This window comes from Vanessa atalanta, chromosome 3, assembly GCF_905147765.1.
Source record: "Vanessa atalanta chromosome 3, ilVanAtal1.2, whole genome shotgun sequence".
Classification (NCBI taxonomy): Eukaryota; Metazoa; Arthropoda; class Insecta; order Lepidoptera; family Nymphalidae; genus Vanessa; species Vanessa atalanta.
The window spans coordinates 7,176,937-7,321,115 of record NC_061873.1 but is presented as its reverse complement, the minus strand read 5'-3'; the positions used below and the strand labels follow the sequence as shown (position 1 = coordinate 7,321,115).

The following is a 144,179-nucleotide window of genomic DNA, read 5'->3' as shown; positions in this document are numbered from 1 at the left end:
AACACAAATATTGAAACAGCTATAAGTTTCCTTACAGCGCAGAATGAAGAGTTGAAAAAGAAAGTGGAAAAATTGGAAGAACAAGCAAAAAAGGATAGAAATTATATTTCCATTTTGGAGGGTAATATTGAGAATATACAGCGCGAAAATCGAAAGGCGAATATAGAAATTAAAAACGTACCCCTAACACGTAAAGAGACTACAGAAGATTTGCTTAATTTAATCATGTGCTTATCGAGTGCTATAGATTGTAAACTTCTGAAAGCAGATATTAAAGACATATACAGAGTTCAAGGAAGAAGGGAAGGGAAGAGAAATACACCTGTAGTTGTCGAATTTGCATCATGTGTACAAAAAACAGAGTTTCAAAAGAAATGTAAATCATATAATATGAAACAAAAAGAGAAACTATGTGCGAAGAACTTAGGCCTGAAAGAAAATGCGGACTGTCCTATTTATGTCACGGAGCAACTTACAGCTAAAGGTTCGCGGCTATTCTTCCTGTCACGAGAACTGACCAGAGCTAAATCATATCGGTTCTGCTGGACGGCGTATGGAAGGGTCTACGTGAGGAAGGACGAGAGTGCGCCGGTCATATTGATCCAGCACGAGCATCAAGTGCAAAAACTGATGAATGAAATGTGACTCAGTTTAACAGTGAAAAGTGAAACAAAGTATTCCGGTGTATTTTTATTATTGTTTTTATTTCTGAACTTTATTACTATTAATGTTTTTTTAATTGTTTATATTCTTAACACAATCGTACACATAAACACACAAACATATATTAAAGTATTCATAATTTTTTATATTATCTTACAACTATATGCTTACAAGTATCATCATTATTTGATTCCAAAACTCACTCGTTACTCATTTAATGTGAACACTAATACTTATACACATCCAGTTAGTAACGAACACACACAACTTGCTAGCCCTTGCTATTTTATTTGCCAAAACTCTTTCGACCCCGCATATCACACCTTAAAATGTGATTACGGCATACAAGTATATTCCAGGCGTTCTATACCTCTTTGTTTTAGTACTCTGTGCTGTATTACAATTGGTTGCAGGAGATCATTTTTTACCCAGCCCTGTTGGAAAACTATGTTTGCTTGTAATACTGAGTGTTATGTGAATGTAGTATACTTAAGACTTTCCCATGGATGATCGGCTGGATAGCTTTAACGAAATAGATACTATATTACCTATATGTGCCATGCAGTGTGATATTGAGAATTTGCCAAAGTACACTTCAACTGTAAAAGGAAATCTAAATATAATTACCCAAAATATAAGAAGTGTTTATAAAAATATTGATGACTTACAAGTGCATCTTTCTCAATTTCATTGCGGTATAGACATAATCATTCTCACCGAGTGTCGTTTAAACCCCGGCAAACCAATTCCTCATATAGACACGTATACATCAGTTGCAACTTCATACCAATTGAATCAGAACGACGGGGTCGTGACTTATCTTAAAACATCTCTTAAATGTGTAACTCAGGAAATACGCATTACTGATGCATCTTGTGTACAGATTGAACTTGAGGATGCGATAGTATTGGGTATTTATCGCTCGCCGTCAAATGCCAGTGCTAATAACTTCATATACTCGTTAAGTGACCACTTGCATTCATTGAGAACAAATAAAAATATAATACTTACAGGCGACATTAACATAAACTTAATTTCTAGAAGTACTGACTCCACTTGCGAACGTAATAATAGAGCAATTTATCTAAACGTGTTGGCTGGTCATGGTTTGCTGCCGGGCCATACTCTGCCTACTCGGGAGAATAATTCTTTAGATCATTTCATGCTAAAACTCAGTAAACCGAATGTATCTGCTAAAATATTTGTATTAAATACCACCTTAACTGATCATTCAATGATTATGTTACAAATAAATAAATTAAAAAGTCCATATTTAAAATCTAAAGTTAAAAATATTGTTGATTATAATGGCGCAGTCGAGAGTCTCGCTAAAAAAGATATGACTCAAATCTTAGTTAGTCAAGACCCAGCCTATGTCCTAGATGAACTGACAAAAACACTTAAGGAATCTCTCTTGCAAAACACTAGATCAATACAAATACCTAAAACTAAACGCGTAATCAAGCCATGGATAACTTCTGGTATCCTGCGCTGCATAAGGAACCGTAATAAACTACAAAAAAAACTCAAATCTGATCCTGATAATGAAATTCTAAAAATAACATATAAGCGGTATCGCAATTTCTGTAATAATCTCATTAAAAAATTAAAGCGTAATTATGACAGAGAAATCTTAGCAAAATCTACTAATAACTCTAAATCTTTTTGGAAGAATTTTAAGACTATCACAAATTTAAAAACAACCAACACTAGTAATGTTGAACTTTTGAGATGTAAGATGACAGCAGACGAAAGTGTTAATTATGTAAATGACTACTTTGCTAGTGTGGGTGTCCAGCTGGCGAGTAATATCTCGGTAAATAATAAAATGCAGTGTAGCTCTCAAAATGACGTTCTATCAAATTCTTTTGTGGCGTTGGAGACTTTCCCTGAGGAGGTTCACAGTGTCATTATGTCAATGAAATCGGATAGTGCTCCGGGATGGGATGGCATTCCAACAAAATTCCTTAAACTGGCAAGGAATGAGGTTATACCCATTCTTTGTCACCTTTGTGACCTGTGTTTTAATAAAGGAGTATTTCCATCACATTTAAAACACGCCATTATAACACCTGTATATAAAGGAGGGGATAGATGCGATGTTAACAACTATAGACCAATTTCTGTATTACCTGCAATATCAAAGATCTTAGAAAAACTAATCAATTTAAAACTAACAAATTATCTTAACAAGTATAATATTCTATCCAACTCACAATACGGTTTTAGGCAGGGTACTTCAACTGAGGATGCTGTAACAGCTCTATCTTCCTTAATTGTCAATCAACTAGATGCTGGTAATCGCTGTTTAACCGTTTTCCTAGATTTGAAAAAAGCATTTGACACCGTTTCTATCCCTATCCTCTTACAGAAACTTGAACGTGTTGGTATACGTGGTAAGGCGTTGGAATTGTTCAAGGATTACCTTTCAAACAGGTCACAAAGTGTTAAAATAGATGGATACATAAGTGAAGATGCCAGCTTGGTCTGCGGTGTGCCTCAGGGAAGTGTACTAGGTCCCACCTTGTTTCTTTTGTACATCAATGACCTTTGCAATATGAAACTAAACAATGGACGTGTTTTTTCCTACGCTGATGACACTGTATTGGTATTTGACGGGAAAACCTGGGAAGAAGTACAAAAATCTACTGAGATTGGTCTCGCAAAGGTTACTGAATGGCTTGATGCGAACTTATTGACCTTAAACGCTACTAAAACTAACTACATCTGCTATTCGATCAACAGTACAACACAACCTAACAACGAATTTAACATCAAAATTCACAAATGTAAATTATTACCTAATAACAGCTGTAATTGTGCTAGCATAAACAGGGTGCTTTCAACTAAATATCTGGGGACTATGATAGATCAAAATCTAAACTGGCATCTGCATCTCGAACTTGTGGCTAATAGAATTAGAAAACTTTCCTGGCTCTTCAAAATGTTGAGACACGTTACCACTGCGGAATTAATTAATAGGATATATGTTGTGTTGGTGCAATCAGTCCTGTCCTATTGTATTTCTGTTTGGGGTGGTGCGTCAAAGACTAAGTTTTTAGAAGTTGAAAGAGCGCAGCGCTACCTGATAAAAATTATGTATTTTAAACCACCTAGATTTCCGACTGAATTTTTGTATTCAACATCTAAGCTTTTGACCGTCAGAAAGTTATACATACTTAATATTATTTTAAGGACCCATAAAAATCTAAAATTTAACCCACAACACATGAACAAGAGAAATCATTTTAATGTAGTACCTACACCAAATACGAGAACAAGTTTCGCTAGGCGGCAGAGATGTAATTTATCATCTCTAATATACAATAAAATTAACAAAAAACTATTAATTTATCCCATGAATTACTTTAATTGTAAAAAATGCGTTACTGACTGGATCCTGAACCTTAACTACGAAGAGACAGAGGCATTAATATAATATAATATGTATGTATTCATATGTTTAGATATATATATATATATATATTTATAGATTATATATGCGAGTACACACACACACACACGATCACACACACATACACGTACACACACACACTCAGATACACACTCACACATGTATAAAGTATTGTAGTAGCATTTAACCTCTTATGAAGTTATGTAATGGTGGAAGAGCGAGGCCTCCTGATACAGGTCTTTGCGGACTTAATAGGGGGCTCTCAACCTTGTAAATGTTGATTTGTACAGAAAATGAATAAAGATTATTATTATTATTTTCGGAAATTTTGTTTTTCTCAGCCTTTAAGCTGGTGTAAACTACATTCACGGATATAAATCAAGTGAATGCAGTATGTGGTGTGTGTTATTTATGTATGTAATATTTATGTGTAGTAATTATGTTGTGTCAGTCTCTTCTAATTGCATGAACTTTCTTACTATTCTACATGTGTTCAAGATAGCAGCCTTCTGTATTGGGATATAAAGGGACTCATTTAGATCTAATAATTTTAGACTATGGAGGAGATGGTTTGGGACGACACCAGTTGTGGAGATAACTATAGGGATGATGTACACTTTTTCTTGTTTCCAGATTCTTGTAACTTCTTCCTTGAGCTCATTATATTTATTTATTTTTTCAGCGATAGTTTTCTGTAGATTGTGCGTATTGGGTACTGCTATGTCTATAAGGTAAGTGACTTTATTTATTTTGTCTTGTAGAGTTATATCTGGTCTGTTATAGTGAATGGTCTTATCAGTAAGAATGCCTCGATCGTAATACATTTTGTGTGTGGCATTTTCTAAGATTGTTTGTGGTATGTATTTGTAATATGGCGTTTTTGTGTTTTGTATAAGTTTGTGTTTGAGTGCTAGTTTTTGATGAACGATATTGCTTACTTGGTTATGTCTATGAGTGTAGTCTGTCTGTGTAAGGGTTATGCACGCTCCTGTTATGTGTTGTATAGTCTCTGGTTGGATATGACATTTACGGCATTTATCATTTGTGATAGAGGGATCTTTGATAATATATTTTCTGTAGTTTTTCGTGTTAATGATTTGGTCTTGGATTGCTATAATGAAACCTTCGGTTTCTGGGAAAAGGTTTCCTATTTTGAGCCATTTGTTTGATGCTATTGTATTAATGTGGGGCTGTTCTAAGTCATGTGGGTGGCGTCCGTGTAGTACCTTCTTTTTCCAGTTTTCTAGTTTTTGCTTTTGAGGATCATCAATACAGTCATTCATATGATATCCTTGCTCATTTAAATTTAATGGGGTGTAGTTAATGTCATTTACAACTATTGCTTTATGTATATCACTAGTGCGAGATTTTAAATGAAAGAATGTTTTTAGTGTATTAATTTGTTTTTGCCAGAGATTATAAATATCTATCAATCCCCTTCCTCCATTTTGTCTTTTGAGTGTTAGGCGCTCTATTGCAGATTTAGGGTGGAGATTATTGTGTTTTGTTAGAATTGTGCGTGTATTTCGTTCTATTTGTTCTATGTCAGTTTTAGTCCATTTTATAATTCCAAATGAGTATGTCAGTATAGGTATAGCATATGTATTAATGGCTTTTATAAGATTTTTCCCAGAGAGTTGAGTTTTACATATAACGTTTATTCGTCTTTTATATTCTATTGTAAGTGTATGTTTGATTGATGTATGATCGAGTCCTTTAAGTTGATTATAGCCTAAGTATTTATATAAATCTGTTGGTTCCATAGCTGTTATTGTATCAGAAGAAGTTATTGCGTAGTTACCCGGTTTTATTTTGCCTTTTATTAAATGTATTGTTTTGCACTTATCTAATCCAAATTGCATGTTGATATCGGTGCTAAACTCTTTTGTTACTTCTATTAGTTTTTTCATGTCTTTATCGCTCTTTGCATATAATTTTATGTCGTCCATATAAATCAGATGTGATATAATGGTTTCCTCTATACTTTTAAGAGGATATCCTACTCGACAACGGTGTAATAGATGCGATAAGGGGTTAAGGGCGAGGCAGAACCATAGGGGACTCAAGGAATCACCTTGATAGATCCCTTTCTTAATCTGTATCTGTCGTGTAACGATAGTATTTTGGCCATAGTTAAGGTGTAGTGTTGTTTTCCAGTATGACATTATTTTACGCAAGAAGTCTATTATTTTTGGGTTTATCTTATATATTTCTAATATTTGAATTAACCAAGAGTGTGGAATACTATCAAAAGCTTTCTGATAATCTATATAAGTGCAATGGAGATTTCTATTTTTTGTGGCAGCATGTTTGTGAATTGTGGAATCAATAACTAATTGTTCCTTGCATCCCATATGGGCCCGCCTGCACCCCTTTTGTTCTTCTGCTATTATATTGTGTTGTTCTATGTGTGTGTTAATTTTGTTTGTAATGGCTGATGTTAAGATTTTGTATATTGTAGGTAGGCATGTGATTGGTCTGTATTGGGAAGGTTGTGGTGAGTGTTTGGTTTTTGGTAGCATGTAAGTTATTCCTATTGTCATGAATTCGGGTATTTTCTGTTGTCCTAATACGACATGTGTTAGATTTTTCGCTATGCATTTATGTAATGATGTTAATTTTTTATACCAGAAGTTGTGTATCTTGTCAATGCCTGGTGATTTCCAGTTGTGTAATTTTGCTGTTATGTTTTTTATATCTGTTTCGGTTACCTCTACAAATTCCATCTCTTTTATTATACTAAATTCTATTTTTTCGTCATTTATCCATAATGCTTTTGAATTATGGCTTACCTGTTCTTCCCATATACCAGACCAAAATACTTCTAGATCTTGTTTAGTAGGTACGTCTGTGTTCCTGTCAGTTACTGTGTTAGTGGGAGTATGTGGTTTTTGTAAATTTCTATAGAATAGTTTTTCATTCGTTGTAAAGATGGCGTTATCATTTCTTCGCTGTTGTGCTTTTTTGTATCTTCGGAGTCTATTAACTTTAAGAGCGAGTTTTTGTTTTAACGTGTCCAAATATTCTTCTGGCTTTCTATTATTTTTGTTATGTTTAGTGTGTATAATACAATTTTGGAATATTTCTTCTACTCTTTTTACTACTTTATTTGATCTATTATTATTGTAAATATACTGAGTTAGTCTACCGCAGTCCGCTCTGAGTTTTTCGATATCTTTTTCGAGTCTTTGTTGCCACGGTGGTTTATTAGTTCGCTTAGTTTTTGTGCGTTGCATATTTTCTATTTGTTTAGGATTTACTTCTTCTGTTATTACTAATGCTGTACAGTATATGAGGGTATGTATGTCTATTAGCTGTGTATCTTCTGAAATAAATCTATTTAATATGTTTTGGTTAAATATTTGTATTAAATTGTAGAGTTGTGGGCTATATTTTATTTTAGGAAGTCGAGGACGTATTAGTGGATCCGTTCCTGAGTATTGCAATAAAGTTGTACTAAATTTATCATATATTTCTTGTATGTACGTTTCAGTAATCGGATTTTTTGCGTTTAAAGTATTAACTTCGTTTTCTAATATTATCGTTACAGATTCAGTTTGTGTTGACATATCTGATGTGTGTGTGTTTTGTGTGTTTGGTATTGTAAAAGATTCTGTTTGAGAGTGAAATTCTGAATGAGACGGATTTCGGGGTAATGGTGTAGTAACGTCGTGTTGTTGTAGCTGTATACGTGCTTCTTCTTTTAATCGGTTCAATTCGTCTTCGGTTAGTAGTTTGTTTTTTACTATAGTTCTTCTCTGATCGGAAATTCGCTGTTCTGTAACCGTAATCCCTGGGTATTCTTGTGTAAAAAGTTCATGCATCTTCTGTCTATATGTGGTCATGTCAGTCTCTAAATTGGTAATATAGTAATATGTTCGCATGATAAATGAGTTTACCTCTTTGCTCCATCTCATGCGAACTCTCGGTTTTCCAGCCTTGGTGGACGCGGGCAAAAAGGCATTCGCCTCCCGCGCAACATTCAAAGCTGGTAAGTGTGGTTCTGTATTTAAGCTAATAGTGGAAGGTGATGACTGGACGGAGGGTGTGTATGATGAAGTGCTAGGACTATTATAAGGCTCTATTGGGCTACTTGTTCTGTCTGTCAATCTGTTAGTTTCATCATCGGTAGCGGCTGTAGCATTAACGCCGTGAGCCCGCCTGTTCAACTCACGACGACCGGCTGTAGTGTGGAATTTATCGGGAGAAGCCCGCCTGCTCAACTCCTCACCGCTGACGGTCCGCATGCTGTCACACCCAGCGCCAGCTCCAGGTGTGCCCCGGCGATCGCCCCCGGGTAGCGGCCCTATACGTTTCTTCTTACTACGCGTCTCCATACTAAATGGGTTACCATTGCCACGTTTGCCACGCCAGTAATTTAATTATCGTGTGTCCGCCCCCCACGTGATTAGATGGTCAATCAGGACGTGTGGTTGGGTTTCGGGGGGCTTATTATTATTATTATTATTATTATTATTAAGGATTTTGTCCTTTCAATAAAAATCACGTTGCCCGATTTTATATCTAATGCACACAATTTTCGGCTACGAGTTTCAGATGATGGAATCAAACGATGTTGGCCGGACGGCAGAAACTCCCCGACGCGGCCGATCGCGCTCCAGGCGCAGCCTTACTCTCGGGCGTGATCGGCGCAGCCGTAGTTACTGCCGCCGGCTGCAGGATCACGAAGAGGCGCTGAGGAAAGAACAGAAGCGGGTTCGCCAACTGGAGCTCGAGCTGCAACGAGAACTAGACGTGGAGCAACGTCGTCAGCGGAGCGTACGCCGCGGGTCGCCACAAAGGGCGACGCGGGAGAGCCGCAGCCGCAACCGAAGCCGTAGCCGTAGCCGTAGCCGCAGCTGTAGCCGTAGCCGCAGCTGTAGCCTTAGCCGCAGTCGTGGTCGCAGAAGTGGCCACGAACGCGGCCAACACCGCAGCAGCAGTCGCGTACCCGAGCGAGACTACCGAGGAGATTCTAAAAGGTCACGTAGCCCATCCTTTTCTTCTAAAGACGTAACTCAAATAATTAAGTCTATTAAAGATATCTTTCCGTCACAGCCGAGCCATAGCACACAAATTTCGAATAGAGATAGCAAAAACATCATACCGGAGTTTAACCCTTCGGAGAAAAACCAGCGTATGGATATTTGGCTAAAAAAAGTTAACGAATGTGCGATGGTCTATGGCTGGGACGAGAAGAGCACAGTACATTTTGCTATGCAAAAATTGTCCGGGTTAGCTAAAATATGGTACGAAAGTCAGAGCTCGATTTTGTACAGCTGGTCGGAATGGCAAACAAAATTATTAAACGCCTTCCCTTGCGAACAAAATTATGGGCAATTACTCGAAGACATGTTAAAGCGCAAAAGTAAGATTAACGAACCTATCCAAAACTATTTTTACGAAAAACTTTCACTACTTAACCAATGCGATATAAGCGGCAGGCGTGCAGTCGACTGCGTTATCCACGGCATCAGCGATAGGACCACAAGGTCCAGCGCTTTAGCGCTACGGTGCGATGAACCTGACGATCTATTGAAGTTCCTAATTAGCAATAATAGAGATTCTTACACTCCTCAACCATTGTTTTTGAAGGATCGTAATTTCAATACGAATGACGATAAAGTAAATAACCGTTCTAATATGAAAACCAATCCTGGGTTATTTTGCTACAATTGCAAAGAGAAAGGGCACCCGTTTTCAAGATGCCCAAAACCTCTAGTGAAATGTAGTCGTTGTGACAAAGTGGGACATAAAGCTGAACTTTGTCGTTCCAAACAAGAGACGGGATCGAGGGAAACCGACGGGGTGGCGAAAACCATGATCATAAGTAGTTCAAAGTCTAACAATAAATTTACGAAGGAAGTAATTGTAGAAGACATTCCATACCAAGCGTACATTGATCTGGGCAGTGAGGTGACCTTAATCGCACAGTCGTGTTTGGCAAAACTCGGGTTGTCTCACGACCAGATTCCATCCACTATGAAGGGTTTCGGCAATAACCTTGTGAATTCATTGGGCTCTGTAAATCTAAACGTGTCTATAGACGGTGTGGGAGCGACAGTTTGTTGCCGCGTAGTAGAGGACCAGTTCTTAGAGAAGGACTTGCTTATAGGACAAACTTTCACTGAACAACCTCAAGTAGTTGTTTTTAAAGACGTGAATAGACTACAATTTATACATGTTGACTCAGTACTACCTAACTTTATTCAAAATGATGACAATGAACGGTTTCAGAAGGTCAGTATTGTAGCACGCTGTAACCTCCAAGGAATTGCTAGCGTCAAGGTCAGAACTGGAACGCTATTTACCGGCAGTATGATAGTTGATACGAAGGTAGTGGGCAAACTAGGTGAGCAATACATTATTCACGGCGGAGTTTACAAAGTCAGAAACGGTTCATTCTACGTCACAGTGCAACCCTGCGCCGTCCCATGTAAGCTTCAGGAAAACTTGGTGGTTGCCAGGGCCGAAAGAATAGAATTGGTTTATAGACTTGCGAGCGAGGAGATTTCTACAGCTATGGGCACTCGCACCGAGTCTACCTCAGCTAAGAAATTCGATGAAAGTCTAGTACAAGTAGACGAGATGGTTTCTGATGAAGCCAGGACCAAGCTTCTAGACGTGCTGCGGCGCCATGAACAGTGTTTTGCGCATAGCTTGGCAGACCTTGGATGTACTAACATGGTAGAAATGAAAATAGAATTGAGCAGCCAGCGCCCTGTAGTTTATAGGCCGTATCGCCTGTCTCACTACGAGAGAGAGAAGTTTCGTGAAATGGTCGACGAGATGTTAGAAGCGGGTATCATTCGAGAGTCAACTTCTAACTACGCTAGCCCAATAATACTCGTGCGGAAAAAGAACGGTGGCGTACGACTATGCGTAGATTATAGACTGCTCAATTCCCTGACCATAAAAGAGAGATACCCCATCCCGATAATAGAGGACGAAGTGGCGAGGCTATCGGGACAGGCGTGGTTCATTACTCTTGATCTCATGTCAGGTTATTATCAAGTACCGATATCGGAGGACAGCAAGCATTTGACTGCTTTTGTGACCCCCGACGGTCACTACGAATATAATCGTATGCCGTTCGGACTGGCAAATGCTCCAGCTGTTTTCCAAAGGATGATGAACCACGTTCTGGGACAGGCTCGGTTTAATAAAGCCACAGTGTATTTAGATGACTTATTGATTTTTGGTGAAACTCCGTTTGAATGTATAACTCGTTTAGAAGAAGTCTTAATATTGTTAGAAAAGGCGCAGTTGAAACTTAATTTATCTAAATGCAGCTTCTTGCAAACCAAAATCGACTACTTGGGGTACGAAATTAGCGCGGCTGGCATGCGCCCAGGTTCTGCCAAAATTCAGAGCATAGCGGATTTTCCCTTGCCACAAAATGTGCACAACGTGCGCCAGTTTTTAGGACTTGTGAGTTATTTCCGGAAATTTATACAGTCATTTGCCCAGATAGCACACCCACTCACTAAGTTGTTAAAGAAAAATGCAACGTGGGAGTGGACGACTGAGCAGAAAGACTCATTCGATGTCCTGAAGTCCAAACTGATAGAAAGGCCTGTCTTGGCATTCTCCTACCTACAGCCGAAACAGAACTCCACACGGATGCGAGCAAAGTAGGAGTTGGAGGGATATTGCTCCAGCGTCCAATGGGAAGTCAAGACGCATTTCATCCCGTGGCGTATTACAGCCGCCAGACGACCCCAGAAGAAAGGAACTTCCACTCGTATGAGTTAGAAACTCTTGCAGTTATATGCGCATTGAAGAAGTTCCGGGTTTACCTCTTAGGGAAGCCATTCAAAGTGGTTACTGATTGCAGCGCACTGCGCTCTACTTTTGAAAAACGTGACCTGATACCCCGGATTGCCCGCTGGTGGATTGCCTTGCAGGAGTTTGACTGTCATATCGAGTATAGACCAGGTACAAGAATGGGTCATGTGGACGCCCTTTCCCGGAATCCTACATACGATACGGACACTACAGACCACGTAAGATATCCACCAGTACTGGCAATTTCCGACGAGGATTGGCTACTGACTTTACAACTAGGGGACCCTGAATTGTGTAGGATTAGGGATATTGTCAGTAGTAAACTAGATCCTAAAGGACTAGCTTACATAAGAGACAACTATGTGTTAAAGGATAACAAGTTATTTAGGTGCCTTGGGAGCGATAAAGAGAACGTCAGATGGGTGGTTCCGAAGGGTGCTAGGTGGCAGCTGTGTAAGATGAATCACGATGATATAGGTCACGTCGGTTATGAAAAAACCCTGGAACGCATGAAGAAAAGTTATTGGTTTTCAAAAATGAAACGGTTTACGAAAAAGTATGTCAGTGCATGTATAGATTGTGCCTATGCTAAGAAGGCTGCCAATGGGCGAGAGGGATTGTTACACCCCATAGAAAAAGTTGCGATTCCATTTCATACGTTGCACGTCGACCACCTTGGACCCTTTGTGAAATCGAAAAGGGGGTTTACACATACGCTAAATGTCGTGGACTCCTTCACTAAGTTCTTGTTTATCAAGCCTGTACGGAGTACTAGTACTGCAAATGTTATAAAAGCGTTGCAAGACATTTTCAACATATTTCGAGCACCTGATAGATTGATTAGCGATCGAGGTACTTGCTTCACTGCTCATGCATTCCGAAGGTTCTGTCTTGAGCGAGGCATAAGACACGTGTTGAACGCAGTGGCAAGTCCTAGGGCCAACGGTCAAGTAGAGCGCTACAACAGGACCATACTTGACTGCTTGACAGCCCAAAATTTACGCGACAATGAGAAGGATTGGGACAATAAAATTGGGAAAATACAATGGGGCTTGAACAACACCATACAAAAAACTACAGGAAAGACACCAGCTGAAATCATGTTCGGTACGGCAATGTATAGTGAAGTCAAGCCAGCCTTAAACGCAGTCGTGAATGATACTCGCGATATCACTAACTTATCTGATCTCCGCACTGAAGTCAAGGAAAAGATCGATGAAGCCCAAACTGTGCAAAAGGAGCAGTACGATCGGAATAGGCATGCTGCTCGTACATATAGAAAGGGTGATCTAGTTAAAATAACAAAGGTTGCGTTTCAAGGTAAAGGTCAAAGCACAAAGCTAATGCCTTCTTACGAGGGGCCTTTTAGGGTCATTAAGGTTATAGGGAACGATCGTTACAGGGTTGCTCCAATCGCGGGTTTTGTGGGTATGAAAGGGAAACGCAAGACCACGGTTGCCGCCGACAGAATGAAACCATGGATTCATGTAGCTTCGTTAAGTTTAGATGAAACAGACAACGAACAAAGTGATACTGAATCAATTGAATGATTATGCTCTCATGTCTTCAAGTTCCTTCCGACCAGTTTCAAACTACCCAGAGCATAAATACAATTTTAGTTTAATGTATGTACGTTGTGATTTAAATGAAATGTTATGCGAGGATGTTGTTTTGTGGTGTTTCAGGTCGGGCGCGAGCTACAGACACATTCGCGCCTGGCCTGATGCCGCACAAAACAATCGCCAGAATTTATATTTAGAAATTAGATAGCACGCTATTGTGATTTAGCCCTGTCTAACTGTTGTCTAAAAACATATTCATGAATTTGAGATAAATTGTGTAAATATTACTTCGAGTTTTGGTAAATAATTTATGCTATTATTTATATATAAATATTTATGCTATATATAGTGATTACAATAAATCTTTCCGATTTTAAGATGATTTTACGATTATAAAGTTAGTTATAAATGGTTATAAGTTTTCAAGGATTGTTATAAGTGGTTACAAGGTTACAAGGATAGTTATAAGTAGTTATAAGGTTACAAGGTTACAAGGATAGTTATAAGTAGTTATAAGGTTACAAGGTTACAAGGTTACAAGGATAGTTATAACTAGTTATAAGGTTACAAGGTTACAAGGATAGTTATAAGTGGTTATAAGGTTACAAGGTTACAAGGATAGTTATAAGTGGTTATAAGGTTACAAGGATAGTAAAGTTATAAGTTTATATTTGGTTTAAAAGATGAAAATAAGTTTTTGTTAAATTATATAGCGAAATTATCGTTACCGTTAGTTCATTTACTTGCATTATGTCTCTTGCTAATTTATTGATGATGAATAAATTTTAATTAACGGTTAGTTTATTATTATATATTTGCAAATAAAAAAAAAAAATACTGTAATTATTATAATGAGTATTATAAAATCGAATAGTGTATAGTATATTATTTGAATGCCTCGTTCTGCCAAGTGTAAGGTTTTATATGGTTCCACCTGGTGCATGCATGAGGACATGCATGTTATCAGGATGGTCGAGTGTAAGGTTTATTTAAAAAATTATCCTAAATTTAAAGTAGCTTTACCGGGAAAATGTATTTTTTATATGAACTGGGCACACTGGTGGCCGCTTGGAGGAGCGGGGCATCTAAACAAGATGGCGGTTGGTTACCAAGCGCGGGAAGCGATATTTTAAAAGTTACTGTATTGTATTTCAAGAAATATAGTCATTGTCAGCTAAATATTTGCGTTTAACTATAACCTTTGTCGACACGTTCAGTGACATAAAGGGGATTTATTTTTACACTACAAAATCCGAGCAGTAAATAATATAATTTTATATAAATATGAAAATAAGACAGTAAAGCTAGCACTCAATTGTTATATTTCTATTTCAATTAGTATTTGAGGCCCTGAATTAGTTTGGACATTATTTTGGCTTTTTCAGATTTAGAGAAAATAGTAGACGGTTAGCAAGAAAAACGATAATAACAGTACAATAATAATAAAATGCCTGCAAATGTGTCCGTGGATACACAAGCAAGATTTTCATCTGACACATTTAGTTGTTCTTAGGATCTTTTCCTTCATCGCCGAGTACGAGAAAAATTTTATACACAAATTAAGAATACGAAATTTCTGTGATGCAGCAGTTTTTACAAAAAAAATGATATTGTAATATTAATAATAAGAGATGTATACAGGAATAGCTTCGAAGGAAAGGAGCCACATAAGAATTTGTTTAGGGTTGTGAGCATTTGACAACCTTTGTCAAGTGTTTACGTCATCTATGACGAAAGTTCTCAATCAATGCATCTTGTCTACCATGACAAACGGTGCCAAAAACGTGAGATTAAACCACTAACTGCGAGACTTTTCTGCAAAAACCAAGATGGCTTAGTATTATGAAGCGAGCTAAGTTCGGATTATCTTAAATAAAACCTAGAATGAGATTATTTAGAGCAGAACTGACGTAACTTGCAAAATTAATTAGGGTTGTGCTCGCAGACTGAAGTAAATAGTTGATAGTAATATATCCGATGGCAGAGAACTTAAATGAAATGATAATAAATGAAATGATAAAAAAAATTAGGGAAAATGTAATTTTTTATAATAAATACATAATACATTCGATATGTCTTTGATTTCTACTTCGAATTACATTTTCTTATTTATTTGATAATAGTAAAAAATACGTACTCTAGCGTTAAGGGCTCCATTTTAAGAAAATATCTTACATATTTCTCTCACGTTACGTAAACCTTAGCCAAATTTGAAATGATGCTACGCAGCTATTATGGTTTGGGTCAGGGGCTTGTTGAATTATAAACTGTTCAGTCTCAGTCAAAGTGACGTGGGGGACGTTTTTTTAGCTATTATATTAAGACACAAGTTTCTTACTCGCACATACTCGTTAAAAACTGGTAATAATCTTCAAAATACAAAATCCAAGTTCTAAATAAAAACTCGTTTTAGATTTCTGGTATTTTGACAATTTATGAAATGTTAAATATTAATTAAAGTTTAAAAAACTCGACAGTGATCCATTGCAGGGTAAAAAAACATCTGATTTCGAAGACTTCTAATCTTAAAGCTTATTTCCAAACGCTGTTCCAGTAACACACAATGTGTTAAGTTTGACAGATGTAGTTTTCTTCGCGATGTTTTTAATTTTTTTTAAATTATAAATACAAATTTTAGTCGAAACTACAGTACAGATAGTATATATAGATCAGCGATCTTCAATTAAATTTGACGTGTTCCCTCCACTGGCTTAAATTGGTTCTCACGTCCTAGAAACTTTTATAAATATTTCAATAAAAATTACACGTATTTTTATACCGTTAATAATATAAAAATTCACTGAATTGGAATATATTTTGATCAGGGTTTATGACATTAAATATGTGATAAATATATATATGTGATAGTTCATAGGGCACATTTATGTTATTCAACGATATTTTATCCGGTTGCGGTCGTGTCATGTTTTGACAGTTTCAAACATAGGTTGCAATTATTTTCGTCCAACTGAATTTTAACGATTACTATAAAATACAAGATTGCTTTATATTTTTTAGTATTTACTATTAACGTACTGCAGGTAAGAAATGTTCCTATGTCTATAAAACTGCCTCGTTTGACTAGAAGCTAGCAGATTTATCTAAGATTGCAGATGATCGTAGGTTCAATCAATGCGGGTTTCACTACTGTAAATTTAATGTTTTTTGTATTAAGTATTATAATAGCAGCACGGAAATTGGTTATTGTTAGTGTTTACACTCGCGCGCATGTATAAACAACTAAAAGCATTTTAATCTTGCGCCTGCGCATATACGGATTATAATATGTCCTGCTATTGCCTAATATCTTTTGAGAAAGGCAAGGTTCGAAATCGTCCAAGTGGACATCATCAGCATAGCACCTAATTATGTATCTGATATGTATAATTATAAAAAAGCGTGGCAGTTTTAATTATCGTCTGTTTGTTTGGGCCAAAGCCAAGGCGTAAGTAATAACATCGCATGTTATAAGCTTTTGTACCGAAATATTTGTTTATAAAAAAAAAAAAAGAAAACATCTGCTAATTAAACTAGCGCGTCTAGGAGACTTGGTTCAGATTTAGAATATATAATTTTGGTTCAGTTGAAATGTTTAACATTAAAATTTCTTATAAATATCATTTTCATTCCAAATTGAACCACTTTGTTCAACTGTTTATTTAGAGATTAATAGAATTACTCATTAAGAAATAAATAGCTATACATTTAGATTAACTAGAAGACTAAGTTTCGTAAATAAAAAATATTTAATATAAACAGACACACACATTTTTTTAATACCAGTACCGCTCCGTTATCTTTGCAATATACTCGAAAACTTTAATTCACTTAAATTTTGAGATAAATTATTACTATTATATAAGTAACATCAAAAACAAATTGATGATGTTTATTCGTCATAAAACACCCCATAAAAATTTGAGTCGCTTGTGTGTAAAAAATTTCATTCGACAAATTAAATTCTTTCGTACGTAATATATTTCGAAGAAAAGATATATTCTACGATGGATGTATTTTTCAGAAATCTTATTGGAATTTAATAATGTTCTAATCAACGTATTTTAAGAACATATTTTATATGATTTAAGGGCAGTAAGTGTTTTTTGTGGATGTTATTGGTGTTTTTTCGAGGGTTCTGTGTATTACTGAAGGCCTGGTTTTCCTTATTGTTCAGTGCTTGTTCAGAGAGGCATCGACGCGGTCGTTGCGCGCGGCCTCTTCGCTTGTTTCGGCTTTATAAGTGAATTTTCCGAACTATATAAGCGATCTGAAAAAGTGAAAAATATTTGAAAGTGCTCAGTGCTCTCCGTGGTTATTTTCAATTGTAATTATTCAACCTTATTCGTCGTAAAAGTTTGTTTTCAAGTTTCCTAAGGTAAGGTATTATTTATTAATTCTTATATTAAACGTATTAAATAATTTATTTCCAGAGAAACAAAAATAATACTAAACTTTTTAAAGTAATATAAATGTATTTTTGTGTTTTTTTTTTAGGTATTAAATAAACAAATTACTTTTAGATTAAGTATATTTAATTAAGATTCAGTTTATTATTTATTATGATTATAATTTTTCTTATTTTTAGAGATTACTAATTTTTATTTTGCCTTTCCAAAATTATAGATATTTTTATATTATGAAAAAATTTTATAAATAAGTCATAATGTAAAGTATTAAATATTAAAAGTATTTCAATTACATTAAAAGTTTTAACAAATTTTCTTTTGTATGATAATATATGTGATGATCCATTTTTTTTTGTTTTATACATCCTATATTCGAGTAGTTTTATAAAAATACTGAATCGTCATGTTACAGAAAGTAGATAATAGATCTTATGTGATTTTAAAACATAAAAGCCATTGCGTATTAATTAACTCTTTTTTCTTTTCCAACTTCATAGGCTTCATAAGCTATCTTTTGTGGCTTTCTCGAATACATATAATAAAAAAATAAGTATATTTGTGTTAGACACATCAACATCGATTATTTTTGTAAAATAGAGGGGATTATAAATATGTATATATATTATATAATACAAAATATTATATAATATTAAATATTAATATTGAGAAATTACTGTTAATCAATTATAAATAATTATAGTTTTTATTAATATTAGAGGAAATTGAGAATTACATAGAGACTTTCGTATTTTCTAATTCCGTAACTAGATTGTACCAAATTGAAAAATGGATGCGTTCGTTCGCAAACAATGTCACACGGGGTATTGCGATTGAGGAGAAATATAGAGATAGTAACAACGAATGGTACTAGATACGGCTACGGAAATAACTACTTGCAATCTATTGCCTTTGTCGAATTTGAGGTTAAATGCATTTCCATTTATATACTTAACAGCATTGAATAGATTTAAAAGTTATTCTTCTGATTCTTATAGTGATATACATATATATTTTTTTGCGTGTAATGCTTGGTTATGATTTGGTATTTTATTCAAAGGAGATTTAAATAAAATACATTTTGGAATTCTTTTAAAGATTTTATGTGAATTACAATTGATAAGATTTAAAATAGACATTTATTTAAACTCAGTATTATTAGAATATTGATTTAATTGAGTTGGGATTAAAGTTATAATTGATTTTAAGGCTAAAGTTTGTATAATACCGAGGAAGACACTACATGGAATAGCCCTTCTAATTATTTTATGCTTTAAGCTTTATAGAGCAATATAATCAGATATTTTCCGATACAAACCATGCAATGAAGTCTCGTCTTTTGTATAAATATTGACAGTGCCTTTTATCACTAATCGAAAATCTTAAAAAGGTTACTATTCATTTTCAAGTTAAAATTCATTTTAGTGCCATTTATGCAATAAAAATAATAAGTAAACTCACGGACATAAGTACTGCTAGACTAGTTTATTTTAGTAATTTTCACAGTCTTATGTCATATGGAATATTGTTATGGGATAATGCAGCAGATATTGAAATAGTATTTATCATGCAGAAAAGAGCTATCCGAACTATTTACAATATTAGCTACAAGAAATAGGTGTATTAACGGCTGCTTTAGAATATATTTATGATAATATAATGTTTATACAGAAGAATATACAAAAGTATTCCATAAAAGCTGATAAAAGTATGTACACTATTAATACAGGAAATATGAATAAACTAGTAACCCCTACTTTCCGTTCGCATACGGTACAGAGAACGTTTTTGGGCAATGGAATACGCATATATAATAAGATATCGGGAAATGTAATTAATTTCCCATTTACAAAATTTAAAAAGTTTATTAATACTAAATTACTAAATAAATCTTATTATTCATTAAAAGAGTACTTTTTAGAAAAAAAACGCCTGGATTTAGGCTCGGCTTCCATCATTCAATTATTGTAAAAAACAAAATTGTAAATCTGTTTATTTGAAAAAAGCAACTATGCGCGTTTCTTGCCGTTTCTTCTCGCTGGAGGCTGCTTTCCGAAACGGTGGTAGTATTTTAATATCGACGATACAAAATACACGGACTCCCTTCGACTATTAGCCTAACATACATTTTAAATATACATAGTAGGTATATCCTATTTAAAATTCATAAATGCCTAATAGTAATCGTGGTTATATTATTAATGAATAAAAGTGCTTGTTAAGCCGTCTTCACTCAACAATCGGATCGGAAGATGATAGTTTTTCTCGGAGAAAATTTGAAAGTATCATATATGTTCCATTCTTTAATTATGTATTACCACTTATCTATGTAACGTAACACACATACCTATTTACATAAACGTAATGTCACCCCAGCTACAAAGACCGATAACTACCATATATTACAAGCGCTTAATCTGTTTTAACAAATCGTCTCGTATTCCCTGATAAATTAAAACGTGTTAGAAATCTATACGTACCGAAATGAACAAAAGTCAAGTATATTGTGTCGCTAACAATCCGAAGTAATTGAACTTCTAATCATTCTTAATCCGACGACTTTAAAGAAGAAAACATTTCTAGACTAACTAAAATAGAATGCAAGTATAAATTGGATGTCTCCTGCGTAATATTCTCGGATATGATCGAAGTATTGCCAAAAATTATTCAACCATGTGTTACGTATTCGAGATTTGGCAATTTCAATGGGGATATTGCTACAAAAATACCTACGATTTATATTCATACATATTATGTAGTTCCTTAAATTTAAACTATCCTTACAAAATGACAATCTATAGGGTTTGTTAGGTTTTACTTGAATAAAGTTTATTTTGATTACATTTATTATATTATTCGTTTTTAGTGGCTTTAAGTCAAGTGGAGGCGGAGAAGACACGAGAGATAAGAGATTGATTGGTTTGGTGGAGGACCTTTAACTAATCACGACAGTATTATTTGATGGCTTGTGACAGTTATGGACTAATTAAACACAAACAGCAATCACAGTAACGAATTATAATTTAGTAATATTGATTTTATGAAATACAATGTACATTAGATAGTATTGTGCATGAACTTATACAATTTTACATGAATTTAAATGATGTGTTTGACATAATGTTTGTTTACGACATGGTAATTTTATGACTCGGCACCTCGACGCCTACGGTAAAAGTTTATACGAGTGTTTAAGCATTCGTAGCTCGCATTTATATTTTTGTTCGAAACGAACAAAAAACTGCCGTCGGTTGTCGGGGAGTATCCATTTAAATTTATCTATTCATAATGATTGTACAGAAATTAATGAAATACAAATCCTAAAAAAATAAATTAAACTACTCAAATAAAACGAAGTTACTTTTATGGAGAAGGATGATAAAGTCTAATAAAACTGCCTGTACAGTACAATGTTTTTTCTTTCCAGGCAACATTTATTTCTGTACTAAAAATTTAGACTTTTTTTTCTAAATTAGTCGAATAAGACTTGTTTGTCTTTAGTATATATGTATTTAAAACAAATACCAACAGTTTTGCTTCGTAATCATCACAGCTTATGGAAAATATAATTAGAAGTTTAAATCTTACGTGTCTTATAACATTATAATGTTTCGTATTCAGTCTAATATATCAATGCATGTTTTATTTTCATTTAACTAACATTAAAAATATACTCGTTAATACTCTCAGTCTGATACTTATAAGCAACAATCTTCGTAGATTTGGATTTGTATTAAATTAGTTAATACAGATCGCAAGATGCAAAATCAAACAAAAATTAATAAATGGGTTCAATAAGAATAAAAATATGTATACTTTATATTAGGCTCTTTTAAGAACTTTGATTAGTGATTTACAATAATATATTACGAGTACATTTTTGGTATATTTTTCCCTGTTACTACCGATTCGGAACTGAACAATTCGATTAGGTTTAAGGTGACAAGGCATGGATTAATTAACTAATCAATTACTATTACGAATAGATTGAGTAACTACAAGCTTTCATTTAACTTGCAATGTAAGTATGTACGGGTGTAATCTGGCAACTCAATTTAGAAGCAGATATATTTAACCGATTGAGCTGAAATTTTGTATACATGTTCTTTTTATATGACAATGTACAGTTTGAAAAAAATAAAAAAATTAGTTTAATTTAATATAAAACAAGGTTTCTATCAAAATATGTAGTGTAGAAAAAATATGATTGCTGAATATTCAATTCAATTATTCAAACCTACAATATATTCAAAAATACAATGCCATTAAAAAAATAAACGTGTTTATGAAAAAAATACAAAGAATTCGTTTACTTCCGGGAAAATTTCTACATCGTAATAATAATCTCTTTAAAAACTAAGTATCAGTTTTAATTGATTTTAGTCTATGTATCTTATAGCGGAACAGATTTTGTGCAAAAAAACTAGATTGAGACAGAATATACATACACTTACGTGTATATATTTTTAGACATATTTTTTTATGTCAGTCGAGCTTACGCCCCTCATAGATTGACATTCCAATAAGTATAAATCACTCTATAATATCTGATGAACTCTGTGCCCAATCTGAACATGGACACACAAAGTATTGATACTCGTATTAGGCGACAGAAAGACTGATGAAAAGATAGCATCCAATTAGGCCCTCAAAAGATACTATCGGTTTAAATATGTGATATAATAATTACATAACAGTCGAGACGATCCAGTGGTTGGAAACAAGTGAATCTTAATTGATAAACAATAATTAATTTTAATGTGTTTGTTTTGTGTCTTTTGCTGCACGGTGAAGCACTAAAGCAGAGAAGGTCTTACCGGTGAGATATTTACAGGCTATTAATATTTTTTACTTTACTTAGCTTCTTTTTGTAACTAACTTTTACTGTTCTTTCCTTTCTCTTCTGGGTCCACAATTCATTAATTTAGACCGTAATTTTCCGCCAACCGTGTCCGCCTAAACGATTGCCAGACGCTTAAAAGAGAACCAGGGATTCAGCGTCGGGCGAAAAAAATTCACTTCTTTAGTTTCAATCATTTAATACAATAAGTATTTTATCTGTACTGTTTTAGTATTGTTTATAATACTCGTATATTGTATATATATATACAAAAACATGTTTATATGTGCATTTGTAAATGTGTTTAATTATTTATAAATTGTATGTTTTTATAACTATTTTTTTTATACAGCTTCCAACTCATTTTGTATCGTCTACATGCGTCTTATTTTTGATTGGCACGTGAAGCTGTAGCGTTAAGCCCATCTTTAGTGCTATAATTACCTGTGTAATTTACTTTTTAGAAAAATAGAAATACATATTTCCTTGCTTATTCTTCACGGTATAGTCACATCTGAACAGGTAGCTCTACCTTTAATTTGATTCGTTTAATTATGATTCGATAGTATTTCTAAATGATTCCTTAATTAATTTGGGGCATTGCTAGTAACTTTTTTTTTTTTTTAAATAGTATTTGTTTACTCTTTGTTTTGGTGGATAATTATTTGAAATATAGAAAAAAAAATGCTCGATAGCTAATCGCACAAGATTCTCCCTACCATTAATGAGTGCAGAAGCCACGACGTAAATGATTAATGTTGTTTTAACAATGTAGGCGTCCGATGTAATTGTGTTCGGCTGATGTGGTTATAGCGATTCATGCGGTATATTTTTCTAATTTGATTGCTTTTCTGTTAAAATCGAATCAATCATCTGCATTTTATATTTACCCGCTTAAAATATTCATGATTTATTTATCTATACATATAATAAAATTGGAATGTCTGTTTGTAATAATAAAATAACCCATTTTTACTAAATGCATATGTATGTATGTATACACGGTACATATACCAAAATAACATTTTTTACAATTTTATTCTGTCTGTCTGTATGTTTGTTTGTTCCGGCTAATCTCTGGAACGGCTGAACCGATTTCGACGGGACTTTCACTGGCAGATAGCGGATGTAATAAGGAGTAACTTAGGCTTACTTTTATTTTAGAATTTTATATAGAATAAAAATAAAATCACGCTACAATATCCAAATAACTTAAATTCAAACAACGCGCACGAAGTCGCGGGCCCAGCTAGTTTTTTAATAAAGAAATGTAAATGAAAGCCTGCCTAAAATGAACACCACACTCTTGGGAAGAAAGTTTTGAGTTTAGTAGACATTGACAACTGTAACCGTGACAAAATATTAACCTACTTTTAACCTAACCTAGGTTTACACATGATATTTTCCTTCGCCGCAGAGCACGAAAAGAATTATGAAATCAAAATAAGCACATGAATACTCAGGGGTTCGAACCTGTGATCTCAGCTTAAGGTTCACGTGTTTCAGTCACTGGGCTATCTCGAATCTAAATATATGTATTATTAATTACATCTCGTGCACGGTATTTACGTAAGATTATTACTGAGGTGTCTATTTTCGTTTATTCGATGTGGTTATAATAATATTAATCAGACTGAGTATTAAGCAAACAGGACGTACTAGGCTTAAATTCTCACTACAACAAGGTCTGTCATTATTAGCCGGAAGCGATGGAGGTCGTATTTAAAAAAGTTACTTCTAATGCAATTTTAAACCACGGCTTTACGTGATACACCTTAAAATTCGGACATAGTCTTAAATATGGTACTCGTGCTTTGTGTCTATGTTTATGCTCATGGCGTTTATAATATATTTAACAGGGATACTTTAAAGGTTTAGTATAGCTTTCAAAGTAGAGTCAAATTCTCAATGATCAAGCTCTTGTCATGATCCTTTAGCTCTACGCAGATATGTTGGGTCCTACATCTTTCACGATGAATGTTCCACGGAAGATTTTCATAATGAAGGAGTACCGTGGAATCATCGTGAAAAAAGTTTTTTAATGGTATCGTATTAAATTGTATCGTGTGTATATTGTATCAACGGGTGGATAATGTGGTGGAGTAAGGTTCAATTAAAAATAATATGTCAAACAAAAAATAAAACAAAAATATTACATCAAATATTTGACAAACATTTACATAGATTGTGTACTTTATTTACCCAACTACCATTGTTACGCGAGTTGCATGATTCGCAATTACCATTATTATAATTTTCCATAATACCATTAACAAATAATTCATTTCAATAATGAATTTACATTATGGCCTTAATTATATACAAATAAAAAAATAAACTATTTATTGTACAACTCATGGCCGCGTGGAACGGTGGTAAGAATGCTAGCAGCATTTTCCATTTGAATTGCATTTTGATTATCTGGACAAAAAATTAACCAACCCTTTTGTCTCCAGTGGAGGCAATAAGACGAGGTGTTATACTTTTAATAAAGGTTTTTACACTCTCACTCCAAGGTCTAAGTGTAACTGCAAATGGAAAAGAGAAATAATTTGGAATGACAGACGGATATTTGCATCGTTTGGTCGCTTCAACTTTTTTGCAGCGGTTCCCGTTCTTAGCACCGTAACATTTTAACTGGCTTAAAATTTTATGGCAATACAAACATAATTATTAATATGATCATGTTTATATTTTTATAAGATATGACTTATCATTATTTTAAATATGTAATTGTAAATTATTTCATTTAAAACTTTAATTAAATGAGAAATAGAAATTGCTTGCTTATATATTCCCAGTAAGCCCTACTAACGTACAATTTAAAAATAGCTAAATCGGTTCACCCTTTCTTGAGTTATTTACCAACGATAGTATTTTATATTATTTTTGAGAACGCCTGCCAAACAATTTATTGTAAAATAATGTTAGGTAAAGAATAAGTACAAAAAATGCTCAAATATTTGTATCGCGAAAAGTTCTCGAGTCCTACGAAATGAGGACTCCGTAACAAGTTATTGTAATCAAGGATTTAACGAATTGATATTATAAAAAAAAATCAAATTGTATTTTATTTGATGTTATTGGTCAAATCAAACAATTGTGACGTCATCGCTTGTTAATAAAGTATAATTTTTAATATTCTCTTATAATAGTTGTTTAAGTGTGAAACATTGCACCTGGTTATCTTTTTTGATAGCAATGTGTCAACATTTTTCATGAGTTAAGTAAGTTATGTTCGTTTCGTAACACACACATGTGCTTATAACGTACCTGCATTTTAATTTCACAAGCAACACATTTGTTTTGAATTTAACATATTTCTACGTTCCAAGTATATGTGGTCGCATTTAATGGATTTGAATTTTTATTTCAAAGCTCTAAAATACGTGACAATTCAGAAGTGCTTCGCAATAATAAATCAAAATTTTATATATTTTTTAAAGGATGTACGCTGACGGACTCGTAAATTGCATCAAAGTTCAGGATTACTTTCGAATTAATATCTTTGACAAGTATGCAATCTTTTTAGACTAAACAAAAATGAAATGTCGAGACTTTCCATTAACTATAAAAAAAAAAAAAACTATACAAAAATAGAACTGCAGTAAAATATAAATTCTAGCCAAGAAAATAAAATCTCAATAGTCTCAAATTCGTTTGTATATTAGTGTAAAGGGTAAGCTTAATTAATTTTGTTTTTATTTTCATTTGAGATTTAAATTATTGTAGTAGTAGTGATTATTTTTAGTCTTTTAAACTCAACAAAAGTTTCGTAACCATAAATATAAATACTTCGTCCGAACAAGCCGCTCAAATTGTTATATTGATGCGGAAAGGCTTGAATCAACGAACGATTGCTAAAAATTTAAATTTGAACCAGTCCACGGTTTCCAGCGTATACCGAAGCTTTATAGCGACAGGTTCGTACAAAAGAAGACCCGGTACCGGCGGAACTCGAGCAATCACCCGTCGTGACCATCGATTTATTGTTTTAACTTCCCTATGAAATCGTTTCCTCAAGTCAGTAAACATCAAAACAGATCTGGATGAAGTGCGTGGAGTATGAGTGCGTAAACAATAAGAAGGAGGCTTAAGAGAGCGGCAATCACCCCATTTAAACAGTTGAATGGTCCAAAGTTGTCTGCTGCTCACAAAGAAGCTCCTTTAAGATTTGCGCGTGAACATCTTAATTTGACTGAAGACAATGGACCTGTTGTTCAACGATGAGTGTAGAACATGTTTTAATTATGCAGATGGTCGCATAAGAGTCTATCGTCGACTTGGGGAGAGATATGCTCAAAGTTCCATTGAGGAATGTGTACCTTTTGGAGACGGTTTGTGTATGGTGTAGGGTGGAATTTCGGTGATCGGGTGAACAGAACTTGTATTCATCGATATTTTTCGTTAAAACGGTAGAAGAGCTGATTTGACGGTACAACTCTCTATAATATAGGTTTCAGAAGCTCACGTACCTTACATGTGATTAGTAGGCGAAAAATTTACTGTAATGCTATATAATGTCCGACTCCACGCCGCCGCACAAGATCGACAATATTGCGAAGCTTGGGATACATACGATGAGTTGGCCAGGACGCAGCCCGGACCTTAAATCCGTTGAGCATGTTTGGGACACTCAAAAAAGGCTGTATATGCAATAAATCGTGCCCACAACAGTGCAAGCACTAAGAACAGCGATTTCACAACAAGGGAACAATATATAAGCAAGACCAAATGGTCTTATAGATTGTCTCGCAGTAGCCCGTAATTAATATGCTCTATTTATTTATAAATACAAAAATTACTTTTGTTATAAATGTCAAAAATTTCATTGACCAAATTCATGTGATTGGTATAGAATATGGATATGCAGGCATTCTCTGCTTCTAATCTTTAGGCTAATTAAAAAATCAATGAAAAAAATATGAATTCAACTGTTTTCTACTCCGAGTTTCCTTTGATTTAATTGTTTTCTACTTCAAGATTCCTTTGTTTTCTTTGGCTATTGGATAATTAAATTAATGGATATCGAAAAAAGTTAATTGATACCTGCCTTGAATAAGTTTTTTCTTTTTCCATGAATATGTAATAGTTTGTTTAATCAATGTTGTTTGCTATTTATATGTTTGCATAAAATACTTTTTTGGGAAAAGCCGATAAATCAGATTTATGGTAATGGTTTTATTTAATACGTCAATAACCTCTTAGAAGCTAAGTTCGTTCGTATTTTACGGCAGCTTGACCAATGTAGCGGAAATATTCGCTGATGCATCTTAGCCAATATTAATGGATACAATCGCAGCAGTATCGAGCTTGTTATGTATTTATAAACTTTAAAATTATAAACATTTTATCAAATCAAAACAAGGATTTTCGGTAAAATGGACATGCAAAATTATAATTATGAATATTTGTGACAATGTACGAAGCAGATTCAAGTAAATGCATATAGGTTTTTTTCTATTTAATTGGAACCATTTGATTTTAGTGCTGAAAGTCTTGTTTTATATCTTTTATTTGTCCTAGTAAACATTATATTATGAGTCCAATGTAAATCACGTAATGTAACATAATAGGTATATGAATGTTTGTAAAATAACAATTTTTGTTCTATTGATACATTACAATCGGATGTATCTCCCATCCGTGGTAAATAACGAAGTATCTTGTAGAATAATACCCAAATTTCCACTGTAAACCATACATTATATTTTATTTATTGTAACGACTGCTTTGTTAGTCTAGTGGCTAAATAATACAGTTGCAAATCCTGAGGCCCATAGATAAAATTTTATTTGTATTGGGTTTTTAGGTCGATAAAATATCAACAGCAAGTCGGAATCAGGAATATGGCAGAGTTTACGCTCCCGTACCCAAAGGTCTTGCACGTAAGCTTATTCGTGTCGTATTTACCGACACGTCCGATTATGAGAGAGGGAATAGAGAGTGTTAGTGTTTGGCACACTTGTGCACTAATAATTTGTACTCCGCAATTGGTCGAGTTCCCTTGAGACCACCGCCGTGGCCGAAATCGGTCAGGATGTTGTTTACTTTGCACATTCGAATTCGTATACCTATTATTTAAACAAACAAGACACTCACAGTAGTACACGATCGTCAAATGTCTAAGTGATTTGCATACGACATTGAATAATTTAATTGTAACATTTAATCATATTAACATAGACTATTTAGTTCTTTACTGACCTACTGGTAGATTATTATTTGAAATAAAACTAGTTTTTTAACGGATTTAATCGCGTATATTAGTTATTGGTCACGGGCAGACGTGACCACGAACACTGCAAAGTGCTCGAAACGTCGGGATGTTAAAAATAATTAATATACGCGATTAAATCCGTTAAAAAACTAGTTTTATTTCAATGTGTAATAATCGCGAAAATCTAAGACAACATTAGATTATTATTTATCATTGTTGTTTTCCCTATTATAAAATGTTTTATGATTTTATAATCATTATAATTTTTTTTAAACTGGTTTTTTTTCTCTCAAATAACGTAAAAAATAATAGTTGCTTTATAATACATGTAAGATAAAAAAAGCTCATAATTTCATGTAACCTGGTTCATTTCACTTTAAATCATATTTACCTACAATAATTAAATAATAGTTTTAACATTTAAATTCAATCTAAGATCCAAAATATATAAACCATTGGATAAAAACTTTACATATTAGATAATCTTAAAAAATATAATTACTCGTTATTTAAATATTTTTACAGTTTTACATAAAACGCTTTGCTTTGCTACAGATGTTACAATCGTATTTCAGTTTGAGAGATGGGAAAACATTTAAAATGTATACTCTATGGCGATGCAGCGGCATTGTTCAGCATGCCTAAGCCGTTTACATTTACAAAGTCGTGTATCAGACGTGACGTGATGGTACTTACATGATTATTATGATAATTTGCCACCTTATATAATAATAACTATGTACTGCTTGTTTTGTCTCTTTCTATTTTATACGTTTAGGTGTCTTTCGTCTAATTGAGTTGAAATTGAAAGAAAAATCTCGAAACTCACCGTCAATTGTCATATGTCAAAAAATTATAGGGAGGACGGAGGAGTTTCTGGTGGGCCTCAATCGAGACGGCGCCCCAGTGACGGACACGCTGCCACCAGACTCCTTTTGAGCCTGGTTGGGGAACTCTTCCCCCATCCAGGTGAGAACACAGTAGCTCCACCAATAATCATGGAGCGAGAGATAGAAATGGCCCTCGGCTGCTTGAATTCCAAGAACACAGCGCCGGGTCCGGATGGAGTTTCAGGGTGTCACGCCCTATACCTAGGTGCAAGAATTTTATACGAGACGGACACACTTTTTGTAAAGGTTCTTGCAATCTGTCTTCTTCTTCTACCACGAGTTTGGTGTGCTAGTGGACACGGCATACCACTTTTGGGGGTGATTATAGGTGGAGGGAGACCTCTCGCCGCTGAGCGTTGTCAACACTATGTTCGGTAGCGGCCGTGCTGGTCGGAAATGCGCTAGGCGTCCTGGGCATCGGCGAGTCCCACATTCAACTTCACAACGGGGATAGGGGAAATACGCTTTCCCAGCAAGTTAAAAAAAAAGAAGAAAAAGGGTAGTTAGTTATAGTACCTAATAAATGCGTGGTACCTGGTTCTGAACAAACAATAATACAAAATACAATGAAATCGAAATTTCCTTTTTTGAAGTTGGTTAAAATGTTTTGTCAACAGAAAATATATTTATTAGTTGAAAAAGTAAAGAATTCATAACAATCCAAACGTCTTTGCCGTTATACCTGTACCGAGAGGCAGTTTACGTACAAAATAACTACGTGTATGTCTCAGTGTGGCACGCGAAGACGAGCGATACGTCCTCCCTTTGTAAGTTTCATGTTGATAGGTAATTTAAAGAGAAAAATAATTAAAGTTAATCGCTCTTAATCATATAAAAAAAATCGAAGTATGTCTTGAGCGATTTTGGGTACGTCCGGCTTTTTGTATGCAGACTAGCTAGTTACATTTGATATAGTGCACATAAGCACAGTGTCTATTCCCTCTCATTCATAAGCCATTTGGACGACACATCCGATACGACCGAAAGGAGTTTCGAGGTACAGGAGCGTTAACATTTCTATACTCTGTACTGGAATGGATCAATAGAAAACCCCAATTAATTTTATATTGGCTCGACAAAATACAAAGACGATATAAGCTGCAAAGTTATTGACCATTCAATATGAATCTTTAATTTGTAGTGTTCAGGTAGTTCAGTAAATTAAAAAAGGATAAATATTATGACAAGAAGACCACATAGTGATAAGTGGTCACAACCGCCTATAGACATTGGTGCTGTAAGAAATATTAACCACCCGTTACATGCTGTGTACCCGAAAGTTGTACTATAGGTGATTGTGATAAAAACTGGATGTTTAATTATATTTACACTATAGGTATTATTTGTAAATTTCTTTCGATACAAAGCCTTCAGCGCTTACTACATTTTCTTTTCGTATAATGCCCAAGGACTACGAAAAAAAATAATTAAAAGAACTGCAGGATATTCTTCAGAATATATGGGTAATAAGAAAATAATGCTGGTCGTTGTAACTAGAAAAAGTATTGAAATTAAATCACTTATCAATAGGGCCACTTCAGGGACACGAAGGTGAAATCTGAACTATAACTATACACTTTATTGGCCAGCACTATTATTAAAAAAGTAAAGTCAATATATGGCGGAAAAAATATCATTTATTCCTTTGATTTACGCGTAAGAAGATCTGAAGTCTGTAGCGCTGTAGCGCTATAAAAAAGTTTTAATATACCATTATATAATATGAAAATTTCTCCAGAAATTTGATTCAGTAGGTATATCTTACCGTGCTACTTTTAAGTTATTTGCGCCCATTCTTACGATATGGTTCAGCGATGTAGCACGCTTTTGTAATGAGGAAAAATGGAGGCCACAGTTTTTCTGACAAAACGAATTCAAATGTAAAAAAATAGCTGATTCCGTGGTATTATAAATTTACCAAATATATAACTTTTGATTTGATAACATAGAATTCGTTTTAATCATAACTTTTGTGATGTTTAAAACGTTGAGAAAAAAACTGATTTATGAGATTATTGTAAGCACGCACACATATTACATATTGTAAAACAAAATCCTCCCGCCGCGTCAATTTGTCTGTCTGTACGTGATACATTCAAAATTACCGAACGGATTTTCATAGTATTTTACCAATGGACGACGTGATTTCTGAGGAAGGTTAGCGCGTATAAATTATTTATATAAATTTGCTGTCATATGATAAAGATTGTCCAAAATATTGGGAAAAATCATCACGGCATATATCAAACCAAATTTATATTTCATCGTCGTTAAACATTTTATGTAGATCCTCTTCTACCCGCGTGGAGCCTGGACGAGTAGCTAGTATTAGAATATAAAGTATGTACATAAGTTAAAAATACATAATGAACATCATGTAAATCCATAACAAGACCCATGATTTTTTATAGAAATTGCGATAAATATTTGAAAAACACGAGAATTAGAGATAAACTTGTAACACCAATCTTTTGACTTCGACAAAATTAGTACATCCTCCCTGGGGCAGGGTATTTGATTCTATAATAAAATACCCTGAAAAATTTTGCTAGAAAAAAGTTGCCTATCCTTAAATTTAGAACTTATGTTAAAAAATATATTAACAATGAAGCAATTGAGTTGATATTCGTTGATGTTCACACAGGTTACATAAATATAAATAAATATAAATTATTTATATACAACATCACATACATTACTCTGATCCCAATGTAGGAAAAGCACTAAAGCACTTGTTTTATGGAAAATCAGAAGTAACGGCAGTACCACATACACCCAGACCCATGACAACATAGAAAACTAATGAACTTTTTCTACATCGACTCGGTCGGGAATCGAACCCGGGACATCGGAGTGGCGTACCCATGAAAACCGGTGTACACACTACTCGACCACGGAGGTCGTCAATATATATATATTTTTATACAATCATTATTAATGTAAATTGTTTTTAATTGAAAAGCAATAACAAGTTGAGTTCCTTGTTGGTTCTTTTCAATACAATCAACATTCTGAATCGGTGGAAGCTTGATATTAAAATTAACAATGAGAATTGACGATTCAAAATTGCTTGTAGAAGACTGCTTGAATAAAATTTTGATTTCGATTATGTTTGTCAAGTAATCGTAAGTCTTCAGACAAATATGAAGTTTCTTATCGTTAATAAAATAGGTATAAAATGTATACAACAGAAAATGAGGGCTGCTAAGACCTTGATGCTTCACTTTTTGACAAGGATCGATGTAATATATTAATTGACTCGAAAACGAGCGACCCGCCCTGACTTTGTATTCCTGAGATATATAACTTTCTTTCATACACCTTTCAATATCTTTGAAAGTATCCAAATGATAAGTAAATTCTTTATTCAAAATTTTGAATTTACAAATAAATTAATTTATGATGAATTTCATCAAAAGAATTATAGCAGGTTACAAAAATTGAAGATATATTTCTGGTGCATCACTCACTTTCATCAAAAAACCTCTTTATAGAGTGATATACGAAACTTTAAAATATAAATTTCTAGATTTCTATTCGATAAACTTGCAGATCTTTTATGTCTCTAAAAAGAAACTATAAAATAACTTCCTCGCTTACATATAACGTATGAGTGAATTCGAGTATGCATATAGATCTTACGACAAACGTCTGCCCGAACTCCATATTTCGTATAGTTCGAGCTTCTAGGAGCGGTCGACATAATTTATATGCATTGTTGACGTTGCTTGGACAATCTATGGCCTGTGTCGTCATATTGAAGTTGAATATAAACTGTTCTTTATTCATTTATTACTAAACGTTGGTCATAATAACTTTATCAAATTTATTTAGGGTCGGTGCAATGTGTTTTACGTTACATGAAAAAGAATTTGGGAAACCCTTTGCCCATACTTGTCGGTCTTTACTGTCGTGTCAGAGCGTTGGTTTCGAGATCATAAGAGTAGTTGAGTCGGTTAAGTGCTGAATTTATGTTTGTCCTTAGCAAAATAATCGACAATATTCCTCTACGGGTAGATATAGGATGGTTCTATTTCAATTTACTCCAGACCGATTTATATTTTTTTTTAATTGTTAAATGTATCTCCACAGCCATTTTAACCGTGCCTTTGATGTACCTTTTTTCATTTGATTTGATTTTATTTTTGTGCGCCTATATGTTTTTATTACTAGCCAGCATCACAATTTAATTTACATACGAATATTTATAACAGAATGTGATTTACATACAGCAGTGAGTGTTGGTAGTATCTTTCCTATTATTTTCGTATTATTACAATTTAAATATAATAAAGACATATGTTCAATACGTTTACGTTGCAATATGATGTTCATTGTATTTATTACATATAAGCTATATTGTTTACTCGAGTCATAATCATTAATCGAGTGTGAGTTGACTTGACAACTAGGATATTATAACTATTAACATTGTTAGTCACTCGAAAATTGAAAAAAAAAAATGTACATCGAAATGTCATCAGCTGTCTGTAAATGGAGGATTAATATATTCTTTGATAACCTTTGTTGCAGTTTTACGTTACAGTGAGCTTACAAAAGAAAGGCGTCACTGTTTACCTGTCATACTGTCTCTTTATAAAACGAAATAAATATTTCTTTCCTGAAATTATTATCAAAAATATCCAAAAAGCAGTGAAACCTTTAACGTCGTATAACACGAACAAAACAACCTATCATCTTTGATCTTTTTTAATATCTTTAGATCATCATCTTGGCTTATATTTAATAGCATTTGTATTATCGCTTTACGCTCGCGTCGCTCGATTTTATATTTAACTAATTTTCACCTGCGTCCGCTTGCTTTTTGTGCGTACATTTTAGGTACAAAAAGTAGCCTACGTCCCTGAAATTCAACTTGCTTCATACCAAACTTCTTCAAATTTGGTTTAGTTGTTTAGCTGTGAAAGCGGAACAGACAGACATACATAGTTAAGCTGATATACTTTTTCAAAATGAAATAGTTATGTAGCGTTTATAAATATTTTCGCATGAGTTTAAGTCAATTGTGAAGCTATTGTATATGATGAGTTAGTAAAAGAGACTATGGTATTAGAATGTATGGCGTATGCTTAATGGCTAACATTCTGGTAAAAGTTTGTTATGTTAATCATATAATGCTCCGGAGTCCGGGTTAAACCGACCCGTATGCCGTGACGGCAAATGGCTTGCCCCTCTCCTTTACCGCTCTGAGTTCCCTTTGCGTGTGCGTGTCACGAATACAATATTTAAGTACTTCTTTATACATTATTAATCCAAAAAGAAATATATTTTATTTTCTCTTTCATATTGTATTTCTTTTCTTCACATTTATTTATTGGTTTCATTAATTATAAATTATTTCAATAAATATCAGTTTCAATGTTTCATATCTGTCTGGTGGTAATTTTTTTAAATGTATGGTTATTTATACTAAGATTTTAGGCCACATTAATTCCTTGTAGTACCTATATGTATGTTAGATAAATGACTTAATTACAATAACACAAATTCATTTGTTTTCTTAAACACTACTAAAGACAAAATAAGGATATTTATAGTCAACCGAAAACCAGACTGTGGACATGTGGACCTGTGTCTATCACGTCTAAAATACTCACCTATTTAAATAATTTAATGTGTACCGCCCCACACATTTAATAGATATTTAACCATAGTGAAATATTTTGACGATAAAAATTTGGTCTTCAAAAGGCCTTCGATACGGTGTTTTTTGTCGAGACAGTTTAGGTATAAGAGATAAACAACTACAAAATTATTTGCAAGATTGCTCCCAGCAGGTTAAAATAGATGATGTTATTAGCAAGACCTATGTAGTTCCTCAAGGTAGCATTTTAGGACCAACTCTATTTATTTGCTATATAAATGAGCTCTATAACCTTAACCTAAGTAATTGTAAAATAAAATCAAACATCAATGATACCACTTTTACATTTCATGGTAAAACATGAAATGAGATATTGAAAATTGCACTAGAGGGTTTAAGTACGATCAATCACTGGATGGCTTTAAGCACTCGTACTCTCAATCCAAATAAAACTCAATATACACTTACATTATATACTTTTCTAAAAGCAACACATATCAATATACAATTTTTCATCAAATTAAACAGTATAGTAAGTATGGTACAGTTAAGTACCATACTTACTATACTGTACTATACTTAACAGAACGGATCAAACTAAATACTTAGATATAACAATCGATAAAAAACTAAATTATGAATGCAATTAATATATATTTAAACAATAATATATTTAATTAATATATAAATAATTTTACTTACAATTTCAAAATTTAAAAAATCTAATTATAATAAATAACGGATTGGTTTTTGAAAGTGGACTATGAAGAGACAAAAAAATACATTCTTAATGTCTAATAGTAAAAAAACCTACATGCACCTTCAAAAACACTCACACACACAAACATACACAGTGATTGAAAATAAAATAAAATCCTAAGAGCCAAAAGCCCTTATGGCAGGGCAACCTAGTTTGGGCTCCTGCCTCCTACACACAACTGAACTTATTACTAAGGCGCATGAAAAATATAAACTATAATGTCTGCTTATTATTAATAATATGGTCAGAAAAATAATTATATAATTAACTATTCATTGTTTTAGTTAGTTCATGAAAGAGACGCCGGTGCCACTTAAGGTTTTTATGTATGTTTATTAAATGATTACTTTTTGATTCAGTTATTTTTTTAAATATTTTTTTATTAATATATAAATTATGTCTACTTAGTGATTTTGTAAGTCCGTCTGGGCAGGCACCAACTACCGCCAAACAGCAATACTTAGTACATAAGACATAAGACATAAAAAACTGAGCAGATGTTTTAAACAAGTATGTAAAACAAATTTGAATTCGTCACGTATCTTTTAGATTTAATGAAAAAAAGTGGCGACATTTGTAAACAATCCTGTTCGCCAAACCGACTTAATTTCAACGCCTTCGATGAATGGCGCTGATTTGTTTTCTTTTTATTTCCTCACTAATTTATTTAACAAATTAAAAATTCCGTATCTATAAAGACGTACAGATTTGTCGAATTGCGAAATATTTACTCGAATTATTCATGATTACTTTGAGAATCTTCAGTCGTGATACAGAGTCTCATGTGTTATATTGAGTAAAATACAGAATAATAACATTACAATTATCAATTTAATAATAAAATGGTCATCAGATACTTGAAGTTAAAAGTTCGAATTTACATCCAATTTTATGAAATTCAAAGTCTTATATTTTATCAGGGAATCGGGTACTATTTGGGATTATTTTTGTGTGCTCGCATGTCCATACAAAATAATTTAAAACGACACAGTGTAAGTGAAACTATATACGTTATTTTTACGTTTAATAATAATGATGAATCGTACAAAGTCATTCTTTACCGTTCTATCTCCGTTCACTCGACGTAGGAGAAAATTCCAGCGTTACCTTGTCGATATTCCAATGACGCGCACTAAGAGCTTTCCATCTTCGCTCCGTCTTGGCTCTGAATGGCTCTAACAATTGGAATTCCTTTACATTGCCATCGGTCTGTTTCCTGTTTGTTTTCTACGTATTTCCGTACGGATTGTACTGTTTTATTTAATAGTTTGTTTTAGTACATACATATTTGATATAGTGCTGAAATTAACCAGTGGCTAGAACACGTGAATCTTCAACGAAGTTTGAGGATTCAAAACCGATCTAACAACATTGAATTTTAATGTACGCGATAGATGTTTATAATTCACCTCGTGCTTGGCGGTGAAGGGAAACTTCGTGCGTACGCCTATACGTGCAGATTGTAATTCTGCGATATACGTAACTTGTATTCATCATGAAATTTGATGATTTGATTGAATTATTTGATCTTTGCCACAGTATACAGTTGTTTTTATAATAATAAAATAACAAACATGATTTTTTCATCGTTTTAGTTAATAATTAAACAAGATCAGTTTTACCTTTCTTTGCAAACACTCCAGCACAATTTATAATTCAAGTATAGGATAGTATGCCGTAGATACCCTACCTACCAAGTTTCTCCCCTGTTTGTAAGCCGATTTACCTTTTGTTGTTTGGTAATAATTGACGAGCTATCGAGTTATTAATGGAAATATGAACACAAAAAATATTTTTGGTTTGGTTATTAAAGCATTATCATGAAATTTGTCGATCGTCTGAATACCTTTTAAATTTAATTAGTCGCCTGTTACTGTGAGTGTCTATATTATTATTTCGATTATTGTATATAGTTAATGAATATATATTTTTTTAAATTTATTAATTTAATTGATTCATAATCTAAGCCATAAAGAAGTTCTAGAAAAAATATTAAAAATATATACATTATAAATTAGTTAAGACTGCACGTACACTGTTGCCGCGCCACGTAAATAAACGAACATACGCCCGCGATTCAACCTAGACGTTCGAGTGTTTCGTCTGAAATGGATGTTTTTACTGTCTTTGATTGTGATACAAGACTTTCTGGTCAGTGTTTAAAATTGATTATGCAAATACTAATACTTTTGCCATAAAGGCAATAAAATGACGAATGTGTCAGTCGACTTTTTTCGATCCATCGATTTCGTTGTGTATATTTTTATTTATCTTTACAAATAAATACCGATATGATTATAATTTTCAATTTCTATTTTAAATAGCTGAAATGCGCCATAACCTTTTGCATAATAAATATGATATGTATCATCAAGTAACCACAGTATATTATGTTAATTTGGTATATGGAAATTTAATTATTCTACAACATGTGATATACCTTTAGTGTGTGAGTAGTAGCTACAGTAGTATAAAATTAAACAAGACTATAAACTAATTTATAACTTTTGTTCACCCGTTTTGCAAAATAAACGAGCCGACGTGACCCAGTGGATAGTACATTTGTCACGAGTTCAAATCTCTATCGTCATAAATAAATTTGGAGTATGCTATTAATTGCACAATATAATCTCTTTTTAAAAAGTGATGTTCTTCAATACAACAGTAGCGGCCATTCGCTTTTACTCTTTTAATTATGAATTAAGTCGTTAGTTTAACACTTTAAGACGTTTTTTTTTTAATTTGAATCTTTGGATCAGATTTCTCTTTACAAAAAAAGTTACAAGATACGTTTATATCATGTATCGAATAAACAAAGAAATTTTTAGATATTTTTAATTCTGCCGATTTATAAATTCAAGTTAGTTAACAAAACATTTATAACTAAGGCAACTATTCTACAAAATCTATTCAACAAAATATTATATAGGTAATAAAAAAAGCGTGGAGCTAACTTGTTGTCTTTCAGACAGGATAAATTTATAAATATATTTAACTGATATGTATCTTTGTATTACAATCGTTGGAAAAGACTGACCACTGAGTTTCTTGCCAGTCCAATCTTCATTCCAAACCATTAGTAGCTTTGTAAAATGACGATTCACAACTGCTTCTAAAAGCCTACTTGAATAAAGTATATTCTGATATTGATTTTCTATGAGTGCGAGCATTAAAGTAGGTACATATATATATATTTATTAAGCAGTATTGAGCGAAAAAATAATTTTCATTAAACTTAGATACTATTGTACTGTGTAATATTTTCTAGTAGAGTTAAAATTATCACAATGGCTGATGCTACTTTCGAGAACTTGTTTCTTTTTAACGAGATCCGTTTCGATTTTTATAGTTATTGGATTACATTTAAGAAGTTCCTTGGACAATTTTATTATTTTCTTGTTCAATGTATAAAGGTACTGTTTTAGAATATATACATACATAAATTCTGCGTGTCTAAATAGTAGTACTTTATTTTGTTATTATGTTATCTTATTACAAGATAATATGCAGATTACCTCACGATTTCTTTTACGTAGTGAATTTCATATATTACAAATTAAGTGTTGGAGTTTTTTAGAATATTGAAAGCAAATTAAAGAACTTTCATGTTTCATTTTTTAAATACATATAATAATATAAATAATGGAAGTGAATTAATGGATTATTATTTGTCATATGCTATGCTTAATTATTATTATTATTATTTTATTAAATACAGTTTATTCTTATCCATATTTTGTTAAGATGTAACAAAATTCCGATTAGTTTTATCCGTAAATCGATCGGCACTTGCTGGCAGAACTTTATTTATTTTATTTTACTAATAATTATATTGAAATAAATACTAATAGCCATAACTAATATATGCAATGAAACAACAAATCAATTGTGTTCTACTTTGAAAGGCAAAGCGAGTCAGTGTAAATTACAGACACAATATGCATAACATCTTACATCACTTCAGAATAAGATAGTTAGCAACATATCTATATAAAAATGAATATTATTTATACATCTGATTATAATGCGTTGATTTGCTGACATATATCGAGTATAATTAAGGTAAAGTTAATTATGACTGCCTTCTTTATAATTAATGTCTTTTTTTTTTAAATATTATATTTAGACTATTCTAGATGGAATGTGTAATATTTTTTTATATACTTAAAAATTCATAATATCAATAGATATTTATGAATTTATAAAATTGATATTTAAAAAATGTCTGAGAGTGCAAACTCTATGGAATCAGTTTTCTCCGGCGATTATTCCGATTCAATACTTGGGACCTTGGAACCTTTAAAAGAGCGTATTCATTCTAAAAAGACCGCAACGCCACCAGAAAGTCCTTCGGTGTTGGCATTTTCTAAAATAAAATAAAATAATATTCTGCTTTTTTCATCTCTCAGTCTTTTTATTTGTTTATTATTTTTCACCATTCGTAATATAAATATATTTTCATTCTTCGACGGCCGTTAAGAATAAATAATAATTTTAAATAAGTGTTTCACTTCTTTTGAACGGTTATTTTTAACAACACAAATATACCAAACAAAATAAATTGTTTAAATAGCTCTTTTTGTATAATTTTCATTGAGGACTATGATCACACACTATGATGTAATGACATCTAAAGATTTCCGAAAATCATGTAGAGATAAAAGTGTTTCTAACATAAAACACAGGCTATTGAAATTAAGGTTTGTGTCTGAGGAATAGCGAATATACATGCGTTTTTTTTAAATAAAAAGACTACACTAGTTTGGCAAAGGAATAATATTAATCGCAATATTGCATCAAATACTATTTACTTGTACTATTACTTCACAATTTTTTAAATATATTTTTCTTCACAAAAATTTGCGTGTAACATGCCAGCATTATTGCAATACATAAAACCATATTTATTTTAATTTAATTTCTTTGTTTTAAAGTCTGCACGTTGCATAAATAAATAAAAATAAATATTTATATTTATACTAAAAATTATATTGCTTTATAAACCATGCAAAGTCAGCCATATCGCTTACTTCTACCTCAACTAAATAGAAAGTAGTGCGCGCTTAGAATTATCATAAATAAAACATATATATATATAATTCGTTTGGATCGTAATACACAAATATAATTAATTATAATGTAATAGTATTCAGTAATTAGTCATTTACACCAAATGTATAACAAAACTATGTTGTTAACATACAATTAAGTGTATTATAATAATTGGCTCTATGAAGTATTTATTGACATTGAAAAGGGCTTGCACATTGCAGACGCACCCTTCGCAGCCTAATTAAGAAAAAGGTTGCTGGGATACGTGATCAAATTAGCGTAGTCCTTATTCTTAAGCACAGTTAATTAACTGTTCTATTGTATCCTTAACAAAGTGTATAGAATACTTTTATCTTAAGTCTTATTGGATAAATAAAACGAGCGTAAATAATAATTAATTCAAGAATTATTGAAATACGATCTCACGTCAACAATCAATCAATATTTTCTTATGTTTTCACAGATGTCTATGACCGCTAAGGTTTAGCAAAACTTATTTTAATTCATCGACACGAAAAAGTTATGTTTAATTAAACAATAGCTTTATTCGATCTAATTATTTAGATCTTAAATTTACTTTTTCAATGAAATCCATGAAAATACAAAAACATACTTACTAATAAAAATGACTTAATTAATAAATTAGAATAAATATATATATTTATTCTTACTACTGGAATTTTTAACTTAACAGAAAAAGCTAATAACCAGCCGATATTTGAAACCAGGACTTGAGACTCATTAATGTTATTAAATTAAAATTGAACAGAAACAAAAAATTAACAGCTATTAATTGTAAAGGTCTTTAAGGGGTCTATTTTATTTATAAATACACCCCTTATGCTTTCGTTCGAAGCCAATATATCAATTACTACGTGGGTGGTTGTATCTCAATCTTATAATTAATTATCGGATCTTAAGACTTGTATAGAAGTTTACAGCATCCTATATTTCTCGAATAGTGATCATGATGGAACATAATATCATAATTTAAATTCATATTTCAAATTTAGAACGTATTTATTTTTAAATAAATAATAATAATTCAGGTTTTAATTTTCAGGTCTCTGAATATATGCATTGGTTGTATTTATTATTTTTGTTGTATTATTGTTGGTACACAAAAAGAGACGATGATTTATTTCAATATAATATAGAAAGTTATTTAAAGAAATTAAAAAGAAATGTCATTTCTTTTGGATTAAAACTAGGAAGTTGGCGCACAAGTTGATTAATTGTTGCCGACGACGCGGTATAGGCGTCGTTCTTCTATTACCCGTAGCCACGTATAAAGCAGGCTCGATGCCCTTATTCTTGCGAGATTAACAACCTCCCCGTCAATTAACGAAGTAAAACATTAAATAGTCTGGTTGGGGAGATTCATGTCCCTCCCACTAATATTCAACCACCACGACCTTAAAACACGAGGGAACATTGGAAATTATTTTGCTTTTTTGGTGATTTCTTCTGACCAAAAATAGTCGGTTTCTCTATTGGTAAAACACGTGCTCTTCCTTATACTTTGTAACCAATTTTCCAATTTTATTTTATTTTGCCATGATAGATGCTCAACTCGCCTTAATGTTCAACAGCTGACGTAATATATTAGGATTAGAGGAATGAAGCGCATTGCCACTAATACCTTAAAATACCCTCAGAATTTTAAATTTTTTGTTGAATATATTAAGTTCATAGTTTTAAAAATAGTCCTCTATATTGTCTTTAATGACATTTTCACGTACAAAAATAATAAAGGACAGCAGGGATTTTTTTTTTCTTCATTAGACTTATAAGATTTAAGTATGCATACTACTAATAGCCCGTCTGGGTACGTACCAGCCACTAATTAGATATTCTACTGCAAAACAGCAGTACTTAGTATTGTTGTGTTCTGGTTTGAAGGGCGAATGAGTGAGCTGACTCCAGGCACAGGGGACATGACATTTTAGTTACCAAGGTCGTTAGCGCATTGACGATGTAAGGGATGGGTAATATTTCTTATAGTATTAATATCTATGTATAATGGTTACCACTTACTTGAGAAACCTTTGCCCTTCCCATCTTTAAAGAAAAATAAAACAATTTTAGTTAATTTAGAAATTTCATATAATGTTTGATAGTTTGAAGTATAAATCTGGTAATAAAAATACATAAAATACGAGTTTTGAAATATTATGGTCCGATTTCCGATGATAATTTAAATCCTTCATTTAGTGTTTGCAGAAAATTAACTTCGTTTAAAATTAAAAATACATGTCTAACGCTTTATATTTTATAAAGATTTAATCCAGCCTAAAATTATTTTAAGAATTTGTCAAGAAGTAGTGAAACTTTACTTAAAGACGCAATCCAAGTTTGTGGACCATACTTCAGAGGCAGCAGCTGATACTGGTGTTTATCAGGAAGTGAGAGTCAGTATTTTAGGGAAAAATAATTTACAAGCGGATTAGGAGGTTAAACAAAAAGTTCCTTGCTTCTAGTTTTATTACAACTCGAAAGTGTTGTTTATTGGTAAGCTTACCTTATTTTATTTGACTTTTTACTTTTCTATACAGTTAATACTATCTCCAGAAAACTTAACAGCCCGTATTTAATTTCGACTTAATACACAAAGGGATAGAAAAACCTTTGACAAATAGTTTTTAAGTAAGTGTATAGAAAACGGTGTAGGTCCCACTCAGTATAAAAGGTGGGAAGCAATTTTGTTTTTATGGTTACGTGAAAGGTTATTCTGAATAATGCTTTAAATGATAAATTACAGGATTTTTTTTTAAAGAAAAAATAACATATTTCTAAAATAGATTTAGTATTTAAGATAAAATAGTATTGATTTTCATTTATTATCATCTGTATTGTAACTCAACAGTGTATGGCACTGTAGTACATTAACTCCTATACCGTCTGATCGTCATGGCAATTGATATACATACATATTACCTATATTTAGTATATAACATTATTATTAAAGTTAAGGTCAACATCTGCCGTAAATATTCTACTGATGTTTGAAGATAGTTTTAGGACTTTATTCCACCGAAGATTTTCAATTGTTAAATACAGATTTCCTCACGATGTTTTCGGAATTATAAGCACGAATTATGTACAACATTTTTACCAATAATACACATGGGTATCTACTGGACCATCTCGGCTCTGATATAGTATGTATTGTATACGTATACATAAGGCATTTATCCGATTAAGTTGACACTGGACATTTTTTATTGAAACTTACTAAGTACTTACAAAGTACTGGCCTAGTATCAGATATAGAAAATAGGGGCAGCCACAATTTTATTTGGAAAATTACTTACAAATACTCGTAATGTTAGAGGTATTGCAATGAACGCGGCCTAGTACAATTGTAATGACTGTTACTAGTATACGCTTATTCATTAATAGAAGAGATTGTTTTTTTATTTTTAAAAGTCAAACGCTTTACGCTTTTATCTTAAAATGATTTGCGAGATTTTTTCTTTTAAATTAATAATAGTTTTATGACTATTATTAATTTTAAAAGGTATAATGAATTAAAGCTGTAATACACGTAGTTAAAATTTTAATTTTATCAAATGAAAAGGCTTATTTTAACTTTGAACAGAGATTTCAGTATCGTAAAAAAACGTTTAATATAAACATTTTTTGCAATTTTTAAACAAAATCAGTTGAATGTAATAATAAATATGTTTCCTAAGTAAATATTTCGACGTTCTTAATGAGAAAGCTTTGTTAGATTTTCTTCATTTTTATGTTTTATTTTTTTGCTAGCAGTAATCAACAAAATAATTTGTGAATTTTTAAATATGCGAACTTATTTCTGTTTTGCTTTTCTTATATTCTGTAAGCATACTATATGCATAAAATATAGTACAAAGAATAATCTTTGGTATAAACCTAGGTATACCCCTTAGTTATAAAAATTAACTCGATCAAATTAATATATTACGTCTCATTATGATCAAATGCAAATTTATGGAAATATGCTGACTGACTTTCACTTGAACCAATGCCGAAAAAAATCATTTATTTAATTGTCTTCGAAATATAATTTACCTTAGAATATTATACAAGCTAATTCTTTAATGAATCAATATTTTGAAGTAAATTAAAATTATATACGCGTATAGTTTATTGATTATTTTATTAAAATTTTCACATTTCAATGAACATGTAAAATTAACAATTAAACAACGCGTTTTTGCTTAATATTTAATAACTTTTAATAGATATTGTACAACATCACATACATTACTCTGATCCCAATGTAAGTAGCTAATGCACTTGTGTTATGGAAAATCAGAAGTAACGAGGGTTCCACAAACACCCAGACCCAATACACCATAGAAAACTAATGAACTTTTCCTATATCGACTCGGCCAGGAATCGAACCCGGGACCTCGGAGTGGCGTACCCATGAAAACCGGTGTACACACTACTCGACCACGGAGGTCGTCAGTTAATATATTGTTGACTATCAATGTAAGATAATATTAAAATACCAGCAATTAATTTAACCTGAATCTTTATTCAGTAGGTCAGTGGTCACTTTTATTTGAAATAATTATCCAATATATATTCGGGCTCGTCAGGCACTTCTACACGCAACGTCTGAAGCGACATTATTTTCGCATCAAACAACATTTTTCTAATTAACGTCGTGGTTCAAGTGATTCATTAATTGACAAAATAATAGAAAAATATACATGTTTTGTTATTCCAAATACAACACTTGTAATGGCTCATACATTACAAGCGTCGAGTTATTTTCGTTTCCCATTAAGACAGTTTGTTTTTCTACTGCGATGATCGCGTCAACAGATTTTTTTCACGTATACAAGCTTTGAAATTGTTTTTATAATACAAGCTACAAATATGACTAATTTAACTAGACATAACAAGAATGTTTCGACTGTAGCTCGTTGATGTGCCGTATCAGGAGAACATTGATACGACTTCATATCATTTATTTTATTAAGATTATAGTTTGGCTTCTTTATCTAAACAACTAGAAAAAATGCCAATAATATTTTTTTTTTTATTTCCTTATTGATTGATATATTGATTATAGTTTCGTTATAAAATTGTACGTGTATGATTATTATTTATTTTATTGAAGTGATAACTTCTTATGAGAGGGTAAACCGCTTCGTTACGTAACGCGTTACGGCGCCAGTCTATTTGGCTTCCCTTTGACTTACGAATACGGCACCGGTAGGCAGGCTCTTTCTCTCTCATTGTAACCCACTATTTCAGTCTCACTTTTTTTTCAAGTTTGTCCTTTTGTCGGACATTCCGATACGCACACGTACTTTTTATTTTAAAAATGTGGATGTAAATTGCCTATAGAAATGCCTCAAGAATCTTGGGAACAAAGATGTTAAGTCACTTGTATATGTTACATTCTCCCTTCAAATCGGAACTCAAACATATTAGTATATACTATTAATATTATTATAAGTATTGCAGTTTGTTGGTAGAATAAATGATGAGTGAATGGTACTCACGTTATCAAGTTATCATACTATTAAAGTTATATTTTGTACCTATCCTCAATTATCTCAGCTATTGTAACTCAAGAATAATTATTGTGCAATATCGAACGTTGCAAAGAATCATATTTTGCTGTACATGGTGTGATAACACGGCAACTCGACATTGTAGGAGTGAGTTCTAACTGTCTCCTTTGGTTTCAGGCAAAGATTGTACTTACCGTTGCGGACGTTGATTCTAGATGGCAGATAGAGCTTTTACACAGATTTTATAATTCATAATATTAGAGCCGTTTAAAAACCTGCGGAACCTACACCACACACGTGCTGATTCGGTCTTAGTAAATTGTAATTTTATGACGGTGAAATATATTATAAATTATTGATGTTCTAATGTTTACGACAAATATAAACTATGATTGAAGTTTCCTTAATGATTCAAAAATCATAATATTTGGGTAATTTTATAGATGTTATTTATAACGCGTCTCGTTTTATATAAAAATAATATGGCACATAATACGTATAAGACATATTTTGTATCAATTATTATTTCATATTGTATTCGTCGCTTCATGTGCTCTGAGGAAATGAAAATAACAGTAGGATGCCTGTGTCGGATGAAATTCTGCCATATGTGAATCGACCCGCATTCGTTGTATGATATGGTGATGAAGCTCATTCATTTTTTGTTCAGAGGCTCAGATAGCGATTCAACGAAGAGATATGCTGGGGAGAATGGAATGGCAGAAATGGCAAGAATCACTATAATTTCACACAATTTGAACAAATTTACATATTTCATTCCTTAATGTAAATGAATACAACTTCATATTATAAATTGATACACGGATTATATACCGCCTTGAGTAGCAGAGCGCCACCCGATCTTAAATGTGGGTTGTAAAAGCCGACCAATAAATTTGTCGTTAAGCGCATCTTTCAAAATGGTATACCAGTAACGTGGAGGAGGTTGGTCTTAGGTAAATGGTCCGCCGTTTAAGGCCTGCCTAATCCGATTTCACGCAATGCAAGAAACATTATATACCCAAATTAATGAAATATAGGAAAGCGAATGATGAAAATGATGCACCGATATGTGTGTATTATGTATTGGTGAAATTTTACATTATGATAGACGGATTGAAACTTTATGATACAAATCGTTCTCATTAATTAGAGTACGGATTAATAACAACTTTGCATATTCCATGAACATATTTAATTATTTCGGCTGAATGCATGTACGTGTTATTTTTTATAAAAAAAGTAACTCCGGATGTTTGCTTCATTAAAGTGATTAATAAAATCTTTGTTTACAGTTTACAGAGAATATCTTGCGTCAGTTTGGCAGATCATTCATAAGGTGAACCGGTGATGTATGGTTTCCGTTGATCCGTTTTGATTTTAATAAATTTGTCTTCCAGCGAAGACGTTTCTGATGAAATTACATTGGCACAACAATGAATGGCTGTTATTGTTAGAAAATGTATCTTTTCGGTTTAATTTGTGTAATTATTTGTTCTACGGTCGATGTATTTGATATTTGAATGAATTGTTTACGTTGTTGTATAATTGTTTTATAAATAGTTTCACAAAACTAATAGACGTGGATATTAAAAAATGAAAATGATAATTTTGTAAATATTCTCATATTGGTAAGCATTAGGGGTTGAATTAAAAATTAAGATAGATAGAAGACAATTTACAGTTTTATAATAATATCGAATCGTATAATAAAACATAATTGTAATTAATTAATCAATTTGCTGTCGCAACTCTTGGGCCTTGGAGTAGTAGTGCAAAAAGCTTTATTAAAAGTAGAACCTCTCGCCTTATTGCCTTCACTGGTGACAGGAGAACTAGTTTTTTGTACAGAGGATCGAATTGCGATTCAATGGAGAAATGCTGGTAGCATTCTTGCCACCTTTCCACGCGTTTATATACAGTAACTATTTTTAATTTTTATTTGTATATAGTTATTATAATCCGCATTGTAGCCCGCATTGTAGTGGTGGAATATGCTCCAAACCTTCTCTTCAAAGGGAGAGGAGGCCTTAGCCCAGCAGTGGGAAATTTACAGGTTGTTAATGTAATATAGTTAAAGACTTAATCTTAATAATAAATCAGTAATGTCAATTTTAGATATAGCTTCTCGTGCCTGAATAGACAAATTTGATTGAAGTTAATTGCTTAGTCTTATTAAAGGCTTCTATTTAATCCAGACTAAATCGAAGCTCCGTGTTGTACATAGTCGTATGTACAGCGTTTGTGAAGTTATAAATTTGACGTGTTAAACATTTTGACTCGCATATCTATTGTTTTTTAGGGTTTCGTACATATTTTTAAAACGACATTTTGTAGTATTTAATATTGTTACCCCATTTTCAACATATTTGTTGTATATTGTTTATTTATTGTAGTTACAAACAATATTCAATAGACAATATTTAATATTCCTCAAGTACTGCGGCTTGCACTTTCATGTTTATGACGCTATATATTCGTTATCTCACAGCCTGCAGGAAAGGTTCTGTATGACCTCTTTACGATAGTGCATAGCTTATAAACCTTAAAGGCTATTTAGATTAGCTTAGTTTATTTTTATACTTTTGGGTTTTATTTCAGTATCCGCATAAAATTAAAGGTATTAACTCTACTGATTATTAACACAGTTTAAATTTAAGACAAATGTACATAAGTATTGAGTGTAAGCCTGGGATCCACCTTACCCTACTCAGGTGATTATGTATACGAAAAATATTCAATAAAGTATCAGGGACGAATTATTGAGCTGGTTTTCTCCTCTCACAGTTTTACGACTGAATGTACTTTTTTTTGTGCCGACAGGGATTATTGATGTATAAGGAAATAGCATACGCCTGTCAAAATTAGTCTCATGTAGTAAGGGTATTTTGTTAAACACAACTAAGAATACGGGTATTTTCAGTTTTGCCTTATTTATTTTACTTGAGTAAATTATGTTTTCGAATGTTTTTATAAATATTAGTAATGTTGTCGCTACGATTTTTGAAGCGGGCAACATTAAAAAAAAAAGAAAACATTGGCGGGAAATTTAAGCTCTCTTCTGAATACGCTGGAACCGGAAATATTATTATCATTTTATCTTACATTACTGTATTGTTTTACTTTAATTCTTAACTTAACCAATAAAGAAAAAAACATTATTAATTAATTTCGAGAGTGATACATACAACTTATATAAATACACCGTACAAATAACTAGCAGCAGTTAATTAACAAATAACTTTATTTTACAGTAATGACAGTTTTGCAATAGGTAAAAGATATAATAACGTACAGTAATAATATTTGTGTATTTATAAGTTTATAGACATGTTATTAGCAATGTCAGGAATATTTATGATCAGTCGTATATTCAATGGATTATTTACAAATTCTTAACAGTCATTAATTTAACAAATTACCAAAAGAAAACATTGAATCTACTTCAAAAGAATGAAGATAATGTCGGAAATTAGCGATTCGTCGCATACGTGGTACGCGGGAAAACTTAAATGTAACTATCCAACCAAGATGACTGCCCCGCTACTAGAGCGCTGTCCAAATCCCATATACACTATTTTCCGTCAAGTATATGAACAAAATGGCGTACCATGCGCCGTCAAGTTTTACAAATATGTAGTAGTTAGGTTACTTCATATAAATATACCTCAACTGTTGTTAATACCTTAGATATTGTACACGGGTATTTGCAGTGAATAATTAAGGCACATCATTTCATTTTAAACAGGCCGTAGATATTTGCACTTAAAACACGTAACTTTAGAACAATAAACAAAATCTTATCTCTATCAAGTCAATAATATCAAGTATTTAAAATATCTTAAAAATGTTTCAAAGTGTCAAAATCACTCCGTATAAAAATAGCAATGGTATTTAAAAATTGAAAATAATTATTACAAAAAACCAGCGAAACGAACTTTGACGTGATTTGTGGTACGTCGTAAATGCCAGATAACATTACGTTACGTTTCATTATTTCAAAGAAATAATTATATGAACGTAACAAAAAACTGGAAAGTATAATATATTATATGATAAAAAATGTAGTTACAATAACATAATTGAAATTTCTTTTCTAATATATTAAATTATTATATATCGCTTCGGTCAGTAAATTCTTAAGTTTTAAATAAAACTATTATTTATTCTTTTCTTTCATTTTTAAGAAACGAATTATTATATTTCAGTAGTTGCTTATATAGGAACGTTCCATACGCTTGCCAAAAATAACGAACGTTTCAATATAACGGAAACAAAAAAAAAATCCAGTTTCATATTAAAGTTATACATAAAATATACAACAATTTATAAATATATTTTTAATTATCTACAATCAAACATGTCAATGAACATATTCCATTAAGTACTGGGCCAAAAATATTTGGTATAGTTAGTAGTAACTATACTAATAACTAATCATTAGTATACTCACTAGCTTTATAGCTGTTTTGCTATCCCTTATTTATTAGTAACATATAATTCATACATAAATAATTATGTCTATCATATAATATGAAGCTTAGTACGTTTGTATTTACTTTATTTGAACTAAAATTAATTATTAATCCTTATATTAAAAAACAAGGAACGCCATGCCATGATAAACTAAAGAAATAAGTACTAACACTCAAGATAGTTATATTTTTCTAGAGCTCCAACGTTCTTGCTAGAATAGTGCCGTTAATTCCGAAAGACCATCAGAAGCTTTACTACTACAAGCGAATTTCCATCTACTAATTCAAGTATAATGTTTTGTTTTAACATTTTTAAATTTCTGTGATATGTTTTTCAATTGCTTTGAAATTGATGATAAAATAAAATAAAATATTATTTTTTCAAGTAGGCTTCAGTTATAGGATTAAATTAGAGGATTCTACCGAGATAGAGAAGTACCGGAAGAAATACAGTAGTCAGATAATCATGAACAGTCCGCATGGAATTCGATGGTGGCATGAAGATCGCTGCCAAAATTATAACAGATACACAAAAACTTTGTATGTGAGGTAAGTAGGTTTAAAGTGACTCATTACATTTTTAACATCTCATTCACAGAGAAAGGTCGATTCGCAAATATTTACATCAAACCCTTATTTTTATTGGTATTTACTTAATTAACTTGTGCGTAGTCCGAACGGGTAACTGGTTAATAACAAATTGCTACGAATTATTATGTTTAAAGATGAAGGTCTTGAATGACTAATTTTACTGAACTTGCTACTCTTTTTTTTTTGTTTTTGGCTTTTATTTGTGCCGAGAGGGTTACAGATTATTTCGCCAATGTCACGTGCGATGGCGAAGACACGATGGAGATTGAACGGTACGGTCGAGATTACAGGCTTAATTTAATTAAAATTTAATTTTGAAGGGATAATAGTAATAGGCTCTTTGTTAACCCATAACCTAAAATAACCCAATAATAAATAATCAGATGAACATAAATTGTTACTAAGACAATATATAAGAACAATCACAAAAATATTTACAGCGTAATTTTATTACGCTCAATGTATTTACATAAAAAATTAAGTACAAAGTGGACTGAACAGAAAGATTAACAAGCATTCAACATTAATAAGGCGAGGAACCTTAAGAGGAGGAACGTCGTATACGTTATATACGGAATAATAATAATATACGTATATTACGGAAAATAGTATATGGGATAAGGAACCTTCGTCTAGGCCAAATTTTTCATAGATGTATGGGTGTATACATGTCCAAGACGTAGTCGACAGATAGTTATGGTGACCCAACAATTATCTTGCCTGTGAAGAGAAAACCAAGGTCGCCTTTGAATGTCTGGTTGTAGAGATACGTATAATCTAGATTCAGATTTTGATGAAACTTCCCAATCAGAATTCCAGGATTTATCCAGATGAGTTTTCGATCACTTTAAAAATTCTTCTTGTGTGCTCTACACAAGTCCTGAGTTGAATTTTTAAAGTGATCATTCAAAAAATCAGGAAAGGGAGTCTAACGTGACATCAACAGAGTTAGTGTATGCTAACCAGTTAGCATTTTTAAGCCTATAATTTTGGAGAGGGGATGATTTGGTTGGAGCAATGGATCTGTTGTTTAATGAAAGAAGCCTCAGCTTGGTATAAGTACCCCACCAATTTTTACATTTAGAAGATTCATGATGGCAGGATAGATTTTAATCAATGATATATCGATAGATTTTGTTTTTATAATACCAAAATGCCGGCCGGTCATAAAATACAAAACGGCGTTACGAGATGACAGAAATAAATTGTGTATCAAATTGACTGGCATGTCACTGTAGAGGCATTTGACGTGAAGTAGACAGGCAAAAAAAAAATACATATTTTCGATATTTGACTACGTTGTACCTCCACATGCTCGAAAGTGAGACACAAATTATTTTTATCGTGCCATGTCAAATTAACAAAATACGATTCTGACTATTCGACTTACCCTAAGAATGCTCGTACCTAGTTTAAAAAAGCGGTAGATTATTTACTTATTACATAATTATATTAAATGGCATTCTTAATAAGATTTAATTTTGTTATGTGTAAAAAATAATAATGCTAGTACTAAGCAAAGTTCTTCGCGTCTAAAATTCATAATCGCGCGTCCTTGCACAGCTTGCTAACTTTTATTGTTTATGGAATGGCATTTTTTGCTTGTATACTTCACGTGGAATGGTTCTGAATTGTTTTAAAATGTGATGTGTCCTCCTAGTGCAAGAATTCAGTCTTAATCCAGAAATAAAACGATGTTTGAGGTTTTCTTATATAAATAAGAAATGAAAAATATTTATCCGAGAATCAATTTTCCCGCTATAACCAGTATCTCCTGATATTAATGTTGTCAGAATAAAAATATATTCTTATAATAATTAATGTACAAAGTGACAGATCTGACTATTCTGTAAGATTTAGATAATAATAGTAATTAATATATTATTTAATATCAAGTATTATATTCTAATTGCGTCTACCACAATATATTTTAACAGCCATAAAGATTTAGGAATTACCAAACTGTTATACTATTGCAACTGGAAGGCTGTGTAAATAGGGATATCTTTTTAGTATCTACTTACGTTTTGCCCAACAACGAGTTTATTGATTTTTTTTTTATTTATCTATTTTATACTTGCGAAAATAAGTTGCGCTCTTAGTTTTTTAATATGGCTATCGATTATAATTTTAAGAGTTTAAAAAATGGCTAATTTCACTTTTTCAGTGTCTCCATGTGTGAACGAAATTAAATAGAAATTTTTGAAATGTAGCGTGTGTTAGATATTTTTTTCAATTAATAATTACAATAAAACTAAATACCTTACCGGTGGTCCGACGACCTGGTGAAGGTCGCGGGAAGCCGCCGGATGCGGGCTGCACAAGACCGGTCGTTGTGGCGACCTTTGGGGGAGGCCTATGTCCAGCAGTGGACGTCCTTCGGCTGACATGATGATGATGAAATACCTTAATCAAAATATAATTTATTCTAGTAGGTTTATATAAAAAACTTTTGAATCGTCATTTAACAAACTATTTAAAGTAAAGTTACCACCGGTTCGGAATGTAGATTCTATCGAGAAGAACCGGCAAGAAACTCAGTAGTTACTCTTTTTCAATAGCCAAAAATACAATTATGTTAGTTAAATACAATTATAATAACTTTATATATATAATACTAACTTTGTATATTGATAATTGCAAAAACACAATTCATATATTCATCAATAATTTGACAAGCAATTACAATTATACTATATCACAAAATTATATCGTACCTTAAATGTTAACAGCAACTCGCTGGTCCAGGATCAAAGTGAAAAGTTAAAGTCGAAGTAAAAGTGTTCTGTACCGAGCTTCCATCACTTATATAAGCCTCACTACAAATCACGTGACTCAGAATAATGAACAGAAAAGTCAAAGTACCCTCTTATTTAATATTAATGTTATCAGCACAATTCAAAAATAAATTAAATTATTATTATTACAGAATTGATTAAAACATACAATACATAGTGTAAGCCTTGCTTGTAATTGTCTAAATTATTTATTATCTAATTTATTATAAATTTATTTGTTTCTTACTTAATCTGACACGTGCATCAATAATATTATGCGTTACGAACAACACCAGCTCCGACTACCATTGGTGTAATGTTTCTTAGTTCATGTTTATGTTTATTTTGGGATATTGTGTTTAAATTCCATAACAATATCAAACATTGATGTAACCTTACCATACTGCTTTAACAATGAACATGCAACTTCTAGGAATCACGTACCAATTAGTTTCCTTGAATGACTACTTGTATCAAAACCTTGCAGAAGTTGGGCTGCTACAGAATATTCCGATAGTTAATCTAATGTATATACACTCTATACTAATATTATAATTGCGAAAGTAAATAAGTCTGTTTGCATGTCTATCTGTTGTTCCCCCATGGTCAAACCACTGAAAATAATTTGATAAAACGATGTATGAAGCAAGTTTGAGCCCCAAGGAACTTTATTATACCTAACACCCGATGACCTAAAACGAAAGCGGTCGATGTCGTATTATTTATAATTTAAAAGTATTTATGTCATTATTAATAGCATATCCCTTTTTTAATAATGATTTATAAAATTAACGAATAAACAGCATTTAATGTAAATTCAAAATTACCACTGCAATTCTTACAAAATTTTCGATTTGACTTATTTATTCGAGACTCAAATCGTTGTCTGCTTATATAATCTAGATAAATAAGGCAAATTAAATCAAAACGTTTAATAATAATAATAAGCTCATGGGTATTTCTGCAAATGCTTTGATCAATGAGTTCCGCTCAACATCTAAAACGGCCGCAGTTCCTCGGCAGTACGCTCCCAACCAAGATGTAGATGGAGATGCTGCTAGATTCCCGGCTAGGTCAATTACGTCTAGTACATGAAGTATACGAATTACGAAGTAATTCTTGTCCTTTCTTTATTTTTGTAAAGAGTGTAATTTTTTTAAAGAGTATTTATTTATTTAAATGACGCACACGGGCTAAGGCCTCCTCTCTCTCTTTTGATGATAAGGTTTGGAGTTTATTCTACCATGCTGCTCCAATGCACGTTGATGGATACTCATGTTGAATTTCATTGAAATTAGATGCGAATCGGCTAAGATTCCAACCATTGGGACATCTCGGCATGTAATTAATACTAATATGGTGTTTATCTATCTTGCATGCTCACGCACGTGAGTGTTTAAATTATCACTTTATTAAAAATATTGCGAGCTACGACGCATTAAGTACTAAAATATCATTTTTATAACGTTTTAAGACAACAGAAAAATAGCATAATCTCGAGTATAAATTCCTCTTTTCAAATTATAGAAGGCGTCATATTTTATCAAAGTGCCTCAACCCATGATCTACTTGTATATGGAAATTTTATGGCCCGCGGGCCTGAAATTACACAGGCTCACAAACACTCAGCCTCACGTTAACGCACAATCTATGTTAGCAGTATAATAATTATTTCAGTCAGAATCAGTACATGTATATCCAATATAAGGGACAAGCCTCCTTTCCTGTTTTTATTTTATTCCACTACGCTGCAGGTTAGTGCATGAATGTACCTGGGACATACTTTCATTTGATATACATGTATAGGTATAGTTAAAGCGTTCGGGCAAATAAGCTACCGTCCATAGATAATGCCGCTGTAAGTAATACTAACCGCTCCTTACATCGCCAATGTGCCACCAACCTTGAAAACTAAGATGTTATGTTGTAACGGATTAATAGTATATTATGAAAATGAATTATTGCCCGCCTGACGGTGCACTTGAACTGGTATGAGAAACAGTAATTTAATGTTATGATAATCCAGGGTTTAACCCATTGGCTACAGATTTCCTCAGCTATGACTGATTGACTATTTATGAGACAGTGATCCTTTCTTTTTATTATTATTGTTGCGGCATTGGCTAATATATAAACACCGTCATTATGACCGTGAAACCCACTGGACCACGGTCTAGTTTGTTGATTTATTGATAAGTTTAACCGTCGATTTAAATACGGCAGTTATTGCTATACTATCCGCTGGATAACGATCAAGTTTTTAATAAGAATATTAGTCTTTTTTACACCTCAGCTACGGCTGTGATACTTGCTGGACTTTAGTTCCACTTCATATTATTTAAAAAAGGGAGGACACTAGAAAATTGCACGTCCTTTGTTCGAGGAAGGTTCACCGATCTTTGGTTAGAATCTACAGTTGATCCCAGTGTGAGATTTTAGAGGACTTTCCACTCTTATATTTTTCAAAAACAGTTAAATATATAAAGAACGAAAGGAACGATATCCTACTCGTAAGAGGAGTTAAAAGAAATGAGACCGGTATCTCATAGATCCGATTATTGTTATTATTCAAATTAATTAAATAAATTATTTATATTAAAAATGTATTTAAAAGATAAACCTGGTTTTATTTAACTATTCTCTAGTCGATTGAACTTATAATCTCTGACGCTCTAAAAGAACACGGTTATTACACAAAATCAAAGTTATATGGATCCTAACTAACTAGACGATCTTACGAGCCAAACCGATATTTAAATTTTAAAAATATAGCTATAATAAAGTTAAAATTATATTTTAACTAAGAATGGCTCGCTCATTCTTTGAACTGTAACACAACAATACTGAGTACTGCTGTTTGCCGGTAGAATATCTAATCTATCTACTCGTTCTATCCACTGATCCACTATGGCTCATTATTTAATGGGTAATTCTAATTGAGTACTAAATACACTAAATTTGAAATAAGTACTTAGTCAAAATAACTCAAATAAGGGTAACAAAAATTCCAAAGACAAATATAAAGTTTTATGCGAACTGAATACGTCGTTGTCTCGACCTAAATATCTCTGAACAATATTCAACTTTTGTCGGTACACTACAAAACAACAAGTATTCGGTAGTCAGGCTGAAATGCTTAATACAATTGGATACTCTGAACCGTAACGACTCTTGTCTGAAAATCTCTAAATTCCACTTTTATTAACAATTCAACAATCGCTATTTGGAACATTGAATTCGACGAAATCTACTAAGTTTAATAACCACTACAAAAGTAACAAAGATATCTGAATCCTAAAAACTTTAATAAAATACGACTTATGGTAGTGCTTTGTGCGAGTACTAGGTTGGCACCTCCCACTTTTCAGTTAATATACTGCAAAGTTGCCGTGTTCCATTTAGATTGGTGAGCCAGTGTTATTACAGACAAAAGCGACATAACATATTAGTTTTTAAACTGTGTCGGTTAGTACTGAAATTGGTTATATGGAATTTCTTACATTGTGCTGCTTAGCCATTGTATGTCCATGATCAGAGATAACCAATTATTATCAGCAAATGGGTCACCCTAATGTATATTTATTGTACCTCATAGAACCTTATTATTTTTTAAAATAATATCAAGAATAGTTTTGATTTTCGTTAATTTTATGGAATACTTGCTTTCGATTTTCGAACGTATAAAAATATTTTTTTAGTTCAAACATGTTTTTTTTTTTTTTAATAATGCGAATAATATTCGGTTTAACTAATAAAAATCAGTATTTATACCAACGATTCGTCTTCCTTTTACTGTGTTAATGTGTCTTCCGAAGCCCTACATATTTCTTTCATTCGGATTTTCAAATGTCTTTTGTAATATTTCTAAAAGTAATAGCGGAAATTGCAAAGTGCAAACGCAATTTGAATTAAAATAAAACATTTGTTATTGAAATTTAATCCAATAAATGAATATATTTAAAAATTTAATTTAATTTAGTTTTAATTTATTAATTAACGATTCATGAACCAAATATTCTTTGTAATAATAAGAAATAATCCATACAATCTATTCCATGTAAAATAAATCTATTACAGTTTGTGTCTTTGTTTATTTAACCACAGAGGTTATGGAGTAGTGCAAGGCTATGTAATACGCTTCTGTTGTTCAGTTGATCGAATATATCTGCATGTATTTCATCTAGCGTCCTATACAAACAGCGTTGTAAGCAATTTTAACATATAACTACCTTATAATATGGCTTCTCAAATGTATTGCACTGATCCTTCTATTTATTATCAAGTTATAATAGGTATACATTTCTATATTTGATATATTTTGTACTTACTATATTTTCATCATTTTAGCATATTAATCTCTTATTAATAATTTTAAGTCATATGTTAAAAACCATAACAATATTATAAATGTGAAAGTATCTCTGTCTGTCTATCTGTTTGTTGTTCTTTCACGTCCAAATCACTGAACCGAATTTATTGAAATTTGGTATTGAAGTAAGCTTGAAGTCCAATGAAAGACATCCTAATATCTGCCGACCAACCCCTAAAATCGAGTGAAGCAACTAGTTTATAATATCTGTAAAAATATATAGAAGATATAGCGAGGACTTTACATACAGGACATGAATGTTATTGTACATATATTGTACTATGTATTTGTTTTGGGAAAAAGATTTACTGCTGAGTTTCTTCCCGGGTTTTTTTTTTCGTTAGATTTCGAACTAGCGGTCGCTTCACATTCAATTAAAACGTCTCACATTCAAAACAGCGCATTTGAAACAAGAATATTTAAATTTTAATGTTCTTTTATTATTGCAAGTACATATATAATTATAACATTATTTCGCTGTTTTTTTGTTTTAATGATAACATATAAGAAATACGTTTTTATATATGCTAAAATACATAATTACGATCGTCACATATAGAAAAAAAGAATAAAATATGTCTGCAAAAAGTAGGCTTACCGATAAAGCATTATATACATACAAAGACATTTTATATTTAAATTTTGAAATTTTATGTCACGTCGAAATAATTATTGTGACTAAAATCGTATTTTCTTTATGGGCTCTTGAAGTAATAAAAATAAAATATTAATAGCAAGAAACTGTGTTGCCTAAGTGTGCCTTAATGTTCCAGGTAGGATATATGTATGTAAATTTGATTGTACTTTATTGACATAAACTCTGTAATTAAAATGGAAAAGAGTAACTACTGAGCCTCTTGCTAAGTTTTCTGAACCGGTGGTAGCTTTAAATTTAATACGACACGACAATTCAAAATTGCTTTTATGTACCAACTGAAATATTGATGTTTTTTTTATTTATTTTTTTATTATTCTTTATTGTACAAATAAAACATGTACAGAGGGCGGACTTAACGCTATAACAGCATTTTCTGCCAGCCAACCCAGAATAGTGTAGGAGAGTAGTCAGTAGGGAGTGCACAGAAGTTAAAGAATAATTTAAAAAATTATTTACATAGCAATATATGCCTATAAATATATATAATAATAATACAGATGTTCTGATTTGATTAGCTTTAAGTGCATGCGTGCGTGCGTGATTTAGTGCTATATTCGAATATTCAAATATGTTCATTAACATTTACACCTCGACAAAATTTATGAAAAGTGTACCATTAAAAATCGACGTTGGATTTTGGATTTCAACTTGGTATACCTATTCGGGACACGATTGCATTAATTGTTATTTATATGTTTATTTTCTTTTTATTTAATTGTAATGTTTTATTAGCGTATTTATTTTGTATAAAAATACACTTAATAAATAATAGAAAATCTGATGTGAAAAATAAAGAGTTAATTTGTGACAAACTTATTGCATTTAAATAAAAGTTTATACTTTTATTTAACTATACTTACATATATTATCATACGCAAGTTTATACAAACGTAGCTTCCGTTCGCGGCTACCCGAATTTATAATTTACTCTGTTAATAACACATAATTGATTTTATTATCAACAGGACAAATTTATTAAAGTACTTGGAACAGTTTCTGCGTAAGACATCATATCATCATATCCGATGCTAATAAATCGGCATTTTTCCCGCTTTGGATATAATTAATTTTTTCGTAGTATTAGATATCAGTAAATCTGTTAACTTAGGTTTTTACCATGCTTTTATTATCTTCGCCTGTATTTATCTGTCTATGTATGCAATCAAGCATGTATCAAGACCGATGCTGATAAAATAATAAGGTACCATCGAGCTGATGATGGAGCTGGAAAGTGCCTGACCGAGTAAAGGTACCCCGAGTTTGGTCGGGTAGATAGTAAGCCCACCGAGACTCATTATATCCATTTTTATAAATTCTCTGCAATTTATTTATGTGTCTAAACTTTAGTAAAGAAATGTTATACATAGGGAGGATTTATTGCTCTGTTCAGTGTCCAGGGAAAAGTCAACTTTTGAATCTGAAACAAAAAATAAATAAAAAAGAAGTGATTGTATTAAACCGTGATTGAATGTGCTCGTGATTTTTGGCAGAGACGGTAAACATCTAATTCAACATCGAAGCATATCGTTCCCGAGAAGGTTTTATCAGTGCACGATTGCCCGGTGGATCACACGGTAGTCAAGACATTCTTATGTATTCTTGAGACAAATTACTATATTTTATAAAACTCTAGCTAATATATAACGGACTTTTTAATTTAATTCTTATTGAAAATTTCGAGTCTGTGCTGTCAATTGTTGAGGAGTTCTCTCGTTGGGAGCCAATCATGAGTACAGTAGCTTTATTATGGTAGCACTTATAACGAGCCTTCTAAATTCAATGTGTATTCCTAATTTTTGTGTCTAAGTGTTGTGTCTGTACTGTCAACCGGGAATCAAGCCTCACTACAGCAGTCATGTCATGGTAAATTTTAAAACGGCTTATTATAATAAAACAGTTGTACAAAATGTTGTCTTCTGCCTATTAACTACTAGGAGTTTCTTAGTTCGGGTCAGCCAATTCTGGGTGTAGTATCAGGTTATGTTTGACATAATGATGCATTGTTAATGCAAAATCAAATTCAAAATATACTTTATTCAAGTAGGCTTTTACAAGCACTTTTGAATCGTCATTAAACAAACTATTTTAAGTAAAGCTACCACCGATTCGGAATGTAGATTCTACCGAGAAGAACCGGCAAGAAACTCAGTAGTTACTCTTTTTCAACATCTAAAAATACAGTCATGTTAGTTGAATATAATTATATATGTATGTTATGTCTCCTGCCTAGAAGTCAACAAGCATTAACTCCACGCTTTTTTATCATCTATATAATCTTGTATCGAATAATATGCCTTCTTTATCAGACCTGGCCCAACATGTAAAATTTTACTTGTGTTGGACGAGGGGAAGTAGGTCAAGTTTAACCTGCAAGATTCGATTAACTACATCGGGACCGGTGAAACTTAATAAAAACTTGTAAAAAGGCTCGGACGATTGTGTAAACCGTCCTTATATTCCGTTTTCCAAATCCTTTGCAATCACCCTAGGATTTTCGCAATGATCCGATTGGTCGTTTTTCGTTTGTTGAAATCGGAACTTTTACACCATTTATAGTCATACAAAGTTTTTTAGTAGGGGATTAAGACAAAATATTTCCGAGACCATCTTCTGGTAACTAAATATCTAATATGTTTGTAAATATCTGTATGTACTTTGTATTTTGAGGTTTGACGTACATAAGATGGTAATCAGCATATTAAGTGAACTATTTCACCCAACTCAGATTGTGAGACATATGCTCATTGAATTTCCGGCATCCCTTCTCTTTCACTTTCCGGCCAATTGATATTTTAAAATATTTTCTCTATATTATCTTACATTGTTTACGTTCGTAATTTTATAATTAGAAGACTGTAGATATGTTGTCTACCTTGTTATGATGTTATTCGAGGCATTAATATTTACAGTTATATTATACTGAAAACAAATCGCAATGAAAAGAAAAAAAAAAAAAACAAAAAGTAATTTATAAAATTTTCAAGAGCTTATCTAAATCCTGGTAAATAATTTTATTTAATTTCAACGGAAGTTGGTGTTTATATTTTCAAGTTTCCTTTCGTTAAATTCGTCAAACTTGAACAAGTTTTCATTGTATAATACACACAAAAAGGACGCTTTAGATATGACTTAAAAAATATCATCCATTAAAAACTTTACTTTAAAATTTTGCTGTTTTCAATTAAAGTCGAAATAAATATTACGTTTAAAATATTATAAATTTCTAGTTATCTAAATTTTCTTATTACAAAAGGGTAAAGTTAGAAGTTTTGGGGGGATCATTTCCGAACCTACTCATCCGTTTTCAAAATTCGTTGATAAATTTTCACAATGGATATTCAGGATGGATACACTGTATATTATACTGTTAAAATAAGAGGATTTAACGTGGAGACTAATTTTGCAACGTAAGTCGCCGAAAAAACGGTCAAGTTTATCTTACTAATGATACCTTAACAGTAAGAAGTATTGCGATTTTTAAAGTAAATTTGTAGAGCTTAAAAAGACATGTAAATCGTGACGATGTACCTACATATTTATCTTTAATTCACAGAAAATGAGAAAATATGGCTAAAACCTATAATAAAATTGGAGTATCTGTTTGTAAAATTAAAAGAACATAATAATATTTTTTATAAATATGATGATACAAATACCAAAATAACTTGTCTGTCTGTCTATTATTGTTTGTTCCGGCTAATCTCTGGAACGGATGGACTGATTTTGACGGCATTTCACTGGCAGAAAGGTGAAGCAATAAGCAATAACATAAGCTATTTTCATTTTAGAACTAGCTGTGCCCGCGATTTCGTGCGCGTTTTTTTGTCTAAGCGCGGACGAAGTCGCGGGCACAGCTAGTACTTAATAATAACTAATCACTTCATAAAGATAATATGAAACAAACTCGATTACCGCAGTCTGTCTGTGCCTATGTATGTTTAAATCTTTGTAACTACGCAACTGATTTTGATTCGATTTTTCTTAATCGATAGATAGATGACAGGTGATTCAAGTGGAAGGTTTATTTGTTCAATACATGCATAATATAATAGACAATTATAATTTTAGAGGCTTCTAATGCTAAGCTAAGGCCTCCTTTCTTTTCTCCAAAGAGAGAATTTGTCAATTAAAAAGGTGGAAACATCTGGCATATTTTTAACCGAACCGTTTTTTCCTATTGGAAGACTTCTAATACTTACCTATTCAAAAACTTTTATTCGCTGAATATGCAACCATTTTGTTATTTCACCTTCAATATAAATTTAACATAACGTAATATGAACTATTTTTGAGGAAGATAAAAATGCATACGATAAGTAAAGTAGGCTTTTTAAGTTGACTAGTATTAATATTAAGGTATTTAAACATCAGACCATCAAACTGATTTAAAAACTAGAATGAGTTAAAAAGAAGCACATTATTTCTTGTTAATTAACACTATTACTTAATCCTACTTTAGAAATACAATGAGATGTTAATTCCAAAGTCCGTCTCTTTAGCTCCACTTATTCATTTCTTTTTTCCCGTGAATCGTTCAAAATGTTTTTTATTCGACTATTTTTTAAACTCAGTCGTACCAGTATGCTAATTTGATTTTGTTAACTTTCGTTTAAGTAGCTGAATTTAATAATAATACCTAAAATTTACTGGCGCTGGAAATTATGTAATTTTTGATTTATTATCTGTATCAATTATGGAGATCGGAGAGAAATTAAATTCATTGTAGGATTCAATACGTCCCTCCTGAATTTAATTTATCAAAATTTACAATATATTAATTTGTCTCAATTATTTTAAAATAATTCGTGATACTCATTCGAATATATTATTATTGCTTTCTCTGGGGTTGTGTCTTCTTTGAACACCAACGGTCAGGGATTCAATCACTTACTTGGAGCTGATAATAGCCTCGTGGATTGCTGGGTTATCTATTTAGGTCTATCTAGACCTTTTGGCCACGTTACTATGTATATTACATTAAACGTTCAATGTTTTATTTATACATCGGTTTTTAGATTTTAGTAACACTTACTTGAATTTATATACAGTTATTTCGACTTCATTAATCTCGTAGAAAATAATACCTTTATTAGCAAACAACGTTAAAAACTAATTAAATTTAATTTAATATTTGATATTACATTATAAGTAATAAAAGATATAAAATAGCCGTTTTAATTTCGTTTTCAAATGAACATATTTATATAGAAAAGATATACCGAGAAAAGATCTTGTTAAATTGATAACCGTATTTATACAGTCACTTAGACAAATATTTTGTACTAGCTGGTGCCCGCGACTCCGTTCGCTTGACTTTAAGCCTCAAAAGTAGGGGTTTTAGATGGTTGACATGTCTGTGTATCTTTGCGTCTGTCGTGGCATTGTAGTTCCCAAATGGATGAACAGATTATTTTTTTTTTTTAATAGATGACTGAAGATTCCGAGATTAGCAGAAACAAACTAACAGATAAACAGTCAAATAGACAAAAATTCTAATAATCATATATATGTGATCTATTGTATTAATTCAGTAATATTTTTTCTCAAATATCTTCCATGTACGATTTCGATCAGTTACGATAATGTTATATGTATAGATGAATCATCGTAATATAAGGTAAAATAAAGATTACGTTTTTTGTTAATGTAACATAAGCAGGAAATCGAACGATAAAATAAAACCAAGTAACAAATCTCTATTTCATATTAAAGGGTTTACGAAAGGAGTACATAAGGTTGTTTAAGATTGAGACGGGTCTTATTAATTTAAGAATTGTCTTCTAAATGAAAAGGACAAATATTTCATTGAAAGACGTTTTCGCCAGATCAGAAACAATGTTTAATTTTTTTGTGAATCATCTTTTACGTACAAGATTGTATACGTTCGTCTTTGTTTAGTTTCTTTATCGATTGACTTAAATATGAAATTATAATAAGTGCTCCGTTTTTTTTTAATATTTCAAACCTTTGTTTGAAATTCGAAACAGTAAAACAATTCCAATACCGACTTGATATTCTGTTCGTTGTGTGGTCGACTAGAATTCAAATAACGCGTATTTAGATTTCTATAGTCCTTTTCGTGCGGAGTAAATACAGTTATTGTTTTATTTAAATATATATTTTACCCATTTATTATTAAATATAAAAAAGCGTGTTTTAAAATTGTATTTGTTCCTGTAAAGGTTTCATTAAAATATTTTTATATTGAACTAAAATAAATCAAAGTATAGATTCGATTTTTACAGTATTCTCTTTGACATACATATACATATATATTATGAGTTTTTCCTCTCTTTTGCATGTGAGGATGATGACGAACAATGATGATTGAGAGAGTCAGTGTAATTAAAGGCTGTGTGAATGTAGGTGACTAAAATAACATTAAGTCACTTACACATACAAGAGAATGGAGTAGGTTTAAATAATAAAATCGATTAAATACGGAAAAAATCATGCTCTGAGGAGTCAAAAACGAGAACATATTATTTGGGCAATTCTTATCTACCAACTACTTCATTATGTATAATGAACTAGATAGACAAGAGATAATAATTATAAAAAGATATACATCTATATGTTTAATAATAATTATCCATTCACCTTGAGTTAAAATAAAATTGCGCTTGCCTTTAATGATAATGAATGCTGAAGAAATTAGACGAAGTTTACAATACTTCATCTAATTTCTTCATTCAGCATTCAGCCTAGTGGCCCACTGGACTTACGTGAATATTAACTCAAATTACTCCGTCGTGTTTTGTTGTATTTTTAATTTATATCATGGTCGGCGCTGAAGGAAAACTTCGTGAATAAATTTGCACGTCACTGGTTAAATTCTGTTACATGTGTAATCAACACCTACTAGACCTTAAAATAAGATCCAAACATTCTCCTTAAAACTAAATACCTGTGTCCAGCAGTGGCACATTTATTGGCCTACTTAATTTTTATTGTAAGCATTAGTTGGGATAAAAATAGCACAATTACGACATTATAGCTAAACACGATAACGACTAATAAATTCAGGTAACAAAACATGAATGCCGAATGAATTTACCTTATGATATTTTGATTAGAATATACATACATATACCTACTATTTATTTCAGTTTCAAATGGTAGATATTTTTATGGGTTCGATTTACAAAATAAAATTTTTAACTTGCAAGCATAAATTTTTATGTGTTAATGCAATAAATTTGTCCAAATTTAAGTTTAACTATATGCGGTAAATTTTATTTTTGCATTTTACACATTTATACATATATTTTTCCTTGCGTATCATAGCAATAATAATTATTAATTGTTACAATATTTTATATGATACATTTTAGAGTAATAACGTTAAGTTTTAAAGTAAGAGTATACTAAAGTTATAAAGTAATTACAGTAGTCGGTATTGTTCTGTTCCGGTATGAAGGGTGAATGAGCCAGTGTAACTACAGACGCAAGGTACATGACATCTTAGTTCCCTGGCGCATTAGCAATGTAAGGAATGGTAAATTTTTGGTGTGACCACATATAAACCAACAATATTCACGAGAAAAAAAAATCTAAGTAAAATGAATATAATTCATTAATTGAATTTAGATTTTCACCAAGGTTTTCTAACCAATCAATATGGCATGTGTTTCTGTTAACACCGACAATAATAAAAAAGCTTTTATGTTTTGTCATAAAAATCGTTTAACGATAAAATAAATTTGAAACAAGGAAAATTTGTTTTGGCATACAAATAAATTACTACACCTACTCAATTTTTTTAGGTGTACGTTTTTTGAGTAATTATTCAATAATAGGTTATCTTGGGCGTGGTTCAAATATTTCTGTAATTTTAATAATAAACAATTTTGTATATCGAATATAAAACATAGTACGAAAAAAAAGGTTTTTACGTATGTATTAAATGGCATAATTAGGTATATTTTTTTTTCTTGACCACTGTTGTGAAAATTGCTTTAATTATTATTCAGTTTCTATTTAAATGGCATACTCTCTATTATCAGCTTTTTCAATCTTATTGGACAACTTCTTTGTACATTGAGAAGGGACGGTCAATATTTTGATATCTTCGAATTGATCTCTTAATTAAATTTTAGTTCCGTGGTTTCTATTGCACTAACTTATTAATAATCTCGGAATATGGCTAATATTCCGAGATTATTATATACCAATATGAAGTAAAATAACCATCGATCAATCACCAGCCAATCGCAATCCCCTGTTGGTCTTACTGGTTTCATCCAGTCAGGCCCGCCACTTACCTATCCACTCACTCCAGGTCATAGGTCCACCTGGATGACTCTGCGCTAAGTATATCAGTGAAGACACTCTAGGACTCGTCTGCTAATAAAAACACGGAATTTCATAAATAAAATTAATATATATTTCAATTAATTTTATAATTCCATATATTACACAAGTGAAATATTGACTCATCACGAGATCTCCAAAAGTACAGGTCCGATTGACTGGAAAATTAGTATTGTGACTCTTATCACAAAATAGGCGCTCACTAAGAAAGTTTAAAATACTTAAACTTCGAAGTGAGGAAATCGGAGGGCTAGCATTGTTCGAATTTTACCTGGACGAGCTTAGGAAGTGTATATTATACGGACACACAAGGGAGTAGAGAGCGCCAACGAACTTTACCGTCACGGCTTAAGAACCTTACCAGAAACATAACTTTAAACTTTATACTATAATGTCGCCTCGATTAATAGTACAATCCGTTTACAATTTAACAAGTAATTTCCCAAATTTTATACATCACCGAATTCTTAACAGATTTCATATCCACTTGATTAATATTCTAATTTAAATAGCAATACCCTTCAGAAAGCTTAAATAGAAGGGTTGGATTTGACTTATTCGCTTAAATAATAAATCGATTCGGCCCTTGGAGATTCAAAAAATAATTTATTCGATGAAAAAATATATCGAAACGTAAAGTAAATGGTTTAAACGAAATAGACTAACAACAAATAGGTATAGTCGAAATATACAAATAATTTAATAAGTGGAAAACATTTACAATATTATCTTACATTTAGTCATTAATGAAAACATTTAATATTTTACACGAGTTTTCGTGTTCGCTTTGAACGTAGAAGTCAATTATTCCACTCGTTGAACTCTGCACTATAAAACATATATTATATTGTAAATTCAGAAATAAGTGCGAAATTAATAATAATTTTGGGCTTATGAGTTATTAATGCAATATTGTTTTTTTTGTTTCGAGACTAAAAAAATTTCTTTTTTTTGTAATTTGATTTGCATTAAAGTCTGGCATATTAAATAATTGAGCGTGGAGAATCAATAAAACGTCTGGTAATTACAGCAAAAGGAGCATAACATCTTAGTTCCGAAAATTGATGGAGCATTGGGTCTGCAAGAAACGCTTAAAATTTCTTACGACACTTGTCTATAGGCGGTGGTAACCACTTAAAATCAGTTGGGCTATATATAAGCCCTTAAAAAAAATAACACAAAAGTATGTACGTGTAATTATATTTTAACATAACCCGTGTAGATTAAATCTTGCAATTGAATTTTGAACCGTTTTCTGTTAGGTGTCTGAGATAAAATTATGAATAGACTTTGATGGTGGTGTTAATGATATCTACTATACGAATTATTGTAACTTCTTTAAAATGTCCGTTATATAAAAGCTTTCATACTTTTAATACGTTTTTTTTTTTTATTATTATTAATACTGACAATTCCTTACGTGAAGAATGATTCAAGTACGAAACCCTTGTTTAAGGAATTATTTAAAATTCTGGTTTTTTTTTTACTGCTTTTTAGATTTTCTTGATGTTATAACTATGCATTAGAATTACTTAGTATTAAATAAATTTTAAATAAATTCACTTTGGAATAATAATAATTAATGATATATTATGTGTATATTATTAGCCACATCAAGGTTTGTAATGTGTGTAATAATAAAAATTAAGTTGGATCATTTGACACAAATATTATATTCGTGTTGAATGTTTCATGTTTGTGTAAACATCTGATAGCGTTGGAGCTAAAAATAACAAAAACGCCAGAATTATGTCTGTTTAGAAAATAACAACGAGAGATTTATGGGCGTTTTTTGAGCTAGTTACGAAAAAAACGTACGTGTAATATACACTTACACCTTATAAATATAATTTACGTTGTGTTCACGGAATTTAAATATCTGCGATAAAATGGCTTTAAGTAATATACGTTTCATTATCTTACTAATTATTGTGGGCCTTTTAGCAAATGACCTTGCAATTAGTATTGGTTATTTTCTCCCATATGCACTGGCACTTTAAGGAACATAAGCCACTTCTTAGAAAGACAAAGCTATATCAACGACGAAAGTAATAATAATAAGTATATATATATAAATTACATCGGCCTACTCGCCATTTGTACTGAACAGCAGCAACAATACAATATATTATAACAATACAATATATTATTAATATTATACACTAACTATTAGACTACAGGATAGCAGATATTATAAGTCTATCTGAGTTAAAACTTTACTTCGGTATCAATTTATATCAAAACGAAAAAAGAAATAAGCATCTGCTGCAATTAGGAAATGAATTGATAGTTTCCGTAACACGTTTGGAATGTCCGTTTAAAAGGAAAACAATATTCTTCTCATTGTATTAAAAATTTTCTTCAGTAAAATTATTTTTTTCTTGAAATAAATTGTGTAATTAACTTGTAAGCCAATTTGTTCTAATACTTCTCGAAAATAATGTATTACTAGTAATGCCTTAAGCTGAAATGTTATTACTATCATACTATTTTTAAAAAATTATAATATTTTCACGATTTCCATCTGTCAGAACCAATTGAATCCAATCGCGTGTATATTTAATATATTTTACTTAACGATGATCAGAATCGTCTTGTCACGAGTATGACCAGGTAATAGGAACTTTTGTTTTAATTAAAATGTATTTATCTTATCGTCATTTAAATAAATAACATTTAAATGACGAGGTATACAAAATTAAATGGCGACCTAAAAAAAGTAATTAAAATTAAAAAAAAAAAAGTAAAAAAAATACAGCTGGACAAGAAAATAATAGACGTTTGACGTATATGTGTTAGTTCCAAACACTAAATTGATCGTAACGTGCGTCATTTGACGCACTTGTGGCATCTATCTCTATACATTATTATCTGTGGTCATATCGTTATCTTCAGTCTGACAAGATTTACAATTTCATGCGAGCCAAGTTGCAAGTAGCATCATCAAATTGATACTGGAATTGTTTAATGCACGTAAAAGATTTAAACATCAATGAATGCAGCATTAAAAATCTCATTAAAACTTTAGCCAAATCTCATTAAAACTCTAGCCACGACTTTTATTTAAACATGAAAAGGATATCGATATCGTTTCTTTGACTTTCACTTGTCTTTGTGTCAATGTTACAAAAAAAGATTCTGTGTGATTGATCCTTTTATTTTATTGATACACATTTTACTGTATTGATAAAATACTTTTATCTATATTCGAATGCTACAAAGATTTTCTAATTATATTAAAATTTAAATAGGAATATTTTGTTTCATAAATAGCAACTGATTGGCTGACTTAATATACTCTTTATATGTGTATATTCGTCGAGGTCGTTACGGTCCATGTTGTGTTTACATGCCAGAACTTAACGTGGGGTCGAGTCCATTACATTAACATATCCGACCCCAAAATTTTCATAAGTTATTTTTAACCTATAAATATATACATATAAACAGAGGCAACCAATTTGCATGTGGTCTGTTAGATTCTGGTCAACATAGTTATTACAAATTTAGTGAAAATAGTGATGAATATAAAAACATAAGCATTAAAGTCCTATAATGGCTACATAAACATTTAAAAAATATGTTTGCTAGGAAAAGGTAAGGCAAATTAGCCACCTAAAGATAATAGTTACGTGTTGTAAAATGTATTTACTTCTTATTTCACCAGGCGCTACCAACAATACAAAATAAATTCTACGCTCTTATGGCTTTTGCGCCTGGTACACTGGTACACTAACGAAGGAGCACAAACACCTTTGACTGCGACTTTTGGAATGCTGTAACATATAAGTGTTGTAATTTAATACAGTAATGTGGAAACCTTACTTTGAAATGTAATATATTGAGTGTTAGAGTTTGGAGCGTCGTACATTTCGCGTTAGTTCACTTCGCTTCGGGCTCTGATTTGTTTGGCATCGGAATGTTGGTACGTTCACGCTGCGTTTTGTTTTATATTGTGTTGGTATGTTTCACGCTGTATGTAGTAATATATGTTAAGTGGACATTACTTCTTACAAATATTAGAATTATAATATGGACCGATTTTTACAACTCTGTCAGTGTTCCTTAACTAATGAAGCTTTATTCTTATTGGATAATTTTAGTAAAAATAATATTAAGGTACCGTCCGTAGTGAAAAAGAGAAAGAATGAGAAGTAATAACAAAGAACCGGCAATGTCCTGCTTCTGTTCTAAGGCCTCCTCTCCCCTTGAGGAAAAGATTTAAAGTTTATTCAAATGCTGCTACTACACATAATATATGGACAGAATTACATCTGATACATGTAGCTTTCCTCACGATGTATTCCTTCAGCGTCAAGTATGTGATGTATTATAAAAACAATTAAGTTCATAAAAGTCAGTATTACCCCGTGTGTCTGTAACCTTCCCCGGCATGACAAACTGAAGGAATTTCTATTTCTTGATGCTACGCAATAAATGCCTAAAATATTCTAGTATTCTATTACTAAGAGATGATATCCCTAAAATATTTCTATAACTTTCGCCATTTTCAGTAACACATTACTATTCCAATCGCGGTCTATCCAAGATTCTGAACATACGGTTGTAACTTTGAATTTCCGCTTCAATTTTTCTGACAAGGTTCTTGCTCATTTTTAATAGTCTACGTTACAAAGTAATATAGAATGGGCATACGCTACCTATTCGTACAAATATACGTATAAATATTATTAAAAAGAGCAATAACCAACCAATATAAAGAAGACTGTCTACAAAAATGTGTCTAGACTAGAGTGACATTTAACATTTTATTATAATAAATATAAATTTTGCATCCGTCTAATACCTACAACGATACCTGCAATTGATATCTAACATATAGTCACGACTGCACAGATTATTCGAGGTCGCTTAAGGATTTCTCGTAACGAAAATAAGATTTTATCGTCAAATAAGACGGAATAATTGATTTAGGTAGGCAATAACTTCTCGTGACTCTGAAATTGCTTCTCTATATTGAATTGAAACCCAGAACTTTTTCCATACAGGTAAAAATTCAAGTAAAATTACTGACGGGTATTTTACCATACCTAAATTTTGTGAAAAATACCGGTAAAAGAGCTTAGTGGCAGAAAAATTTCATCAGTTGTTTTACCGCTAAACAGCAATATATTTTATCCTTTGTTCCAATTTGGATGGTGTTACCCATTATTATTACTGCCTCGCCGGTCTTATGACAAGCTTATAAAGCTGTAAAACCAGCGGACTTGGTATCAAATCGAGTTTATGAGAAAAAAGTTATCGGGTCATTATACACATACATTTTAATTGCAAGTCACGCTTGAATGCCTGTAGTGGCTGAAATCAGAGAGACGTCATAATTATTACAGGTGCAAGATAAATACCATTTAAATTCCGTGGTTGGCGGCCCATTAAAAGTAAAGAAAGTGTTTATATTCCCTATCAGGTATTCCATTCGTTCGATTGCCTTCTTTATGTATATTTTAAAAAAGGTATCGAAAATAATTTGCATATTTCGCTTATATTAATGAAATATTAAAATCGAAGTACGCTTTATTCAAGTAGGCTCTGAGACGGCATTATAAATTTAATATTTAAGGAAAACTTCTACCGGATTGAAATGTACCTAAATTGTAACGATAACAACAAGAAAAGTTAAGAAACTCAAAGAGTTTTTTTGGATAATTTTAATTTGTAATTCATATTTCCATTGTGACACTTTGTTTAATTTACTTTAAAAAATATATATTATGTAGAAAGGATTTGGCTGACGTCATACTATTATGTACTAAACCATATTATATTAATAATAATTAAAGAGAAACAGTGTCAATACTAAACTGAAATTGTCAATGTAACAAATATATGTAAGAAACTAAGGCCAAAATAAAAACTACTTAGTTATTATTAGCTTTTCTCAATAAAATAAACACTGAGTAGGTGATAGAATAACATATTAGATCCGAACCAAGACTTGTTGGACAATTCTAAGGTGCTTGTAACCGAACATAGTTCATACGTATAGTATAATGGGATATAGATATATAAACACGTATCATCAAAGGCTCATCTACTCGTTGGAGATGTCAATCAACTCCCTTACATTGACACAGACAAACTATTAACTGTACTAAAAAAATATACTAAACTAAAAATATAATTCTAAGACATTTATTTCTCAAAAAAGAAAACATGTAATGAGGTTCTGTAATCTTTTCTTAAACATAATAGTAGATTTTGCATTTTCTACATCTTTAGTTAATGAATTGTAGAGCTGGGCTCCTTCAAAGAGAATATTCAAAGAGAGTTTTTATCCCTCATTTTGTTCTAGTTTTTGGCAATTCTTATTTATTTTTATATTTTATATTCCTAGTGCGATCTGTGTGAGATGCCTTTAAAAGTAAGATGTGTATGTGAGGCGTATGTTATTATTTTTCGAATAAGTACAAATATAATATTTCATTTTGGTACATTTGTTTTATTGATAACATTTTTGTCTTTTCGTAGAAGAGTTTTTTAGGTGTACGATTACCTAAAACCTAACCTCTGCAAAATAAAGTTTAGAGAAGTTTAATGTCGAAAAATCTAATGATTTCATTATTAACACTTGCGGCTTCATCGGATGGTATTGGTTTGTTTTTTCTTGAAAATATTATGTTTTCGTTCATAGAAAGTAAATTATATTGTTGATATTTAAATCGCTTTGCATAGTTTGTAATGGAATAAGTGTAATCGATTCTTTAAAAAAATTACCATGTGTTAATGTGATCCCCAGAAATTGGAAATTGATTTATGTTGTTAATATCTATTAGAAAAAGCAGAGAACCTTGTGGTATTCACTAAGTGTAATTGGCGCTAAATTACATTAGAAATTATCAATTTAAAATATTTGTTTACGATTTGTAAGATAAGATTCAATCATAACATAAGTTAATATTTATATTCTTTTTATTTTCATTAATAGCAATGAATTTAATATTGTATCAAATGCCTTTTTTAATCAATGAATACATCTAATATAACATTTTTAATTTAATAACTAGATCTATAATGGCAGATATGTTCCAGATTATTTTTCTTTTAATTTAAGTTTCAATTTCCAATATCTTCCCAATTTCTTGTTCACCACACACAATAACTGTGGTGTACCACCCATATACCAAATGGATGTAGTGTACTGCCTTAGTGAAGTCTACGAAGGCACATACTCATCCAGAAAAGTAATACAGTCTCTGTATATAAGCCCATATACCGTATACATAATCCTGTGATGCCCAAGAACTAACCAATGTACTCAGTACTTGGCATACTTGACATCCAACACCCTCATAATGCATGAGGACTGGATTACGATACGGTCATCTTCATCAAATATGGGACAAGTAAGCTACAATTGCACGATAGCATAATATACTCACGATATATATATATACGATATCATAATATATAATTTTAAACGAAAAGCTTCTTTCTTTTTACTGACGACAGCGAAAAGTAGGCAAGTGGAGGAGGCTTCATAACCTATCCCAGTCTCGCTGTGGACTTCTGCACCATAAGGAGCTGAACTCCAACTTGAATGCCGTTTACTTTCACCTTTAAACGACGATACTTGCTTTTTCTTACCAAGATTCAATATTATCTCTGGCCGATACCAATTTTCTTTCCTACCTAGGGTACAAATTGGAACATTCCTTTATACCACGAGCTAGGCGGTTTACTTCTGAGATGATATCTGCACTTGTCACCTCGGTAGCCTTGAAGGGCTATTCATTATCTGAGAGATATTATTGATATTATTCATAAAAAACTTGTGTCTGAAATCGAGTCAATGTTAAACGGACTGGGGCCTAACCTAGTATAATTCGCCCTCCAAAACACACAAGTTTGCGTGTTAACCGCAAAAAAATCATAATTCATAATACGTAGTACTCTAATATTTGAGAAAATTCCCATAGCCGCCACATCTATTATCGGAATACGTTTCGTTGATGTTTCGAACCTCGTACAGTTCCGTGGTGAATTGGAAAGTAAAGAAACTATACATAGTAAAAATTCGGCTTCATATGGAGTACTGCTCTCATCTCTGGGTGAATGCTCCCCAGTATCAGCTTCTACCATTTGACCATATTAAACGCGGAGCGGCTTATATTATGGACGATCAAGCCCTTTCCGAACTGCTTGATCCTTTGCGTAGAGATGTTAAATCGCTGTGCCTTTTCTACAGCATTTTTCACAGGAAATGTTCCCAGGAATTATTAGGATTAATCCGGCTACTGAATTTTACCTTCAGATATCGTGACAAAAATTCAAGTTTCACCTGCGCAACTAGATGTCCGAACATTCCACAAAATTTTCTGCCTCGCACAATCACTCTGTGGAATAAGCTTTCGCCAGCGAACCACATTTCTTCAAGGCCGGCAAAGCACCTGCAAGCCTCTCACTGTTGCGGATGTCCATGGGCGGTGTAGACACTTTCTATAAGGTGAGCCTCCTGCCTGTTTGCCATCTAAAGCATAAAAAATGCGTTGGGAATACTGATTCGAGCACATAAACGGTGACTACTAAAGAAATTCTAAATTACATGGCGATGATGATGATGAACAAACTGGCGACCCGAATACCATTCAGACCAGCTGATAAATCCAGAATCCCATTAAAACTAATAGAGAACTGAGAGTCAAACTCTTTGTCATCAATTTGCAACCTAAAAATGTTTTTGTTGTTAATTAAAATACTTGCAGGAATATGAAAATAAGATAAATAAGCAGAACTGTAGCGATAAAATAATAATACTAAAAAGTATAAAGAGATAAATTAACTTTGTAAGTATTTGATTTATTGTTGAGTATATCAAATCAAATTACAATAAATAAACTATCTAAATAAACTTTATTCAAGTAGGCTCTTAGTTTTGAATCGTCATTTAACAAGGTTAATTAAACATAAAGCTATTATAGTAGATTAAATCAAGTAAAACTCTTAAGAAATTCAGCAGATTTAAAGAAAAAGTAAATTAAACTAATCTTATTGCACACGCTAGTCAAATGTGACAGATTTTCATCCGACATAATATGTAGTTTTCCTCACGTTAATTTCCTTCATCGCCAAACACAATATGAATTATAAACAATTTCATTTCGTGTGCTTAATGAATTAAACACACGAAAATTCCGCAGTGCTTGCCCGAGTTTGAATCTGTAATTAGCGGTTAAGATTCATGTTTTCCAAACTCGGCCATCTCGGCTTTTAATTTTTTAATTTATTGTTGTTGTAATTACACTAAATAAATTATAATTTAATTGTAAATATCGTATACATATTTAATTATTAACTTCTAATTGTTCAGGCATGTTTTTTTTAAATATCGAATAAGTAGAGTATCTGAATAAATACATGAAATTACTCAAAGTTTATAAAAATAAAGGTTCAGTAAAACTTGTTAGTAATACTTTATTGTGAGGTTTTAATTGGCCGTAATTTCCTTTACACTCGGAATCCATTTAACGATTAAAGACTTTCTGGCGTTATAAATATATTCTTTTAATGTATTCTAGCTTATGTCTAGAATGTGTTGCAGTGTCTTTTTGCGCCTCACATATGATGCAAGCAATTTTATTTTAAGATATTAAAACTTAATGGAAGAGCTCTAAAACAGTATAGAGTTTCAACTAAATCGAATGAAAGAGACGAGAACAGACAGACATTTTTTTTTTTGTAAAACTCCTTTTGTGTTGATTGTATGGATCAACTCTTGTGTCGTTATGAACTGACTCTTATGTGCATATCATGTATACTAAATCTATATACTTCGTTGCTTTCTATAGTCATAATTATATAAATATATATTATATATTACAATGAGAGAACTGATCCGTTCTCAAATAACGCTATAACATGTATATGTTACTGACCAATGGTAGGTATACTGGGCTGTTGTATTCGGTTCAGTGCTCTAAGTGCACTAACCGCTTGCTCGAGAGAACATCTCAAGACATTATATCACTTGTCCATCTTGTCACTTCACTTGTACAAGAGCAATGGTGAACATTTTATATTTAATGACTCTGCTACTTTTAAACAGCAATATATGTAGGCCTGTGAAAATAAAAGTTAATTTAGTATTATTTCATGTTATCTTTTATTAGTCTCAACGAATTAATGCCAGTTTACCAGAGCGATCATAAATTAAAGTTTTTTATTAGCACGCGCAATACGATTTAAATAAATGTTAAGTAGTTTTTAATCGCATCACAGATTAATAAAATGATCCATGCGTTCATTTCCTTTTATAAAATTTTTCAAATTCCACTTTGATATATATGGCATAATTTATATATCCTTAAGATGTACAAAGCAAAGTTAGTAGTTTTGGGGCTTGAGATATTAGTATTTTTTTTTTGGAAATATTATTCTATGTAAATGTGAAAAATTTATGGAAAAATAGACGTGGACCTTGCGATGAGATATTGACTTAGCATAGATCGATCTTAGTATAGACTGATTGACACTATACCGGTTATATTATGTTTATATATAATTATTTAAAATTATTTAATATAAAGCTCAGTGAGAAATATATATGAATTGTAACAAATATATAAGTACTGTAAAATATATTTTAAATGAACAACGCTGAAAGTGAAGGTTATGTGTTGAAAATATCGTTAAAACAGCGAATTCTCAAGAAGCAGGTCGTTCTTTTAGAAATTTTATTACTCCATTACAGAAGAAAAGTACGCTGTAATGAAGATCAGTAAAATACTGCTCTAATATATAAGTCGAACATAAAATAACATGAAATTATATTTAGTTTATATTGTAACATTAGAAAATGTGCTCATTTCTGTCAAATCCTTTTTATAAATTAATAAAGAAAATTAAGTATGTTTATTAAATAAATAGTTTTTCTATGATAGAAAATGATGGTACTTTTTTATATTTTGTTCCAATACGTCTAATCTGTTTTTGTCAAATATGTTCATTTATAATTAATTATTTAATGGAAAATTATCAAATAAGGAAGAAACGAATGAGGAAGTCGTTATTATTGAAACTCTTATTAGATTTATATTAATATATTTATACTTCATATTTATTTATTACACCATATTTCTATATCTGGTGCGTTCCATTAAACATACTTTTATATCTTTTATTTATTATTATTACAATTTTAATTAGCTTTTATTTTATACATTGACATGTTTGCCAATGTTTTTTGACAATAAATAACAATGGATTATAATAATAATTACTTTGTAGTTCAAACCAAACGGTTTATCTATTTGTAAATTAGAAATTGTTATTGTTTTACCAAAGACGTGCAAAAAGACGGAGTTGGAAATAAGTTCAAATTTTAATAATGTTTTATGGTTATAATTCTCTTTAATAGTATAATAATTATTATTAATAATTAAAACATCTATAATAAAATTCAAGATCACCTTGTATCAGAATAGGATTCTAGATTAGATATCGTGTATGGTTATACTACATAGTTTACGTACATAATAACACACCCGATGCATACATAATCTCAGTCAATAATCTAGACAATGGGGATTATAGTATATAAACATAGGTATATTGCATTCATATAATTTGATTCAATCAGTCATTAAATTTAATTTTGTAATATAACAAATTAATGCAGCGTGATAATAACTTACTTTAAAATATAATAACAATCATTTATATACGTTCTGAATTTAAAAATATTTTCGTCGAAAATAAACTTATAAGAATAGTTTATTTTAGTTAACGGAATGTAAATAATCTTAAACATCCAGAAATAGATGCTCCTACCTAGTTCGTTCGAATAGATTAAGTGAAAACTCACACCTGGACCAATATTTTAAATAGAAATATTTAAAAACATCTTTCGAAACTTTCCTATGAACGTTTTATACTTCAATGTTGACCTCCTTGCCGAATTCAGTCACGGCAGCAATTCTCAACCGAGATCAGCCAACTAGGCGGGAGATTTTATATTATATCACTGCTCGAATGTGTGCGCAAAAACAAGTACACTCTCTCAAACTCAAACTCCTTTTTTCAATATAATAATTCTTATTGATAAATCCTCAATCTATCACTCATAATATAATGGAACAGAAATCCGACACGATCGCAGAGAGTTACGTGCTTTCCGAGGTACGGGTTAAACTGTCAAATTGTAAATTTTGATTATTTTTTGGCAGAAAACCCCAGTAACTTTTTATGTTATTTAACCCGAGTTTTGAACCCAGGGCCGAATTGCAACCCGATGAGCTACCCTATCACTACCTACCTACCTCTACCAAAGAGACAGTTTAAATAATTTCTTCATTTGTTTCAGATGGACGAGCCGAAGTTTAAAAATCAATTAAAAAGATAAATTAGAAAACAGCCGAAATTATGTACCGTGTGGATCTATCCGTGGAGTCTGATTATATTGTCGGCACCGCCTCGGAGACGGTCAATGAGACGTACGTTAGCGATGTCAGTAACAGTACTTACATATCCAGAAGAAATGAAAGCCAATATGTTATGGAGGACGACGAGTTTATATTCGACAGAACAGATGTTAGGGCTATATTTATCACGCTTTACACAATCGTGTTCTGCTGCTGTTTCTTTGGTAAGTTTACCTTGTTTATAATGTTGCGGAATTTTAAAACGTGTAAAAATAAGCTTGTTTTTGGATTTTGATATATTGATTCGAAGATTTCGTTTTCAAATCAAATCAAGCACTACTGAGTTTTTATGTGCTAAATAGTGTTCAGACTTACTGTAAAATGCAGTGGAGAAAACCAGTATGTACCAGGAAATTCTCCAATTCGTTTGCCTGCATTTGAGCAGTGTGGTCAAATATAGTCCAAACTTCTCCCCTAGAGAGAAGGAATGACTTGACACAAAAATAGGTAATTTACTTTTAAAATAATAACATGACTAGAATCGTATTTAATAATAGATTTTTGATAACTTTGATGATTATTATAGTTTGCGATAATTCAGCAATAAGTACTCTTGAAGTAATAACTGTCTAAACATTTTCCCTGATCCATTATCCAAGTGTAAATAATGAAATGAATTCGGATTTTTTTCAGGCGTTGTGTTTTTGTAATTGGAATCGGTATGTCCGTCTGTATTATTTATTCTATTCAACAATTTTATTATATAATAATAATTACGTCCTAAATTCGTTAGAATTTAATTATATTTTTGTAATCATTCTTTTTTTTATAATATATTTTTTGTATTTTTTTAAATTAATCTTATTTATTATTATTTTGCTTTTTCAATACTCTCGTTATATCGAGGTTTTATTTTCCGTTTTTGAGGGATTTTGTCCAAACAAAAACGGTTAGGACTACCAAGTCATTAGATAAGAACTTCCGAACAATTCTACATGTATTGAGTATGACTGTTTTGTTAAATGTTTTTTTAATTACTTTTAATTTATAAATAATAATTTATTATATTTCGTAAAGTTTGATTTTCTTTTAAGCATTTAATACTCTTTTTAATAATATAATAATGAGGTAATTTTCACTCAGAAATATCGCAACGGCATTTAATTAAATTTTAACTTGCGGTTCAGCCAGCAACTCTGCGGTTTTAAAACAATTGAAAAATGAAGATATAGATCGTTATTGAGGATTTATTGAGTGCCATTTGATATTGTTATAAATTGCAATGTTTCATGGCATAACAAAAGCTTTTCTATCCACATATAATGCGCTGATCATTATTGTCGATAACAAGAACAAATACCTGTTTCAAGTTTCCGAAAAAATCGTCATTGTCATTAATAGGCTTAAAGTATATAGTGTTGAGTTTTGCGCTATGTTCTTTTGAAGTCTTGTCAAGTTGGAAAATTCATGGGCAGAGGTTACAAAAAATTCTCATGTTTAAAAAAAATCGGTATTTTTCTACATAGTGTTTCCAATAATATTCTACCACCAGTCTATTCCATATCTAGTAAATCTATATAACTAATGCTACTTGCAATCCTCAAGATTTACAAAATTACTTTAAATGAAACGTAGTTGAGTGCATTTTATTCAATATAAATGTTATATTTTATCCCCTTAAATAAAAGCGTTAAATAATTATTTGAAGATCTTTATCGGTTATTTTCTGAACGGATAATTAGGGTCATGTTTGATCAACACGATTCAGCTTTTACCCTTTCAACGACTTCAAAATCTATGTTGTTATTTTTGGTCCACATTTAATGGAAAAGAATACCCTTTAAAATCTGCTTTGGTGTTTTCATTCAATTTGCGTTAATGTGTGCATAATCTGTGCTCCCGGTGAGAAAACAGTTTCGCCCAACAATATCTGTCGGCAACAGATCAACCTTTCAGTGAATTCCTTTCGCTGAGTGAGCCAGTGTAACTACAGGAACAAAAGACATAACATCTTAACTCCCAAGGTTTGCGCATTGGCGATGTAAGGAATGGTTAATATTTCATACAGCGCCTTTGTCTTTGGACGGTGGTGACCATTTACTATTAGGTGGCCCATATGCACGTCCGCCAAACTATGCCACATAAAAATGTTCTATTATTATTTTCATTCTGTTTTAAATGGTTTTTGTTTTCTCATTTCTTATGTCGTCTCAAAATTGACCATAATTATTATATGTGAATAATTTTGTCTCTGACCTTTTTTATTACATTGGGCCTATGAACAATAACACTTTATTATTAAATTAAATACTCATTTACTTTCATCTTACCGTAGTTTTAGTTAATTAGGCGACATTATATAAGTGTACAAGTAACAAAAAAACTTTTGTGTTGCTTTCAAATTACTTGGTGTCGTTTATTTCACTTTTTCTAGCCAAATAGCTATCCAAAAATCACCCGACTTTAAAATAATTAAACTATGGTCTGGAATTCTTACAGTTTCTCGTAAATTATCGTTCGTTTAAAAATGCAGCAAAAATATACTTACGTAATAAACTAGTCTTGCGTTCCGTCCCTATTTGTTACGTCATAATTGTCAAAATCAATCAAAATCTAAATATATTTTATTAAAGTGGACCTTTGAATCGTCAATTTACAAGATTATATTAAACGCAAAATTACTGGTTCGGAATATTCATTCTACCGAGAAGACCGTCTATTATATTATAGTAAATTGAATATTGCGAATTGCTCCTTCATTTCTATCATAATACGAATAGAAAATAGAATAGTTCTGTAGAATTCTCGAAATTAGTCTAACAGATACAACGAATCGCCCGATACTTATGCTTTTCTAAGTACCAGAATACTGCAACGCTTTGTTGTGCCTTAGGTGTAAAGCGTGATGGATGTTACGTCGTTTGTTTTCAGTCGTTATAAAATTAAATACAATAAAATAATACTTGATAAAATGAAACGGCCTCAAAATGTTCTACTCATGACATTCATTCAAATGAGAAGGCCTCTTTTCATTTATATGAGAATTTTGGAGCTTCTACTGTCATGTAAATAGATTTGGGTTCATGTATTATTTGCGTTTATTGAATATGTTTTTTTTTATATGGCAAGTTAATTTTGTTCTGTTTTTTTTTTATTTCGTGTTTATTTTACTCATATGAATGTATCGTTGAAACAATTGCAATAAAATAAAAGGATTATAAAATGAAATGCGATTATTGTAAATAAGAAGCAGTTTACAGAGGTAATATTTGTAATTTTTGTCCGAAAACTAAATTCTACAATAGATATATCTTACAAATATAAAGAAAATTTTATTTACAAATTGTATATATTGTAAATAAATACAAACCTTTAAATAATTGCTCATGGGAATAGTATATCCTATCTTTGAAAACTCGGCTATCGTCCTCAGGTAACTCAGGTTAGGTCAGTGATAGATAATGCGAATATGTTACTTTTAAAAAAAACATATTTTTTTTTAATTTATCATTAATGGAGAAGCATGACTATAATCATTCGATGCCATAGATGAATACAAAATTAAAATTTTGCACGAAACATAAAAAAAATAAGCTAGTCGCGATGGCCCAGTGGTGATCACGTGATCACGAAGATCACGTGCATCTTAACCTAAGATCGCGAGTTCCAATGAATTTTTATGTGCTTAATTTGTGTTTATAATTCATCTCGTGCTCAGAGGTTAAGGAAAAACCTGCATGTGTTTATTTAGGGACATAATATATAGAGACTGTATTCACCAGTCCCTATTGAAACAGCTTGGAATAAGCAAAGGAAAGGAGGTTTTAGCCCAGCAGTTTGACATTTATAGGCTGTTATTAAAAAAAAAGTTGAATTTCAGGTACTGGCGACTTATTATGTGATCGTATCCTAAAATTAATAATTTAGTTTGTTTTACATATATTGTATATATATACTGAAAATTATATATTCATATGTATAAATGACACGTTATTACTATGAAATATTTTCATTCGGTGAATTTATACGAATATTTTCTTATAACGTGAAAGTTATTTTCTTCTGTGATACAAGCTCTATTCGACATATCGTGTTTTTGTGGAAAGACATTTATTTTCTTACTTAGAATATATTACGAAGAGGATTTATATTTTACTAACGTTATATTTAAAAACATCGGTTAGCAAACTGGAGCGTTACGGTATACGATTTACTTATGTGATAGGTACCAAATGAGATTAAGTTCAGAGCAATACAAATTGATTGGTCCAATCAACTAATGAGTTTGTAAAAACGGTTCCTAAATCATTTGCACACATCCGGTTTTGAGAATCTTGGGTAAAATAATTTTATAAACCATCCTGGTCTTTGAAATTATTTTTCGAAATAAAACTCCTACTAAGATTATAGTCATGGTTCTTATGTGACAATGTAGATCCACAGTAACGACAATCCGTCAGTATACAGAACAGCCAATGGATTCAGAATCCCAAGAAAACAAATAACACCTCTACAAATATTAATTTTGACCTAGACTAGTAATAAAATATACAGGCATAAAAAAAAGTATAAATAATATAAAAAAAAGAAAAATAAATATACACCAAAGGCACAGACAATATGTCTGTTGAAATATAATAAGAAAAAAAAACATGTGATGTATTTTATTAATGAACGGTTATTTCTTCATGAAGTTTAAGTTGTAACCTTTTTTTTATCTAATACGTAGACACGTCAATGTGGCACCTGAAGGTAATCTGTACTAGATATATATTAATTACTATTATTATTACGACAATTTATTTATGTAACTAGAGATACTTGCTTCCTGCCCACGAGTGCTTTAAATTGTTTAATTATTTATTTTTTTGAGTTTTTTATCTCATTTTAAGTGAACTTTTCAAATTATTATGAGAAATAAAGATCATTAATCTCATATAACATTTTTGCTCGAGTAACTTAATAACCTGATTATATTTATCGATAAGTTTAAATATAAATATTCAGACGAAATACAAATATAAGACGCTTTATCATATTATAAATCAGACTTGACAAGGTTTTGTACAAAGAGACAAAGTTACAATATGATTTACTTAGTTTCAGCAACATTACGCTATCAAATAGCTAAGTTAACTTTACCATAGTTGGGTAACTCGCGTGAGTTTAACTGTCTTCCTCTAATACTAATTTAATCTAGGACCCAAACTTGTTATGTCCCTTTAGGCTCTAAGCTTGTTATGACTTTAAAATAAAATAAAAATATCCTCAAGAACAAACACGTACAATTTAACAGAAAGATTATATTTGGAATGTTTAAAGAATTGAAATCGGGATTGGATGCGTTTTGTTTTTTTTTTTTTGTTTCTAATAAAAATAGGTTGGCTGACTGAACAGAGATATTGGCTCCGTAAATAATAAGAAGCATCTCTTGCGTCGAAAAGCGCTCTCAATATTGGGAACTTAGATAGTATATCCCTTGTGCCTGTAATTTCACCAGCTCACTCGTCTTTTAAGCTGGAACACAATAATACTAAGTAATAGTAGACGTACTAGCAAGAATTCCTACCACTTAGTTAATTATTACAATGTCTTGTATTCAATATAGAAAAACCGCTTAAAAGTAATTTAATAACTTGAGTTTGAATATCTTTTTTTTTCTATCGAATGTTTCTTAGTGCTTGGCCCTTTGCTCATTCTCTCTTCTTGTATTTTTATAGTTAAGTTTCTATCACTATAGGTACCTAAAATAGATTGCTATGGTGATAAGACTTTTGTACGCTTTCAACTGCTTTTTATACCGGACTTTTATTGCTGGCTCAATACATTTATAAAACGAATACTATACATCACGAAAGATTAAAGTGTTATAATAAATTTAATTTTGAATGTTCGAAATTAAATGATTAAAAATTAATAAATTTCATTAAATTTTTAATGCTTAATTACAGTTACTCAACTTTTGTTTAAATTATCATACATTTTATGTAACATGAACGAAATATTACCTCTTTGATTTAGTGGATAGCTAATAAAGCTACGTTAAATAGCTTTGATACGAGTTTCCAGGTTCAAATCGCATGTTGAAGCCCGAAATTAGGAAGTTGGCACTGTTATATACTCGTGCCTTGAAAAGCAAGTACCGTCACGTCAGTAACGTCCTGGGTCTAATCTCTCTTTGGCGATGTCGTTTTGTTTTCCTATCGTGATATTAGAGCCTAATCTATAATACTGGCTGTATAATATTGACGTGGCCTAATCTATAATATTGACGTGATCGAAATGAAATGATACGTTAAAATTTTAAAACAATAAATAGAACTCTCGTTAATATTTATATTCCAGCTGTTATTGAGTCCCCTGGAATTAATTGTAATGATACCAAAACGGCTGTTGGTTGGAAGCGATGGGGCCGCAGCGGATTATGCTGAAGCGAAAACACGTCGTAAATGTTTGTTTCTAATTTCAAGTTATATCTTTGTGCCGTTTCAGTTAAAATGCCATTTTGAGTTTCATTTCGTTGACAGAAGTTGGTTCATTGTTAATGCAGGTATAGAATTCAATGGGGAAGCGTTACGGGAAAATTAGTTTTATGTTTATAATTATTTATTTACGTTTTACATTATAGCTATCTTACTTTGGTTTTACAATATTATACCTTTTGTGGTCACAGTCTGACGGACAGTATAAAATCAGGTCACAATATATATATATAACACGAATAACATACGAGTACATCCCGAGAGATTACAGTGTTATTATAAATTTAATTAAAGGTCAAAATATCGGCCGGTGCATTCGTTTCAAAGAAAATTGTACTAAAAACTGAAACTGTTTGCAATTACAAGAAAGTTCAAGGGTATAATCCGATTATTTTCAGATGTATCATTGCGAGAAAATAGAATTAACGATCGATAGAACAACTAAACGGCTATTACTATCACAGCTGGCGGTGGATTACCGTTTATTTGCACTCAGAATTCGCCTTGTAAAATTTTTATTGTATTACTAATATTCAACGAGTATCGGTATAATCGTTACACTATCATATCGTTGAAGGTCATTTGTTATTGAATTAATCGTATAAAAATTAATATCCACTTTTGTTATCCATAAAATGATGCAAACATTGTTCGGGCGCATTTGACAAAGATAAAAGATAGATATGATAAGTATTATAATTGCGAGAGGTGCTGTCAAGTAAATTTGCCGTTACGGAAATTATTTAATACCTCTAACGAAAAAATGAGATTCGAATGACATTTGATCTTGATATGAACGAGCTATTTGCGTAAAATTTGATATCGCGCGTGTTGTCGAATTCATAGTGACGTAGTTAATAGCGCAGTGAATCCTTGTTGGTAATTATTATCGTACACTGTGTTAGAGAAGAAAGCCGAGATGGCCTAGTGGTTAGAACGCGTGCATCTTAAACGATGATTGCAGGTTCAAACCCAGTCAAGCACCACTGAATTTTCATGTGCTTAATTTGTGTTTTTCATTCATATCGTGCTCAGCGGTAAAGGAAAACATCGTAAGGAAACCTGCATGTAACCTAATTTCAACGAAATTCTGCCACATGTGTATTCCACCAAACCGCAATGGCGCAGCGTGGTGGAATATGCTCCAAGCCTTCTCTTCAAAGGGAGAGGAGGACTTAGCCTAGCAGTGGAGAATTTACAGGCTATTAATGTAAAAAAAAAATGTAATGTGTTAGAGAAACATAGCGAGCCGTTTGTTTCGTTAGTTGTAAAATATAACTCACAGTAACTTTGTTATTAAATAAACTAAAACGAACGTTATCTTTAGCGTAACTGCTGTAAATATTACTGGAAACCAAAAATAATTATTAATAAATAATATTTTTAAACATCAACCCATTTAATAATACATTAAAGCTTCATAATATAATTAATTTAATAATTGTATCTAAAATATTATTAAAAAAATTTAAATGGTCTTTAAGATTACACTTGTCTCCATTATTTTAATAGTTATTTATTGTATTGGTTAAAAATGTTTGTTGAAACATGTAATAACCGGCCAAGTGCGAGTCGGAAACGCACACGAAGGGTTCCGTTTGCCTAGGTAAACAACAGTAGGTACACAGGGCAAAATAATCGCGTTTGTTGTATAGAATCTCTCCTTATATATTTATTTTATTTTGTTTTTAGTATTTGTTGTTATAGCGGCAACTGAAATATATAATTTGTGAAAATTTAAACTCTCTATCTATCACGGTACTTGAGATAAAGCCTGGTGACAGAGACGGCCGGGCAGAAGGACGGACAGACAGCGAAATCTTATTAATAGGGTTCCGTTTTTACCCTTTGCGTACGGAACATTAAAAAACGTTTATTGTACGCTAAAAGCAACTCTCTGGATTCCCTGTATGAAATTACTAATTTTTGGCAAGAGGCACTAACGTTCTGGCACAAGCTTTATAAATTACTTACGTATTACTGCTGCTGTAGTTGAGAATCTGATATTTAAAATTTCTGGTCGGTTTCACGGATAACGTGTACTTATATATGTAATCATTTTCATCAAATTAATTTACGTAATTTATTCATAACTATGATTTAATTAAATTTATTTGATCTCAAATGATTTAGTTTTTCGAGCACCCGTTTCGCTGCGAACTATTTTCATCGTACATCATTTGGAATCGGTGTTATGTTCTAAAATATTCATTCAAAGAACCTTTTGAATAACCTTTATTACCTTAGTGTAAAAGACAATTGAAATACCTAAAATAACTAACATATTTATTGGAATAAGGATTAATAACGAGTCTGTGAAAATGGCTTTGCAAATAAGCTGAAGTTTTTGCAGATTTGTAAGGGATAAAAATAGTTATTATGACTGTTCCTAAGAAGATAAATACTTACTATCGTGGACTTTACTGTAGGCCTTTTTAAGGCCTACAAATTTCTAGAACATTCTTTTGATGTATCATCTAAGGCTTAGCCAGCGTAAGCCCTGTAAGCGTATGAAAACAGGTTTTTGGGAAAAACTATATTGTACAAAATATTTAGATATTATAGGTACAAACCTGCCGTCCTAAGTGGCTTTTTATTAGTGAATCCGTATCAAAATCCGTTCAATGGTCGAGAAGACGAAAGCGGAGTTACAGACAAAGGCACAGGGCGACATTGTTTTATATTATTTATAGACATTAAATGTTTGAAAAGAGTAATTCTGAATTTCATACTGGTTCTTCTCGTAAGGTAAAATGTAGAAATTATTGTAAGAGAACACTTGAATAATGATACATTTCAAAAGATGATTTATTTCTGTTTATATAGTATTCAAACTAACTAAAATATATTTTTATTTTATTTCAGGAAACCTTCTCGTAATTCTAGTGGTGACTCTCTCGAGACGACTGCGTTCTATAACGAACTTCTTTCTGGCAAATTTAGCGGTAGCTGATTTATGCGTTGGAGTTTTCTGCGTATTTCAAAATCTAACGATATATCTTATTCCCAGGTAAGTTGAATTGAACTAATAATTATAGCTGGTGATCCCCCACTGGTCGAAATTCGACTGTAATTCATTGCTAATAAAATATTAGATACTTAGGAAAAATGAGTCTCAACCGGACGATATCTTGTCATTACTACAATGAAAAAAAAAAATCATTTTTGTCATGACGTGTGTTATCATTGGCAGTAGGTAGGTAGGTATATAAGTAAACTATGAATGTTTCATATTAAATATTATGTAAATAAACGTTTATTTGTTAAACGTATCGTGGTGGGTGTAATGTTTTCTTTTATAATTTTAATGTATTTCTAATTCAGTTTTATAAAATAAATTAAAAGTAAATAACCTTTTTGAAAAAAGATTTTATTTAAATGGAAAAAAATAACCTTTTACATTAAAACTTACTATTAACTTATAACGTCATTTCACATTTGACACATTTGACTCAATTTATATGATATAAAAACTTATTGCTACACTTAAGCATTCTTAAGTATTCGTATTTACATAGCTTAAAAATTTTAACAGATAATATTTTTCACCTCAAATTATTTAATTTACTTGTTTATCTACACAAGTAAATCTTGTGCGCCATCTTGAGTATGCCACCATGTTGGATTTAGAATGACGTCACATAGTTAACCAAATTGAACGTGTATACAAAATTTCATCTCAATCGGTTAAAGATATCTCCTTCTAAATTGATTTATAAGATTTGACCCGTACTTATTTTTGCACACCACATTGCAAGTTAAATAAAAGCTTATAAAAAAAATTGCCGCAAAACTTCTCCAGATACACTTTAATAGTGCCAAATTTCATACACTTCCATGCGCGTTTAATTAGTTAAAAAGGGGTACAAAGTTATTGCTTTACGTACTTATGTATAGATAATATACAAATTATTTTTATTCCTATAATAATTTGGACCTTTGATTAATAGCGCAAAAAACCATCTAAAAATTTTATAACGTACCGTATTTGGTGGGCTGGTACATTTTTCGTTGTAGGGGTTGGAAATTGCGATTCAAATGGGAAACGCTGTTAGCATTCTTGCCGCCATTCCAAGCGGGCATGATTTATATAGAACGTTAAACCTTAAATCCTACGACGGTGCCTCCTAGGCCGCGGCCAAAAACTAGTACCAAATAAAACCAAAACTAAATCATTTGAAAATATATAGTATGTTAACTTTTTTTTTTTGTTTATCAAGGAGGAAATGCATTTACGCATGCCGCCCGGTCGGGGGGCCGGGACGGGTCCCACATGACTCAACCGGGATCTCATGCCCCGTGCCAGGGCATGCTAATGCTAATGCCCTGTCCTACCCACTAAAACATCCTCGGCCACCATGCCGCCGAGTGGTGAGGCCACGGGATCGCCAGGGCAAGGAACGCCGCGATCCCACCAGTGGCAGCCGCCGCAAGGCGGCTGAATATTCATGGAAAGCGCGCCTAGTGCGCGCCTTCCCCCTCATCCTCCACCTGGTAATGTGGCGAACTCCCCCGAGTCCGCCACTGGAGGCTGGGCGTTAACGCGAGGTAGGCTCCGTCGCTGACCGCCGGTGTAAAACACCTGGGAGGCTCGAGTAGCGAGCCCACCCACACCCCCCCTAGCCAACGAGGCCACTCACATGGTCCGCCCTGACGCCGATCAGGGACGTACCAGGAGCAGCCCCGCGGCATCCCTCCCGCCAGTTTTAACCGTGGCCGGCGAGCAAGCTCGAGGTGGCCCCGTTGCCCAGGGTACGCCACGAGGAGGCAACTGACATACACCCCATAGTATGTTAACCTAAACTAACCTAACCCAACAAGCTATTAAAGCCTCAGCCAAAAACTAGTAACAAATAAAACCAAAACTAAATCATTTGAAAATATATAGTAGGCATGGACAATTTTAATACGTGTCATTTAGTAGAGGAAAAGGGTTTACGCGGATTTGTTTCTAATATGTATATTCGTTGTCAAGCGTGCCCATAATTATTTTCGCTATTATTGAGATATTGGCTTTGCTAAGATATATGGATGATTACATGACACGGTTGGTACCAACTTAGTTACCAGCTTAAATATTATTCTTTATTGAACTCTAAGAGCGAAAATTATGATATACATGATATAAAGAAAATTTCATCAAGTACAACATTTGATTAAAATAATTACAATAATTAGGTAAAAATTAAACTTATAATATGTTCATATACAAAAACATTTTTTAAACACATAACTACATAAATTTATAAATATTTACAAATGAACGTAATATCACATATAATTACTGTGAACATTATTCGCTATTAAATTCTACTTAAGTATAATAATTATTGTACACGCGATCAACAATTCTTCGTAGTCTTGTAAATGACTTACTTATAAAGAACGATTATTGCAATCAATATATATACATCTAATATAACGAATACAATTTTGATCAATATATCCAATACCTATATAAAAGCTTAATAAAATCACTAACTGAAATTTACGAATACGGTGTTATCGTTTAAATGGCGGTCTGTTCAGACAATCTTCGAGTATTAGTACAAAACTAATTCCTATCAAGTAATTTTACATATAATATATATACAATGTATTACTTGTATAATTATAAAAGTATTTAAACAATATAAGCTACCGACTTACCGTATCGTAGATATTTTTTTACAACAAAATAGTCAAGTGAAATCGAAGCTTTTTCTTTTTAATTAATTAAAGTACAAATTCAAACCAAAGGATTATTATGAATCAAAATAAGTTGAGAACAAAGAATTACACTGATTGTTTTCATCAGAATTTGTTAAATTAAATAATGGACAAGACAGAATATAGCTACCTCTATATTAGGTATATGTGTTATTTGTGAGAATGTTAAAAAGAAACAAACAAAAAAAGAGTTACTCTTCTCACACACTTCTAAATGCAAAATATATCAATGTAGATCCACAATTATTTTTATGGTGTCTCGACGCGCACATTAATGTATTCACCAATAAATTAATAATTATTGAACAATTTTCACTTTGATTCAAACTCAAACTCAAACTCAAATTCCTTTATTCAATATAGAAGTATTACACTTTCTTATTGATTGTCAAGTTAAACACTACCACCGGTTCGGAAAAAGAAAACACCCTGACCTGAGAAGAACCGGCGAAAGAAACTCAGCGGGACTTTTTTTTTACGTCAAATTAATTATATACATAATTATATATGAGTAGAAACAGCCAGGAGGATTGAAAGTACTACATGCAAAAATAAAATATATAATAGTTAGTCGAAAGGGCAAAAGTGTCATCTGATTGTACGTGGTAACCATTGTCCAAAGACCATTACCGTTGTATGAAATATTAACCATTCCTTACATCGCTAATGTACCACCAACTTTATTGATTTTATGTCCATTGTGCTTGTGGTAATAGTTGCTAACTCACCCTTCAAGCCGGAACACGACAATACTGACTACTGCTATGAGTGGGTGGTAAGGCCCTACCACCGTTTCCATTTACGTAAGCATATTGTTAGAAAAAACATTATTAATGGATAAAACATAGTTCTTTCTGAAATAGAAAAGCGTAGATTTTTGTAAAGTGTGATTATTTAGGTTGCATTAAAACCTTTTTTACGATAGTTGTCGACCTGATGTGAAAAAAAGCTTAATTAATACTATTTATAGCATATCCTCCTCATTTCCATTTTTTTTAATCTATTAGAAAATATTTGATGCACCAACTTTTTACAGTTACATACAAATCTGACAAAAAATAGAAAAAGTACACATTGCTTAATCTAAACAAAAAAGAAATATAAAGAAAAATAAAGATTTAAGGAGCTATTACTGTAATCGTTTCTCAAATAGGTGTACCATTCAGCTACAAGTTGTTTCAACTTTTTCAAGTAAGTAATACAAATAAATAAGCAAAATACCCTCTGTTTTCGTAATTGTTTTCTTTTTACTCTGAAGCTATATTTCATGAGATTATTTTGTTCATATCGGTATATTGTACATATATAATAATATTTGCATCTATAGTAAATATACGTTTATACATACATACACTCACACACATGCACGCACTCATCTTAGATTTAATTACATACCTAGGTTACAATGCATGTGTGTAAAATTGGATATTTGTTTTCTTTTATTTACGGATTGTTTTCATTGACATTTGTTTTATTTGTTAAAATTTATTTTTATTTCTCGCATATGGAACTGATGTTCGTTATAGAAGAGCGAGAGTTCCCTCTACAGACTTGTATGCTAACTAATAATAAAAATCTATATGGGGCTAGACGAGACGTTTTGCTGAATGACCTGTGACATTTTTGGTCCGCAAACACATTTGCGCCTGCCATATTTATTGTTAACTCTCAATCGAACACGGTCAACGACCTATAGCCACCTCTTAATATACCAAGACGTGTGTGAAATAATCTAAGGTTGACGAACTTTGTTCATTTTCATTCATAATAATATCTATTGTGGTTGAAAATACGAGTTTCAAAAGTTTTATGAATACAATATATATTCAATAACTAAGATGGCTATATAACAATTAATTTCACACTATTTATGATTTAATGTATTTGTGTTCACCGTAAGTACAGGTTTTTAATACCAAACTTCATTGATAACGAACTAATGTTGATGTCTATCATTTAAATATTGGATCCTAATGTGTCAAATCGCTCTACGTCCGTTTATTTATACGTCTGCAAAACCTATTACAATCTTCGTATTCTATCGTACATTTCTTTAAACGCTTATCGTAATTATACAGATTCTGTCGTAATGATTCTGTGTAAAAAAATCCAAGTCAATAAACTAAAAAAATATTTTCTCGTATTAAAACACTGTATGGTAAAACCTTCTTGCACCACTTTATAAAGAGGTTCTTGGTGAGGAAGTAGCCTAACTAGTTATACTAAAGTCATACAAATTGTGTTATTTTTCAAATAAATATATTTTTATGAATGCTTATTTTTATCGCAGAAATGATAAAAATTGGAAGGGTCAATTGAACCTTTTCTTGATTCTTATCAATTTATAGATATACTAAAACCTACAAAGTGATATCCGACCAAGCATCCCTTTACAAGGCCCTTTCACCAAATTACATTGTATAAGCGAAACTTCTACTGAATAACATTTTAAAATAACTGACAGACACAAACGCATACCCTAAATCGGTAGGCCTACTGGGAAATTTTGAACAGGAATTTCTTATGGAACGTAGGTAGGTTGTAAGAAAGGATTTTTCATAATTCATCTCCTGATTTCGATGTAAAGGGATTTAAGTTTTTATGTAACTCCGACGCAATTTCTAAACTGTTTACTTATCATTTCCATTTTACCTTCATAATTATTTTATCCTATTATTGTAACGTATCCCGTTCCCTTCGTTTATTTATTCATATGTTGAACTCTACAAATATTTATTAAACTCAAAACATTTCCTACGTACTAAACTTAGACGTATCAGAAAAAAATGGTGCGGGCGTTCGAAGAAAAACATACAATAAGATTTCAAATAGTAAACACTTATATTATTTATTTACATTACATTAAATGTGAGTACTATTGATTTCTTTTGTTTTTAATTCAACGCCTAATTAAGTTCAATCAAATTATTCGGCAGATGTCCATATTGAAGTGGACTTTTTATTTTTGTAAATACATAAATATTATTTCATATAGATTTATATTTATGATACAAAGTTTTATTGCACAATACGCGCTACTTAGTAATACTTATATAAATATTCAGTAATAATTTTAAAAAATATTTCTTTAAATTATTATTATTGTAGTTCAAATGTAGAATATCGAATTTAGATAGAAGTTATCCACTCAGAATAAGCTTATGATTTTAAACAAATGGTACGTATTATTTCGATAAAGGTAAAATAGTTAGTTCACGTGAACGCGACGTGAATAGCATCTCTGACCACGTATGATCTCAGCAGCCTTACATAATCACATTTTTTTCCAAATATGTTACAACACATTTTATTTTCCATTAAGGATTTATATAATTGTTATTATTGTATCTCAACGTGCTGTCCGTGCAGTTTTGTATCACATGTATGACATTTCAATGTGCTTACATGTTTTTTATTGTGAGACAGCAAGGCAATCTAATTTTTACAATTACTAATTCATAGAAAACTTGCATTAAACTCTACGAGGACGACTTTTTCATTGACACGAGCCAATGAAAAAGTCGTGAAAAAAATGTGACTTTGTTGAGTAGTGTTTGTTTGTTCCTTCGTGGAATTCTGTATTTTTCAGCTGGTCTGGATGGTTTTCGGCCAATTAGTCCACAAGAGGGTCATCTCTAATATGAAAAGACATTTTTCTCTCTTCCCGTCTAATTAGTGCCCGAACATGTCTTCGATGTTGTCAAATTAGGCTTTAATTAATTATAATATAAATAATTTTAAAGACATCTAAACAAGTTTTAATGTTTCCTAATAGTGTCAACTCTTGATTGAAGTAAATAATCATACTCATACTAATTACCTTTAGAAATATATGTTTACATTTTGTAATTTACATGTATGACAATATGATCACCTTATTGTAAACAAAGTTGTTACACAAAACATCAATGTTATTACCATAATCAGATGGTCGTTTATGTTCGGTTTAGAGTTGTTTACGCGAACTAAAACACGACCTCACTAAAATATTTCAAGAAGTGGCATAAATTTTGACGCCACTATATTTATGGTGTACAATAAAGATTTTTTTTATTATTATATTACATTTTGACATCGTCTGCCAAATTCGTAGGAAATATGATAGTGCCCAAGTGTGTCTACAAACTTTTATTTCCTCATAATCCGGATGGGACGGCAAATCGACGTGGCCGGAAGGCGATCACGCGAAGGACCAATGCCTTTATGCGCTTAAACAAAATTTCTTCCCATATAATTGAAGAGTCACCCGCAGCTAGCGATAACTACGTAAGGTATTAATGTCCACGTACTTAATTTGTAAACTAAATTTGGAAACTTGCATGTGTTGGATGAAATCCTGCTACATGTGCTTCGCCTATCCTTATCTAAGCAGCGTTTTGGTATACGGTCCAAACCTTCTTCTGAAAGGATGAGGAGGCGGAAATATTTATTATGATTAATAAAATTTAAAATCTTTTAAGCTGGTTGCCCCGCGTGGCTTCACCTATGTATTAGGGGTTGGTCGACAGGTTTTAACCCTAAAAAGCCTTGGAGGGTGTCCTTCCTCGGAGTTCAAACTTGCTTCATACCAAATTTTCATCAAATTTAGAAATGTGGTTTGGCCGTGAAAGAACTACAGGCAGACAGTTACTTTCACATTTATAATATTAGTATAGATTAGCCCGTACATTCTCATATAAGACTATTGGCAAAACTGTATTATGCATTAACATATTCAAATTACATACTACTAATGACATTCTCATATTCTGACGACTGAATTAGGTAATTAAGGCCGGTAATGATTAAATGATTTACCATATTGCGTTGCACGATTTTAAATATCATGTCTGGAATGAGTTATATTGTTAATTAACTTGGTAAAAGAAGATTATTATGACGTCCTACAGAGAGGTATGGAAGAAGACATGCTGCGCCGACTCTAAGTAAAATTGGGATAAGGGCAGGAGGATGATGATGATGTAAATAAACTTCTATACACACATATGTACAGTAGAATGTATATATTTTTTTATATTTACAGCCTGTAAATTTTCCACTGCTGAGATAAGGCCTCCTCTCCCTTTGAGAAGAAGGTTTGAAGTATATTCCACCACGCTGCTCTAATGCGGGTTGGTGGAATACACATGTGGCAGACTTTCGTTGAAATTAGACACCTGCAGGTCTGCTCACGATGTTTTCATTCACCGCCGAGCACGAGATGAATTATAAACACAAATTAAGCACATGAAAATTCATTGGTGCTTGCCTGGGTTACAACCCGAAATCATCGGTTAAGATGCAAGCGTTCTAACCACTGGGCCATCGCGGCTCAGAATGGATATGTCATCGCAAAATTGTAAATACTATTGTGTTTTAAATATGTTGTGAACCATAACATACTGCTTACAATTTAACGCATTACTTTTCGGCAGATTATAATGCACCGAAGCTAATTAAAGTTATGTTATAAAAACTCCAACCTAACCCGAAATATCATACGCTATCGAAATTTTTGACGTTTTGTTTTTAGTTACCGTTCACAATATTGCGGCAGTTTACAATCTATAGAATTGGCGCAAAATAGCGTAATTTGTTACAGAGAACATGACAGTAAGAGAGACATACATAATGGCATACACATAATCTATTCATTGTGGAAACCACGCCTCCCCATATTAAATTTTTACTGGCGTAATTTTTGATTACACTAATTCTAATGCACGCTGATAACGGCGGCTTGCCGCACTTTTGATGCTTGTTCGTACATAATATGTCTTTGTGCGCGTAAGACAACGTAAAGTTGACTTACAAAGACAACAAAAACACAAAGTAAAGACGGCAAAAAAAAAATGTATTTTTTTAATTTTGTAATTTTGTTTTTATTTGTTATTTTTATTTCTCTTTTTAATTTAATGCAAATATATATAGATATGTGTATCGGCTCAAATCGTATTTACGAATATGGCCGATTACATCTTACTTAGAAAAGTTAAATACGATGTTCGATATCCTACATATCCCATAAAATAGAAATCTTATTCGTTATATGGCCTATTCATTTGCTGTCCCGCTCACGCTTCTTGAGAGACGCATTAGTTTATGATAAAGTTGTTTTTTATTACCAAATTACTTTTCTTAATTGATTTTATATATAACAATACGCTTGTTTCTGATGTTTGCCAATGTACCAAATTTATTCTGAAGTATTACATTTACGGTATGAGATGAAGTTCTTGGCATTTCATAATTATGAGATGTAAATATTGTTTATCGTTTTAATTGTTTTCATTATGGATTCTGCAATGTCAATACATACTGGGTCCAAATACTCATTTTTATATTAAAAGCCCGCATATTTAATTCCGAAAACAATGTAACTTTCTATCTCACGTATACGTCTATTATTTATATAAAATCTTATAATAATAGATATTAATAAATATGCTTATATTATTTATTCCTTCACCATACAATTTACATTTTGAATAGGATTTTTCTCAATAAAACTCCTATAAAATAGCTATTCATTCATGTTATAAGAATCTACTTGAATAAAATACTTGAAGACGATCAAGATAATGCATAAAAAGAGCTCTAAAAGTACAGTAAAACTATTAGCGAAAGATACGGGCGGAGGGGTCGCTTGGCGCGAATACTGATTGTATAATAATTTAAGTTACTACTACACCAGATATAAATTACGTCATTGAAATTTATTTGGAGATTATTTTGGAGAACCATGTACGTACTGTAAGTACCTTTAAACCCGAATCTTAACGGAAAAGATTGTGGATTCAAAGAACCACGCAATTTACATTCCATTAATTTGTGTTTGTAATAATTAATTTTGTACTTGGTGATGAAGGAAAATATCGCGAGGAAACCCGATATCCTCGAATGAAAAACTTTCACGTGCGTATCCAACATCCGCATTAGTAGAATAAGCTCCTAACCTTCTCCTCAAACGGAGAGGAGGCCTTAACACAGCAGAGCTAAATTTTCCAACTGTTGTTTATATTTTATTGATATTTAAAACGGGATCCGTATATCCTATCATTTCTTTGACATTTACAATAAAAAAATGGATGTTACGATGAAATTAACATTTTAGTGACAGCTTTTTTATCTAGTGGTTAGCTTAATACTCTTAGGTCCTGAGTTCCTAGGTTCAACTTCCGATCAGGCCAGAAATAAGTTATTGGGGTTTTCTTCCAAGGAATTTTAAGGGGCAATTTTTTCGAGTCTGGTAACAGAGATTGCACTTGTGCTTGCTCACACAGCTGTGTACTGTCATACTTTTTGTTTATAGTATCTTATAGTATCCTTCTGTGTATAGTCTATAGTATAGTCTCATTTTACAATATCTCCGGGATATTAAAAAGAATGTAATAAAAGAACTTTTGTAATAATAGTTGGTATAGAATGTTATATAGTAAACCTAACAATGCAAGTACAGTATACTGTGATGCTATCTGTCCGTGTTCATAACAAAAGAGTTTGACATTTCGTTTTGTTTCAGCTGGGTGTTCGGCGACTTTCTATGCAAGATGTATCAGTTTGTGCATTCGTTGAGTTACACGGCGTCGATATTTATACTGGTGGTGATTTGTACGGAGAGATACTTCGCTATCATACACCCTATAACGTGTAAACAGATCCTGACGTCAACGAGGTTGAGGGTAAGACTATATTATAATCGTATTTTATTATTAGAATTAAGTTAAACTATTACCTTACGTGATAGCTTGTACCGTTGTATTCTAGTTTCAATGGTGACTAAACCGATTTCATTACAGGCACAACGAAGATATGTTAATTCTCATGGTAGGTATTTATTGACGGTTTAAGAAATGGGTGATATTTGTTACAATGACAATGATATATCTATATCTATAAATCTATCGGTGCTGGACGATTTGACGAATTAGGATATATAATAAGTTACAACTTTTAATAATTAATAATCCATGACTGAAGTAAATTATTTCTGTGTTTTTGTTTTCAATAAAGTATACTTAAATATACTATGGGTTTAAGTTGATATTAGAATCGCAATGTTGTAAGTACACGAAGAGTTATATCGAAGGACACAATTTCAAATACGAAGCAGCGCTTTTCAATTTCAGTTACCTACCTTTTGTTTACAATTCATGTTGTGTTCAGCGGATAGAGAAAACACTGTGTGAAACCTGTAAGTGTCGAGAAAATCCAAGATATATATCCATCTATGAAGACAAGTATTTGGTAATTCGACATTTTGAAACTAAACATACTCCTCATAATATGTAGTCGATTTTACAATATTATGCGTTTTCGTTTTCTTTTGGACGTATTCTAAAAACTTAGACGTTTTAACTATTCTATAAATCACATTAAAATCAAAGAAACACTGCAATGCATACAAAAATAGTTTGAAAATGAAATTAGCATAATTTTATCGTAAGCATTTTCATTAGACAAACTTATTTAGGGCACCAGTAAACATAGCCGCTTTAGTTACTGCCCGTATTTAAAATTCCACGCTACGTGATAGTCATTAGTTTCTAGAAGTATCACTGTCGCTTAAATAAATGTCCTTAATACGGAAACAATCCATTACTTACCACGCATAGTTTACTAAACGATAAATAAATTTTTTAATCATTAGTGCGGTAAGCAAGGCTTTTTGTCAAAGCAAACAATTTTCATTACAGATTGTGCTAATAAACTAGAGCGGTATTAATTACAGTATACTCAGCTCTCGTGAAGTTTATCCGCTGTATTTAATGACGGTGAAAACGGATTGCGAGACGCGTCTCCAATATCGAATTCTCCTCAACATTATTTATAAGTTTACTTTCTTACAATATCTCATTTCGAAGCAGATGTCGCAAGTAGGGATGCAGCTTTTTGTTTCTGTGTAATCCTTCAGTAGCGCTTTTTAATAATTTCAAAAGGAAAACATGCCAAGAGATATGCAATAGCGATATTGCTGTGTTGTTTAATTTTGATTCTTACATTTGCTTCTGACATTGTTCAAGAAGAGTGCTTTTGAAGATTCAATATTACTTGTGAAAGCCTGTGGTACTGGGAATAAATGATATTATGAAATTAAATTGTATAATATGCATTCAGGCAACTTTAAGCCGATGTTTGATAGTTTTACAATGTATCTTGTGACATTTTAAGAAACTATATTTGAATTTTTTTTTTAAATATTAGTGCCATCGACGTGCAATAGTCGCACGTATTGTATAATTAATTAATAACAAAAAAAAAACATCGAGTAACATGTATTTATGTTAAACTAGTGGTCGCCCATTGGTTGAAATTCGACCGCAATTCATTGCTAAAATAAAATTAGATGCGTTGATTCGACAGGAAAATGATGCTCAACTGAACGATGCCTGTCACTACTACAATTAAAATATCATATATAAAAAAATAAATATCATTGATTTTCACCTTTGAAATGACGTGTGTTGTCATTGGCAGTATGAAAGTAAACTATGAATGTTTTATATTAAATATTATGTAGATAAAGGTGTGTGTGTTATACGTATATGTGTTTTTTTTTATTATTATTTTAATGCATTTCTAATGCATATTTTATAAAAATATTAGTTTTCTGCACTCCACTCCACTTAAAATTTAATATTGCTAAATTTCACACCTCCGTCCATGTTTTTTGGTAAAAAGTTATAGCTTCACGTATATATATATATTAAAGGCTATAATATAACAATTATAGAAGATAAATTTAATCGTATTTAAAAATATATATTATTGATCGTTATTTATGAACAATAACATTTATCAAAAGTTTTCGTCCTAATTAACCAGATGTATTTTTAAATAAAATTTTCAATGCCATACACAAATTCTGCAGTAATTTTACTTAATTTTATGATAATAAATAGACCCATGAAGTGTCCGTGTCTTCATACACAAAAGGCTTGTTCTATTTCAGAGAATGTTCGGAATTAATCTCGCCAGAGCCTACTGTGGTCGGGCGAGAATGCCTGTCATAGAATTTTTAAGATTAGTAGTTTGCTGTTGTAACTGAAAACGAGGTCATTTAATAAAATCAACGTCGAAATATGTAGTACTTACGAAGAGATGAATTAATTATCTTTTACTTTGTACATATTACGAGTAAGTCATATCACAATCAACAAAATTTTGTAAACAAAAAACATTTAAATTGTTAAAAGTACTTTTAATAAATTAGGTTAAGTTTTTGTTATAAGTGAGCGGGCAATCCGTCTGTGTGTTCTGTCAACTCAGGACGAGAACCACACGGTCATGTATATTCGCCTATAGATAAATAATAATCCTATTTTGGTATCCCAAATTAGTGTAACTACAAGTATAAGGGATGTAACATCTTAGTTCCGAATGTCCATAAGACTGTTATATATACTGTGATAATGTAAGTAATGGTTAATATTCTCCTAATGTCTATGGGCTGTAGCGACTATATCCTATTAGGTGGTTCATTTGTAAGTCCGCCTAAATTGAATTTAAAAAAGTCATGTCAAGTCGAAGGTGAAGGAGTTATGAACGTAACATAAGCACAAACAAACATACCTTACTCAAAGTTGACCTACGATTTACATAAAAGAGAGAGTTCGTTAGTTTGTCCTCTGTATTTTAGTTGAACTTATTCAAATACGTCTAATCCTAAATGTTTTTATACAGTTGGTGATTTTGGGTGTTTGGGTAACCAGCGCAGCCTACAGTGCACCTAAGTTTATATGGGTAGAGACGATCACAAATGACTTAGGCGACGGCCACATGGAGACAATTTGCATACAGCATCGAATGAAATACAACTCTGAAATATTCGACATGGTCAATTTCGGTCTTCTCTACGTGACACCTCTCTGCGTGATGACGGTAAGTCTTTAATTTGTTAATTACATACGACTGTTATTTATGAATTTCATTTCTAAATATTAAAAGAGTAAAAAAATAATAAATTTTGAACTCTTTGGTAATACAATAATTAGTGCACTCACAAATGTCATATTTTCATCCGCTTCATGGAGGTTTCCTGGCCATATTTTTCTTCACTGCCTAGCACTAGAAGCACATTAAACACAAGACTGTGTTTGCTAGAATTTGAATCCTTAACCTTTGAAAAGATTTACGTGTTCTAACTACTTACTATAAACGATAAAAAAAAAACGTTTATTTTCACCGAACCGGGCCCATTCGGAGCTTTATTGGACAAATAAAATAAACCAGCTTAAACATTGGAAGCATGCAACAAGATTGGGTATTTCCGATTTGGTATTTTTACTAGAATGTTCATCCCCACGTAAAAAATGCACATATAATATATATTATGTTAAATCAATTTCAAATTATTAACCGATTTTAATAATTATTATACTGTTTCAAATGCTTTACAAAAACATATACATATTTAATTATATAACTGTAGCAGTCAATACGTTTAAGATACATTGCTTTAGGTTTATGACAGAATTTCATCAGTCACACGTAAATATTCACGAAGATTTCCTTCCACATTAACGATATAAACACAATAACAAGTTAGAAAATCTACATGATTATTCTGATTTATTTACAATTATAATAAACAACATTGATTAGCAGTCTCTGATGCTTTGCATTATGAGTTGTCCAGTTAAGTACATAAATATATTGATTTGAACCTACGACCTTTGGTTCAGGTCGGATGCGTAGATTCGATCTGAATCAAAGGTCATAGATTCACACATATACGAACAATCTTGGTAGATAGGTCTCGTCATGTATTCTACCGCCACGCAGTAATAATATTGTTGTATTCCGGTTTGAAGGATGTGTGAGCCAATGTGATAACGGACACAAGAAACATAACATCTTAGGTTGGTGGCGCATAGGCGATGTAAGGATTACTTAAAATTTCTTCTAGCACCAAGTTCTATGGGTGTTATTAACCACTTATCAAGTAGTCTGTCTATATTTATAGAGGTTATTCAAAAAACAAAAACAAAGTACACTTCAATCGTTCATTATGAAATCAAAATCAAATTCATTTATTCTTGATAAATGAATTGTAACAAGTCAACGTACTTGAAGAAATAAAAAGTACGAGGTATGTGTAGACAGACGTGTCTCAACGTCTCGTAACATCGATCTTACTTACTTTTAACCTCTTTGATTACTTTACTTAAATGAAACATTGTTTCTAATAGAAGGTAAATAATGAGTCACTTTGATCGTCTTGATTTATGGAGTGAGTTTATTTATCAGTTCATTCATTTTATAAAAAAAGCCCTTTCTTCTCGATTTCACCTTTGACTTAATCCTAAGTCAAAGGTAAAATCGTGACTTCGTAAAAAGGCAGGATTTTTTATTTTACTTGATTAAGATAATATTTATTTACATTTTGTTATCTATAATTTTATACATGAAATTAAGTTTTTAAACGAATAATAGCAATTCCTATTTTAAACAATAACTTTATTTTTTTTCTCTAGCTTGTCTGAAGGTGTTGGGGAATGGGACGGCAATAGTCTAAGGGGTAACAGCCTGCGTCGCATCTTCGACTATTCTTTCGCAGGCGAACCGTAAACTGTAGCTTAAGTACAAAGCAAGATTAAATAATTTTTTAATATTTTAATCATACAACCTTCAATTGGACAGGTACTATTTCAAACTCAATTATACTATATAGGAAATGCTAACGAAGCGTCCCTATGCAAACACCATCGGCTTAATTGGGATAAAATTTTATCGCCTCTGCTCAGTCAGCTTTGATAATTAATGACAAAAAAGCTACGTCAGTTGTTAATGTTTAAGCAGCGATCTGTTTATTATGTTAAATAAATTTGAATATACATTAATTACTTACTTACTTCCTAAATAGTATCGATCTACAATTCCACACATAGTCAAGAGTTCAATCGTTGACCTCATGACTCAGGACTTTTCCGAGCCTAGGCTAGGTAAATAAAAAATGTAGTAGCAATTGTCTTAAAAAATATCCTACTCTCTTGCACTATTTTTGTTGTAAGTATATTTCGGAACTGCTACATCTTCTGCATACCTATGATTACCAGTGATACTCTAGTTGCTTATAATGCGATTAGTGATTTGTTATGTCGATAGCTCGATGTTGCTATACTTTCAATGGTACGTTAGCTCTAGTAAATCTTGATAATGACTTCTATCTACAGATTTCTACGCTATGCAGATATTTTATCTTTAACGTTCATCAATTTAATTCAAAACAAAATATACCTACGACTTACAAACTTTGAAAGATTACGAGGAGAACTTCATTGCTAAATATTATTGGTAATAATAAGTTGTTTCTTAACAAAATTTAATAACAAATTATTTTCATGTTTGTCGGGTGATCTATGGTATCGGTAATTTAATTTTGGTATGTCAAAAATAGCTGCGGCATTTTACTGTATAAACAAATTCTTGTGTCTAAGAAGTATTTGTCTTTGCAGAGTCGGAATTCTGTGTAATTTAATTTCTGAGAAAATAAAAGGCCTAACTCGGCCATCACTACCATCGGGTAATGTTTTGTAGAAATTAAAGCACGGTCAGTATCAGTATCAGTCACCAGTTTAAAGAGCTCGGGAAATGCTCGGGAAATGAGACATTATGCTTTGTTAATTATTCGTTGTAAATTTTGTAAAGACTTTCCACGACCAGATGTTTTATAAAATATTTATTATTAAATATTATCATTTATATTTCCTTTGCCTAACTTAATTGCTCCTTTACTTATTTACTAATAGCAATTGTAAATAGTTTCTTTATATCGTTACTTGGTGTCAGCGATTTCACTTACGTTTTAGGGGTCGGTCGTCGGGTATTATAAAAAGTAGCATAATTACTAGAATAGAATTCAAACTTGCTTCATATTCAATTTTTATCAAATTCGGTTCACAGTTATGGAATTGAGAAAGTAACAGACAGACAAACAGAGTAACTTTCGCATTTATAATATTAGTAAAGAAGTAAAGATTATGTACATTGTATATTATTATGGCATAACCACATTTATATACTATTATTTTCTAAAAGAATTTAATAATTCCTATTGTATACATATGACTTTTTTATGAGATAAAAATTTGTCCGATATAGATGGTCAGTGGTCTGATCCCTCATAGGAATTAAGAAATTCTAATGGAAGGCCATGTCATGTCCCTTGGGCCCGTATTTACGCTGGCCCTTCAAGACGGAATATAACAACTACGTATTGCTGTTTGGCGGTTGAAATTTCCATCTAAGTAGTAAATTAAGAATAGGTATTTTTATCTTATTAAATAAACTACCTAACTAAGCCGGTGGGTGTACCTTGATGTTTTTATTAATTTTGGAAATATGGGACATGTTTGATGTTTAGAAAAGACTCCTTTAAAATGTAAGTATTTCGTAACTCGTACGTAAGGCATATTTTAATCCTTAGTAAATAATTTCAAACAAAATTTTCTCATATCACAAGTCTCAAATTATTTTAATAATTTAGACTTTCAAATAAAATTTATTATTTATAACGTCGAAATACGAATTTATGAATGTAGGTTTTTCTACATAAATGCGTGTCTTAAAGACTAATAAGTGAGTTCCAAATTAAAATAAATATTTTTAGGTTTCAACTTAATCTTCATCAAGGTTCTTCTATAAATATAAATTTTCATAATATGAATTATAATAATGGCATCATGTATTAATATTATGAAATTGTCAGCGGGGTGCCTTTTTTTTTTTTTTTTTTTTTTTTTTTTCGCTGGAAAAACGCGTTACGCGTTTCCCCCACGTGGAAGTGGGGGGGTATGTGGGACTCGCCGGTGCCCAAGATGTTAGCGGCACACCGGAATACCCACTAAAAAACCAGCGGTACCCTCTCCGTCTCATCGGTAGGCGCCACGGGATCGCTTTCGCATACTACCGTGACGCCCTGACGGTCGGCCCACCTATGCGGGCCTCCAATTCCTAGGGGGGATTCCCGGGGTACTGAGAACCCTCCTAGCTCCTGTGGCGCCTATTGAGGCGGGGGGAGAAGGTGCGCGTAGCGTTGTTTCCTCCTCCCCGGTCTTCTTCGGCGGATCGGGTCTGCAGCAGCGTCCACCTCCCGCTCCCGTTCCGCTGCCTCCTTCTGCGACATAACGTTTTCGCAGAAGGAGCGCATTTCTGACCAGCACGCCTCGCTACCGAGCATTGCGTTGATGACGCTCGGCAGCGAGAGGTCTCCGCCCAAAGACGCCACCAGGGAATGCCTCTGGGGCCCCCACGCAGCACACTCAGTCAGGGTGTGGTACGCCGTGTCCACTGACGCGCCACACTGATGGCAGGAGGGTGACACCTCCCGCCGCGCTATCCCGTGCAGGTACTTACCGAAGCATCCGTGCCCGGAAAGTACCTGCGTCATCCTGAACGTGAGCGTGCCACGCTTTCTCTTGACCCAGCGACTCAAGTGGGGACGAACCGCCTCCACTGTCGCCAGGCCTGCCGTGGGTGACCCCAGATCCTCCTCCCATCGGGCGATCAGGGCTTGCTGGGCTATGGCCCTGATCCGCCCGACCTCCGCCAACCCTGGACGGTCGCCGCCGTTCCTCGCCTCCGCCCGGAACCGGTACACCTCTGCGAGCACCTCTGCTTGGAGTTCCCAAGGTGGATCACCCGCGAGAAGTGTCGCCGCAGTCCATGACACCGTACGGTACCCTCTTATACCTCTCACTGCTATGACCCTCTGCGGTTTCCGCAAGAGGGCCCGATTGCCAGCGGTGAGGGCGTCTATCCAAATCGGGGCACCGTACAGCGCCATTGACCTCACTACACCGGCATATAGTCGCCGACATAGCGATCCCGGCCCTCCCACATTTGGTAGGAGGCGTCCCAGGGCGGCAGCGGCGTTGATGAGCTTCGGCCCGAGTTGAGCGAAATGCTGCCTGAAGCTCCATCGTCCGTCCAGGATCAGGCCCAGGTACTTCATCTGGGCCTGCACCTTGATCACCGTCCCCTGGACGGTGATACTTGCCCCTCGAGGGGGTCCCCTTCGTGGACCGTGGAAAAGGAGAGCCTCCGTTTTCGAAATGGAGTCAGCGGGGTGCCTGCCTTATTTCAAAATAAATCTAAATCCAGAAATAGCATAAAGATAAATCACTGTAAGAATTTTTATGTCTTAAAAATAAAAGATATACATTTACTACATATTGCCTACATAAATATATTTGTTAGAAATAATTAATTAACACGGGTATACGACCTCATTTATTAGAATGACAATAACACACAACGTGATTAACGTTTTAAAGGTTGTCAGTTGAGGGATGTCAATCGTAAATTTATTTATTTTATTTATTTATTTATTTATTAAATAATATAAGACGGGCACGTATTTTGTTACACAGCCGATTGATGGAAATATAGTCTTATTTCTACGAATTAGTACACTAAAGGCGAATACATCGGCTGATGAATGTTTAAGCTGTGGTTAAAAAATATATTGGCGTAAAATCCTATATAACATTTTATTCATACAAAGTGGCGACGGGTACTTATTGGAGTAATAAAGTGATGTACTTACAATAATAAATCTTGCAAATATTTTAAAATACCTAAGACTTATACGGCACCCAACGAACTGTTAACGTAATGGGCTATAAAATCTGAAATTTCCCAGAGTTCGTTTTAATGGTCGAATGTTTCGTTCTTTGACGTATGAGTTGAATGACTACTTAATATGTTATCATTTTACTTCGTCCGTATTTTATGATGAAAAGGAAACCTTAACATTTTCCTCGAAAATTAATTTTCAAAGTTTATTTATACCATTTGTTACAAGTAAAATGATCACGCTATATTCATTGCAAGCCTTCAGCCTCCAGCTATAAGGCTAAGTCTAAGAAAATTAAAAACAAAAAGAGAGACGATTTTCTATTTTATGAAATACCAATAAGCGTACTCTGAACTTTCTGTAATTTTATCGTCTGCGTGTATAAATTAAAGTCTCTTATCCAACAAATGTTTGTGTGCAATGTCTAGAAATAATTAAAGATCAACTTCGCTGAATTAATTAACACTTAGAACGTAATGAAATAAAATATGTTATTTTTAAACAGATAAGAAGACACACAAAGACCAGTACCTTTTAAAAAATACATTATTATACAGTTTTATTTTTATATCGTTAACCTTTGTTTTCTGCGTTAACTTTTGTTTAATTTCCTCCTGAGCGAATTTCGGCGACGGCGGTTAATTTAAAAGATTATTAACCTCATATTTTAAATCGGTAGAAACTAGTACAATGCCAAACCTAGAAGGATATCTAACACGAGAGAGATTCAGAAGCCACAGCAACAGCTTGTTTTGGTTTTTACTACAGAGAATTTCTTGAAATAAAACTAAATAACTTTTACTAGCCTTGCCTTGAGTTTCAACCCAGGACCTTGGATTTTGCAACCTTATAATCTGGCCACTAGACCAATTATGCAATTAAACTGAGCTTAGAATGAATTTTATAGGAGCCTCATTAGGCTATCCATTGATCAGGAATGAACTTGTGGCCTTCACTGCGCCAAAAGTCCATGAGTTACAGAGTTATAGAGGCTCCAATTATACTCGATAACGAAACAAATATTGACGTGTACATAATTAATACATTAATTCAAATGTGTTAACTCTATTTGCATACTCATTATATTTTTATTGCACGGCGATTATTTAATTGAAATATGGAATCATATTTTTATATTAAATATATCGTTTGTAAAAACAATTCTTATACTCGTATATCCACGCTTATCAACTACTAGCGACCAGTTTTTCAGTCATTAGAGTGTACAAGCCGCTATGTCCCTACGTTTTAAATCAGTAATATCTTCGAAAATATTTATTTATTACATGCTGTAGAGGGCCATATTGATCTATATTAAATGCACTTTGTATTTAAGGTACTTTATTGGATAAGGATTAATTCTGTATTAGCAAAAAAAAAAAAAAATTCTCTCCATCTCCAAATTAGCTCCATTTTAATTTTACATTAATTTAAACGAAATAAATATTTACTAAGATATATTCATATCTAAGTAAATATAATGTATGTCAATCAGTCTAAATTTTCATAGAAATGCCAAGCATGACCATAAAATAAATTGCGGTACTGCAGCATCGTCATTCGCGAGCCCTTATCCCATTTATTTGGGGCTGCCGTATTGCATATACTATATGAGAAAATTTGACAGACTTTTACCGAGTTTCTTTCGCCGATTCAGGGTTTCATTCACTGGTTCCTCTCAGGTCAGGATATTTTCTATTCCGAACCGGTGGTTTTTGATTAGACAGTCAATAAGTTAATGTAATGCTCCTATATTGAATAAAGTTTTTGATTTTGAGTTGTTTTAATTTTACGAACCACCTACCGCCCGCATAGTCACCCATCATCATAGACATCGATCTTTTGGAAATCCAGGGCTGGTTTCGAACAAACTTGGTAAATAAATTTGGTATGGTTTGTAAACCATAGAAGTGCCTTAAGCATTTAGGTGCTCAATTAATATATGAGATTAAAATACTTACCACTTACTAAAACATTCAGTTGGATACAATTTACACTGCTACTCAAAGGTAAATTTATTCATCAAATTTATATTGAAAACAATTATCAACTCAATATGTCCTTATAATAATAATATCAACAATATCCGTTGTATGTTGTTCATGTAACAAGTAATTCAAGCTCGTCACGTCAATTGTCTTAATTTAAAGCGAGTGAAACTGCGAAGCGCAGCTAATATAATATACTAAAAACTTCTTTGAAACGTGCTGCATCTACCGGTATAAGTCTTAGGTATATTGGTTTAGTAATTATTTCAGTTAGTTAATTTGCAAATTTAAATGTAAAACTAAGAATTAAATTGATACTTAAAGTACTTCTTTAGAAGTATCTAGTATTTTTCTATATCTCGCTGCTATAGACAAATTCAAAACGATTATTAAAAAAAAAAATATATTTAAATATGGAATGACATTGAAATTATTACGTCATTCTAGACAACCAATATAAATAATAAAAATTTCGAAAATAACAATCAAATGTTCGTTGTCTTAAGCATATCTTCATTACAAGATATTAAAATTTTAATTTCAGTCTTGCGACTAAATTTTCTTTTGTCATGAGCGGTGCTTCAATGAAAATTAGCATTTTAACTACTTCCTTTTCTAGTCAGTAATTTCTACTATATTTAGAACATATTTATGAAGCTTAGCTCTGGCAACCATTTTATATTAAAACAATCTTTTTTTTTAAGGTTTTATAGTGTGTTTATTATGAAAATTGAAAACGACCTTAATATGGCGGATAGACTTCAAGGTTTTATTATGTTTCCTTTGGGAAATTATCTGACACACTCTTAGACAAAACCTTGTTCTTAAAATTAGTATAATAAGTAGCGCCTTAAATGGAATACAGAAAAACTGTAAATTAAAAAGTTTAGTGATAAAATTGTTAGTCCTTATCATAAAAATTTTATTAAAAATTAAAGCTCTTGACCAAAATACATTGATAAATAAGGTATATAACACAATACAAGATTAAATTAAAGATAAAAAAGCGTGAACTGAGCGTGTATTTATTGCTTTCTAGGCAGGATATTTAATTAAAATGGTGAAAAACTACTGAGTTTCTTGCCGGTTTTTCTCTAGAATCTACTTTTCAAACCGGTGGTAGCCTAACATTTAATTCAACCCTGTAGCATGACAATTCGGAAGTAATTTTATGAGCGTTCTTGAATAAAGAATATTTTGATTTTTAAAAAATATATTTATTTAAAATTTTTAGTTTACGTAATACGTGAATGTAATTAATTCAGTAAGTTACAAAAGATTGAAACTGTTACATGAAGCCACAATGTTCATCTACATTCATATTCTAACCGAGTTCTTGTTAAACCGCATTCTGCATTAAAATTATACAGTTAACTTAAAAGTTCACGTATTAGAATTATGTTGATGGATTTTTTCTGTCGTAATAATAATATACATAGTTGCTGTAATTTCAGTTCCTTTTTGGTCTAGTAGTTAGCCTATAAGCCTATAAGGATTCTGTGGGTCTTGGTACTAACTCCAGGTCGGGCCAATAAAAAGTAATAAGGGTTTTCTAACAGTAAATTCTCAGTAGCCGCCCAGAGTTTTTAAATTAGTGGTGATTAGAATTCCTTGCTCCAGAAAATACTTAAGTTTAGTGGTTCTGCGTTTGAACCCTCCACGGCTTTTTCGAATTGCCACCTTATTAAATTACGAGGACAATAGAAGAGAGCGCATAAAATAACACAAAGTTTAATATTATAATGTTTTATATTTGATTAATGTCAAACCTTAAAATATTTGAACTGGATTACCCCTGCAAAACCAAGCAAGGTCTCACCGAAATCTGTCTGAAGGATATAGTCTTTAATAAAAAAAGGTTTTGTTAGTAAGTAAATGTAAAATGTAGGCTGTTGGAAAGTTACTGAATGAATATAACAATTCATTTTTGTATTCGTTTTTAGAATTACTTCTTTAGAAAGTTCTCCAAAAGCATTTTATTAAAAATCTGATATTTTATTTATATTCTTTAAATATATAGACTAAAAGAAAGCAACATTTTGACGAATATAAATGGTGGAATGTATATTGATGTACGTATATATTTAAAGTAAGGTAGATAGACTGGCAAACCCTGACGCTAATTGATTATCTCATTCCATAGATATTAGTGCCGTAAGAAATATTAACCATAGCCTACATCACCAATGCGCTACTGACCTTGGGACTTAAGATGTTATAGGTTGATCTTCAAATTGGAACACAAAAGTACTTGCACCAACATCTACCACATTATTTTTGTATTCCGAAAAAAAACCAGGACACTACTTTTTAAGCTTTCTTCGCACTAACCCGTGCATCATAGATGTAGACTTTGAAAGTTAAAGCATTTATCACAACTTTTTTAATATAAAGTGGGCCTCTAAGGTACAAAATGTATGTACGTGTGGATTAAATATTTCATAATCCACTCGGGATTATTATAATTCAAAAGATTATAAAAAACTATACCATTACCTACTTTTTTAAGTTCTTTGACTTAAATATAACTTAGTTTGTTTAGATTACAGCTACTTAATTACATTCTCAACGATGACTAGCTAACTGATCAGGAGATGTAGAGAATAGACCTGTGTTCGCACAAACACACATGTGTATTCTTAATTCTCGGTATCCGAACGGCCAAAGATAATTCACTATGTGATTCTCTATGAGTGGGTATGTTTTATATTTAATATCGTTTGTTGAGTATTCATCTATAATATTTTATTTCATATCTATTTATTAAACATTACAAAGGATTTCCAATTTTCTAAGAAGTATCTTCCTCGATGAAATATTATAGAATTTGTTCGCCCCCATAATATAATATTAAATAATTTTATTGTTGAATATGTAAAAGGAGGTAAAATAGTATACGATGGCAGTAAAAATATAACGACCCATTTATATAAAAGAACTAAATATAGACTAAAAAAATAGTATTCGAAATTATATATTATATTAATTGGGACATAAACGTTACACATAAATTAATTACATTTAGTGACCATGATTTTCGTTTTAACGAGGATGAAACAGCCTTTGACACTACTAGAATTGTTTTCAGAAGCTAAATATTTGGTGTTTGAAGATGCGGTTGAATTTCGGAGTCGTCTTTTTAGGGTTCAATGGAATGTGGGAATTTCACCTTTTGCCTTAATGCTTTGTTTTGATGGGCATCCACTCTGCTCAGAATCAGAACCACGATTTTGTTGTTCAATAAACTCCCACTTTACGTATGCAAAAGCAGCATGTGTCAAAAGTTGTCTGAAATACAGCCTAAAAATTAAATGTACCTATTAGACTCACAAGCATTGTACACTCTAAGTCACGTAGGATCCAATGGGCACCTGCACGTAGCACGTGTAGTCTATTTTCCCGAAATTTAACAAAAACAAAGTTTTAGGATATAATATTCGCCACGCAACTAATTAAGGGTTCAATGCTATTATATATTATGAATAGTTAGTACATGTTCACAAAATAGTTTAATAAAAATCAATAAGCTGTCATAAAAATAGAGAATTCAAAAGAATTTCCCACCTTTATGAATTTATTTGGTACTTACTTTTAATTAATATTGATGCAATTTTAAACTGTCGTGTACTATAAAAATACTTTTTATTATTATATATCGGCATAAAAGACTGCCTATTCATATCAATAGAACTACTATCTCGTTCAAAGAACTTTGCTGTTTGTTTCCAAGCTATTCAAGTTGGACTTTGGGCGTTATTTTCAATTTGCTGGCATATATATATAAAAAATACTTACACTTTGATTGGAGAAATATACTTTATTTAAATTCTACATCATTTAATGTTCTTTATAATTTAAATAACGCAATCACCACCCGCACGAGAGATATTAGTGTGCACAGTAGCACTCTCTATTTCCACTCTTTGAGTCCGGTGGGATTAAATTCCGATACGACTTGAGAAAATTTAAACAAAAGACAAACGACACTACTTGCTTTCAGAGAGTCTTTATCAGTTTTTTGAATTAGTCGCCAATCTAGTAATTTTGGATCCTGTTTTAGTTTTTATAAGTTTCCACTGTATAGTTAATTTGTTTCTGATTTATATACAAGTATGACCGTAAATATGCCACCTGGTCTTTGAGATAATCTAATCCTTGAAACGTTTCATTGTTTTTTTACTTAAGTTTAAAGGAAAATTTCCTCGGTCCAGAGCTTCTGTCTCTTCTCAATATGTAAATCGAATCTCGCTCAATGCTAAGTACTTATCTATGTACATTTAATCCTTTAAGCATCGAAAGAGCATTAAATCTGTTAAAGTTTTGGCCTTAAGCCAGCTTTCGCTTTGTCGCGTGTATATTGCAATGTAATTAATAACGATGCTTGCATAGTGCATATATTAGGTTATTGCAAAATTGCGTACGCAAATGCGTGACGTACGAGGTTATTATATATGATTTTTTGTATTTTTATAAATAAGCAAGGATTCAATGTATGTTTTATACTAGAGCAATATAAATAAAAATAGAAGACCATACTCTGGTGCGCGCGTTTCATTAATACTATATTAGTGCTAATAACATATTACTTATACGATGAAAAATTAAGTATAAAACTATTGATATGGTGTTTTTTTTATATAGCTAATATGTGGAATAAAATGATCGTAGATAATCTTATAACACAAAGTTTCCGACCCCGCAAAGTACTTAGATCTTAGGTATCCCAGTTTTAGTATAGTTTCTAAACTAAAATTCCCCAAATACTTTAAAGTTAGGCGCTTAACAAATATTAATCTTATTTAAAAAAATAGAGTTCATACTCAATATAATTTAAAAAAAAAAAAACAAGTTAAATGTGTGCTGATTTCTATTTAGGATATTATATCTGTGTTTACATTTGAGAAGTGTGTAGAAGAATATATATTTTTATTTTTAAAAGAGATTTTTTTGATGTTGAGGTTTTTCTCCGCGAAACATTTTTCACGACAGTGCTAGTTTTACTTAAATTGATTCCATGACATTAAAATAAGCTAATAAGACCCTACACAAATAAAGTACATTTATATTTTGACTCATAAAGTCCAGATTGTTGGATATAAAAACATGAAATTATGAAGCGAGTTTTCTTTAACGATGTAGACAACGAAGCATTGCCTTATTTTCATCTCTATAAGTACAATAATTACATTTCAAATTATGCAAATGGTACCGGGTGAAACTACTGATATAGTTTGTTATATAATATAGTTAAACGTCAAACACCGTTTTCTACCAAAATAATTCGTGTGATCTATCAGTTAAAGGTATATACGTTCTCTTGTTGTATCTATAATACATTTGTCAGCATTCACCGTAATAGCGCCCGGACCGTCGATTATTCCTCCAACTACGTTGACCTAATTAGTGGGGATTGGCCAAATATTCATATTTGTCCAAATATTTGATTAAAATGCCGAACATGCCGCCATATCCATTACAAAAAGCATTTTCCTTACCTTCCCGCCAACTACTAATCGTAAGGCGCAGTGCCTTTAGAAAATACCTTATAATTCAAAGTTTAGTTTTTCAGTGTCACGATTAAAGGTAAGAGCGCTTTCCTGCTCATTGTTATTCGGTTATTTTCCTTTCAATATTTTCCGGCAAACTAAATGACGCAATAACAAACTTTTAATAAGTTTTCGCCTATTAATTTGTATAGCTAGATTATTTTAGGTAATTATGATAAAAGTGAACAGTACTCGACGTTTTTACATGAAGGCTTAGTGTTCATGATAACGCAGCTGACGTCGAACTGTCAGTGGGTATATAAGTACAAGCGTAAGGTTAATTTTACGGCTGTCAGTTTTATCTCACTAATATAGCTGCTTACAATGTCATATTATTGTCACATGTGAAGTGGCAAAAATGTTTTCTACAAAAGGAAAAAAAACGTTTCATTTCATTATCATACTATGTTAGAAATAAAAATAACTGGATGTAAAATATTGACTGAAAAATAATCAACTGTTTGAATGTTTGAATTTATTATTCAGTAATTAATTGAATATTGAATTGGCGGCAAAATTTAAGATGACAAAAGATAAGATGCTCGTGTTAATATAATATAAAGAAGTGACAAACGCACAGTATTGCGTTAAAGGAGATTTTATACATAACAATTCAATTGGATCCATTAGTAATTATTGACAGAGGTCCGAATTGTATTGTACCGATTCTATATTCGATAAAAGCCATATTCGCCCCATCACTATTAATTAACTTTATCGATATCCTATATACATATAAGCATTCATAATAGGAGAGTCGTTTGGATCAGTATTTTTAGCTAAAGTACAATTCAAATTATTTCTTGGAAATTATTTTACATTACATGACTGTTATGTTGTTCATCAATATTTGCGTCAGTTACTGTCTGTTATGTACTTAAATTAGTATTGTTCTTTGACTGGTAACCCCTTGTACTTTCAAAAACCAATACCGAATTCGTTAGCTTCGGGTCCGGAGTTACTAAATAAACTTGGTGAATTAGATCGATTCTTTCTTTTAACTAAATCAAAGAGTTTTATATAAAGAAAAATAAGTTTTTGTTTTAGAATTTCAAGCGAAAGTGCCAAATAGATTGATTGATTTAAAACATTATATTATAATCATAGTAGATTTTACATAAATATTTTTAATTTCAATCGGGAATATGAACTAGCAAATTACACCTAGGTCGCGTCAAGATGGATAGATTGTTCGATGTATTAACCAAGCCTTAGATCGTTAATACTCCGTGGAGCATAGACACACACACTACATTAAACAATAGAGAGAAAAATCATTAAATATAATATATAACAATAATTGGTGTTTTTAGTGAAATGCATACACATACTTGCATTGCATTTACCAAATATAAAAATACAAGCCGATCAGACGTTGTCCTGCCTTTCCTACGAAATATTCATTTCTATTCTATTCGAATTTGTATAATTAATAAAATATCAAATATACATATTGTTATAATGCTTTATGATACATAACATTTTATGCGTATATTAATAGTTTTGTTGGTATTACGACACGAGGACGGAAACGGAAACGGAACGGAAAACACGGAATTTCAATATGAAATTGATGAAAACAAAACTTAGGCCGCCCTAAGATTTATATTTATGAAATTTGCACAAAGAAACGACAAATTAATTATTTTATTGCTACAATTCCAACATATGCATCTATTTTAAGTTTTTTTTTGTTATACGCATTCTTTCAACTGCACCAACTGACAGTTAAATCAAACGGTAATATGATCGTTAACTCTTCTTAAATTTTCTAATGTTCCGAGCTTTCTTATGTAAGGTTTTAATAGATGAATTTGTTAAAATTATTTTATATTCCGCAAAACATATAAAACGTTGCAGATTATTAAAATATTTGAAAATGTTTATTAATAAATTAAGTGAAATTTGACCCTATCAATTAATATTTCGATTATTGGATGTTCATTTGACTAAATCTGCGATAGCCAATCAGAAGCGTTGGCCAATCACATCAACTACTGAATCGTAGTTGAGCATGGTGGGCTAACGACGGGCACTCTGGCTTGAGCAATCATCGAGGACATAGCTCCAAAGTTAAATAATATATAATAATTATTGAAAGTAATTACAGTGTTAAATGTAACTGTTCTAAGATCCCTTTACTTATTTTTATCTTTTATGAAAACCTTCTTTTGACAGTAACAGATATAACGAAATTTGTGCACGCGTGATGCCGTGACCAAAAAATAGAGATTTGTTTTTTATATATATAGATGTACTTGTTCCATATAAATGTCGTGAATATGTGATATAAACATTAACAGATTGTAAATTTCCCACTGCTAAGGCTTCTCTCTTTTAAGGAGAAGATTTGGAGCATATTCCACCACGCTGCTCCAATGCGGTTTGGTGGATACACATGAGGCAGAATTACGTTGAAATTAGACACATGCAGGTTTCCTCGCGATGTTTTCTTTCACTGCCGAGTACGAGATGAATTATAAGCACAAATTAAGCACATGATAATTCAGTGGTATTTGCCTAGGTTTAAGCCCGGAATCATCGGTTAAGATGCACGCGTTTTAACCACTGGGCCATCTCTGCTCTATATGTGATATATTTTATTTTAATTCGATTATGTCTGCACCTGCCAGCGAAATCATATCTACAAAATGACTATAATGCCTGCTAGACTGCTGTACTGGTGGGCCTACACAAAGGACTGCAGAAAGGCCAACACAAAGACCCGTCCATATAGTTTACAATTTCCCGATTGATAATGTCGGAGAGGAAATTGTTGTTCAGTTCGCGAGTCTCACAAATTTCTCTACAGTAAATAATTATTTTAATTTATGTGGATATCATTATTTAATCTAATAATAATATTTGGTTTTGCCCATTTTTAACAAATATGTATAGCTTTATGAAGCAAAACGATATTCGTCCGATTGCAGTGCATCTCTGCGATCACTCTCAGGCAGTCTGACGGTGAATTTGTTTTTGTAATCAATTATACAAAGCAATCTGTTATGCCAACTGGATACATAAGACATATATTACACATATTTGGCAAAAGATTGAACAAGAAGCAAGGTGACGCGTTGTTTCACTAAAATACAAAATAATTAATTAATCATATTTATTTATTATTGTTGTTGCTATTTATTTAACTAATATAAGTTAAAGATTATAAGATTAATATTGTGTTTCTAAATATTTTTGATTAGCTTACATTATTTTTACGGATATAATTATTGATGTCCACAATTCGAACACAAATCGATTTTGAAAATACGATTAAGACAGCATGTATTTTTGTCACTGCCACTAATAGATATATAATTTAAAAATAAGCTATCAATACAATCGTAAATTTTAATTTCAAAGTATTGGAGACTAGTTTTGGGCCAGGGCTTCGGTCACGTTTCAGTTGAGGTAGTCGTAGGTTTAAGGAATAAAAAGCCTATGTTCTTCCTTGAGGTTCAAGCTCGGTTTCTTCCTAAAAGCTTAAGAAATAGACATACTTACTTTCTCATTTATAATATTAGTGTATATGAGTCATTGACAAAATTTAAGTCAACAAGATATATATGTTATAGGACTAAAACAAAATTTTGGTTAGCTTAAGTAAGGCTTTGTACGGCAGCTTAGTGTAAATGTATTTTAACCTAAACTGTCAATGATAAAATACATCTTATCAAAATAATTTATCTTTATTAATATCACAAAGCTTTAGAGTTTATATGATTAACATGATAATCACGTAATTTGATGGTCCGGTTGGATACTTTTATGTTACATATTTCGTTTCATAAGAAAGTATATAATTTCACACTACAACCCTTAGGATCATAACAACTTAACGCTTAACTCACATTTATCGTGAGTAAAATCGCCGGGCATAAGGAAAACTATAACCTATTCCAATGGCGGAAGTAGTAAAGATATCCAAACTATAGATTTACTAATTTCATGGAATTTGCTAATTGCTTTAAAATGCTCGACAAACAGTTAAATAATACACTTATTTAAAAAAACGTTTTGCTTAACTACTCGTATCTGCATTCATATTAATCACAAAGTTCCGATAAAAATTCGGCGATTTTCAAAAGCATAGATTAATTAAGATATCGATCAATACGCGTGATATATTAATCGTAGGTGAGCGGCAAAGTCAATATTTTTTGGAATCAAAATATTGTACACAGGTGCATTTGTTACTCATTAAAAAACAAATGAATTCTCTGTAGTTACTAAAGGAGTTACTTTACAGCGACATTTAGCAATATGAACTATCATAAAAATATTACAAAACAATTTCATCACAATATAATCCTCATTATGACTAATTATTATTGGAGTATATAAATATAACTTATAATTTAGGAAAACTAATTGGATACAAATGATTCAGTTAAACTAATACTTATATATTATGTTGATACGTTAACAGCTAACTGCTAAGATATATATCATTTAATCCCTGTATTACTTGTCTTTGAGATGCAACGGAATGTTAAATAGCCTATCAAGAAAAGGCGTCCCAGGTTCAGTCAAAACATATATCTTATACTTGACTTTCTGGATAAACTGGTTGTAGTAGAGAAAATAGAAGCCAGCCCAGCCGAACTCGTATTATATCAGAAATTGATCTTTTTTTAAGGGAAAATGGTAAAATGCCCAATTTATTTCGAGTTCGAAAGTTAATCTTAAGAAAAAGATCATTTGACTGAAGATATCTAAAGGAGACATTTATCTTCCAATCCCCAAGGAGCAGCAAGGTAGATTACCCTACTTATCCTTCTTAACTTATCCCCTTCTCCATCAAAGAGACAGTTACAACACTTAATTTAAAATTGTAATATTTCATTTATTAATAACTCATAAAATTACAATTAAATTAAAACATCAAATATGCACAGGACAAGATACAGTCGATACATGTGCCAACTTATGGTAAGTAGCCACCACCTCACATAGATATTGGTGCTTTAAGAAATATTAACCACTCCCTGTTACCCCTGCACCAACTTGCCTCCATCCTTGGCAGCTAAAGATGTTATGTCACTCACCCTTCGAACTGTACAAAACTACGTACTTCTGTTTGGCGGTAGAATATCTGGTGAGAGGGTATTACTTCCTCAGATGAACTTGCACAAAGCTATTTTACGTAGTCACTACATATAGATAAATAAATATTCAGATCAAAGTAAATAAAATATATATACTTACACATATGTATGACGTGTCGAAAATCAGCAAGGACGCTAGAAGTAGTTTCTCGTTGAATCGCAAATACTCACTGTAAGCAAATATTCTGACTGAATATTCCGAACCTGACTCACCTTAGGAGGATGAGTTTGAATTCACATATTGCAAGTTCAGTTGAAAGTCTAAGCTTATTGTTCTTTCTTAACGTAGCACGAATACTCAAGCGAAGAAAAGCGAATTTAATCTCCTACGATTTAGTCGCTAGAGTTAAGACGAGTCAAAAGAAATAAAAATCACCTCGAACAGGCAAACTTTTAAACAACGTCAAGAGAAATCTTGATGATAGTAAGGCATCTGTTCAATTTAATAAAGCAATTAATACATAGTTGTTGCGAACTCTTTGATTCGAGATGAAAATGTTCACTAAAGTACCTTAACACGAACCAGACGATAAATTCCAACAATAGGTGTTCCTATAGTACGTTAATGACTACATAGCATTTGATCCACAACATCCGTTGTATGTGTTTCAAGAATTTAAATGAATTGAATTCTCAGAAATTAAAGAGATGAGAAAAGCTGAAACTCTCGGAATCTTATACACATGACGTCCTTGAACTAGCGAGGGTTATTAATGTACCATGTTATGCAGATATGTTCCAAACCGAAGAAACACAAATGACACAAAATTAAAGTTATTAGGATTTAAAACAAAAATCTATTCTAAATATTATCTATATATATATTTATATAGTGACAATACCTGGATATATAATTAAGAAATATCTATTAGAAATGGGTTTATTTGTTTAATCTAAATAAATTTTAATAGTATTTCGCTGAGTTGGAACAAGGAACACTAACAGGATGAAATAAAATAAGGATTTTATAACATTTAATATTCGCCAATAGGGTGATAAGGCATCGTACAACATATATATAATATCACGTAATATTTATAAAAGTACGAGTATGTAATTCAATGCGTAAAGGGCAATTAATCTACATAAAACTTTTCAAATTAACAAATAAGGTAAACAACACGTACCTACGACGTCATTTTCCCATCTCTTTGTAAACATGAAATATTTACTGAGAGTTATGTATAAAATAAAAAGTTAAAACAAGTGGTTTTATTTATTTTCTGTTCATAATTTGAAAATTTACATATCGCTAAATTTTTTTTGTGTAATTTCGTAATTTTTGTTTTGTTAAATAGTAGTATTTTAGGATGTAAATAATGGTGCAAGGTGATTTCAACCGTTTCTATCCAACTTAGTTCAAAAACATCATTGTTCTCTCTACGCATAACAAACAAATTGAGATTTCAATATTTCAAATTTTTTTTTACAAGTAAAACGCTTTTGCCTATAAAAAACCATTAAACGTACTAAAAATACATCCAATATACATATTTATATATATCGCATGAAAGTTTTTGCTCAACTAGATTAATAGTTTTCGCATGAATCCAGAAAATACTTACATCCATATAAAACTTTTTCTTTCACGATTTACTCTGGATATCACTAATGACTGTGCTTATGTAGGTTGAATGTATAAGAGTTTTTTAAGAGCGTTCTCTCTTTCCTGTTCAAATACAACATATCTATTTATTTATTTTTTGCTATTCTCGCACCGTCGTCGGGATTAGAGAGAGTTTTCTGTACCCCTCTAGCTTGGAAGTGGGTATCACTGTTTTTCTAAGTGGTTATTCCGGAGGATAAAAAATACTGTCATAGTTATTTATGGACTTCCGTTAAGAACGATATTTTTCTCAGTGGCTTAAAATCATTGCAATGAGTAGATAACAATTAACATTGCATATGAGAGGATTCGATAGAGTATTATATCATAAATAAATATTTATAAAAATATAGTGTGAATTCTAGTTCTTATTTCAAGGAAAGTTTAAGACGTCTGTCGGCACTATTAAGCTCCGTTGGAAATGTAATCTTGTTGTATGTCATATTCCCATGCGCTTCACTTCCACGGCAGAGTTACCAAGCTAAGGTTTATTTATGAGCGAAATAAAAACTATTATTTATCATATTTTATACTTATATTATAAATAGGTTAGTTTTGATTTATCTGGTTGCACACACGAACGACGATCTGATTGTTATGGAACGTTTATATTACATCATATATTCGTTTATAGTTTTAAGTCGGACATCGGTTTTAAGTAAGATATATAATATTTTGTTTGTTTTTTGAGATATTATAGCTTAAATTGTAAGTTCGAGCGTTTTTAAAACAAACGCTGTCGAAACTATATTATATTATATGAAATAATTTTCTATGAAAGATAAATAGTTCTCTAAAATGTCGACATAAAAGTCAAGGAAATCTTTTATAGATGAATCACAGTAAGCATTTTTATGTCTAAAAAAAGGCCCAGAGAAAAACCAACAGCTGTAGTTACACTCATTATCAAAATAACATTTATGTTGCTTTCACACTTAAAATTCGTACTGGTATTTATAGATGCGCCGGACAAGTTACACAATACACTAGCACTTTATATTTTTTAACTCATTTTTTTACTTAAAAAATATCTAGGTATAACTTATTTGTTGCACGAAGTCGAGACAGGTGGCTGGTTTATTTATAAAGGTCTTTCTATACACAAAGTCTTCCAACAGAATATACATTATGACAATGTAAGTAATACTATTTAAATGAAAAAAATAAACAACCTTTGTCAGTTAAAAAAATAAGAATGAATATTTAATTCATGACAGAATTGAAAAAAAAAGAATTTGTTCGAATATCGATGATTTAAAATTCGAGTTCTGTTTCCGGACAAATACATATCAAACAGGATGCAATACAAAAAACAATTTCGTTACATATTTTTTTAATAATATGCTTTGAAATTCTTTGTAAAAATATAAAACAGATGTACATTTTAAATCAATTGATACAGTTATCTACTTTATTTTATTCCCACCTCGCTTGCAATGGTGTAACGTAGTGATCCAACACTTGGTGCTTGTGTATTATTTATTTAAGAAACATTGCTGTTTGCTGAGCTCGGTTTCCAGTTATATATTTAAGTTCTAACAACTATGGTACTCTTCTTTGAAAGTACCATCATATTGAGATCAGATCATAACATATATTATTTAGTACTTGCTATTGCAAACAAATGAATTATTGGTTATTCATGTGTGGGTTCAGTTCATTTCTTTGTGCAAAACCTTTTTCTTTCTTTGGTTAAGTTTTATATCACCAGTCGACAGTTATTATAATACTTTGTTATGCTCTATTTTGGTTTGAGCAGTAAGTAAGCCAGTGTACAAATACTAGCAGCGTAACGTCATGAGTTAGTTGTCATGGTTGATAGCGCATTATCGGTATCTTGTTAATGAACTTATTTTCCCAAAGAATTGTTACATAAGAGCACTTATAGAAAAAACAACATTCCCCAAAATGGGCAATAGATAGATGCGTGAATTTAGTTTTAAATCATCTACTTTGTTGTTACACGCCAGTAGATGTCGCAAAACTCGAATCGCAATCGATTTTCTTAAAGGACGGCAACTCAACTGCAAGCTCCCCGGTATTGCAGAGGTCCATGGGTGGTGGTAGTCATTTTGCATCAGATGAACCTCCCGTTCGTTTGCCACTTATACTATAAAAATTGTCCATACACATGTAGGACGTCTGTCAGTTTTTGCTACCTTAATAAAGATGGATATGTTAAGCAAATTAAAAATGTAATCTAAATCATTTGCATAATTTCACTAATATACAGAAAGTAATTATAAAACAAAGACAGGGTCTTCGTTTTAGTGACTCATCGTGAAATTATCAAAATTTATTATCAGCAGTAAATTAGCAGTATAAAATTCAAAACATTTGTGTATATTCAACACAGTGTAAAAGGGTTAAATTATTGCTCCGGGCTATTTTCCGCGCAAACTGCGGCGCGGGAAGTTGTCAAATTACTATTTGCACGTCGTTGGTTGAATATTTTGAAATTTTCAATATTTCACGTCTAAACTCAAAACTGTAATGAAAAGTTTTCGTTTAACTGATCCGGGGTTAGTTTCGGGTCAAATTATTATTAAAATGATTGAATTGAACTTCAACGTAGCATCCGAAATAATTTCCATTACAGAGACTGTTGGAAATTATTACCATTTTTAATTATTTAGTCTCTTCGTTTTAAATGATAGAAAATACCTTTGATATTATTTTCTGACAAAATAAAAGTTCTAATAAAAACAATTACAACAATACTAACCAAAAACTAGTCTCTAATACAAAATAAAATGTACTGGTATAGACAAACTCATTTAATATCGTAAATTTCTACCTCTAGTCTACCTCTTCCCATAAATATTACAATTGTAAGCATTCAATATACCGCAAACCATGATCCACGATATCCCTTGTGGCTGTAGTTATTCCACACTGACTCACTCACACTTCAAACCGGAACGCTGCAATAACTTATGACTCGGTAACCTACAAAGTGAAATTTGCCCAAAGGCCTATCACTTCTAGTAGAGACAAACATATTTTTGACCTTTACTGAATAAGAGTTGGAAATATTCAGCTGTAAGAAAAAAAAAATGTTTCGCTACATATACCTCCAGTCATTTTCACGCGCAATATGCGTTACCTCCTCCATCCGCTTGGGTTGTAGCATGATAAAACCCATAAATAAATATATTTTTACGGGAAAAACTTTACATTTTATTAAAAATATATAGAAATAGTTGAGTATATATATGATCTTCAATTCAATTTAATAGTCGATAACGTATTAGATTTTATTAATTCATTACTCAATAAGTCGAAACCTAGTCAATGAGATGCACATTTTACACTTGGATTATTTCATGAGAGCAAGGAAAGGCAAGTCCCGCTTCATTTTGTCTGCTATGAATATTGAATATTGGTTCGTCGAATGAATCAAATGTAATATAAAAATATATTCAACATTTATTATGTTACAAATATAATTGAAATACCGGTTTGTAAATTCTCCTGAAAGGAAGCTCTGTAGTAACAATTTTGTTCAAATTGAATGAAAGGATTGAGAGCTTATTTTTCGAAAAAAATACCAAAATAAACAACAAGTTGGGACCTGCTAGCGAGTGTAAAAAATACTCGCGTCAGTTAACTGTTGCCATCTCTTCGATATCTTAATTTAGAGTGACATAAAACTTTCCAAAGGATATAATTATAATAAATGTATAACTTTATACATTTTTTTTTGTGTATTGGTATTCTAATTCAAAATAGTGTTTGTCAGGAAAAATAAAAAGAACCAATCAAAACAATAGAATATTTTCTCACCGTGTATATTACATTTTTGAGTTACTAATGAGTGATACAATGAACTATCTAATATCTATCGCATCACACAAAAACCGCTGAATATTTTAACATGAAATTTGTACTATTATATTCAGCGTGCTTCCGATAAGGTTTTTGGCTAAACATTACCGTACAATATAATTCATCACATAACGTATCCACAGCAACGCTTGACCGGGTCTGCTGACATATATAATTTCTATCTAATAATTTCATTTTGTATATTCAATGATTCAATTTATGTCAATCTTATATATTAATAGCGTAAGCCGATTTTTGTCCCAGTGATTATGGGAAAATAACTATATATTAAAACGAAGCTGAAGGTCTCATTTTGAAGAGCTCAAGCTGTAGATGTGCAGAAAAATAAAGAGGATTCCCGATTGCAATTTACTAAATTGTTATTATTTAACAAAGAACAAAGACCAAAGAATTGAGTTACTGGCCGATTATAGAACGGCTGTATAGAAAAAAAATCAAAAAGACGCGTACCTACTACGACGTACGTTATTCTTTACAACAAGTAAAAAATGAATACTTTGTAAATAATCTCTTGAATAGACGCGAAGATTCGGCCTACTAGTATACTTAACACTTATAATATCGAAAAAGAAAAAAACCTATGATTCCTAGTAAAACGCTAATTAAAATGAGACATACACAACATACAATTTATATATATCTAACAGCCGATATCGTCCAGTAGCTGTATGAAAATGTAAACCTAAGATAGCAGGTCCAAGAATGGCCACACCGCTAAGTTTTCATATGCTTGATATACGTTTATTATTCATCGTGAGGCAACCTGCATGAGTCGTATGAAAATCTGCCACATGTGTATATTACACACATTAAAGTATCTATCATAAAAATCAATAAATTCTTATTTTGAGTTAATATCTTGTTTTAAAATTCCTAGTCTCTCCTTATTTACAAACTATAGGTTTCCCTCTCTAAGAAGTATCGTAGGACCGTTTGCTTATTTTATTAGTAATAAAATAAATAAGCGGCATTTCATCAAATGTCTGAAAGTAAAGAGCTCTTACAAAGACGACATAGTTTATATTTAATTAAATATTATTGGAAATTTTCCGTATTCGATAGTAGCCGAAAATATTGATATTGCTTTTAATTTTAATTTACTTAAATATGACTAGCAAACAGCTACAATACCCCCTCTAAACTCTAGTAAGTAATAATAACTTTTGCCTAGATAATTTTGAGATGTATTTTTTTTTATTTTGATGTAATAATTTATCTACTGTTGGTTGTCCTAATGAAAGAAAATAAATAATAAAATATGTTTCTTCTGAGAATCAAATATCCCTGTATCATATTTCATCTTATAACTTCTTCCCAAAACTGGAGTACTTTTTTTATACATTTTTTTTTCTTTTTGTATTAATTTTGTGTCTAATAGTATTTTGAGCGTCAAGGCCCGACAATAATATTATAAATCTTACTCTTGAAGATCATCTTGGCTAATTTATCTATATAATATAAAATAGTATCAGCCTGTAAATTTTCCTACTACTGAACTAAGGTCTCCTCTCCCTTTGAAGTGAAGGTTAGGAGCATTTTCCACCACGCTGCTCCAATGCGTGTTAGTGGATTCACATGTGGCAAAATTTCGTTGAAATTAGACACATGCAGATTTCCACACGATGTTTTTCATGCACGAGCAAGAGATGAATTATAAACACAAATAACTGTTGCATCTTATTATAGAAACGAATACTGTGCCCCAAAAAGTATGTAAAACTAGTCTAGTCTTTCCTCCTCGTGATTAAACATTAAATGACACCGTTTCTTTCAAAAAGATTTATATTACTGTGAATATTAATAAATTATTAATAATAATATTATTGTAAATATATTGTGTAGCAACTATACCCACTTTAATAAAACATTCCGAAGGTATTCTCGAGCTCGAAGATTATAAATAGACCAGACAGGTATTTTTTATAGGATGAAAACAGTTTCATTATTTGTCGTAAAGTAGTTCCCAAAGTAAAATGCCGTAAGATACATACTTTGGGATACATAACTACTTTACGACAGATAGTGCCGCAAGACATTTTACTTTGGGGCTTACAATATAAAACCAAAGTATACTAGTATAATCGAGTCTCCCTGTCACGGACGATAAACGTCATTTTGTCATTTAGAACTAAAATATTTTCTGTTAATTAACTCTGTATAATACTACTCTGATAAAGGAGCCGAGATGGCCCAGTGGTTAGAACGCGTGCATCTTAACCGATGATTTCGGGTTCAAACCCAGGCAGGCACCACTGAAATTTCATGTGCTTAATTTGTGTTTATAATTCATCTCGTGCTCGGCGGTGAAGGAAAACATCGTGAGGAAACCTGCATGTGTCTAATTTCAATGAAATTCTGCCACATGTGTATTCCGCCAACCCGCATTGGAGCAGCGTGGTGGAATATGCTCCACACCTACTTCAAAGGGAGAGGAGGCCTTTATCCCAGCAGTGGGACATTTACGGGCTGCTAATGAGTGATAAAGCATTATTTACATCGTCATAATTATTTTTTTTCCTGTTTCAAAGTTAAAAGTAATGAGGTGTTTTCAGCAAACAATAAAATATTACAAATACCTTTAACATAGAAAGGAAGGTCGTTTATATAGAACAAAAACAAAAAAGAATCCAAACATTGATTGCTGTGGAAGACCCATTCTTAATGCAGATCCAGAACACTTTATTCCCTTAATAGACACCTGTTGAATTCTTTGATTCAAATATAATGCAATGAGATCAAGAGCTTTACCACTCTTATTATTATGTATACCAAAGTTAAGATTTAAAATATTTTATTAAAATATTTTTAGCTATTATATTCTCAGCGACAGAAGTATATAAATAATACTTCACTATATATACCCGTTTCAAAACACTTGTTAAAAATGTAGGCTATGTACGGAGCGAAATCATAATGGATACTATTGATTAGGTTAACTCGTTTAATTTAAATTTCGACACTACATTTGGGAACATTATTTGTTAGGTATTTTTTATCTTCTAAATTAGATCATTTTAAGTGGGAAGTTAATCTATTTAATATATTTAAAATTCCAAAGTAAATAATTACCACGCTTGTATAAATATAAAAATATTTAAACATAAAAAATATGCATTAGCAATATATGTATCGGGAAAGATTACAAGCAAGTTACAAATATTTCTAAGTTCCGTTAAAAATACTTATTTAGTCGAAAGTAACCTTTGAATTCTTGGGTTGATCTGTTACAATGTTAACTTAGATTAGTTACGTAACATTTGTATTGACTAATTACACGGACAATTTTGACTCCTTCTTAGACGAGGCGATATTTATTACAAACACGTTACATAAAAATAAATACATCGTTAAAAGATGAATTGAGAAGAGATACATATATCATATAATTTTTTTTAATTTATTTTGGTTTTGTTGACTGTACAGGTTCTTTACACAAGAATTGCAGTGGGCTTGTGGCAGAGTTCGCACGGACTCGGGCAGCTAGGACAGGGGAAATGCTGTGCAACGCAGTGCCCACGCGTGGATAAATCGGCCGCTGCCAGCTGCGAAACCCAAAGAACTCTTGTGGGAGCTTCTGACACTAAGGTAACTAATTAACATATGAATGCAGGAAGTATAACTTTATTTTGTTAATTAAATAAAAAATTATGGGCATACTAAGAGTAAGGCATACGAAAAAAATACCAAACAAAAGTCGTCCAAGGCATAATCATTTATTAAACGACCTATTTCGGATTGTTTCCGTGCGAGAAACTTTCAAGTCGAGTGTAAAATCGCTCATTGTTATGCTACATTGCTTTTATCGTCACTAACATTATTTCATGAAATATTAATTGAACTTTTAGCGCTTGTTAGATCAATGTTCAGTAAACAAATTTATAAAATATTTTTATATAGCAGTATAATAAATCTGAAGTGTTTGTTTGTTCGAATGAGCTAATCTCAGCAAACTTTTAATTGAATTTAATCTTGTGAAATGACGATTTAAAAGTGCTTGTCCCATCTAATTTAATAACATATATTTTGATTGATTTAATTTACGAGCAGAGGGAGAGAGAGAGAAAGAGATATAGATAGTATTACGCCGAGATGTAAATCTTACTAGGTACAGGCCTTTCATGGAAAATGGCATGTTTTTCCGCTTCAATAAATTAATATAATTAATAGAAATTAATTAACGAAAAACCCAAAATATCTGTGACGGGATTTTGTTCACCTACCATACAACCTAACCGGTTCAAATTTTGGACAAACACCACTGAACAATCTTTAGTTTTTTTACTTGAGTTATAGGTTATCTCAAGCTCGGCGTGAAAGGAAATTTGTGTCATATGTGTATCCACGTATAAGTCGGGTTGACTTGGAACAGCAAATAAGCTTCAACCCTTTGCCGCAAAAGAGAGAGACGTTTGAGCACAGAGCACATTTTCAACGTCATCCCTATTTTTGAGATATATTGTGCAATTATAATCTTTAATAATACATAAATTATAATGACAATCGTGTAGAAAACAATCGCACTGTTTATAAAAAGAAAGCAAATAAATAAACATATGCGATAAGTTTCTTTGTTCTATACTATTTAACTAACGACCCGCCCGATGAATCACAATTCGTGTCTAGCTTATAAAGATGGAGAATTATCATAAAAACTATGACTGCTTCTCACTAAACAATATTTATTTCTCATATTTTTTTCCAGATATATCGTAATAAAGTCCGATCATTCGAAACAAAATGATTATATACAAGCTAATATTTCGTTATATACATATTTTGAGGAAAAATTATATTACAGAAGCAATAAGATAACATAAACTACTGCGAGTAACACAGTGATATTATACGGTAGGTATATCTGGAAAAAAAATATTAGTAAAAAATATCGTTGGTGAGAGAAACAGGATTTGATATAAATTATCCCTGTTCCACAAATTAATAAAGGTTAAAATAACTAAAGAAATGAATATTATAAAAAGTGAGTTATGTCGTTTTTTCTAGGTAAAATCAACAGTAGAAAACTCGACGACATTCATATTCATTGTAATTTGCATAGACTTACTTCGTTAATGTTGATAGCCTAATTAATTATTTCTCACGAACCTGAACCTGTGCGATTAAACGTTAATATTAATTTAATATTAAAGATAATTATTAAGATAGATATTAAGATTTATCATTTTATCGGTTTTAACAGTGAAAAGATTCGTTACACTGACAATATTACGTAAATATTTGTGATCACAATGCTGAAGCAATATTCGCTGCATAACTGAGATAAATCACGTATTACTTCGGAAGAGAGGAATAAGCGATCATTTATTTCTTATTAAGATTCAAGAAACACTATCTGATTAGTTATTCAGTCTGGAGGGAACATGCTAAATTATGTTAACTATTTGATGGTTACTATTTATTTATAATGCAATAAAATTGTAAAGACTGTTAGTTTATAATAAATCTAGACGGATTGCAAACTGTCGAAACATTGTGAAAGCAACATTAAATTTACAAAGAAACCAATATACGATTTCGTTCGTTAAGAATCTTTCAGTTAGATATTGCGAGTGTGTTATAAAAATAATAAAACTGAAATGACTTTATATTAAATACAATATGCGTTTTTTTTATTATAAACTAGTTGAAACTGCAGTTTTTCCCCAACGAAATTTATCTATAGCATTAGTGCGTCACGGTGCGTGCGGTGAATTAAAAAAAAAGCTTATGTCCATCCCCGGGACTCAAATTATTTCCGTACCAAATTTCATCTAAATCAGTACAGCGGTTTAAGTGTGAAGAGGTAACAGACACTTACTTTCGCATTCATAATATTATTATAAATAAAGACTAATACTATAGATTAATTCTCCGGTAACATATTATACGCATTTTGAAAAGGTTAGAAAGAACAGCGAGTGGACGCATGGATGAGAGTAGATATCGCGCAGTAGTTACACGTTGATCTTAATTGGCAATCGCTGGTTTAATTTCGGGCAAGGTTCACTGAGCTAATTTATCTCGTAATCAGTGGCGCAGAAAATCGCCGTGAAAAAAATTAAACGTGACGGATGTAATTCTGCCGCATGTGTACCGCATTGCCGCAGCCTGCATGACGTTTCTGCCCAGCAGTGAAATTTAGAGGCTTAACTTTAATATCATATTTAAAATTATATTTTGAACATTATTAAATATTTGTATCTAATGTTTAAAACTACTAGCTTATCTTATTATTATAGTTCTAAATAAGAAAATTACACGTAAAAACTAAAATATCACTTTACGAATTTTTTTGGTAACTAGTTTTATTATAGATAGGTACATATTTGCAACTAGAACCCAATAAAAAAGGTAATGATGAATGAATGCTTTAAAAAAGTATATATTTATATATAAACTTTTTGTTGCATATTTATTTTTATAATTTTATATTTATTTTAAAACTTTGTGGTCATGCTCAGAACATTTTTTCGAAATTATGAGTCCGTTGTATATTTTCATCATTAGTTTATATTAGGCATTTCAATAGTGACCTTGGAAAAAAGGTAAATATGTATAGGAACACTAGAAGCCTATTATATCGCCACGTAAATGCAAGTGCATTAGTTTGAAGTGCAATTCGTTATGGCACATAAGAGAGAGAGGATTAGCCGGTCGCAACCAAGTAGGTGACTAATAAATTATTCAACAGTGCTATCGTCTATTTATATGACTTTATAGAAACTTGCTTAAACAAATGGAAAGAAAACAAACCTGCCGAGCGACAGACAAACGTGATTATAAAGCAATGACAATCGGTTTAAATGTTTTTTTTTTTGCTTTAAAAAGATTTTACAAATCTCCTATCTTAAGCTTAAGCCGTACACATTCGAATAAGAATAATTCGGGTATCTTTTGTGGTACAGCTCGGATTCGCCTCCAAAATCTAACTGGAAAAGACGATAAGCTTTTATTCTTTTATAAAGTTAAAAACGAGGACGCTATGTTGTTAAATCCTGAATAATACAAGCAACGACAACGAAGAATAAAGGATATATCCTTGCATAATAATACTGAAACACCTCGGTCACGACTCTTTTACAGCCGCTTGTTCATTTATTTTAATACAACGACGTGTAAGCGTTCACGATCATATTGTTTGTTAGTTATATACTCAAAATATTAATATTATATATGTATCTAGTAACATATAGAAAAGTCAAATGATCATAAAATACATTTAAAAACAATACGAAAATATTTAATACCCAAACTTATTGCAAATAAATATTTGCTCTTTCTGTACTTTGATTCGATTTTCTTGCCATTTGTTAGAACATAATTGTAAATGTCTCATCTCAATCAAAATAACATATGTGTAATATTGATGTTATAGACTAGCGGGAATTTAAACATATATTTAAAAAGTATAAAACCTTATCGTTCGTTAAACGTGAAATCCAGCGTCTACAATTAGCATGACCTCGGAGTTATCGAATACAATTTGCTAGTGGTGACTTAATCAAAATGTAAACAATTAATAGACCAATTGAAATCATAATTATTATTGAAGATTCCTACTGGGAACCAGTGTAGTATAAATTATTGCCCCCTGCGCGCTCTTAAATATGATGAAGGAGATGCTAAGACAAAGCTTATTGGCGCTTGCGGTGTTCGTAATACTATGTATTTATTATGGACAACAAAGTATATTATAGTTTATATATATTTGGTCGGTATAATCTTTTATATTATTGGACACTAGTGGGTCTCCCGCGAATCTTCGCGTTTCATTCGAAACCATGACAGGTTTTGTTTTACTTCATTTAATTGTAAACTGCAAGTCACTCATCTACATTTTGCACCAAAATGATGAAACCTATTTTCAATGAAATTTTTAATATATAATAGTATACATTAGTTCAGTTAGAATGTTTTCGTTTTAATTTTTTTTTCTTATACAGCCGTAGTACCGCTCTATAACCGGCCAGTAACTTTTTCCGCTCTCTAAAATTAATTATTTGTTAAATCGTAACAATTTAGTAAATTTAAATCAAGATTCTTCTTTAATTTTCTGCACATCTATGACTGTAGCTCTTCAAAATGAGACTATAACCTTTTTTTTTATATACAGACGTCATCCTATAATCAGTGGAACAAAAAAGCTTACGCTATTCATATATAAGATTGGGTTCTGCTACAAATAACACTGGTTTTGAACTGTAATATAACTTTGTGCTATTCCATGCAGGTTTGCACCCAGTTAGTTAGATTTGAATGGCGAGTCAATTAGGGTAATTACGACCACAAATGTTATTTTGTTGTAAAGTTGTAGGGTAATTTTTTATCCATACATTTATTTTAGACTCACTATTAGGATGCAATCAAATCAAAAAATCGTAATCTAGTCTTATATACTGTAGGAGTTACATTATAAGAACAAACGACCGTCGACGTCCAGAGACGCGCTCCGATTAAGTTAAACTAAAAATGTACTGCAAATCGTGTATATCACGCGAGAACGGGCAAGCGTATATGGCGCTCACCTGGCGCTCTCTAGCGCATTCGTATCGTCATACGAAATGACGATATGAAATTGAAGCTTCGTCATTGGTTGAAAAATCTAATATTTAATTTTTAATCTAATTTCTAAAATATTCTCATTTTTTTAATTGGCTGAATCTTAATTTTTATCATTTTCAAATTTTATTAGTTTATATTGGTAGAAATGTAAGCGTTTTCTTTGGACGAACAAATTGTAAATATACACTGTGATTATTTTATTGGTTAATTTTATTTTATGTTTTTGTATATACATTGACACACTTTTAAATAAATTCATCGCCGATCCGACAAGCAAGCAAGTGTTATTTTACTATCAAGAAGTTCCTACAAGAAGTAACCTCTAGTAAGCTAGGGACAGTACCCCTACAATACTGTAAATGTGAAAGTAAAGTCTGTCTGTTGCTCTTTCACGACGAAACCACTGAACCGAATTGAATATGATTTAATATGAAGCAAAGTTTTTAATGTTATTGATCATAAAAAAATCGAAGATTCTCATAAAGTATTAAAAGAAACGCCCCTGCACCTCATTTTGATGAAGTTTGTAACGTATTACAAAACGCTGCTTAGATGTGCCTCGCCTACTTAGGCGAGGCACCCGTAGCAGAATTTCATCCAACACATGCAACAATATTTTCCTATACCTTACCTACCACGAGATAAATTATACAAATGAAGCACATGGAAATAGCTTAATTTGTCAGTATATTGGGTTTGTGTTTACCCAGTTTGAATCGGCAATCTTCGGTTAAAATTAATCGTATTTTAACCATTGAGCCATCACTGTGGTTTGACTCAAAAAGCAAGTAATATTTGCGAACTACACAATAGCTAGCTGAAGTTTTCTAGTAGAAATTACTTTACACGAACAATGGCGAACAATATTTGTCACGACCTTATTGTATTGTAGATTATTGAGGGACACATTTGACATACCGATGCGTGTTGCTATTGCACACCTCGAACGCGCAGGACCATAGTGGCATCCATTACAACCACAATTTGCTTTTATTATACTAGGTTCTTGCGAATTCGTTTAAACATTCATAAGTATAAAAACTTGATTAAAATCTAGTATCCTACTCAGAGTCTCAGTGTACATTAGACTTTTATTAAAGTATATTCTGTGTATTCTGCACGAAGGAATGGTGTTAGGACTTTATGCTAGCGTATCTGGGTACAAAACTCATCAGATATTCTACCGCCAAATAGCAATAGATACTTAGTATTTTTGTATTCCGATTTTAAGGGTAAGTGAGCCATTATAAGTTATACTGGCTCACTTACTTGGCACAGGAGACATAACATCTTAGTACCCAAAGTTGGTGGCGCATTGTATGGAATGGTTAATTTTTACAACGCCAATGTTCATGAGTAGTGGTGATCACTAACCATTAGTTGGCCCAGTAGCCCAACTCAGAAATCTCTCGCAGTTACCTTAAATATATAAATAAAACGTAATGTATATCATGTAAATATACAAACCATTTCGTTAATTATTCTTTTCTAATCACAGGGAAAAGTATCGACACCACCAAGAAGTTCAAAACCCCATGAAACCCGAAACTGTCATCATTTGAGCCACCTCTCCCGAAACGTGCTTCGCGCGCGCCGTGGTGTCGTCCGCATGCTCATTGTCGTCGTACTAACCTTTGCCATATGCAATCTTCCGTTTCACGCGCGCAAGATGTGGCAGTACTGGTCGAGTGGCTACCAGGGTACGAGTGACTTCAGCGCTCTCTTGACACCATTAACCTTTCTGATCACATATTTCAACTCTGGAATCAATCCGCTATTGTACGCGTTTTTATCTAAGAACTTTCGGAAGGGAATGCGGGAACTCCTATTCTGCAACTTTCCCGGGAAAAGGAAGAGTGATAATTTAATACTATTGAATCGCGTCGGTGGAATGGGATTGCGAAGAAGCTCGACACGATCCACACGCGCCAACTGCAGCACGGTCACGATGGCTCCCAATGGGGAATCATGAGGTTTACATCGCCGCAGGTTTCTCTATAAAATCGAAAATACGGACATTTCCTGATTAACGGAGAGTACCGATGAGGTAACTAGTAGCAGCTATTGTACGGTTTCAACGATTTCTAGGCGAGATTTGTACGATTGAATCTCCGTAATGAGCCGTCTAATTGTGAATACCAAAAGGACTATGTTGAATTAGTGATCTCATGAGCTTAAAATAGTACGTAAATGTTGTAATTGGATAAACGTTATGAGCAATGTTTTTTTTTTCACTTTTGTATATAAATAAGTTATTTTATTAAGCTTTGTTGTAAAATATGTAAGTATGTTATAATTTATTTCACATTGAATGTAAATATTTATATTGAAACTATTCATAAAATTTAAATAATATTCATATGCTTGCAAATATTTGTATGTAGAAGTAACTAATGTATTTTTACAAAAATCTTAGTAGTTAGTGGTTAAGTATAGTAACTTTATTAAAAATTTCTTACACTTTGTACATAACGAAATAATTATTTATATTTATAAAAATGTTAAAAAAATATATATTATACATGCAAAGTTTCAAGTGGTACAAATATTATAATTTTAAATAGTGTTTGATTTTGAAAGTCAATTACCTAATTTTGATGAACCAATATTGTGTAATCGCTTTTATTATATATAGAATTAGTCACACAAGTCTCTATATCACTAGACATTTTCCTTTTCAATCCTCTCATCCTTTAATTGTATGATGTTTCTTTTAAATTATATATTAGACACATACATAATTTATTTAAATAAAGACATGTTCATACCGGATATCGCTTCGACTTATGGAAAGATACGAATATCCTTTATGTTTTGCAGAAGTTATTTAAACTGACAGTTGTAAGCCTTTGTGTGAGAAAATTGAATAATTCACAAGATCGCATATTTTATTTTTGTAGTTCACGAAGTCAGTTGGCTTTCCTTGATATCACACCAAAGCACTGGCAGCTTACACTTGAACAAAATTGAATTTGCTTCTTTATAGTAACGACGACAGTAAATTTACTTTTGATACACTTTCAAAACTTCAACGATAAGTTTGAAATTATATTGATATAAGTATAAAATCATTTGTTATTTTTTTTTCTCACAACAAATAAACGAAACGATTATTTATATTTACACTATATAGCGTGTATTCGTTTTATGAATATAATAAAAAAACCGTAGATATATGCATTATATTATTTATTAAGAAATGTATTCACTAAGTGTCGTGCATAAACAAATCAAATTATTACATTTGAATATTAGCAAATAGAACAATTATTAAATTGTAAGGTTGTTAATCTTCTGATTTGCAAATATAGTTTAATCGACGGGCATCGACTTCAATTCAACTATAATAGTATTTACTATGTATAGATAGTATATTATACGTATTGATATATCTTATTCGCTCGAATTGTTCTATCATTTATATAACAGAGTTTGTTAGGAACAAATTATTTCCCTAAAATTGTACCATATATCTGAGTCTATTTATATCTATTTATAAAGATAAAGCCGACGACCGCAGCTGTCAAAGGCAGCTTAATAAGAAAACCTGTTGAAAAGAAAAATATATATGAAACGAAAAGTGCTCGAGACTTCTGTCGCGTGAACTTTGGACAAGGAGTACTTTGTACTCAGAGAGGCTTTTAATTTTCCGGAACGAATTTCCTAAACGTATGCTTTCCTTGGTTCAAACTTTTTATCGTGTATCATTAACATAAATTCAATTATGTCCTGGTGTTATTAGAAAGAAACTTAACTCCTTGTTAATTAAATTTTATAGACCTCTAATATTTTATTACTCTACAAAATTTTAACATTATAAAAATATATGGATTGATTAAATTTGAATAAATATATATGATTTCAGTTATGTTCTCATTATTACTTTTATAATTTTTCGAATGTCATTTTCATTGAATATTATATTAAAGTATAAAATGTTAATGTTAAAAAAATTAAGTATTTACGAAGTCTATGGCCATCAGCAATTCTTTTTGCTTGTAAATTGAAGAATGGATAAAACAATTGGTCAAGTGGTCGTACTTACGACTTTTAAATTTCTAGGTAGAACTTTAATATTATTGAAAACTTTAATTCATTTAATGTAAATAAACTGTTGTTAAATTTGCCACTATAAATTGTCCTTATAGTGGCAAATTTAACAAAGCTTCTAGATAATATATATCTTTTGCCACGTCTGATATTTTTATTGTCTTCATTGATTGCTAATATTGCGTCAAAATATTTTTATTCTGTAAAAATATATTCAAGTGTTACAATTGTAAAATATTTATATTTCATATTAAATATTTAAGTAAAAGTTATTGTAAAGATTAAAGGCATTATACGCGTATGTTAACTTTATTGAATAATATATGACATATAAAAATTAATAGCTGAAAATTTTAAAAACATAATACGTGTAACATGCTATAAGTCAAAGAAATTAGTTATATTTTTGTAATTACACTTACTTTGTTCACTTACCTTAATGACTAGTAAACCATATCATTAAACATTCTTCCATCGGTGTCTGTAAATATATCTAAATTGAAAATTTAAAAAAATACTAATTCATTCTTATTGGAATTTTAACAAAACTTGTATTTTGTTACTTGTATAAATTATTATCCATACTAATATTATACATATTTAAATAAAAACATGATATAGTTAGCGTTTATGCCGGATTAGTCGTTTTCACGAGTTTTTTTTTTTTTTCAAGTTATTGTGAGCCAAATATTTATAAGTTACATAAACAAAAAAATACTATACAAAAATCCTAAATAAACATTTCTGATATTTGACAAATTATTTATTAAAAATGCATGTTTCAAAAATTTTACAATTCTGTTTTATTTTTTGTTTTATCCATAATAATGAGTTGTAAGTTATTTCTGTAAAAACTTCATAAACAAGCAGATTGTCTTCTTTAGAATGTATTGATAAAAAAATATGTATTCCTATATTATTTTTGAGAAAAAAAAGAAGAGTAAATAACCAATTGTCAAGTTTAAATCTTTTTCTATGAAAAAATATATTTGTTTTTTATTTAAAGTACGTATGATTAATTATAATTTAATTATTTTTTTCAAAATAACCTATAAACATTGAAACGCAAAGACCAAATTGGCATTCTCACAAAAGGAGGTTGTATCGCTCATCGTCGCGTGCTCGTTTTTATTTTTTTCGTAAGCTGTCTCTTCACTAGGTACAGATATAGCATAATCTTTTTCATCTATAAAATAATATTTTTTTCTGGTAACAATACATTTTAATCGATTTCAAAAAAAGGAGGTTCTCAATTCAATTTTATTGTGTTTATTCAGAATCAGGTACCTAACCTATAAATCCTATAAAGCTACCTTAAATATAAATAAAAAACCTTAGTATCTTTAATTTATGAACTCATAACTTAGTTGCTATTTATAATAAGACTTACTAAAGGGGTAGGGTAGTAAGTAGGGGTAGAATTGGGGTATCCTGCAAAAGTTCGAACTACCAGTTTTAGCGGCAAAAATTTAATTAATAAAATTACTCAAGTAATCGTAACCATCGTACAATTTACAGCCACAGTAAGCGTTTTAAAAGTTGGCTAATTTCCTTTTTATTTATTTATTTTTATAAAATATCCAGAAACTAAGTACCTAAAGTAACTTTAACTATTACAAAATTTTCTAAAATATAAGAAATAGTAAAATATAAGAAAGCGCCACCTCTTTTAAAGACCTACATATATGTATATACAATTATACATATATGTTCATAATCAAAGGCTATAATTTAAAATATTTTTTTTTTTTTTTAAATAAACGCAAATTAGTTTCGTAAGGCTTACTGAAAAAATATTTCACATCGGTAACAAAGTATCATCATCATAGATATTTTAAAATTCTCACGAGAGCTATATAAACTAAATTCTAGCTCTATAAAAATAGTACTAAAACTTATAATACACCTAACTAACAAAGCCAAGACGACGAGACTTAACCGAACTAGACCGAAGTAATTATACAATTTTATTTAAAATTTAATTTAAATTGTTTTACCAACGCCACATTACCAATATAATACAATTACAGTTATGTTTATGTATATTATAAATTAAGGGATTAATTTCTCTAAAACAAACTTTAACTTTGTTTAAGAAATGGATTGAGCTAAAGTTATTTTAATTTAGTTACTATAGAGCATTATGAAACATTAATAATGTAGAAATGATTAATTACAAAATAAGTAAGTCGAGAAGAGTGATTTACATGATACAGTTTTTAGGTAATCATTTTTAATATATTCTTAATAATTTTGTACGGTCTATTAACTATTTAATTGAATGTTCAACATATACAGACATTTTTAACTTTGCCGTTTCATAAATTCAAATCATTTGTATAAAATACATTAGTAAAGAAGGCCTATTATTCGGTACAAGATTATATAGATGATAAAAAAGCGAATGGAGTTAATGCTTGACTTCCAGGCAGGATATATAACATATCCTTATAATTGTATTTAACTAACATGACCGTATTTTAGACGTTGAAAAATAGTAACTACTGAGTTGCCGGTTCTTCGCGGTAGAATCTACATTCCGAACCGGTGGTAGCTTTACTTAATATAGTTTGTTAAATGACGATACGCGAGTAAAAACCTACTTGAGTAAAGTATATTTTGAATTTGATACATTACTTGTTGGGCTAATAGAAAAGGTCTTTTAACGAAAGATTCTTAATTATATCAACGCATTGTGGTATGACAAGAATTACGTTTTATGATCCTTTACAGATGATCTGAGCATGTTGTGTTTGTTTGTTGCTTTTAATAATGTGAATCACAGTTGAGGATAAAATATATGTTAATTACAGTTCGGTGATAATTAATAATCATCTCCTTTCTAAATTCAACGATTAAAATAAATAATTTTGAATAATTCTCTAATTTATAACTAACAATGTAACATTATTAATCCTTTCAGAAAACCAGCTCGCCAATTCAAACTCGAACTCTCATTACAGCTCTTTTGTCTTGCGTCAGAATCTATAGTAGCCAATTTTAGCTTAGTAATATCAAAATTAAGTCACAATAATGCCCTTGTTTGTGTCATTATCGAATTGTTTCATCTGTTTTTGTACAAAATTAATAGTAACCTTACAGTACCTACTACTAGTTAATAACTAAATAAAGGACTACGATAAAAGTTTATAAGATGAAAAAGAAAATTGAAACAAACCATATTATGGTAATTAAAGATTGTGAAGGGCATTTGTGGCTACCGTATCATCAGGTTTTCTACGGAGAAAATGCATTACATTTTTGTTATATTATTACGGTTCGAATGTTCAGTGAACCAATGTTATTGTAATTAGCTTTTTTTATATAAATAGTTGGCGTCACAATTATTATTTAAAAGTAGTTTATATTTCTTACAGTGATTTTATGGATGATGATGATTGATTATCACATACCAATATGTAACAACGTCTTATTTCCTCGTAATTTTTTTAAATAAAGCTTATAAAAAAATAGGTGTCAAAATGGATATGACAAAAAAATTGTTGTTTTTATCTCTCTAATATTTAATTTTAGGATCGTCGATATCTCAATCTATTTCATTAATATAGATCACTTCTCAAATAACTCCCAATTAATTTATATAAAGAATATTGGAGCCGAGATGGCCCAGTGGCTAGAACGCGTGCATCTTAACCGATGATTTCGGGTTCAAGCCCAGGCAAGCACCACTGAATTTTCATGTGCTTAATTTGTGTTTATAATTCATCTCGTGCTCGGCGGTGAAGGACAACATCGTGAGGAAACCTGCATGTGTCTAACTTCAACGAAATTCTGCCACATGTGTATTCCACCAACCCGCATTGGAGCAGCGTAGTGGAATATGCTCCAAACCTTCTCCTCAAAAGGAGAGGAGGCCTTAGCCCAGCTGTGGGAAATTTACAGGCTGCTAATGTAAAAAAATGTAAAGTATATTGAACTCTTATCTTAAAATTAACATGCTATTGAATGATATTAAACTCGTTAGTTTCCGAGAATCTTCCTTATAAGTAGCCAAGAAAATGTTATTCAATTCTAGAGTGTTTTTTTAATTTTAAGATAGTAATATACATTTTATTAATACAATTTTTTATGTAACTTGCAATGTTTGCTTAGATGGCCTTACAAGTAGAATAACTTGCTCTTATCGTACGGAGCTGATATTTTACATGTTTCAGCTCAAATAACAATGTATTTTCATGATAAGTATGATCTAATTTATACCCGGATTGGCTGCAGACAGAAGGAACTCTTCAACGGTCAACACGACAGAAAGAAATTGTATAAATATAAAACCCTGGTTTTAAAAAAGTTTTATATAGTATGATAGTACTAAGATCCGATTCGTTTAAAAGGAAATGAGCTCATATAGAAGCAACCGCTTGTAAAAAATTTTTAGACATCAAGTACTTAATATTTTCAAATAATTTTCATACACTGCCTTTTTATT

General features: G+C 31.7%; 1 protein-coding gene across 1 annotated transcript; it reads left to right on the top strand.

Annotated features, from left to right (window-relative positions):
- Window positions 1-80,244: 80,244 nt before the first annotated feature.
- LOC125077163 (trissin receptor-like) lies at window positions 80,245-137,890 on the top strand. The gene is made up of 6 exons (XM_047688996.1): window positions 80,245-80,498; window positions 89,622-89,766; window positions 99,967-100,126; window positions 103,128-103,325; window positions 130,547-130,708; window positions 137,181-137,890. The coding sequence occupies exons 1-6, from the start codon at window positions 80,276-80,278 to the stop codon at window positions 137,652-137,654; spliced, it is 1,362 nt and encodes a 453-aa protein (XP_047544952.1). The 5' UTR covers window positions 80,245-80,275; the 3' UTR covers window positions 137,655-137,890.
- The last annotated feature ends 6,289 nt before the right edge of the window (window positions 137,891-144,179 follow it).

What these genes read in the sequence shown, in the direction of transcription:
- LOC125077163 (XM_047688996.1), top strand. Translation starts at nt 80,276, where the DNA reads ATGTACCGTGTGGATCTATCCGTGGAGTCTGATTATATTGTCGGCACC. An exon ending in TGACGTCAACGAGGTTGAGG is followed by an intron (nt 100,127 to 103,127) that starts GTAAGACTATAT and finishes GTTTTTATACAG; the next exon opens with TTGGTGATTTTGGGTGTTTG. An exon ending in TGGGAGCTTCTGACACTAAG is followed by an intron (nt 130,709 to 137,180) that starts GTAACTAATTAA and finishes TTCTAATCACAG; the next exon opens with GGAAAAGTATCGACACCACC.